The sequence below is a fragment of the Cupressus sempervirens genome, chromosome 6, assembly GCF_028749045.1.
Source record: "Cupressus sempervirens isolate cs-2001-9-10 chromosome 6, ASM2874904v1, whole genome shotgun sequence".
Classification (NCBI taxonomy): domain Eukaryota; kingdom Viridiplantae; phylum Streptophyta; class Pinopsida; order Cupressales; family Cupressaceae; genus Cupressus; species Cupressus sempervirens.
In genome coordinates, this window is record NC_143123.1 from 273,691,316 (window position 1) to 273,835,494 (window position 144,179).

General features: G+C 34.3%; 1 protein-coding gene and 1 pseudogene across 2 annotated transcripts in view; both read left to right on the plus strand.

Moving 5' to 3' along the window:
- LOC149552291 (GPI-anchored adhesin-like protein) overlaps positions 1-2,033 on the plus strand; it is a 3,888-nt gene extending 1,855 nt beyond the window's left edge. For both annotated transcript variants that reach the window (XM_089787809.1, XM_089787810.1), the window contains one exon: positions 1-2,033. This exon is cut by the window's left edge. In XM_089787809.1, the coding sequence (XP_089643935.1) occupies positions 1-1,590 (1,590 nt within the window). In that variant the 3' untranslated portion in view covers positions 1,591-2,033.
- A 44,422-nt stretch (positions 2,034-46,455) lies between these two features.
- On the plus strand, positions 46,456-94,569 carry LOC149552292 (aspartyl protease family protein 2-like; annotated as a pseudogene).
- Positions 94,570-144,179: the final 49,610 nt, after the last annotated feature.

The window sequence follows — 144,179 nt, forward strand, 5'->3', positions numbered from 1 at the left end:
TGCTTTGGTGCAGGGCATGTCATGGCTCCAGTGCTGGGCAAGGTTAGAGACAGGAGGAAGTGTAGGCCAAGGGGAATTTTGACAGTAGGGGAAGCAACACCTATACTATTAGACAAGAACAGAAGGTTCTCGTTGGATCCAATGCCTGTGGCGGCCTCAGTGAAGTGGATGTCTCCAAGGGATACAAAAAATCTCACAAATCTGCCAGATTCTCAAGCCACTCCTTCCTCGGGCTTCACTCAATCCAGTTCTTCAATCACTTCCAAATATGTAACTTCTCAAGCCTCTACATCCCCTGGCTTTACTCAGACCACTCCTTCAAGCGTTCCAAATGCTAAAAGTCCAAATTCTCAGACCAGTTCTCTATCAGCGGTAGTTGTGAATTGCAAAAATCCAAGTCGTCGAGTCACTCCACTATCTGGGATTGATGGAAGTTTTTCTTCAGGAATTAGTTCAAATTCAATTCCTCAATCAGGCTCTCTGTACGAGTTGACTCCATCTACTACTCGGTCTGGACACTTTTCAAAACTTTCAAATCATGAATGTACTATTTCTCGTGTCACTCCAGAAGATCTTAGTACAGTTCATCCAACTGCATTTGCTCAAGAAGTTCCACATATTCGAGGCATTTTGTCACCTTTGTTAACACCAGGAACTGGAAATCTTGAAAGCACTCCATCGGGGAACAGCTCTAAATTTCAAAATTACGTTTGTACTATTCCATCTGCATTAACACCAGATATTGTAACTGATCAAGGGATTCCTACTCTTGAGCACAATCAAGAAATATCAAATCTAGAGGCCAGTCCATCATGTGGCACCGATCCCCAGGTTGTAACTTGTTGTAAGTCCGGTATAGATATTTCTTCTCAGTGTTGGTTCCATCCAAAAGTTCCATATGAGTGTGGTGTCTCTCAGGGGATGACTCTATCTATGAGTTCCCAATCTGAGTTCAATCCAATAATGTTTCCACAAGACAGTGATACGCGCAGGGCTTGTTTATCTTCAGCAACCATGATTCTTCCTTCTCAATGCACTGGCCGTTTAGAAGTAACCAGGCCATCTAGTTTGAAGGCCTCTTCAATGGACAAGGATAATTCAACACAGGAATTTCAAATGCCCAGTCCATCTTCCAAGGGCTTTACTCAATTAAGAATTTCATGGCGGGATGGACTGATGAGCCGTATTTTTGAATTGAGTGAATTGGATAGCTGTGATTTGACATTGGAGGGGAGTGGAAAGGAGCGTAAGAGTCAATCTGTTTCTAGAGAAAATTCTTTTTCGAACTCTGAAAATAATGTGGACCTCGAGTATTCTTGCCCCTTCAGCAATGACTTGCAACTAGATGGACCCTTTGGTTCCTTTGTATACTTGAGGGAGGCTGATGCAGACATGTCAGGTCCACCTGTGTCATTGGCTTCTAGTCCATCTCAGGAGAATGTTCTCTCCGAGTCATTAGTAAGGTCATTCATAAGTCCTGCTGCTCAAAGTGTAGAAGCAGAGTCCATATATGCAGAGAATATAACATCATCAGGTGACCTTGATTGGACATTCTGCTACAAAAATCAGCTATTTGAAGAAGCAGCCTGAGTAAGGATATACACATCACAAATGCACATCATGGTTAATAGTTTTGAGGTGGTTCTTTGGCACCATTATTTTGCAGTTGCAACACACTCTGGGGAAGTCCACCATGGCTTCTTTCTAACAATAGCACTGAGTAATCTTATTATGCTACTTTTTTCCATTGTATATTGTCAATTCTTGAATCAAACATGTAAAACTCAAAATCTTTTGCTGTAGTGAACTTGGGAAATGCGAGGTGGGTGCTGTGCATTTTGTTTTGTCTTTCTTAACATCCAGAGCTGAGGCTATCTCAGCCTTCCAAGTGAGGCCCAATACAAATCAGACCATCGAGCTTTGTTAGAAGATCATTTTAGCACAATTAGCTAAGATCTTTTGTAGAGCTGACCTCTTTTAGTTGTAACTGGCAAAGCCATCATCTATCAGATTCTGTAGTTGTTTAGTTGGCAGTTCTTTTGTCATTTGTTTGTTTTTATGCTGCAGATCTTTTTGCTTTCTATTAGATACTAGATGTAAGGATTATATAGTTCATGTGATGTACTGAGCATCTCAATTTCCGAATCCTCTACCGCTGAATAAGTTAGTGGATTGATTGATGAAGTACTCAAAATTGATATTATATTCTTAAACAAAAACAAAAAACATATTTTGTTTCTTTTGAATCATGTTGAATGTTGTGTGATCTGAATGATATAATGAGATTCTCCCCTGTGGATGAGGGTATACTTTGTTTATTTGGATATTGCTCTCCTGTTTTCTCAGAGCATTATCATTCTTAAGACATTTGATTATCCTGGTCTGGCAGAGTTTATGAAGGTTTTCATTTAATTATACTTGAATAAATTATTAAATTTATGCTTTGAAATATTACTTAATGTAGATTAGACTTTTAGTTGGTTTGATCTAGGAGTATTGCTGTCTGCAAAAAGCTATAGGATATTTTTATGCACATTTAGGATCACCTTTTTAAATTTGCCCTTGTTGATGACATTACTATATGTTAAACTTAAGACAGAAAGAAGTGAAGACATGTGATGAGATTTTCATCATCATTCAGTACAAATGAAGAGGATTATACTTGAGAGACATTGTCTTTTCAGTCCATGATAGTGAACATAGATTGCTTCTGGATTTACCAGTGCAGAAGTTATTAGCATCAATATTTCGGATCACATTTTGTGATCCATCATTAGCATTGTACTTCTATTTTAGGATTGTACTTATATTATTTTCCATATAATGCTAAGTTCATATGAATGTGATTTTTTGTTTCTGACTTATATTTTTGAAGTTTAGGTACGTATCACTGTACTTCCTCTTGTACAGTATACGAGTGGGTATGAACTATAGAATGGTTTCCAAGAAAACCTTAGCTTTCACTATCTCAGCTGAGTTTTCTCTGTTTCCCGACTTTACTTTTGATAGGTCCTTGCAATTCTTAGGATATGAATGCCATGAAGAAATGTCGTTGACAATTAGATGGAAGCTCTAGATGTACTTCTATAGCCACCTGGACAATTTCAAGGAATTTCAAGATGTATAGCCACAATGTGTACAATTTAAGTGCCTGCAATTAGTACAATTTCAAGGAATTTCAAAATGTACATTTACAGTGAATGAGAACTGTCTGTGTTGTGAGTTATTTTTGCATTTGGAAATAATATTTATTGGTTTGTCCAGAAGATTTGAGCTTTTTTGGGGTCCTTTCACAATGATCTAATGTTTCAAACTAATGTGGGGTTTTAAATTCTTTAGGAGTAAATTGCAGATCAGGTATTTAAAAGATATTTAGCTTGTTAAATCCGGTCTTTGCTAAGATTTTGCTACTGTCTGGCATGCGCTCCACTGTTTTCTTTGAACTAGTTGTGATAAATTAATTAATTAAATAAACAGGTGACACAGTTATCTTATTAGCGCATTGAGGAATTTTTAGTGGTTTTGTTAACCAGAGTCCTTATATGCAGAGAATATCACATTAGTAGGTGACCTTGATTAGACATTCTGCTACAAAGAGCATTTGTTTAAAGAAGCAGCTAGAGTAAGGATATACACATCACAAATACATATCACAGTTTATATTCTTTAGTTGGTTCTTTGGACCATTTCATTGTGGTTGCAACACACTTATGGCATAGTTACCCAACGTGCTAGTTGACTGGCTGGATTCAGAGGCAGAGGCGGGAGTGGAGTCTGATGCGTGGTTGAACGTCTGGCGTCTATTTTAATAGGTTGCAAGTGTCGAGAATCCAGGTTGCTTTTTGGCGGCAATGCCAAAACTCTGAAGCACTCATCTTTGACAACAAACCAGTCTATGTCATTCAGGAGATGATTAATTCCATGTTCGTTGCTTTTCCATTTTGAAGACACCTTTACCTGGGGCTGGGGAGAGGACAGCAAGACATTATCTGCAAGCGACACTGTGCAGGTGTATTTAATATTTATGCAAAAACACAGGTGTTGGAATTTTAATTTCCCTTTGTTGTCCGTACCTCTTCGTGTGGTAAATACCTGCAATTGCCTTTGCTGTTTTTGCCCTAAATACCTGTGTGGGTGGGAAAAGTTTTGACCATTCACTTGGTGGTTATAATATATTTTACTTTCCATATTATCAAATAATATACGGTTATTATTTATTTTTAAATTTATTGTATTAAGAATATGTTATTATATTATATAATATGGATTTATACATTATATTATTTTATATTGTATTAATAATATAGCTAAATAATAATAAATTATATTATAATTTATTCATTCATTAATGTATATATTTAAATTATTCATTATTAAATCTCACGTTTTTCTGATTTTCATTGGAATCGCAAAACTAGACATATATGATATGGCTTCTTTCAATTTGAATATTTGTGAACTATTGAATTGGCATCTATGCTCCACGGGGACGCGTCCCCTGCCTCTGTACCCTAGTACCCGTACTGGGTACGAAACGGGGACGCGGGTACGGATTTTGGCCGTACCCTGCAACGTCCCTTTTTTGAAAAATTCAGAAACGTCCCCGAAACGGCCAATTTTTTTGGGCAGGAAACTTGGGGACGGCCAGCAGTATCGGGGACAATTTTGCCGTCCGCTATCCGTCCCCGAAACTGCTGGCCGTCCCCTTTTTTCCAATCAATCTAGTAAAGGCAAACCATCCCCAAAAAAACATTTTTTCCTAATTTTTGTTGTTCGTGTGGCCCCTAGTCATCTTAAAGACATAATAACAATATGCAACCCATATTTGGTCCATTAAAACACTAACTCTTCTACTCATTTTTCGATTTAACATACTTGCTAAGAGGAAGGAAAAAAACATAAGAGCAGTAGCAGCAATGAGCAAAGATTGTGTTTAGTGAGGCAAGACTGCGTTCGGTATTTACTATTTACTAACTATTTTAGTTGGACTTCTCTTTATTTCATTCTGATTTTAGCATGATACTTGAAGCCTTTAGGCATTTTAATTTTTGCTATATATGTATGTGATATTGTTATAATGGAAGCACTTAGTATTTGCCATTTGATAATATTCCATGTATTTATCTTCTAAAATGTCTATGGTGAATGGTTTATCAATGTTATGATATACATATTTGAATTTTGTCTCTATATTAAAAAAAATCCCCTATGTTTTTAATCGTCGTCCCCTGATGTCCCGTCCCCTAAATTTTGGCTTCGACCCGTACCCGTACCGGAAACACGTCCCCGTCCCCTAAAACGTCCCCGTCCCGAAAACTCCGTGGAACATAGATTGGCATTTAATATTTATCTTGATCAATGATGAAATATCATACTATCAAATGATTTAGTTTTGTATATTTCTTGCATTTCTTTACACACACGCACACAACCACAAGCACACACACCCACTCGCACTCGATTCTTGTACTCATATCCACACCTGAACCGGCAACTTAGCTTATGGGAAGTTCTACATGGCTTCTCTCCAACTGTTGGACTGAAGTAATCATATCATACACAACTTTTCTCCAAGGCATACTGTCAATTCTTGAGTCGAACATCTAAAGCTTGAAATCTGTTGCTATAGTGAACTTGAGAAATGTGAGGATGGGTGCTGTGTCGTTTGGTTTGTCTATTCTAACATCCTCAGCTTAGGCTTTCTTAGCCTTCCCAGTGAGTCTCAATCCAAAGCAGAATGCCAAGCTTCCTTAGTGGATCATTTTAGCATTATTATCTACAAGATCTTTTGTAGAGCTTACCTCTTTTAGTCATAATTGGCAAAACCTTTGTCTATCATTTTGCTTGGACTCTTATGCTTTCGTTTGTATCATTAATTATTTAAAGGTTCGATGTGTCTCTGCTGCATACCTTTTACATTATGTTAAGACACCAGACGTGAGGATTTGATAAATTCATGTGATGTGCTGAGTTTCTCAATTTCCAAATTTCCTTGCATGCTAGCACGGAATGAGTTAGTGGACTTATTAATGAAGTACTCAACATTGATATATTGTTCTTTTTGAAACAAAACAAAACAAAAAGTTTTATTTCTTTTGAATCTTGGTCATGTCAAATTTCATGTGATCTGATATAACAAGATTATCCCCTGTGGATGGGAGTATATTTTATTTGTTTGGATGTTGTTCCTGTTTCATCAAGAGCCTTGTTATCCTTAAGTTTTTTAATGAACCTGGTCTCATAAAGAGGAACATATTCCTTTATTCTCTGTTTCTATGCTTTTGGGGAGAGTGTGTGAAGGTTTTTGTTGATCCCCAAGAGGCTCACTGTAATGTCCCTTTTTTGGCTAACTTGGAAAGTTGGGACAATTACCTTGACTTTTTCTGCTTACCATATCAATTGATTGCAATAAAACCAAGTTATGGAAGTTACACAAGTTATCAACTGCCATGTCTGATATAACGATTTAAATCTATGCAAGATGATATAGAATTCTGCTACACAAATACGAAATATGCTATGAGTGAGATTACTATATCATTTAAGACTGATAATAGTATTATGCTATGTGTGATATAAACGATATATTTATGCAATTGATTATTAATGCTTTTACCAATGGTTTGCAATTTCTGATAAACCGAGTTAATTATGCAAATATATAGATATTGTGAGAAGCGAGGCATTGCTGTTTCAGATCAATACTTCAATGCTTGCAACTTGTTAATGGCTGCTGTTTCTGATATGCAATTTTAAATACTTGAAATCGCTTAGTGCAGTCTCTGATCTGCAATATATTGCTTGCTGTTTCTGATATGCAATCTTAAATATTTGCAATCCCCTGGTGCAGTCTTTGTTTGTTTCAAATATTTTTGAAGTTTGGGTACGTATGCTGTAGTTCCTCTTGGTCAATATACTAGTGGGTGTGAATTAAAGAATGGTTTCCAAGCAAACCTTAGCTTTCACTGATTCAGCCGAGTTTATCTGTTTCCTGACTTTACTTTTGACAGGTCCTTGCAATTCTTAGCATCTGAATGTCATGATGAAATGTCATTGACAATTTGATGGAAGCTGTAGATGTACTTGTACAGCCACCTGGACAATTTCAAGGAATTTCAAGATTTATAGTCCACAATGTGTACAATTTCAAGGAATTTCGAAGTGTACTTTTACAGCGACTGAAATCTTTCTGTGTTAAGTTAATTTCACATTTGGAAATAATATTAATTTTTTGTATTAAGGCAAAAACAAGTTTTAAAGGGAAACCTGAAACCCCTTACAAAACATTTCAAAAGATGTTCAATCAATATTTCCAAAACAAAACACTGCTGGCACAGGCACAACCAGCAGACCCAATTAGCACCTAGAAGTGACAACCAGTAGCGTGCACACACAAAAATAGAGACAACTGGAAACCTAAGTCAGCTCCTTAAGACCTTTAGCTGCTTGCTTCTCAACAACTGTAACTTCCTCCATTTAATCTTTCAGAATCTGAATGGCATTGGAAGAGACAGGGGTAGTCTTCCTCATCCTTGCCTGCATGCATTTGCCTGGTCCCTTCATAGCAACAGCATCAACCTTCTTCTCCAAACCACTTTGACTAGCTTCTTGGTTCTCATCTTTCTTCTCCAAATTGCCAAACACCTTCTTGAGCTTATGAATGATCAGATTCATCTTCTCCTCATTGCCGTGAAGATTGTCCTTCAGAGTTTCTTCGTAAGATTTAATTTTCTCTGGGATCTGACCAACCCTATCACCTAAACTCCTGGTTTGAATCTCATTTTGAAGTTGAGCCTGTAGACTTCTTGCCTTAGCATTGGTGGATTTCATTGTAAATCTAGTTGTTCAGCGCAAGATAGTTGTCAGCCTTGATTTTAGCCTTATGGAGAAACTCCAGATGAGCCCGCTGATTATCCCCAAAAATCTCCATACTCAGCTGGATGGAATCCTTTTTCCTCCCGTCCTCAAGCTCATTTTGAGCAGGGACATCAAGAACGGTGGCATTTTTAAGGTCAGAAAGGCCCACAATTGAACCAGAGGTAGGATACTCAACAATGTTGATAATAAGACTCCCACCAATTCCATATTGTTGAACCTTGATAATAGGACTCTCGCCAATCCCACATTGTTGAACCTTGCTTCTGATTATCAACAGCATTCTTGTCATTATTCTCTTGGTTTTCCGCCATCCCCTGAGCTTCCATAGGCAAAGGGTTATCCTCTATCTGCATATTAGTGTCTTTATCTTCATCCTTCTCAGAGTTCGAGGCACAGGCATTTTTCTCTTTTCTGGGATCCCCAGAGGAAACATCTTCATCCTCGGTTTCCATGCCTTTCAAACATAGGCTTGACTGCACTAGTCACATTCTTTTCAAACTCACAGTCACTCTCATCATCAATATCCACACCCTTCTGCTTCTCCTCGGCTTTGCTCTTGCGTTTAGGGTCCGTAATTGCAGGTGTGGGAGTCGTCGATTTACAGTATTTAGAGGTACAGAGAATAAGGCCTTCGTGTTTCAACCTAACTATGATGCATAGATTTGAGCAGAAAGAAGGGTAAGGAAACCCTATCCTGATGACGGAAGTGGTTAAGCAAAGCAAAATGATATCTGTGGACTCTATAATATCTCCCATCAAGGGTGAAGTAAGCCATGATGCAAGTGAGGACCAATTTCCAAATGGGTTTTATCAGTTCTATATTGTAGTATTCCCCAACCTTCGCAAGAATTTCCTCCTCGTCACTAGTTTGAGGAAATTTGCGCACTGCAGCCTCAGAGACCTTCCTCTCCTTACAGATTTCCCTCCCAGTGCAAGGAAGAACAGTAATCTCAGAAATAAAGTTAACATTGACCTCCACATTGACACCACACAGTATCACCATTCCAGCCATTAACAAATTCAGAAGTTGCCTCCCTATTGAAACCGCGAAGGCGTTCCAGGAAAGTGGTGAATTTACCTTTTTCGATTTGAATCCAAACCTCTTCGTTGTCTTTCCACTCTTTGTATGAATCGGGCTTCTGTCTCTTTGGATCCCCTTCCATGGCGTTATGAACAATGTGCAGACCCAGTTCGCATTTCCAAATCCAACTGAGAATGACAGCACAAAATAAGACCCAGAAAAAGTGTGGCAGTGGAAATAATATTAATTGATCTGTCCAGGAGATTTGAGTTTTTTTTGTGTCCTTTTTGCAAAGATCTAAAGTTCGAAAAAAATGTGGGGTGTTAAATTCTTTAGGAGTAAATTGCAGATTAGGCATTTTAAAAATATTTAGCTTGTTAGATCCCATCTTTGCTAAGATATTGCTACTGTCAGGCTGCAGGCATACATATTGCTCCTTTGTCTTCTTTGAACTACTTATGGTAGATTAAATTAATTAAATAAACAGGTACGCAGTTATCTTATTTAGTGAATTGAGTATTTTTTTAGTGATTTTGTTAACCAGAGTCCTGTTTCTTAGGGCACAGATTCAGAGTCCATATATGCAGAGAATGTCACATTATCAGGTGATCTCGATTGGACTTTCTGCTACAAAACCATTTATTTGAAGAAGCAGCTTGAGTAAGGATATACACATCACAGTTTATACTCTTGGGCTGGTTCTTTGGACCATTATTTTGTCATTGCAACACATTTATGGGAAGTTCTACATGGCTTCTCGCTAATTGTTGCACCGAAGTATCATATCATGCAACTTTTCTCCTAGGCATATTGTCAATTCTCAAGTAAAACATGCAAAGCTCAGAATCTGTTGCTATAATGAACTCGAGGATTGTGAGGACGGGTGCTGTGTATTTTAATTCGTCTTTTCTAACATCCACGGCTGGGTCTTTATTAGCCTTCCAAGTGAGGCTCAATCCAAAGCAGAATGTCAAGCTTCCTTGGATCATTTTAGCAATATTGGCTATAAGATCTTTTGTAGAGCTGACCTCTTTTAGTTACAACTGGCAAAACCATTGTCTATCAGACATTGTAGTAGTTTGGTTGCCAGTTCTTTTGCCATTTTGCTTGGATTCTTATGCTTTCGGTTGTATTTTTAATTATTTTAAAGGTCCAACACGTCTCTACTGTAGACTTTTTGTATTCTGTTAGACACTAGATGTGAGTATTTGATATTTCATGCGATTCGCCGAGTTTCTCTATAGTGGCGGTCCTTAGTTTGCATTTTGTTATTATTGCCGAATTCTTTTAGGCCAGGTTATGCTTGATGATTAGTAACATTATCTTTCAAATTATCAGATATTGTTTCACACTTGATTGATTTTATAATGAGATTACTTGGTACTATTTATTTCATGTATGTATGATTATACCTTGATATTGATTGTTATAGTGATTTCAGTTATTTGATGATGATTAGTTAGATTATTATATGTGTTTTCTTGTGGATACTTACCCCCTATTGCATGTGTATGGTGTGCGTGCATTTTTTTTTATATATAACGTTTTTGATGTGGTCAATGAAGAGAGTCGTAGTCACTTGCTAGTCGGAATCTACAACGATACGCCACTTTTTGCCATTGCCCGTTTAACTTATAATATATGTGCTTCTACATGTATGAATTTTATGCAGATTGTAGGTACCGAGTATCGACTTTCATAAATTGCTAGGATTAGCATACTCTATCGCAATATCTCAATGGTAAGAGGGTAGATAAATTCTCAAGTTCAAATCCTAACCTTTAAACTAATTGTCTTAAGAAAAATTAGGACAAGTATCTAAAATGATTACCCTTTTGAATTCGTCGTATAACATAAATTTGTGATTATAACCTTTGAGTTTGATTTTTGTGTATTATATTTTATGATGGGTTTTCATATTTTGTCTTTTAAGTCTTTTGTGATTTTTTTGTTGATCAAGTCAAATTAAAAGATTAATTAATGATTTAATTTAATAAAAAACTATCATGATAATTTCACTATTTAATTGTATTTAATTAATTGAGAAATTAATTAAATAAAAAGAATTAAATTTAAAGTGAAAATTATAGTTCTAATTTTAAAGCATAATAATATTTATTTAATTTAATAATAATATATTTAAGAGATCATTTTTAAATAAATGTTAAATATTATTATTAGTTAAGTTAATAAATATTATATTAAACATACTTCAAAAATTAATAAGAGAGTAAACAATTATTTATAAAGTCTATTTTAATTAAATTACATAAAGTTTATGCATGAGATTAAAGTATAATAAATTAATTAAAAAGAAGAAGCAAGTGAATTTAATAAAGATATTTTATATTGCATAAAGCGTGCATGAAAACATAAAAGAAAAGTTAATAAAGAGTTAAAAGGTGGTGATTAAGGAGTTTTTTCAAGTCATCGCACAATCAGTGATCCAAATTTAAGAGTGAACTCTTTATCAGCAATTTAGGGTTAATTTTTTAGGAACCAAAGTTTTAGTGAGGAGCAATTTCGAGGAAGGAAGTTTCAAAGAAAGGTTTTTTCTGTGCATGCTTCATGTGCTTGTCCTCTTGGCATCAGATCCAGGTAGGATCTCGTGATTTATTTGTACTGTGGTTTTTGTTCTTCGATTTTCTGTCTTCTCTATGTCTATTGTGCTTCCTGTTTTCAGAATTCTTTGGGGATTGAAACTCTTGTATGCGAGTTTATTGTTCTTGATTGAGAAATAATTGTTTATGCTTTAAGAATTAGAAAACTCTCGTTTATGTTTTATCGCTCTTTGTTTCATGAGAATTTCTAGGGATGGATTTAGTTTGAAACTTTTGTTTAGTCGATTAAAAATTGGAATACAGGTTTTGAAAGGAAGACAAGGTTGTTTTAACAATTTTGATTGTTTGGTTTGGGTTTGTATATATGGGTTTTAATGGCAAATTTATCAAAAATAAATAAAAATAAATAATGTAATCAAATTGTAATTTGTAATTACCATGTAATCACATTATTAAATAATTAAAAAAAATGTATATGGAATCAACGATTTTTGGTGGGGCTTGTTAAAAAAAAAAAAAAAAAAAAAAAAAAAAAAAAAAAAAAATATATATATATATATAATGTTCGGGAGGGCAGGGGGCCACCAACTTCCTGACCCCCCCTCTTACCTTTATCTCCCACGTCGTAACAAGTTACTACTGTGGTAGCAGTACTCCCCCGACAGTGTTCTTGTTGGCCGTGTAGGCCTTAGATGCATTGTTATATGCATTTTTTTGTTTTAAAAGTTGTTTTTAAATATTATTAAATTAAATTAAATTATAAATTATTAATAATTTTATAATAATTTATTAAATTAATTAAAGATTAATAAATATTAATTATTAAAGGATTTTATTAATAGTTTTTATTATTAGTTAATTAATAATTAATAATTAATAATTTAGTTTTGTTTTTTTAATACTTATTGATTAATTTAAGTAAATTTAGTTAATAATACATATTATTTAATAAAGTTTTAAATTTATTTATTTTATTATTACTATTATTGATGTGATTTTTAATAAAATGGTAATTATTTTATCAGAAAATCAAAAAAATCATTGTTTTAATAATTTAACAAACAATTACCTTTAAAGTATTTAGAACATTTAATTGTAATTCGATAAGGGCGATTGTGCAAAATGTTCAAATACAAGTAATGGGTTAAGTTGTAAGGATAAGCTATAAAATTCATATGTTCGTAAACTTATATTGAACGGAAACTTAAACCTGACTGTAAACTCAAACTATATGTTTTCAAAATCAAACCAAACTATGAAACTACATTGTTATTTGTATGTTGTCTTCTGTTTTGGGTTCAGGTTGATTAGAGTGTTGAGAAGTCTTAGGACATCTACTAGAGGCTCGGGAGTTCTGTGTTTGTGATATTATGATGATGCTTTGATTCTAATCTTTTAAATTCAACCATGGTAATGTGTCTAGTATGCTCTATGATGAATTTGGATTTATTGTTCATTATTGCTTTTCAGTGTTCTTGTGTGAAATTGAGATAGATGGTTTGACACATTTGACTTAATCTTTGAGTTTTTGATCAATTATTTTTGGGATACTTTCCAATTGCTTGTAAAGAACTAAGGTGTTATTGTGGATTATCTTTTGATGCTTTCTAGTCACCTGTATAGGAATGAGGTGAAAACAATGATTCTTTGATTTGTTCTTTTATGAGCCTAGAGTAGGTAATTTGTATGTTAAATTGGGAAGAGGCTTGCAATGGAGGCTGGGGCCCAAAGTGGTTGCTAAAGTAACCCATTGTACGTAGTTAATAAGTGAAAACACTACACTAAATGAGAATAAAATGAACCTAATAAGAGTCTTGTCTTTCTTCGCCCATGCCTCGAGTGCTAGTACAGACTAGGATGAGAGTAGAGAGGATGCTTGGTTGTGACCATACATTGTTAGTATGCCTTGTTAGTACGAAAGGATACTAGTGCTGCATAGAGTCACTTGGGGCCTAGAGGATTAAAAGACTAACTAGGTAACCCTAGAGTTGATTCGTGCGATGACATTTTCCTACTAGCAGTATAGATTTCCTACGTGTCTTTGTTTGCGTCTAGGTCTAGATGTTGCTTTATCTTGGAACCTTTGAGTTAGATTACTTTTAGGGTTTTCCTTGACCTAGATATTGCTTTTGATTTTTGGGATTGTTATCTTGTGTGGGACTTGAAACTATCCCCTCAGTGTGGTGGGAGTGGACATTTTTGGGTTTCTACAAGGTCGGGTGGTAGTGCTTTTTTACTTTTATTATTGAGATCCATTCGTAGATGCCGTGGCTGGAGTTCCTTGTTGTGCATTTCCTTTCATTCTATCTTGTGTATTATGATGGAGGGTTGTATCTATACGATGGATGGTTATATTTATATGGTGGATGATTTTACTTATTGTATTGTATCTTGTTTTATGGATCCGAAAGGAATGTCGTAATCTATTTTATAAATGTATATTTTTCAACCTCAAATATCCTGTGACATGTATAGTGGATGATTGTGCATTCTGATTTATTGCCAAGCGACATTCGAAACAAATGTATATTATTTAAATAGATTGGAGTTGTAGTTATTCTTTCATGTGGATGTGTTATTTATTTGACTTAGTATTAATTAAAATTAAAATGTGACTCAACGTCTTGGGATCCTTAAGGAATGTAATCTGTTATGTTTGCTTATGTATGGTTGTATGTTATTGCTTCCACTACTTTATGATTGTTGTTATATGTTATTTAAAAAAAAAAAAAGTTTGACAAACTTAGTAAAACTTTAGGTTAGTTCTTTTGGATCCCTTGATGGGGCGTTACATTCTCAAATTCCAAATCCCCTTGCAGGCTAGCACGGAATGAGTTAGTGGACTTATTGATAAGTATTCAATATCGCTATAATGGAATAAAACAAACGTTTCGCTTCTTTTGAATCTTGGTCATGTCAAATTTCATGTGATCTGATATAAAAAGAGCATCCCCTGTGGATGGGAGTATATTCTAATTGTTTGGATATCTCCAAGAGCTTCATAATCCTTGAGTTTTTTTTATTAAACTGGTCTCATAAAGAGGAAACTATTCCTTTATTCTCTGTTGCTATTCTTTTGGGGAGAGTGTGTGAAGGTTTTTAAGGCTCATTGCAATGTCCCCTTTTTGGTTAACTTGGAAAGTTGGGACAATTACCTCAACATTTCCTACTTACTCTATCAATTGATTGCAATAAAACTATGTAATGGATGTTACACAAGATATCAACTGCTGTCTCTAATATAAAGATATAGATGTATGCAAGATGATATAGAATTGACAAAAACATTTGATATAGAAATATGAAATATGCACTGAGTGGGATTACCATATCACTTAAGATTAATAATAATTTAATGATGTTTGATATAAAAGATAGATTTATGCAATTGATTTATATTGCTTTTACAATGGTTTACAAATTCTGATATACCAATTTAATTATGCAAATATATTGTATCTTGATATCATAAGAAGCGACACGTTGCTGTTTCAGATTGATATTTCAATTCTTAGAACTTGATAATGGATGCCGTTTCTGAAATGCAATCTTAAATATTTGCAATTCCTTGGTGCAGTCTCTGATCTGCAATATATTACTTGCAACTGATAGGCCAATAACATTTGCTCTTACCTAGCAGATCCAGTAAGGATTTAAATAAAATAAATAATTGTCCAATGATGCTCTGATTGACCAGTAGAATGCCTTCTTATTTGGGCATGGAAGCCCTCTATGCAGGGAGAAGTTGGAATAAATGAATGGCATATTTTAATATTGTCTGCGAGACAATCGGTCTAATGGATCAATTGAAAATAAGACATCACATTCAAAGAAATACATGTTTAATAGGAGGGAATAATTTAGAATTGGAGAGGAGTCGTGAAAAAGGCATCACACCAAGCTGGAGATCTCAGAAACATAAATTTAGAATTACATTTGATGTGTTTGCAACATTGAGCAGATAGGTGTTTACTAATATTTTTTAAAATTAAAATTTAATATGTATAAATTAATTAAAATTAATTTTTAATTTAAATAAAATGTAATTTTATTTTTTTAATAAATTAAATAGATATTATTTATTTATTTAATTATATTCTAATAAATTATCATCTAAAAAATAACATGTATAAAATGAAAATAAGCAATTGCTGCTTATTGCCAAAAACACCACTTGACTCCACTAACTTTTTTCCTTTTCTTTTAAAAATATTTTATTTCTAAATTCATATTTATAAAAGTATTATCGAATTAATTAGTTCAAACTTTAAGTTTCCTACTTAAAAATAAATAGCAAAATATATGTTCATGGTGCAATAAGGTCCACAATTATTTCCTATAATTGTTAAGCAGCCATGGCTTATCAAAATAAGCTAAGCAGTGCCATGGGAATGTGATTGCTAGGCTTATTTTGCCTAACAACCATTGCTCAACATTTTCAGGAGTATTTTGCGGAGCAAGTGGCCCCATGAGAGTTACAAATTCTGCTTATTTTTTAATAGGCAACTTTAATTTAATTTAATTTTATAATTATTTTTATTGTTAATTCCAAGTTTCATGGTTATACAACTAATGCATTTAAAAAAGAAAGCAAGAATTAATGAGACTGAAAAAAGATAATTTCTTTTGTTACAAAATAATTTACATTATTAAAGATAGCATAAGCATCTTGTATGATTAAAAAGACATACCATTTGAGTAATTTTTATTTAGTTAAAAATCCATAACATTTAAATTCAGTGCGAAGTTGTTTTTGGCAGCCTCTATTGAAATGCAACTCATAACATAGTTCGATTCAACTTTTATCATAGCCATGTTAATCAAAATCATACTATGTTTTATTGCTCCTCTGTTTTTTAGCTTCGTTGGAAGTTCAACAGCTTGGTGTAATATGCAAATAAAATAGGGTATACAACAAGCATTGCAATTATTGCACCTAAGAAATCATGCTCATGTCCAAAGTAGTTCTCCACAAACTGATTAAGTGGTTTAAATTCTTCACCATTCACTTGCAATTGGTGAGTGATGTCTCCATAATGTGGAATAATGAGGCCATACATACTCCATGAAACATGGCATATCCAGTAGTACCAGCGCCACCATTTTGGGATTTTATGCATCAATAAATTGCCCATCAGAATTAAAAACTATTCCAATTATAAATTGCACACTTTATTTTTCTATTGCTTATTAATGAAGATTAAATACCTATCTAGGAATGAAGAATACTGAGAATAGACTGAAGATGCAATAAAAGATTGCAACCATAATTGAGGGTACTTGATGGTTTGGAGTAATTGAAGCTGTCATCATCCCATAAAAAAGTGAAGTACACAAATGTCATGTACTTCGAAAAGAACCATGATTTCTTAATTGTCCACTTGAAGCTAACCATACTGTTGTTGGAATACTTTAGAATAATTGGGGGGTGGGGGGTGGGGGGTGAATTAGTTATCCAAGGTCCAAATTTATAAGTAAAACTTTTCACAGCTTAGTGAACCCATAAACATTTATCATCATGCATGCATCCATTAGATTATGCAATCACTTAAAAACTTGTAGGTTATTGTTAAGTCAACTTGTAGAAATGTAAACATGAAACATAACAGATTCATCAACACACTTGACACAATGATTTACGTGGAACACAATTTGGGAAAAATCGCTAGTAACATGCTACTCTTTTTCACTCTTCTAAAGTGATGCTCTATGAAAGGCCAACCGTGTTAAAGGTTACAATACACACTTTTAAATGTGACCTTGTTAAAGGATTTCAATCACCCTATTAGGAGTGAGCCTTGTTAGAGGATTTTAGACCATTCACTTATTGTCTAGTGTGGAGTTTGATTAGTCCCTGAGTGAGAGATTGTTAGTTTGTGGTGACTGATCAAGAAAGTATTGCACATACTTCATAAATTCTTTGAAATATTTTTTGGGCTACTCTTTGCCAATGACACAAAATTTTGGGCTACTATTCGCCATTCGCCAATGGCACAAAATTTTGGGCTACTATTCGCCAAATGGCTATTGTTTATATTCACCAATATATGGACGATATGTTGTAACAAATTTTAACCCTAAAATGGGAAAAAATAGTTGTATAAAAGGGCTTAGGGTTAAGGATTGTTCAATAAGGTGATGCAAAAATTGGTTCTTGTGGTGGTATTGAGCTGTAAGGGATTACAAATTCTAATCAGGTTGTAATCACTGGATCGTAATAATATTAGGCTTGCTGTTTGGTGGACATAGCCTAGGGTTTGGGTGAGCCACATTAAATCTTGGTGTCTTGTGTTCTTTTTTGTGTGATCTATTATTTTCTGATATTATTTATATTTGCATGTAATTGTTATTTCTGTCTGAGGTTTAATCCTAACATCACTTGGAATACCACCTAGTTAAAGGATTTACAAATGACTGTTAGATCAACCTTAATCCAAAGGATTTACCCTAGACTGATACAATTATTAGAGAGTAACAATAAGGCTTGATCTAATAACAACTCACAACTTCATTTGCAGATTACAGATCTCTGTTCCAGTCCTCCATTCTACTTGACCTTCACACATTTCAACTCTGATAACTTGTTCACCTTTCAAACATTCACACCCTTAAGCCTTCTTGCTTAACATGTCATTGCAGACTCCTCTTAGGTCACTTGATGAAGCAAAACCCTTAACTCCTTGTCTTCCTTAGGTTCTTGCACATGACAACCCTTTCTTGTGACCAACCATTCTTATAAATAGGAAATCAAGATCTTTTGTTGCTTATTCTCCATTGTCCAATTTAGGGTTAAGAAAGATTAGGTAGAATACAATGAATCTACCCCATATTTCATATCTCTTCTAGAGGCTTCTCCTTCAATTCTCTTTAAATTCACCTAAAAAATGCTTTACCATGAATTCTATGCCACCAGCTCATCAGTCTTATCTTCCACTTGGTTCACACAATCCAAGAAAACAAACTTGTCGGCTAAGATCTATTGAATTCATGATCTTTTAAATAATGTAGCCACTTGACACTTACTTCTGATGCCTGGCACATATTGCATTTCTTGGCATCCTCTGAAAATCACTCGACACAAACTAAAGTTTTCTAGTGCTCTACATCAACTGAACTTCACTTAGCATCCACTATTTTTCTCAGCATACACTAGAATAGATTTTTACTCAGCTCAAACTAATTTTCTACTTAGCTTGCACTGACTTTTCTTGGCACCTACTATCCACTCAGTCAAGCTTGGCAAACAAATTTTGTTTAACTTGTTCTTCTAAAATTTCTTAATGTAACCAAACTTTGTAACCTTAAGTAGATTATCAATACATCATGTTATCACTTTTTAACTGATTCTTGTACTCCTTTACATAATCATAATTCAACCTTTCCTCTACGTGCTATTGTTACATTTTTTGATCAAATCCTCTTCATCAATCAAATAAGTGATAGTACTTAAATCATATAAGTTGTTGTCTTACTAGAAAATAACAAGTTTGACATCGATGAAAAAATAATGATTGAAACATATTGATCGTACTTCTTCAATCTATTCTCAACAATCTCCCTCTTTGGTATTAGTGGCAAACCAAACTGATCAACCAAACTGAGTAGGTTAAAACAATAAGACAACACCAAAAAGAAAATAATTCTTTGTATTGAAATCTCTCCCTCTATCAGCAACTTCCATCTTCTAAATAGTTTACAAAACTCTTCCTTATAACTCCCTCTGAATTTCTTCTTGTATCTCCCTCTTACTAGGTAGATTTTAGGATTTCTCTTTCTTTGTTCTCCTAATCAGTAATTGTCTGCCTCTTTCATGTGCATACTACTTGATCAACAATTATCTCCCTTTATTTCTCTTTCTTGTATTTCCCTTGATTAACAATTATCTCCCTCTTTGACAAAAATGCCAAAAACTTTTCATCTTAACATGCAGATATGAACTTCTTTAGTTTCTCCCTCTATCACGTTACTTGTAACTAATTTGTAGTTCCAGCTCTTTGATTACTTTAGGCAGCTCCTAAACTAAGATCCTCTACATCAATGCGTAACATATGAAATCAACTTATTTGATGCAAGGCAGTCCTTTTGTTACTTAGATAGCCTTTGATAGGGGTATCACCCCTAGTTTACCTCTTAGATACTCATGAGCATCCTTAGGTAAAGATTTTGTGAAGATATCAACAATTTTTTTTTAGTGTAAACATATTCCATCTTCACCTCTTTATCTTGAACTAATTCTCTCAAGCAATGATACTTGATTGCAATGTGCTTAGCCTTTGTGTGCATCACATGATTTTTTGATATATTGATAGCACTTGTATTATCACAATAAAGTGTCACTGGTTCTATGATCTCTTTCTTCATACCTTTGAGTAACTATTTGATCCATACAATGTTTGTACAATTTACAACAACAACAACAACATAATTAGCTTCATTTGTAGATTGTGAAGTGCAGTTTTGCTTCTTGTTAGTCCATGTAACCAACCTCTTGCCTAATAAAAATGCTCCTCCGCTGGTGCTCTTTCTATCATCAATGTTTCCAATCCAATCAACATCAGTATAGGCTCTTACTTCAAATTTCTTATTTTTCTTATATTATAGACCATGCTCCTCTATTCCTTTTAGCTATCTCATTATTCTTTTTACAGCTATCAAATGATTCTCTCTGAGATTAGCAAAAAATCTTGCAACTATCCTTACAGATAATGCAATGTTAGGTCTGCTATGTACTATGTATTGTAATTTTTCAATCATAGATCTTACAATGTTTGATTCACCTCAGCCGAATCATCATTCTTTGACAACTTGTTTCTAGTTACCATATGTGTACTTACTAGTTTGGAATCCTCCAATCCAAAAGTTTTTAGTATTTCCTTGACATATTTTGACTGATTGATGTATATACCATATTTCATATGATATACTTACAAATCCACAAAGAACTTGATCTCTCTAAACATAGACATCTCAAATTCTTGCTTCATTTCATTTTCAAAAGCTTTACATAAAACATCTTGACTTCTAAATATGATATCATAAAAGAAAATTAAGATAAAAAAATACCTTTTCCTTTCTCTATCTTCATGTATAGATTGCTATTATCATCAGTCCTTTCAAATCCAATCTTCACAAGATAGTTATAAAGTGTCTCATACCATGCTCTTGGTGCTTATTTCAAACCATACAGAGCTTTGTGTAGTTTACATACCATGTTAATAATGTTAACATCAAAATTTTTTTTTGGCTGTTCTATGTAAAATTCTTCCTCTAATATGCTATTCAGAAATGCAAATTTAACATCCATTTGATAAACTTTGAAACCTTTATATGCAGAATAAACAAATAATGTTCTGACTCCTTCCAATCTAGCAACAGAAGAAAATGTCTCTCCATAGTCATTTCCTTCTACTTGTGCATATCCTTTACAAACTAATCTTGCCTTGTTCCTCGTGACTTCACCATTTTTATCTAGCTTGTTTCTAAATACCTACTTGGTGCCAATCACATTTTTGTCTTCTGGTCTAGGAACTAGAGTCCATGTTTTATTTTTCTCAATTTGTTCAATCTCTTCTTCCATGGATTTTCTCTAGTCTACATCTTCTAATGCCCCTCTCATTGATCTAGGTTCTTTCATTCTCAATAAATATGTATCATTTCTCAATCTATTTCTTATCATTGGTCTAGAATCTTTATCTCAAATAATCTGTGTAACAGGATGATGTCTCTTGACATATTTGGACAATGTTGGTTCAGCTCTAGTTTCTTCAATTTTTCTTTCAACTTCAAAGTCACTGTGTACATCTTTGTCAAGTAGCTTAGCATCTCTTTCATGTACACTATTCTCAGAATCAGAATGTGCTTCTAGTTCATTCTATAATTTAGCATCTGAATGTAGTTTGATTTTTTGAATGCAACCCAACATTCATAGTATGTGACTTAGTAGTAACTGAAACTTGTTGTTGGTTTGCAGCTTGATTTGCAACATCTTTTTTTAGCAGACATTTCTTCATAAGAGTATACAAATGATTTATATTCTTTTGGTTCTTTCACAGGTTCACCCTCATATACATCTATATATTCATCAAAATTCACATTTGCACTTTCCACAATTTTGTTAGTATTAGTATTTAAACACTTATAAGCTTTACTTCTTGTGGAATATCCTATGAATATACCTTCTTCACTTTTTGCATCAAATTTACCATTCCTGAAGTTTTAAGAATGTAACATTTGCTTCCAAATACCTTAAAGTATTTTACATTGGGTGAGTATCCATACCATAGTTTAAAAGGTGTTAAATGAGTACGTTTCTTGACTTGTACATGGTTCAAGGTATAGATAACTATACTTACAACTTCTCTTCAGTATTTCAAACTGACATTTTTCTCCATCATAAGTGTTCTAGCACAATCCATTATAGATATGTTCCTCCTTTCAACTATTCCATTTTGTGGAGGGGTTCTAGGGGCAAATGTTTGACTTTTGATTCCTCTATCATTATAGAACATCTCAAGCTCATTTGATGTAAATTCTCCTTCTCTATCAGATCTCAAACACTTTAGACTTTTACTTGTTTCCTTCTCAACTCTTGCTAAGTACCACTTAAACATTTGGAAAGCATCAGATTTCTATTTTAAAAACATAACTGTTGTAATCACCTAAAAATGGTCATCTAGACTATTAGCCCCCTTCTCAGCATTTTGGCTAAATTAATTTAATCATTTATCTAGACCAAATTGCTAATAATCAATTTATTTGATTATAACCTATAGTTTGACTATGCTATCCTAAGTTCATTATTTGATTAAAAGAACATGTCCCCTTTTAATTAAATAAAAGACCCCATTCTTCTAACCCACTTAAAGTGCACACATAAAAGTCCTTTTTCTATTTTGTAATTAAAAGAAAAGGCTTTGTGACTTTTGTCTTATATGACAAGTCAACTTATATTCTATTGATTGACTTGTGTGTGCACATGGATCACTCCTCTTTTTGAATTCCACCGTTGATCATCCACCATCTTCATCTTGATCTCTACTGTCCATACATCTTTAAAAGAGAGAGAGCTTTCCCCCTCAATACATCCTCATTTTGAACATTGTTATGCTGCAGGTTTTCTAACAGATTTCTTTGGAGCTTTGTGGAGAACTTCTCATTTCTTGTCTCATTCTCTCATTCCATCACATTAGCATAAGATCATATGGCATTATTAGCATAGTTGCATTTTAGTTTAACTTTGATTTCTTGCAATAATCTCACATAGTTTAAATATTTGGTTTTGTAACAATCTCATACATACTTAGTATAGCTTCATTTTGCATTATCATCTTAGCTTAGTTTCCATACTTGCATTGCATTCTTGAGGGATTCCTTGAAGATATTTGCACTCTTGCTCTTGTCTCAAAGAACCTCCCGTTGCATGGTTTACTAGCAAGAAGTACATTTCTAAGGCTTGGCTGAGAGCCTTCATGCTGAAATACTAACTCCTTGCACTCCGTGGATAGGGAGCTCTAAGCCGGCATCCAAGCATTTCAAACTCATGGAATTGTTTGGATAGAAGGGTTTAGAGTGTGACACATTTCGAGTGTACATTTTTGGTGCCCACCGTGGGGCTTGAATCAAGTTTTAGGTCCATTTGCTTTCATTTTTATCTCTGGTTTTTTATAGCAGCATATTGAATCTAATCAAGTGCTTTTGTAGAATTATCACTTTGGTTTTAAGGTCAACCCATAAGTAGATTGGTTTGAAGGCCAAAAATCTAGTTGGTTTAAAGATTTGATCATATCTTTTAAACCGCTTGGAGTTTGGTTTTGACATTTTTTTACAGGTTGGATATATGCTCAAAATGTCTCAGTCCGATTTGCAGAGAATATTGAAGTGATTTTCAGGAGTTATGAGTTTTTCTTTGTTTTTCATAAAAATCCGTTTCTGATCGCAAATCAGCAAATTTTTTTTAAAAACTTACATTTTCAAAAAGGGTTTTGAATTCTAATGGAGGTTCTTTCTTTGTGTTTTGAATTTTGAAGTCGTATTAAAGATCAAAAACTCGATTTGATAAATTTGGCCTGTTTTGACAAAATTGATCTTTAGAGAGCAAATGAAGAGATTTTTAAAAATTTCTTACATTTTTTGAAAGCTTTCTAATTTTTAACAGGGGTCTCTTGTTTTCATTTTCATTTTTGGATACAAAATCATAGTAAACAAGTCCAATCTTGTTGACTAGGTCAAAATCAAAGAGTAAAAATGAGAGCATTTGTGATTAACTTGCACTTTCTTTGCATGCACTTGGTTGGAAGATAAATTGGATTTTTGAGGCAACTCACCACTTTTTATTGCAGATTTTTATGTTATTTCATACTAACTTTTGGTGCTAACAAGTTGTGATTACAGGTTGCCATCCTTATGAAAAAAAAAAATTGAAACATTGCATAAAAAGAACGCATGTCAAAGCTTCAAATGCGCAAGGGCTACTAACATTGTTTGCAGGGCTACCCAAAGCATAAAAACTCAAAATTTCTTGCTTTTTTGTTTTCATGTGTGGCATTGACTAATTGTTCATTTTTCATAGGCACATAAAACTTGTGATTGGAGTCTTTTGGTAATAGGAGAGTATGCTCTTCACCCTTGTGATGAATCAGAAATCTTGACTTGCCATTTGGTTTCAAAAGCAAGGGGTAACTGAATCTTTTTGGCGTGTTTGGGAGAAAATTATTGGAATAGGAGAGTATGCTCTTCACCCTTGTGGTGAACCAGAAATCTTGAATTCCAAAAGTTGATCCTCTTTGTGTAGTTTAGAATCCTTTAGAGGGCCTGCTCTCGGACAACCTGAGAGGAACGACTCAAGTGGGGACAAGTAGATTACCTGGCTCTTCCAACCCACTATAAACTCAAGGCTATCAAGGACACAAAACCTTGGTAGACATAGTGATTGTCTTCGCCTAGTGTGATCGCTTATGAGATTTCAACCATAGGGAGATCACTAGGCAAGAATGCTTAAGGTACTCTTGTGGTCGTGAGATCGGTTACTCATTGCAAGGTGAGGTGTCCCGTAATTGGGAGCAAGAGGAACACTATGAACGGAAGCCCTATCTAAACACCCTAAGTTAGTAACTACCTTTTTTAGCCACTCAACTTCTTGGTGCAAGGATCGATCCTAGTGGACTACCCGGATCACCCCAAGATTTACACTCACCATATGTGTTCCCTTGGTTATGCTTATGGCATTTCTATGACAAAGCCAATATCTCTTGTGGGAAACCACTTGGTGTGAGGCAAAGGAGCATCAACCGTGGGCCAAGTTGTTGAGTAATGAACCATGTCCTTTAGGTAGATATTGCTTGATGTGTTCTCGAATGTGCTATACCAGTGAAATTTTTTTGAACATACACATGATGATAATTCTAGGGAATTCTTTTGAGACATCACATATGCTTGTATCATGCAGGGTTGCTTTGTCCCTTGCTTGATTGTTTGAAGAATACTCCATGTGTCACTATCTTGCTTGGAAAGAAATTTTTTTTGAACATCAAACTTGCTATGCTATCAACTATTGTCAAACTTTGTCAACCAAGTCAAAAAATCAAGTGCAAATATTTTCTTGTGTTACTTACTAAGGGGAGTCTCATCATTTGACTTTGATTTGCTATGTCTCTAGTTCTTGAACATGCTTAAAGTGACTCTTTGGTCTTGGTTCTCTTGGTCTTTCTATCTTCATGGTCTATGCATGCTTGCTAGTTATCCTTTTACTAAAATGGTTACCTTGATTTCTTGACTACACTCTTGGGTTGGAGAGTTGTTCACTTGTCACCCTGCTTGCTCTATCTATTTGGCTATTTGGGCATCTTGCCTAGCTATTGACTTGAGTCATTCATGTCGTAAGTTTCTTGGACATATTGTTTGACAAGTCGCTTTAATCTCTCTCTAATATCTTGGCAAGTGAACACTCTACCTCCTATCGTCTAGACTATTTTATGCTTGGCTTTGCATCTAAAACTATATGATCTAAACCTTGTGCTACCAAACTTCAACCAAATCTAGATGATCATGATATCCTCCATGTCACTAAAGAGTTTCAAGATCTATATGCACTTCTTGTTGGTAAACCACTTTGCATCTCATTCTAGCTTAATCTTCATTTGCATTGCATTCTTGAGGAACTCCTTGAGACATTTGCATTCTTGCATCTTGTCTTTGTAACCTCCCATTGCATGGCTTACTAGCAAGAAGAGTATCTCTAAGGCTCATTTGAGAGCTTTCTTATTCTTGAAATATACTCTCTTGCACTCCATGGATAGGGAGCTCTAAGCCGACATCCAAGCATTTCAAACTCATGAAATTGTTGGGATAGAATGGTTTAGAGTGGGACACTTTTGAGTGTACATTTTTGGTACATTTTTGATACATTTTTAGTCATTCTTGGGTTCTAATCATCTATCTGTCATCTTGGACATTTCTATATTCTATTTTTCTCATTTCTAGCCAATTTTTGCATCCCCTTACCTCATTTCAATTTCGATCCCGAGGGGGCAGAAATACTCTATCACTGCTTAGGAGCATTTGTTTGATCTTCTCACTTGCTCTCACTCTATTCACTTTGCTAGGTGTTAGCATTCTTCTTGAATTCTGACATCATCTTTTCCTAGTGTTTAGTACTACCACTATCAGGCTGTACATTCAGGACTTGCTATCTATTTCTGCATTTCACTCTTCGAAATCAGATATCTATATCTATCACCGCCTACTTGGCTTTCTATTTTCTTTGACATAATGTGTTCCCAGATCGATCACGCATTAGTCAAAGAGGGGCAAATGTAATCACCTAAAAATGGTCATCTAGACTATTAGCCCCCTTCTCAGCATTTTGGCTAAATTAATTTAATCATTTATCTAGACCAAATTGCTAATAATCAATTTATTTGATTATAACCTATAGTTTGACTATGCTATCCTAAGTTCATTATTTGATTAAAAGAACATGTCCCCTTTTAATTAAATAAAAGACCCCATTCTTCTAACCCACTTAAAGTGCACACATAAAAGTCCTTTTTCTATTTTGTAATTAAAAGAAAAGGCTTTGTGACTTTTGTCTTATATGACAAGTCAACTTATATTCTATTGGTTGACTTGTGTGTGCACATGGATCACTCCTCTTTTTGAATTCCACCGTTGATCATCCACCATCTTCATCTTGATCTCTACTGTCCATACATATTTAAAAGGGAGAGAGCTTTCCCCCTCAATCCATCCTCATTTGAATATTGTTATGCTATAGGTTTTCTAACAGGTTTCTTTGGAGCTTTGTGGAGAACTTCTCATTTCTTGTCTCATTCTCTCATTCCATCACATTAGCATAAGATCATATGGAATTCTTAGCATAGTTGCATTTTAGTTTAACTTTGATTTCTTGCAATAATCTCACATAGTTTAAATATTTGGTTTTGTAACAATCTCATACATACTTAGTATAGCTGCATTTTGCATTATCATCTTAGCTTAGTTTCCATACTTGCATTGCATTCTTGAGGGATTCCTTGAAGATACTTGCGCTCTTTCTCTTGTCTCAAAGAACCTCCCGTTGCATGGTTTACTAGCAAGAAGTACATTTCTAAGGCTTGGCTGAGAGCCTTCATGCTGAAATACTAACTCCTTGCACTCCGTGGATAGGGAGCTCTAAGCCGGCATCCAAGCATTTCTAACTCATGGAATTGTTTGGATAGAAGGGTTTAGAGTGTGACACATTTTGAGTGTACAACTGTCACCATTCTAGAATAGTCATCAACAAACAACATAATGTACTTATCTCCTTTATAGCTTTGCACTTCAATTGGTCCACACAAGTTAGTATGAACAATATCTAGTATACCCTTATAGGTATGAGTTTTACTCTTTAAACTTGAGTTTGTCATTTTTCTTAACTAACATTGTTTACACATTATATTATCAGGTTTCTTCAATTTAGGAAAACCTCTAACTTTTCTCATATTACTGATATTGACCAAGTTATCAAAATTGACATGACATTAGCCTTTGTGCCACAACCACACATCATCAAATTTTACAATTAGACAAGTAGCATCCTCTATATCAAGATAGAATAGATTACTCCTAGTTTGATCACCGTTTCCATTTAGTTTTCTATTTGTGTCATATATATTAGCAATCTTGTTTTCAAACTCAACCTTGCATCCTAAATTATTTAGTTGTGACACACTCAAGAGATTATAGTTAAGTCCTTCAACATTGTAAGCATTGTTACATAAAATCCTATGTGTGAGTTTGATAGAACCTTTTCCTTTTATCAAACATGGTGCATCATTACCAAATCTTACACTATTTTCATCATAACAATTCAGGGTAATGAACTTACTTTTGTCTCCAGTTATGTGATGTGAGCACCCACTATAAATGATCCATCTGTCATTCTTGTTCACACAAGTCACAAGTGCAGTTTCCTCATCTTCATCAAATTCATCCTTTGTTGCAAGCACCCACTATCAATGATCCATCTGTCATTCTTGTTCATACAAGCCACAAGTACAACTGCCTCATCTTCACTAGATTCATCCTTCGTTGCAACATACACTACTTCATCATCATGTTCATCAAATTCATCTTTTGTTTCCTCTTTAGCAATGTAGCATGACTTTTTGCCTTTTTCTTTGTAGTCCTTGTTGTCTTCATCTCTCCTACTTTTGTATTTGTCACCACCTTTGTAGTTCTTCTTTTCTGGACATCTAGTAGCAATATGACCAAACTCATTACAATTGAAACAAATGATAGGTAATTTACCTTTGAACTTGCCTTTACTTTTGTGGAATCTTCTTGCCAGTAGTGCTTTAAGTTGTTCTACATCCTCCTCATCAATATCACTATCATTGGACACATATGTAGAAGTTGAGAAATCCAATTTCACAGATCCTCAAGAACACCTGCATGCAAATATCTTGCAATGAAGAGAAGCCAAAAAATAGAAAAATTAGAGCTTAGAAGTTCTATGGTGCAATAATCAGAGTGTTATTCATATTTCCCGCAACTCAGTGGAGCATCAACCCACTAAATAGATTGAGCTTCATATGCATTTCATTCATCATTTGATCTAGGATGGTGTTATCTCTTTGGAGTACATTTCCACTGATGCATAGGTTGCTGACATCTTCACCAAGTCATTTGCATCACCTCACTATCTTCAGCTGTAGTCTATGCTTGGGATTATAGAAGTTTTCCTTGGGGGGTCTTCTTGAGGCTTTCCTTCCTTCATGTTTTTTTTAGCATGTTTGTTCTATCTCTTTTTGGAGAGGGGTTTTTCCCACTAGGTTTTCTCCTTTGTCTCCATGGTGGAGTAGAAAGTGGAATTTGGTCCAAATAGCCCGTATCCAGAGTCTACTTCACTTACCACCACTCCCTCATCCTTTCTAGTCTCTTTTTCAGATTGGGCTAGTAATGTCGATGATCGGAAGTCTACTTCTGGCTTTATTTTCTGTCTTGGCTCTGATACCATGTAGAAGTTGAGAAATCCAACTTCACAGATCCTCAAGAACACCTGCATGCAAATATCCTATAATGAAGAGAAGCTAGAAAATGAAAAAAGCAGAGCTTAGAAGTTCTCAAAAATGTGAGAGTGAAAATGTATTCTAAGTTATGAAAACAAAATACAAAAGTTCAACCTTTTAAGGTGAATGAAACCCTGAAGGAAAGAAAGCCAGGTTTGCGTATTATAATTAATATAAAATATTAATTATATGCACCTAAGAGAGCTAAAGCACCTAGAGTAATAAATAACTTACTCTAACAACATACTTTATCTTTTTTCTTCTTCTTCTTCTCATCAAGTTCCTTCAATGACACTTTAGCTTTCAAAGCATATTCAATATTTTCAGGTTTGTAATTATCAAAGTTAGATAGCTCAAAAGAAGTGAGTCTACCTACCAGACCTTCAAGTGATAGATTATTCCATAGTATACATCTCAATTCTTGACTTGTGGAAACTCTAATAGCATATACAGACAAAAAAATCCTTAAAAATTTACTTAGTATAGTATCATCATCTATTTTACTAGTAGCTCCTCTTATTGCATTGACAACTTTTTTTATTCTTGCGACATATTGAGCAATACTTTCATCTTCTTCCATTCTCATATCATCAAACTTACTTTTGAGACTTTTAGCTTTGACTCTCAGAACATCAATGTCTCCTCCATAGATGGTGGTTAAGGCATCCCACATTTTATTTGCACTAAGACCTACGATATCATCAAATTTAGCATAACTTAGGGCAGAGGCAATCTCCAACATTGCCTAGTTATGTTCCTTCTTTTTTTTCATATCCTTAGCAATTGGGGCTCCAACAGGATCAACATGATCCATAATAATGGTAGATTGTGCATGATCTCCGAGTCCTTCAAGCTGTAGCTTCATCAAACTTTTCCATGGAGGAAAGTTATCTCTATTAAGCTTGGGTACTTCTCTTTTTGACATCTTGATCTTTATGCTTCTAGTACCTTCAAACTAGTCCTCTTAAGCAGATGGCTCTGATACCAATTGTTGAAATACTTTGAAATAACTGGGGAGGGAGCGGTGAATCAATTATCTAAGGTCTAGATGTATAAGTAAAAATTTTCATAGCTAAGTGAACTCATAAACATTTATCATCATGCATGCATCCATTAGATTATGTAATCACTTAAAAACTTGTAGGTTATTGTTAAACCAACTTGCAAAAATGTAAACATGAAATATAACATATTTCATCAACACACTTGATGCAATGATTTATGTGGAAACCCAATTTGGAAAAAATCACCAATAACATGCTACTCTTTTTCACTCTTCTGAAGTGATGCCTTATGAAAGGGTAACCTTGTTAAAGGTTACAATACACACTGTTAAATGTGACCCTATTAAAGGATTTCAATCACCATGTTAAGAGTAAGCCTTATTAGAGGACTTTAGACCATTCACTTGGAATATCACCCAGTTAAAGGATTTACAAATGATTGTTAGGTCAACCTTAATCCAAATTATTTACTCTAGATTGATACAATTATTAAAGAGTAACAATAAGTCTTGAGCTGATAACAACTTACAACCCCATTTTCAGATTACATATCTCTGTTCTAGTCCTTTATTCTGCTTGGCCTTCACACATTTCAACTCTGATTTCTTGTTCACCCTTCAAGAATTCATACCCTTAAGCCTTCTTGCTTAACATGCCATTGCATACTCTTCTCTTAGGTCACTTGATGAAGTAAAAACCTTGACTCCTCGTCTTCCTTAGGTTCTCACACATGACAATGTTTGCTTCTAACTAGCCATTCCTATAAATAGGAAATTAAGATCTTTTTCTACTCATTCTCCATCGTTTAATTTAGGGTTAAGATGGATCAAGTAGGATACAATGAATCTACCCCATATTTCATATCTCTTCTAAAGACTTCTCCTTTAGTTCTTGTTGAATTTGCTTAAAAAATAGTATACCGTGAATTTTGTGCCACCAACTCATCAATCTTATCTTCCACTTGGTTCATGAAATCCAAGAAAATAAATTTATCGGCTCAGATCCATCAAATTCATGATCTTTCAAATAATGCATCCATACAACATTAACTTGCTTCTGATACTCAACACATACTATGTTGCTTGACATCCTCTGTAAAATCACTTAGCACAAACTAAAATTTACTAGTGCTCAACATCAACTAAACTTCACTTGGCTTCCATTGTTTTGCTCAGCATACACTAGAATAGACTTTTACTTGGCTCAAATTGATTTTCTACTCGGCTTGCACTGACTTTGTTCAACACCTACTATCTGCTTGGACAAGCTTGGCACACAAACTTTGTTTAACTTGTTCTTTTAAACTTTCTTAGTGTAACCAACCTTTGTAACCTTAAGTAGATTATCAATACATTATGTTATCACTGTCTTAACTGATTCTTGTACTCCTTTACATAATCATAACTCAACCTTTCCTCTAGGTGCTCTTGTTACATCTTTTTATCAAATCCTCTTCATCGATCAAATAAGTGATAGTACTTAAATCATATAAGCTGTTGTCTTACCAGCAAATAATAGGTTTGACATTAGTGACAAAACAATGATTGGAACATATCAATCATACTTCTTCAATAATCTTCTTCAATCTATTCTCAACAATTGTAAATAATAATGGTGTATGTGATTGCCTATTGAGTATGTATGGGAGTTTAATAAAAACCTCTAATGAAAAAATGAAAACAAAAGATTCAAATTTGTTAATTGCATGATGCATTTTGATATTACTAGCATTCATACCATGATGAGATTGGTACCAAAAATTCTATCAACATGAGTAACCATATAGATAAAATTATCCACTAAGGAAGGAAAACTATAGGGATTTTTTAGTGGAGAGTGGTTAAGTAGGTAGCACATGAACTAAGGACTTCACATTGATGCCAAATTGAATTAGATACATCATCTTACTTATGACTTTGATGAAACTTTGCTATGTTAAAAATCTAGTTTCTCCATAAAAATGTACTAAATGTGCTACTAAAGGTTAAGAAATGAAATAATGCTCATTGGAAAGGAAACATAATATGTGCAGATTTTGATTATATTTTGTGTTGGAAATGGATTGTGAAATGCTAGCCAATCTATTAAATATGGGAATACATATTACACATTTTAAAATTTTATCTTCATAAAGTTGAAGGTTCACTTTGATATAATACACATTTCAAAATACTAACTTGAAGCTTTGGTTGATTATACATAAAAACACAGTGCTACTTGAATGAGTAAAATAAATAAGCAAGCAACCTATATTAATAAGATGATCTCAAATAGTCTTCAATTACATCCAATCTTCAACTATTTGATGCACAATAATTTTAATACATTGGTAAGAATATTTCAAAGAGACTTGATCAAGACTTAGTGATTAATTATTTTGATGCATAATATTTTCATCACTGTTAATTAATTCCATTAAGGCCATTCGTGCTAACCCAACAACAAAATCCTAGGGCATTGCTTCATTATTTGGTGTATTATCTTCATGGTTGTCAAAGTTAGTAGTGACTTCAATGTCATCCTCTTCATATGTCAACATAATATAGTTTTTGGTAGCATACACAGATTTGGATAACACATTTTTGAATTCAAAATTCACCAAACACCTTTTGTCTGATCAGTCCCCAAGTGAGAGATTGTTAGTTTGTGGTGACTAATCAGGAAAGTACTATACATAATTCATAAATTTGGGCCCTATTTTATCAGGATTTTGGGCTGACATGTAATTATTAATTATAACCCTAAAGCAGTTAAAATACTTGTATAAAAGGGCTTAGGGTTAGGGATTATTTCATAAGGTGTGATGCAAAATTGGTTCTTGCGGTAGTATTGAGTTGTAAGGGATTATAGATTGTAATCAGGTTATAATCACTGGATCATAAAAATATTGGACTTGCTATTTGGTGAACGTAGCCTAGGGATTGGGTGAACCATGTTAAATCTTGGTGCCTTGTGTTCTTTTCTGTGTGATCTATTATTTTTTGTTATTGGTTATATTTGCATGTAACTGTTATTTTTGTTTGTGGTTTAATCCTAACAAGTGGTATCAGAGCCTCGTTGTTTTTTAGTTATCCTCTACATTAAAGTCTCACATTTGAGTGGGAGCAATGGTAGATGAGGGTAAGTTGAGGGTTGATAGGTTTAATGGGAAAAAATTCTAGTTATGGAAGATGTAAATGGACGACTATCTATATCAGAAGGATTTATGGAAGCCATTGGAAGGCAAAGCCAAGAATTAGGGATCTATGTCAAATGATGAATGGGATCTTTTGGACAGAAAGGCACTTGGAAGCATTCAATTATGCTTGGCACCATCGGTGGCATTTAATATTACAAAAACAAAGACGATAGAAGAATTGATGAAAACCCTAGAGACACTGTATGAAAAGCCCTCCGCTTCAAACATGGTATTTCTCATGAAGCATTTATTTAATATAAAAATGGAAGAAGGTGGATCTATTACAGATCATTTAAATGAGAAGAAATTAGGGCTCTCTTGATTTTGTGTTCTTTGCCTAAAAGCTTGAATGGCTTGGTAATGGCTGTGAGTAATTCTATTCTTGGATCTAGTACCCTAAAATAACATGATGTGATCAATGTTATTTTGAGTGAGGAAACTCGTAGAAAAACCTCAGGTGGATCTACATTAGGAAGTGCTTTGAATGCACAAAGTAGGGGCAGGACGACTAAGAGAGGAAGTAATTCTAGAAATTGTGGTAAATCAAGAGGAGAGTCAAAGGGGAGGAGGTCTCAATCAAGAGGGCTGAACAACTACTAGTACTATGAAAAACTAGGGTACAAAAAGAAAGATTGTTGGAATCAAAAGAAAAATGAAGGAGATAAATTAGATGGAGAGAAGGAGGCAAATTTGGTAAGTAACAAATATGAAAAGGATACTTTGCTTTTGTCTTTAGAAAGTGTTGATGATTCATGGGTTTTAGATTCTAGTGCTTCATTTCATGCTACACCTCATAGAGGTTATTTCGTTGATTATGTCCAAGGGGATTTTAGGCTTGTTCATTTGGAGGATAATGAACCCTGTTAGATTGTTAAGGGAAAAATTAAGATTAAGTTGCAGAATGCAAATCATTGGCTACTACATGAGGTAAGACATGTTCCAAGGTTGAGTAGGAATTTAATTTCAGTAGGGCAACTCAGTGATGAGGGTTGTGTAGTTACTTTTAATGATAAAAATTGGAAGGTTTCAAAAGGTTTCCTTGTAGTAGCAAAAGGTGTGAAAGTAGGCACCTTATATCTTTGTACAGGTCATATTGTTCTTTCAAATTTAATTGTTTCAAAGAAAAATGAATGTTCAGGGACAATTGCTGTAGTTGAGCAGGGAGAACAAATAGTTGCTATAGATTCTAATATAGTGCTATGGCACAATAGACTTGGGTACATGAGTGAGAAAGGTATGAAAGTACTTCATTCAAAGAATGTTTTACTAGGTCTAAAATGTATTAATATGGATTTTTGTGAAAGTTGTGTCTATGGAAAACAAAAAAGAGTGAGTTTTGCAAAGACTGGGAAGGAAAATAAAAGGGAGAAATTAGAGCTTGTGCATACCGATGTATGAGGACCGACTGTATATTCCCTTGGTGGCTCTCATTACTATGTTACATTTATTGATGACACAACTAGAAAAGTATGGGTTTATTTTCTTAGATAGAAATCTAATGTATTTCAAAGTTTTAAGATATGGAAATGCTTGGTTGAAAATGAGACTAGTAAAAAATTAAAATGTCTCAGATTTGACAATGCTGGTGAGTATCGCAGTCATGAATTTGAAGATTATTGCTCCACTAATGGTATTCATAGATAGAAAATTGCTCCAAGGACTCCACAGAAAAATGGAGTGGCTTAATGCATGAATAGGACTATAATGGAGTGCACAAGGAGCATGAGGTTGCATGCTGGGTTGCCCTTACACATGTGGGTAGAGGTTATCAATACTGTTGTATATTTGATTAATAAAAGTCCCTCTATTCCTTTGGGCTATGGTATTCCAGAGGAAGCATGGACTAGTAAGAAGGTGAGTTATTGTTTTCTCAAAACTTTCAATTGTGAAGCATTTGCTTACATAGATTCTAAAAATAAAAGCAAGCTAGAAGCTAAGTCAAATAAATGTGTTTTTGTTGGATCTGGCATTAGTGAGTTTGGTTATAGGCTTTGGGATTTTGAAAATCATAAAATTGTAAGAAGCAGGGATGTCATATTCAATGAGAAAGTGTTGTACAAAGATATGTTGCAACAACATGAGAAGAAAGAAAATGATTATGTAGTGTTGGATGATACTCCAAAAGATGATGTTCCAACCATTCCTCATGATGTGCAACAACCGCAACAACAAATACCACACACACCAGTGAATATTAGACAGTCAACAAGGCAAATTAGACCTCCGAAAAGATTTTCTCCCTCTTTGTATTCTATTTTACTTACTGATGCTGGTGAACCTGAAAGTTATGATGAAGTTATGAAGGTGGATAATAAGATTCAATGGGAGTCTGCAATGAAAGATGAAATGGACTCTTTTCTAAAGAATAAGACATGGGATTTGTGCAAGTTGCTTGTAGGTAAAAAGGCTTTACAGAATAAGTGGGTTTATAGGTTAAAAGAAGAGGATGGAGGTAAAAAAATATTTAAAGCTAGGTTAGTTGTAAAAGGATTTTCATAAAAAAAGGGAATTGATTTTGATGAGATATTTTTTCCTGTTGTTAAAATGACTTCTATCCGTACTATTTTAAGTCTAGTGGCTACTCAAAATTTTCATTTAGAGTAGATGGATGTTAAAATAATATTTCTTTATGGTGATTTGGATGAAGAGATATATATGGCTCAGCCACAGGGATTTGCGGTCAAAGGTAAGGAGAACTTAGTGTACAAATTGAAGAAAAGTTTATATGGCTTGAAGCAAGCACCTCGACAATGGTATCTAAAATTTGACAGTTTTATGCATGAGCATGGTTATAGTAGGTGTTATTTAGATCATTGTGTCTACTTTAAGAGGTTGGATGATGATAGCTACATTATTTTATGTTTATATGTTGATGATATGCTTGTAGCTAGGTCTCACATGGATCACATTAAGGGGATAAAAAGCCAATTAGCACATGCATTTTCTATGAAGGATCTGGGGGCAGAAAAAAAATCCTTGGTATGAAGATTTGCAGAGATAGGAAAAATAAAACATTGACGCTATCTCAGGCTAATTATGTTGAGAAGGTGTTGCAATGTTTCTCTGTGGAGAATGCTAAAGCTGTCAGCACACCTTTACCTAATCATTTGAAATTGACTAAGGATATGTGTCCCAAGACACAAGAAGAGGAGGATAAGATGTTCAAGGTACCCTATGCTTCAACTGTAGGAAGCTTGATGTATGCTATGGTATGTACTAGGCCAGATATTGCACATGCAGTGGGAGTTGTTAGCAGGTATACGAGTCATCCAAGAATTGAGCATTGGAATGTAGTCAAATGGATTCTTAGATATTTGAGAGGAACATCCAATAAGTGTTTACACTTTGGGGGATCTACTACTGATTTACAGAGCTATGTTGATTCAAATTTGGTAGGGGATATTGATACTAGGCAGAGTACTATAGGTTACATCTTTACTGTTGGTGGGGTAGCCGTGAGATGGGTTTCTAGGTTACAAAAGGTTAATGCTTTATCTAGTACAGAGGTAGATTATGTAGTTGCTACAAAGGCAACCAAGGAGATGATATGGCTTTAGTTCTTCTTGCAAGAATTGGGACATCCTCAAAAGGATAATTATTTGTTCATAGATAGTCAGAGTGCCATTCATCTTGCAAAGAATTCAACTCTACATTACAAGACCAAACACATATAGTTGTGGTACCATTTTATTCGGTCATTTTTGGAGGATGGATAGTTAAAGCTGGAGAAGATACATACCAATGAAAATCTAGTAGATATGTTGACAAAGGTAGTAACAAGGGAGAAGCTGAACTCCTCTTCAGCTTCGGTTGGTCTTCTAGACTAAATATGAATGAAAGAACAATAGAGTCCAAGGTGGTTTGATCCAGTGGGAGCCCCATGTGGTAGCGGTGTTGCTACAGAATCAGTCTCCAAGTGGGAGATTGTTTTTTAGTGTTGAGCTTGATCAGTTCCCAAGTGGGAGATTGTTAGATTATGGTGACTGATAAGGAAAATACTGTACATAAAAAAATTAATTTGGGCCCTATTTTATCAAGATTTTGGGCTGACATGTAATTATTAATTATAACCCTAAAGTGGTTAAAATACTTGTATAAAAGGGCTTAGGATTAGGGATTATTTCATAAGGTGTGATGTAAAATTGGTTTTTGTAGTAGTATTGAGCTATAAGGGATTACAGATTGTAATAAGGTTGTAATCACTAGATCATAAAAATATTGTACTTGCTATTTGGTGGATGTAGCCTAGGGATTGGGTGAACCACATTAAATCTTGGTGCCTTGTGTTCTTTTCTGTGTGATATATTATTTTTTGTTATTGGTTATATTTGCATGTAATTGTTATTTCTATCCGTGGTTTAATCCTAACACCTTTTAGCTTTCCAAATGCACGTTCAACAACAATACAAGTTGAAGATAGCTTAAAGTTAAATAATTTTTTATCATTAGTTGCAGCTCCACTAAATGATGTGATTAACCATGGTACATTGGATATCCTCCATCTCCAACAATGCACTCCCTTATATTTGATGAACCAATAGAAACTAAATTTCCATATAACCTCTCCCCACCTTCACATAACTTGTAGACAGAATAATTTCTTAAGAGCCTAGCATCATTGATAGATCCAGGCCAACCTGTAAAACAATCCATGAAACACATATTACTATCAACAATTACTTGTAATGACATATTGTATTTGTGATCATGATCATACCAATAAGACGAGCATTCATTGGATGGAAGCTCAAAATCAACATGTATTACATCTATAGCCCCACAACAATTTGGAAAGCCTTGTTTTTGGTGAAATACTTGCTTAACAAGTTCAAGTGTTGAATGGTTATTTGGCCATTGTATATGGTTTTAGAAATTACTCTACATAACATTAATGAACTTGGACATAACTCTAGCAGCTATTGACTTTTCACACCCAAAAAACTCACTAATGTTAATCATAGACATTGCAGATAATAGTCATAAAATAGCAATAACAACCTGCTTCTCAACGGGAAGCATCCTACTCTTGATGGATGTTGCTAAGGATAGAGGTATGTCACCTTGTTTAAGATCAACATGTCATGCCCACTGTCCCTATCATCCTTTTCTCTCATTCTCAACTGATTCAGTGTTTTATGTGAGTCTTCAGAAGAATTGATTTTTTTTCAGAGTGGGAGTGTGACATTGAAATTGGAAGGTGAATGGAGAGTGCACTTTCAATAGGAAGTTTTTTTCTTGATTGGATGCAGCCCCATAAGCACACCATGTCATGTTACCTTAAGACCCATTTGTTTTGGCCTTCCTTGTGTATCAATTGGCCATTGGTTTTTAATCTAGTACTAGCCCTTTGTTTTTTGGGGAATTTTTTTTAGTAAACTAGATGCTTTTTCCAACATCAGGGGTCATTTTTAGGCTTTTTTTTGCCTTAACGATCGTTTGACTGTCAGATTTGGGCTCGTCACTTGCTGAAATTAGTGCCATGTCATCACTGCATCAGCATTCCTATCACCTCCTTGGGCTCTATTTTAACCTACTTTCACATTTTTGCTCATATCTCAAGTATACAAACTCTATTTTCAAAAATGAGATATCGCTGGAAAGCTAGTTTTGAATCCGTCATAGTGGTACAATTATTTTCTAGTTTTGATGCTTTTTTGATGGCTTTTTCCTTTGTCAAAGTCAGGGGTACAATTTTTTTCTCTCTGAAAGACATATCTTGAGCATCCGATCTTCAATTTGGGAAATATTTATATCATTGGAAAGGTCTTTTTGGGCTCTTTCCAGTGATGTTGGTTGTTTTTCTAGATTCTTCTTTAGGTACATTCTATTCAGTCTTCAACATTTTTGCATTATGTTAGATAAGTTGATTGTTTTAGGTCTGGGGATCAATTTATTTGCTTCAGATGATTCATCATGACTTTTGTTATTTATTGTGTCAATCTTATGTCTCTTCTGGTCTATTTAGACACTATTTGTATGCATTCTTGCAAATACATTGAGATAAAGTGCCCACTAGTAAATTTAGCCCTAAATTTTGACAAGAAAAGGTCAAAATTACGACCAGAGTTGGTCAAATAGATGACTAAACCCATCGTCGATCTTTTTTAGTTAGTTTTTCATCATAGTAATTATGTGTCAAAATTTTGACTCAAAAAAGGTCGACTTACGATGTGAGTTTCGTCGATTTCCTTAGTCCAGCCTGAACTCTTATTTCCTCATTTGCGTCCATCGCTGGTCAAAATTTTGACGTACACCCCTTGAATTTTTTGACAGTAAAGCCAAAAGTTTGACAGCTAAAAAGATCAACCATTATCGAAATTGTGACCAAAGTCCCTTTGAACTGTCGTCAAAATTGTGACCAAGACCCTTTAATTTTCTATGCTTGTACCATAGATGCGGCGGTAAAAGGAAGACATGTTGGTCAAAATTGGGACCAATGCTTGGTAGAAATTTAGATGAGCTGTGCCAATTATTGGAAAAGCTTTGCTCTCATAGGAGCCTTCTAAACTGCAAAAAAATGGATTCTAAAGCATAATTTCTAGGTGTGAGACTCAGGGTATTGTGCACATTTCTACCTCCACACCATTGTTTCATTCATATCACATGATTTATTTCATACAAAACAATGGGAAGGAGGAACAAATGTGCACGATATCCTGAGTCTCCACCAAGCAATTGTGCTCTAGAATCAAATTTTGTGCAGTTTAAAAGGCTCCTATGAGGGCAAAGCCTTTGCAATAATTGGCACAACCTATCTAAATTTTGGTTCTTGACACACTATTGCTTCCGAAGACTGCAGGGAAAAATAAAATTAGGAAAGAATTATTTATCAAGAATGAAAGCCAATAACACTAACTAATCTCTATTTTTCAAATAGATAAATGTGACAAAAAAACTTATAGTCCCAATCAAATCATCATAAGAGCACATATATAACTATAACCCCTTATTTGGTTGGTTGTTGATCAATTCCTTGGCAAGAGCATCCAGGACATAATATTAAAATGCAATCAATCGCTAAGCCTATTTCTAGCAATTGAACTGTACTATAGAAACAAAAATTGCCTTAAAATTGACACCTCACTAGTTGTAGTTCATTTGCATCTATAATGGCTTCACAAAAGTTGAAAGCTTACCATTTGTCAAGAACACAAAAGGCACTCATAGTTCAGCTACATAAATAAAAGTAAAGTTATTTGAATGTTCAAAAAATGTGAAACTTCCGCTTAATAACTAGAAAAGCCATAATTCCTTAGTATACATCATCTTTGATGGAATGTTCATAAGTGAATGATTTTCTCTAAAAGCTCAAACTTATGCACAAAGAAGCACCATGCTCTTGAAGATATATATACAGGTTACAAGACTAATATATCGAAAGGAGCATGGTGAGGGCAAGAGACTATCATCAATATCAATTGTGGAGTTGCAGATAGGTAAGTGTTAAACATAAAAAGGTAGTACAAGGCACCATTTTCCATGTTCTAATATGATGAATTACCTTGGAGTTGGTTCTAAACCTTGATTGCTTAATGTTGGATTTGATCCAAAGGTACCATTATTTGGAGGAGGTCCCACAACCCACTTTCCTATTGATTTTGAAGGCTCAATGACATAAACTCCTCCATCAATCATTCCAAGAGCGAAATGATTTGAGTCAGTTGGATGTGATGCAATTACTAGAGGATAGACACTGCATGAATAATGAAAGGATACATTTTGAGTTAAATCATAAAATATGAGAAGGTTGTCGCATGAATATACTGCACTTGAAATGGGAGTAGATAGAGAATGATGAGGTGTCCATTGCAATACAAAAAAATGTGACATCAGTTTACACTCATATAGAGAAGGTAGATTATAACATTATCACTTACTAAATTTGAATTCTAAATTGTTGACAAAGACTTACATAATGCAAATGGTCAAACTTAGAAGCATCATAAATAGCAAGCTGGCTCTTGTGAACAACCAACAAGTGAACTTGATCATTATGGAATTGTACTCTTGTATCCCCAACCGGTGGTGATGATCTTCCTGTTTGCACTTGTAAATTTTTTGACTTTTGCTTCTCCCATCTATCAATGCTGCAGAAACAGAGCTGCTAGAACATTGGCCAAACATTTAGTAATTTGAATCTATAAACACGTGAATGTAAAAAATGATATGGAAATGGATATACAAAATGAAGAAAAACCTGGGCATTGGCCCCAGAAGATACCAATACATTCAAAGTGTGCGAAAATGGCAAGCCTGTAATTTTCTTTTGGTGGCCTTTAAGCTTCATTTTTACCTGGTTAGCTTAAACAAGTTTTGAAAAGACACAAGTTAGAATGTCATCATATTGAAAAATGTCATCATATTGAATGACCCCAAATACTCTTCCTATAAAATAAACACCAAAACAAAACAAATAGAATGAGGGCAATTCACTTTGACCGTGTATAACATTTTTGCATCGACTTTGCAATTCATATTTTAGAATCTATAATCTAGATAGTAAATTAGTGAAAAAGAGAATTGCCATGATGTATCATTTAGTATAGTGAGCTTGAAAAGAAACAAAAAGTCATGCTAGATCATAAATATAATTTCGGAGATACTTGCAATCAAGTCTACAAGCTTTCCAATTTAAGATACAAATTAAGACTTTTTCATATGAGTTTGGTCACGTTTATAATGGATTAGACAAGATAATGAGCTATAAAAGAGAAAAGTTATGATGATAGGTAAAGCTATGATTTCTAATTCTGAGTTTACAAAAATACACAATCAACCCAAAAAATAAAAATTCAGAGTGAATAAAGATTTTGTTTATAAGTAGTTTACTTAGTGTACACTATTTTTCTCAGAATTTAATGAATTTCAAAGTTTTTGATATGACTTCATAAATATCTTTTGCATCAATATTTATGAGTTATTAACAAGACATTATGGCAATGGCACACACTTTTTTATCTATCATGATCAAGATAGGAAGTTAAAGAACATGGAATTTGTGATGGTAGATCATAGAACATGATCTAAAATATTAATAGGAAAAAATGATAAAAAAAACTGAATCTGAAAACAAATTAGGTAGTCTTACTTTCTTGGTCTATAATAAATATTTTCAAAGAGTTCAAACACCCATCAATATAATGAATTAAAATAATAATAATAACCCTAACGATGGATTGTAAGAACATGGATCATACTCTATAATGCATTATTGAAACAATGATCTAGAAAAGACAAGGTGATAATGAATCATAGAAAACGTTGATACAAATAAAATATTTGCAAACAATTTCAAAAGCATTCAAATTTGAAATAAATTCGGCAGTCATACTCTATAGATCTACATTAAAGACCTTAAATATTTGAATTATTATCTATATTGAAGATACTAAGCTAGATAAGAAAAGTTTGATACATAGATCATAGAATTTTGACAGCATACTATGTGATGCATCAAAATAATAAATCACAAAGGAAGAAAGCTATACTAATAGATTGCAAGAATGAAATATAGAAACCTCCCAAAAAGAAATCAATAATGTACAACTTCATTCATCCAAAATTTGAATCAAATCACTATTTTGCAAAGGTGCAAATTGACTGGTTGTGAAATAGAGAAACTATTCTACTAGCTTTGCCAAACTAGTTTTTTCAACTTATTTTCAAGTTCTTCCAAAAAACTCTCCAAAAACATTAGGGTTTTAGATACCTTTTAAAAATTTATACAACATATATCAAATTTAACAACATTTATTTTGAACCAATACCTCAGATCAAACCCTGCTACCCCTTTCAAGAGTTCCAATTAGGCTACTTTTACAAAGAAAGTGTCCTTTCATCTTGCAACCAAGTTCTTAAATTTTTCACAATGTCTAAATTTATTGCCAAACCACATATTCTTGCACTGGTTTACTTAGCCATACTCATTTTATGCATTAACTCCCAAACCCTCACTATTAAGCCTCAAACTAGGGCATCATCAAACTAAGCCTCCACTTACCTTCAAAGCCACCTAAAGGACCCCTCACCATGTCCTTAACATAAAAAAAAATCTATCACAAGACAATACCTTTGTGTGGGCAACTTGACCAATCCAATAGTTGCTCACACATTCCATTTACCTTTCTTGAATATTTTCTCTTCTCCCTTGGTGATCATCACTCAACCCCTATTCTTTCTGCACCATGTGAGTATGGTTATATTACATTGATTGTAGGCCTATTCCTCAATGGATAGTGGGGACATATAGTGGGATGACCATTATTCCATTCAAAACTTAGAAATGAGGTTGCCCTTCATATGGTTCCTCAAATCAATCAACACATTACATTGAAAAGGATTCAAAGATGAACTTAAATCAATGCAAATGTATGTAATAACATTGCTTAGTTTCAAACAATAGAATCCTTAAGCATTTATAAATAGTTAAACAATACACCATGAATAATCAGTAAAAATATTCATTTTATTCAAAATTGAGATATAATTTGTTAAGGGCAATCTTGAAGTCATTAAATGGTTGCTTCCTCCCAATCCTCTACTATTCATTTTCTATAGTTTATGAGACCTTGTAGAGTTTAGAAAATTGACTATAACTACCCATCACATTAACAAATGATTAAAACTTCAATTAGGCCAACCAAACATTGATATTTAAATTCAAACTTGACAATTTCTCTCCAAACACAAACTTAATTTAATGACTTCCAAAGCAACAAAAAGCCTTTTTGTTTACCAATTTGACTCAAGGCACCCTATCAAGGACTCATAGACCCAAACAAACACACATTTTTATCATTTGGTCAAAATTGACCATTATTACATATTTTAGGACATTAGGCCCTCTAACTCAATGATAAAAATAATTACATCTTTGGGCCATTTAAGGCCTATTTACATCATTTTAGGTCCCTTGGACCTTGGAACACACATTCCTTACCATTTTGCCTTCTTAGGTCTCCAAGGATCATTAGGTTCTTTTATACCATCTAGGAATATGGCTTATCCTATGAATTCTATTGCTAATGATGATTTAAGCAAGTGTGACAAAACTAATCAACCTATTTACTCATAAACTCACAATCTTTGTTGTAAGCACCCATAACAATGACCTTTCATCTACAACTAACAAGCATGTTACTAGTAACCAATGAGAGAAATACACTTATTCCATGTTAGGGACTAATAAGAAAATTGTGCTTGATTTTTTGGCATCTTGGAAGTCTATAATAGAAAACATAATCATTTCTTTAATCAAAGTGACCTAAGGTTTGTTGAGAAAAATATGTCTTAACCTTGCGACTTTTTGATGGGGTCAAGCCAAATAATAGAATGGACACAACAGGAAAGGGGAAAACTTTATTAACTATGTAAATATGCTAGAACACTTAGTGCAGAGAAATAGACTCCAAAACATGCCCTATGGGCTTACAATAGCATAAATCTGGAGATAAATTCTTCTCCCAGTACCTTCTCTCAAACTCCACTCCGAACTGCCTTTTACAATGCCAAAAATGTCCTTAAATAGACCCTAAAGGGTTAAGGATTAGGAATACATTCTAGAAAGTTCTAGTTGGCATCCACAGACCAAGTAGAAGGCTCTAGAAGCCACATTAGAAGTTAGTGCAAAACTAGAAGAATCCAAAAACTGTAACCGAACTTCTGGGAGGCATAACTTTTGAACTGTAGCTTCGATTGACAAACCATTTACATTTTTGAAAAGCTCTCGAAGTGCTCTATAGCCCTATGGACCAGATCCACTTGTCCCCAATTTTTTTGGCCCTGTTCAAGGTCATTTAATGCCCTAAACCTGACTTTGAAGCATTCTTAGGAGGTCTCCAAAAATCAAAAAATTGTGATAACTTTCAAACCGTGCAGCCTTTTGATTCTTTTTTTGGAATGCTCTAAATTACAATTACAATCATCTGACCAATTTACACCTTATAGTTCACCAAAATGGTGGCTCAATTACATACTCCTATTTTTTGGCATTTACATGTATCCCAAGGTGATTAAAAACTTTAACCTAGAACACTGATAGTGGAACTGTGAGAGTTGGAACCTTTATTTGACCCAAATGGGTATCCAGAAATGAAAACACATGAAACAAAAACTAAATCTAAGTATATTTTTTTGGGTGACACAGGATTGTCCTTATACCTCTGGATGCTCCTACATCAAACACCCAGGGTAGATTGAAAAGTGACCCTGTCACTTTACGAATGGTAGAGGAAATCCCAAATGGGAAACCTTAACTGCTGATATCCAAGTTGATTCCTCTATCGGTTGTCCTTTCCACGTGACCAAATACTCTTCATACTACCTATTTCTAGTACTCCTACCCACACGACTATCCAGAATCTCCTCTATCACCTCCTTCTTAGAAGTAGGAATTGGACATGACTTTAACATTAGCTCCTCATTTGTACCATCATCATGATACTCTATTAAGTCTGCAATGTTGAAGATAGGAGAAATGTGAATTCCATCTAGCAACTCCACTTCATATGCATTTCTTGAGTCATGTTTCTTCAGAATTTTGTAGGGGCCAAATTTTTTCATTTTCAACTTGTTGCAAGTACCGGCTGGAAATCTTTCTTTTCTTATGTGTACCATGACTAGATCCTCTACTTATGTCTTCTCCTTTGATCAGCCCTAGCTTTATACTCTTGATTCATCTTGATAATGTGTGCCTGGACCTCCTCATGTAGATGCTTGATATATTCAGCAAATTCTTTAGCTTCAGCACTTGTCCTCTCCCCTTGCTCTATCTTCCTCAATTCTGGTGCAGTCCTTGGGCTACTTCCATATATAATTTGGAATGGTGATTTACCAGTACTCCTATTTATAGAGTTATTGTAAGCAAATTTTTCTTGTGGTAGAATCAAATCCCATCCCTTGGGCTTATCCCCAACTAAACATCTCAATAAATTGCCCAAACTTCTATTTACCACTTCAGTTTGTCCGTTACTCTGCGGATGATGTGTGGAACTAAATTTCAATTCTGTTCTCAACTTCTTCCACAATGTTCTCCAGAAATACCCCACAAATTTAGTATCTTTTTCAGAAACTATACTCCTTGGAAGACCATGTAGTCTTACCACCTCTTTGAAAAACAAGTCTGCAATATGGATAGCATCATGAGTTTTGTGGCATGGAATGAAATGTGCCATTTTGGAGAACCTATCAACCACCACAAATACTGAGTCATTACCCCTTTGTGTCCTTGGCAATCCAAGAAAAAAATCCATACTTATGTCCTCTCATGGCTTTGATGGAACAGGTAATGACTGATAAAGTCCAGTCTTGTGACTAAATCCCTTGGCCACTTGACAAACCTAAAAACTCTGTACAAACTTCTTCACATCCTATGAAATCTGAGGCCAAAAATAATGTTCTCTAAGAATGGAAATGGTCTTATCTCGATCAAAATGTCCTACCATCCCTCCATTGTGTTTCTCCTTAATCAGATTTTCCCTCATGGAACTCCTTGGAATGCACAATTGACTGCCCTTAAACAACATACCATCCTAAATCAGATAGTCTAACCACTTAGTTATGTCTATAGCAACAAGTTCTTTACAAGCTTTTCATGCTTCGACAAAATCATGATCTTCAGGGTACAGATTCTTGAGTTCATCAAACCCAACTACCTCAACTTGCATTACTATAAGCAACAACTGCCTCCTGCTTAATGCATCTGCAACCCTGTTAAATTTTCCACTTCTATGCTTCAACACAAATGCATAGCTCTGCAAGAACTCTACCCACTTCATATGCCTCTGATTCAATTTACCTTGGCCATTTAGATACTGTAATGCCTAGTGATCAATATATAAAACAAATTCCTTTCACAATATATAATGCCTCCATTTCTTTAAGGCCTGAACTATTGCATAGAACTCTTGATCATAAACATAATACTTCTTCTTCACATCATTCAATTTTTCACTAAAATATGCAATACGTTTACCTTCTTGGCTCAATACAACTCCAATAGCACTACCACTAGCATCACAATCCACCTGGAACACCTTTCTAAAATTTGGAAGTGCCAACATAGGTTGTTCTATCACCTTCTTCTTTAGCATTTCAAAACTTCTCGTAGCTACCGTAGTCCATTTGAACTCTTTTCTATCCCCTCTTATTGTGTCAGTCAGGGGTGCACATATGCCACTAAAATTCTTAATGAACTTCATGTAAAAACTAACCAGACCATGAAATGATCTTACCTCCATAGTAGACCTTGGAGTAGGCCATTCCAAGATGGCTTTTACCTTCTCTGGATCCATTTTGAGACCTTCAGGTGATATAACAAACCCCAAGTAGACTAATTCCTTCTTAGCAAAGGTACACTTCTTCAGATTAATTAACAATTTCTCTTCCCTTAACCTTTCAAGGACACTATGAATATGCAATAAATGTTCTTCCAAAGTCTTGCTGAAAATTAAAATATCATCCAAATAGACAATAACAAAATTTCCCAAGAACTTCTTAACTACCTCATTCATAAGCCACATGAAAGTGCTTGGGGGTGTTTGTCAATCCAAAGGGCATGACTAACCACTCATAAAGACCCTCCTTGGTCTTGAAGGTATTTTTCCACTCATCTCCTTCTCGTATCTATATCTGGTGATAACCACTCTTGAGATCTATCTTTATGAAGTACTGAGCTCCACTTAAACAATCCATAAGATCATCCATTCTTGGAAAAGGAAACTGATAATTGATGGTTATCCTGTTTATAGCTCAAGAGTCCGTACACATTCTCCACTCTCCATCCTTCTTTGGTGCCAGTACTATAGGTACTACACATGGGCTCAAGCTCTCCCGAATCAACCCCTTCCTCAATAGCTCCTGAACCTATCTATTTAGCTCCTTAGTTTTAGTAGGAGTCATCCTATGAGCAACCTTGTTAGGCAAACTAGCTCTTGGGATCAAATCTATCTGATGACTGATTTGCCTTATCGATGGCAATCCTTCTGGAACATTATTAGAGATGATATCTCCAAACTCACCTAGTAAATCTGAAACTTCAAGTGGTATTTCACTACTACCTTCTTTATCTTTCCTAGGAATCAAAACATAACACATACACTGATGTTTCATGCCATCTAAAAAATTCCTTCCATCAACAAGACAAATCCTAGCACTACTACATACCTTTTTGCCTTCTTTTTTCATGGGCTTCAATTTGTGGCAAACTCCATCCTTTGTTAGAGAGTATGTGTTTGCATGACCATCATGTACTGCATGCCTATCAAACTGCCATGGTCTTCCCAACAATATATGGAGAACATCCATTGGAATAACATCACAGAGAACTTCATCATGGTAACTCCCAATTTTGAACTTCACTAAACATTGTTCACTTACTAGGACCTTATGATCATCCTTCACCCAAGCGATCCGATAGGGCTGGGGATGTTTCTTCCTCTTGAGCTTCAGCTTAGAGACCATCTCCTTTGATACCAAGTTATTAGTGCTACCACCATCAATGATCACATCACAAAATTTATCCTCACACTTGCACCTGGTATGGAATAGACTCCTCCTTTGTCCTAGTTCAATCTCACCACTTAGTAGGACCCTTTCATTTACTAAAGTCTCTCCTCTTTTTGTATCCTCTGAATGTGATGATTGTGCATCCTCATCCACATGAGAAACCCTAGCTTGACCCTCAGCTCTCCTATCTGCCCTTCCTTGTCATTGAGGGAATTCAAAGGCATGATGACCTGCTTCATTGCAATGGAAATAGGTACCACAAAAGCCTCCTCTTCCTTGTCCACATCCTCTACCTCTTCCTTCCTGATTTCCAAAGTCTTGATCACGGGAGCGGTTGAAACCCTCGTTCCTCTGGTTCCTGCTAGTACCCACATCTTCATTTTTCTTTTGGGTCTCATTTTGGCCTCTAGATGACCTACCACTACCCCTTCCTCCTTGACCAAACCCTCTTTGTCTCCCTTCAAACATTTTATTTAGCTTCTCTTCAACTCGTAGGGCAAACTGGTATGCCTCTTCAACACTGGTCATTCTTACCAAACTTAATTCCTCCTAGATGCTAGGTCACAACCCATTGATATAATAAGCAACCTTCTCCTTATCTGATTTTGCATGCCCTAATCTAATAAGAAGTTGATAAAAATCCTCTGTATATTCATGGACTGATTTTCCTGCTTGCTTTAACCCATGCATCTTCTTAAACAAATCAAGCTCATAGTCAACAAGAATGAACTGCTTCTTTAGTTTGTCCACCATGCGATCCCACCTTGTGATCTTCTCCTTTCCTCTTCTATTTCTTTCTAATTGAACCTCTTGCCACCAAATTTTGGCATGGCCTTTGCAAACTTAACCTTATTTGGGTCCCTGATATCCTCATACTCAAAGTACTCCTCCAGTTCATTGATCTAGTTGATCAACTCATCTAGTTTTAGATTTCCTAAAAATACACCCACATCAATTGTAGGTCTTTTCCAAAACTTAGTAATGGCTCTAAAAATCTTCTCCTCTGCCTAATTTAGAACTTCCCCTTCAACTTCCCCTTTTGGTCCAATTTCTTCTTCTTCATTGTCGTCCTCACTTTTGTCACCTGTAGTAACATTTGTTCCTCTACAAAGCTCCTCCTGCAACACTTGAACCTACCTTTGGAGGGCTCTAACCTCCTCAAGATTAATAGCTCCAGCCCTTCCACCACACTCTCTTTGTGGAGGCATCTTCTTAACTCAAACCCACAACCACACAGTCCTAGTGCAAACTGCCTCACAGTCGGCGCTCTGTCTACACACTCAGGAAAACCTTGCTTTGATACCACTTGATGGGGTCAAGCCAAATAATAGAATGGACACAACAGGAAAGGGGAAAACTTTATTAACTATGTAAATATTCTAGTACACTTAGTACAGAGAAATAGACTCCAAAACATGCCTTATGGGCTTACAATATTATAAATCTGGAGATAAATTCTTCTCCCAGTACCTTCTCTCAAACTCCACTCCAAACTGCCTTTTACAATGCCAAAAATGTCCTTAAATAGACCCCAAAGGGTTAAGGATTAGGAATAAATTCTAGAAAGTTCTAGTTGGCATCCACTGATGAAGTAGAAGGCTCCAAAAGCCATGTTAGAAGTCGGTGCAAAACTAGAAGAATCCAGAAACGATAATCGAACTTTCGGGAGGCATAACTTTTGAACCGTAGCTTCGATTGACGAACCATTTACATTTTTGGAAAGCTCTCAAAGCACTCTATAGACCTAGGGACTAGCTCTACTTATCCCCCATTTTTTAGCCCTGTTTGAGGTCATTTAATGCCCTGATTCTGACTTTGAAGCATTCTTAGGAGGTCTCCAGAAATAAAAAAACTACGATAACTTTCAAACCGTGCAGCCTTTTGACTTGATTATTTTTTTGGAATGCTCTAAATTAAAATTACAATCATTCAACCAATTTAAATCTTCTATTTCACCAAAATAATGGCTCAATTACATACTCCTTTTTTTTTGGCATTTACATGTATCCCAAGGTGATTAAAAACTCTAACCTAGAACACTGATAGTGGAACTGTGAGAGTTGGAACCTTTATTTGACCCAAATGGGTATCTAGAAATGAAAACACATGAAACAAAAACTAAATCTAAGTACATTTTTTTGGGTGACACAGGATTGCCCTTATACCTCTGGATGCTCCTGCATCACTTTTATAAATAATTCTAAAAATGTATAATCACATATTGGTCACTAATTGAGATTTAAGGGTAGCTATTTGAATAACTATAAAATAATGGTGATTTATTATAGAAAATCCTGGGTTAAAGTTGGTAACAACATCTATGGACTTCTATTGTATTTCAGCTACCAAGAATAGCTCACACTTAGAAGCCACAACCAGGATATGAAAAATACTAGATGACAGAAACATTCCCTATCCCTAGTATCTCTATGCTCAAAAGATGAAGCATAAAATGCCACTAAAAATAGACGAGGTACTTAATTGCCATATTGAATCATTTACATTATTAGTTTGGCTTTAACATTCCATGGTCAATGCTGAATCCGTTGTTCCTTTTATGAGACAAAGTACCCATCAAAGTCTATGTAACTCTGAAATTTATAAATATTGAAAAACATAGTTTAATACAAACTTATAGATTGCATTGTTTAATATGATTTAGAGCCATTCTCTAAATGACTATCTTCAATATAATTTTGAAAAAGTACATTTTTACCTGACAAAAGAAAAATTTATTCCAAGGCACTATTGAGATCTGTCCTTCTGTAGTGAGGAGTCTGTAACAACTTGTGGTCTAAATTTTGGTTTAAGGTAATTTGTGAGTAGCTCTACATACATTTCATAATAGGCTGTCATTCAAAATCCCCATTTATCCTTCACTTGTCTACAGAGGTTAAGATCCATTTCCAAAGCAAGCAATCCATCTTCATAGCGGGAATTACATGGAGTACAGGAAGCATTTGGTGCTGAAAACACATCTAACATTTCTCCATTCAAGCACTCTTACAACTAATGAGAGACGGTATCAAAATAGGAAAAGTTGAGCAAATTATTTCATTGATCTAACCTGTTGGACTCCAAGACAAGAGAGAATTAAAAGTAATTGTAACAAGCCAACCACCAAATCGAGCAACAAAAGACACCAAGCTGCCAGCATTGCCCTTCATATTTATAGGAAATATTTGCATCAAACCAAACATAGATAAATCTACAGATTATGAAATTCATATAAATTGATTATCAATTTAAATAAACCATTGATTATTGATATAATTGCTTTTACCATTTGGAAGGTTGGGTTTAGTTTTGACTAATGTAACCTAAAGACTAAAGTTCAATTACTAGAATTTCATTGCAGAATTATCTTTTAAATCTATATTAGTGGTGTAAAACTTTTGGAGAACACTTGCAAGCTCCAAAACTAATTAGTTTACTAAATTGCTTTATCTAGTTTGTAGTTAAGGATTTATTTTAAATTAATGTGGCCTAGGGATTAAGTTATAACCCATGTTTCAAAGCTCAACTATTGGTAGAGAGATTTTATAGTGGTAGGCATTCCTAATGATCCAAGGATTACACCAGGGTGTTGAGAATGATTGAAATGGGATATAAACATTAAATGCCTTAGAGAATGAAGAGTCTGAATGAAAGAATGATTTAGACGAAAAGTTCTCCAGATATTTTCAAGGTGGGTGAGGATGAGGGTGTACAGAGGAACTAATTCGTAAGACATTGGGTCTTCTCATTAAAGAAAAGTCTATAATGATCATGAGGTCCATTCTTCTCAAGAATAATGTCTAACCTCTAGTAATCAAAAGAGTTGGTAACTAAACTCAAAAGAAATGATAAGGTAGGAAGTTTTGATTCATTAGTGTTTACTGATAGATTGACTTCATCTTTGCATTTTCTTCTTAATCTAGTCAATTCACTTTTCTAATGAGAACTAACCTCAGACATTATAACCCATGGAATTCTGCCAACCCCTAATGAAAATGTTGCAATATAGGCTTGTACAACATAAATACAATAACATTTTATAAACAATATTTTTTATCAGAAATGGATACTTAATTATTGAGATCTGAATAAAATATTTTGGTCTTGGGCAGATTTTCCAACTCCTCTATATATTCTTGTATAATATATTCAATAGATTCATAACCTAATATCAACAACAATCAACTATTTTTTAATGTCTTCATTGGAACTGATTATCTGCAAAGTTTTACTCAAATTTTAGCTTAAATTGAAATTAGAAGCTGACCTAGTTGATATCGGTGAATGAAAAATATATATATTTGTAGAACAAACAAAGATACACACTAGGACTTTAGTTTCTTCATATGACACATCACATTGGCTTCCCCTAAGAGCTTGTAATGCTTCTTTAAAATCTTTATCATGACCAACCTTTTCCTAGAATGCATTGACAACAAATGTATTAGAAAGAGCACCACATTTTGAACATGTTAGGTTTTTTAAATTAGATATTGTACAGTTCTTAGATGGTCATTTTAAAACATCTCACATTAATATGAAAATTGAGCATGGAAAATAAGACAATTTTGACTATTTAATACTTTTAGTTTAGAAAAAAAGTCATAAATTATATTCTTATAGTAAAAGAATACTTTGACTTAAGGAAAAAACTACACAATATTAAAACATGACATTGTGCTTTAAAAACTAAAAAGGTACGTGTAACAAAGAACTTCATTTGGACTTGCTAATTGGTTGTCACTATTAACTATAAGCTTATCTTTAAAGTTTGAGCTTCACTTGGTTTTGAGAATAGTTTAATATTCTCTACTAAACAAGGCCAACCATATGAAGGTGGAAACTCATTTGACCCTTTCCTCCCCACCCCAACATCACTCTAAATTCCCCATTAACATTTAATATCATTCATTCATTCATCCATTTTTGAAATATAACATTCAATCATTATAATTACATGATAACATTCTTTAACACATAAAATTCATTAACACACAACATTCATGAATAATTCATTAACACAAAATTCATTAACACGCAAAATTCAAGAGTAAGTCATTCATGAATAATTCATTAACACAATATTCATTAACACCCAACATTCATGAATAAGTCATTAACACATAAAATTCATTAACACACAACAATCATTTCTTTTTGGCTTTCTTGCTGGTTTTTTGTTTCATGAAATTTCTAAGAGGAATATCAATGTCCTCGTCATCCCCCTCCTCTACTGGTTCTAATGCATGTCTCCTCCTCATTCATTCAGGAACATCATGAGGCTACTGCACCAAAGGGGGGCCGGCTGCAATAACAAGTACTTCATGAGTTAAATTCACACCATTTTATATTTGTGAATTACAAGTTTTTATTTAAGTAAAAGAACTATAAATCAAAAAATTAATTTAAAAGAACAAAACATAGATTTTCTTTATGACATGAGCTACCTGTTGATCAGTCTAAACATCCTCTGGCACTTGTTTAGTACGACATGATATTATATCTTCTAAAATATATACAAAAAGGTTACACCAAGTTCAATTAAAGATGTTAAATTGTATTAATAATTACATAATTAGTTTAAAATAGCAAATGAGCACCTCCATGAACAGTATGATGCATATCAAGGGCTTCATGATGTGATGTATGATCTGTGTCATGATTAACAGGATGCATTGCAATGTCATGCACATTATTCTCAAATAGATTGTTTCTCAAGTATTCAATTTCTAATATTTTTTTTGGCACACTTACCTATGCACATGATGCAGGAGACTATTCAATTGGGACAATGGAAGCTTGTCGTAGGCGTTTAGCCATGACTGCATAGCCTTTCTTGAAGGGAATTCTTTTGCGTTCTTCTGTGGCCTCCAGATTAAAATTAGTGCCCTACATTTTTTTATTAATTAAAAAAAAATTTGCATTTTATAAATAATTTTTCTTTGCAATTCATTTACTACTACTTACAACTCATGCTTTGATTTAGAATATCCCCCAGAGTCAAGTTTGTGCTACCCAACCTTTTCCAGCCTGGCCTTTGTTGCCCTTGATGTGTCCTGCAACCTATGAAAAGTTTGAAATATGTTAGATGGTATAGATATAAAGATAAGTACTAATTAGTGCATTATTACATTAATGTACTAGTAGTTAATACTATTGCATACCTTCTCGCACTTGTTGGTGTAGTTTCTCTTTGATTATTCGCCCCTTTCTCCTTTGCATCCAAAATGAACTCATTCCATTCCCTCACTGTAATAAAGGGAGGATGCTCGTACTTGAGGTTTAGGACGAGACTCTTTCTATATGAGTCCCTCACAACCTTAAGATGTTTGCAAGCTTTTTGTAAAATTTTCTTATGATAAAAAATATTATTACCAAACTCATGCTTTAAATATTTGATGAGCTGATCTTTTAATTTTTTATCTTGAAAGTTCCACCTTTTAAGAAAAAACACAAAATTGTTAGATATAGCTAGTAAAAGAAAAGACCCAGATGAAAGGAAAAATGTTGCACCAATTAATGATATGAAAAAAAATAGTGGGATAAAATTAGTTCACTTATGATGTTCCACCTTGTATATATGGTGGGCCCAAATATTTGTAGTGTGAGGTCATAAAGCTTCCTATAAAATGTATCATTTCCTGCAAAAAAAAGTCATGGGATAATCAATCCAAAGCTTCTTATGAATAGGTAAATGCATATTACAATATAAAAAATAATTATTTAAAGTACTTGGAATCTTAAGACATTTTAAAGGCATCGATTCATAATTGTCAATCAACAACGACGTTTGCATAGCTCCCGTGCTAGAAACACAGGTAGCTCTAGGAAATGATGGTGAATTATCACCAATACTTGCACTATGATCTATATCTGGTGTTGCAGATAGTGCATCTCCTACCACAAAAAAAATCCACTATTTGATGCACCCAAGATAAAAGTACAAATTATCAACTCATAATTAACACAAAACCAAATATAGAAAAACAAGGATTTATCAGCTGGACGTCCCCTTGTTGTTGACATTTTAGTCAAAAATCTCGTATGGATGTCCGTTGACCTCCTAGGAGTCTCCTGCACTTGATGACCTAAATAATACATTATTAGAAAAGACATTCTAAAATAATAAAAGTAAGAGTTAACTTAAGAAGTTTTTGAATGTTTGAAATAAAAAATTCCTTGTAACTTGTCAACTAAAAGATTATTTTACCAGTGGCAGTCAGAGCTTTGCTACTACCGGCCTCACCACGTTATCCTTGACCAGGTTCTAGATCAATTGCCAAAAAATCCTATAACAAGAACACATATTACATATTTTACTTCACAACATAAAATATTATAAAAATAAATCTTTCTTGAACTTTTGTTATAACTAAAGATTCATTACTACTTACTTCATAACGACGAGCTTGCGCTCTCAGATTAGATAGCCTCTTCATCATCTCCTCGGATGGAATATTTTCTTCATCCAAAGTTCTCATTACTTCTAAATTATATATTTAAATTTTTTTCTTCAATATTATTGTTACATAGGGAGTTTTTGCAATATCGTCATTAGAAGGGGTAGCTAGTGGCTCTGTACTTACTGCAAGTGCTTATCCCTTATCCTGAACATTAGATTGTGAGAGGAATATTAGTAAGACTATCATAAAAACTCAAAAACTATAAATAAAATAATGCAATAATATAAAAAATTTCAACTATCTAATTTGTACAATATCAATAAGGTTTACCCTTGCTAAAGAATGGGTGGAAGTAGCATCCTCGTGACCTCTATCATCTGTCAGATCCATATCGTCCTATCACAAATATTAAACATAAATTTTTTAGCTAACTAAAAGCAATAGACAAAAAAAAAACTTATTAAAAAAATGGTATATAGTACTTACAACCCTCATGATAGTAACTTTGTTTGTATCTATGAGATTTAAATGGTAATCTATTAGTAGTTCTTTCCTTGCACTTACTGATTTTATTGCACAAACAAAAATTTCATTCCACTCATGCGCCTCAAATATGCAATTGGGTTGCTTACTAGTTGAGGAAGGTCATGTAATATTTATAAAACTTGCAATATTACCTATTTCTTTTGATCTCCCATCAATGTACATAGAAAATATTTTACTTTGATCATTTTCTTTCCATTGTATATAATTAGCTAATAGTGCATACCTATGCATACTTTTTTTATATCGAACAATTTGCATCCAATCACTGTAATTGTAACATGGACCGACACACTTGAACAATTTGACAACTTTTTTGTAACATACCTTTATCCCATCCATGGAAAATAGGCCCAAACCATGTAATGAGGATGGAGCAATGTGATATATCCTCTCATTAACACAAAAATTTGTGTTAATTGGAGGTAGCTCATTGGGTACCCATTCTTTCTCAATGTGTGTGTACCGAAAGGGCACCTTGATGTCACCTTTGGTCTCATCATCATAAGAACATGACCTCACATTAGCAAGGAAAAATTGCATGTGTTTATCAAATTTTTTTCTAATCTTTTGACCTCTAGTTGATCTCCCTATTTTAGCCATAGTACATGTAGAGCTTTCATCTACCATTTCCTCATTTCCCGCATTCAATATAGATAGATTTGACAAGTACCTATTTGGTGGCACCTAAAATAGATCAAATGGAAATTTGATAATATTTAAATAATCTATATAGAACAATCAAGTCGTGACTCATACGTGCAGTTCTTCCTTGTCTATACGTGAGAGATATAAAATGTAGTAAGTTGAAAGTGATTATACAATTATATTTCTATATGGACCTTCTTTGTCTATATATAAATTATATGATTATATAATATGTCTATTTATAACATACGTGGTCAATGATAAACAAGAAGAATATAAGAAAATTATGTCTATTTATTGACTTATACCTACCGATCCATGTCACTATGCATGATTCAGGGAAAAGGGTCAAATTTCTAGCATACGTTAATAATTTATCTTGAGTTAGCTAAAAATTACATGATATGCATATGCTAAAAATAACTTAGAGGACAACATGAACAATATGCAACATTGTAAACATGAACAAATTTACCTTATATATGGAATGCAAGATCGTCAATAGAAGGGGTGACAATGTTTGTAGTCAATTGACTGTTTACAAAAAGGTTGATAATCATACACAATATAAACAATGGTAATTATAAATAACATATGTTATAATTATTAGAATTGAATACAGTAAATATGTAATCATATTTCTTGCATATGTTAATCATTTATCTTCAGTTAGCTAAAAATTACATGATACGCGTATGCTACAAATAACTTAGAAGACAACATGAACAATATACAACATCATAAACATGAAAAAATTTACCTTATATATGGAATGCAAGATCATCAATAGAGGGGGTGAAAATGTTTGTAGTCAATTGACTATTTGCAAAAAGGTTGATAATCAGACACAATATAAACAATGGCAATTATAAATAACATATGTTGTAATCATTAGAATTGAACATAATAAATATGTAATCATATTTCTTGCATATGTTAATCATTTATCTTAAGCTAGCTAAAAATTACATGATACACGTATGCTAGAAATAACTTAGAAGACAACATGAACAATATGCAACATTGAAAACATAAACAAATTTACCTTATATATGGAATGCAAGATCATCAACAGAAGGGGTGACAATGTCTATAGTCAATTGACTATTTGAAAAAAGGTTGATAATCAAACACAATATAAACAATGGTAATTATAAAAAATATATGTTGTAATCATTAGAATTGAACACAATAAATATGTAATCATATTTCCTACATATGTTAATCATTTATCTTAAGTTAGCTAAAAATTACATGATATGCATATGCTACAAATAACTTAGAAGACAACATGAACAATATGCAACATCGTAAACATAAACAAATTTACCTTATATATGGAATGCAAGATTGTCAAAAAAAGGGGTGATGATGTCTATAGTCATTGATTATCTTCTTCTTCATCATCCTCCTCCTCCTCCTCATCATCATCATCATCATCATCACCATCATCACCATCATCATTGCCATCATCACCGTCACCATCACCGTCATCATCACCATCATCATCATCATCATCATCATCATCACCATCATTGTCATCACCATCATCTTGATCTTCATCGTCTTCAATATCTTCTTCTTCCATAACATTATACTTTATTGGCTTTCCTCTTGGATCATGTCTAACAACAAATGACCAACCCTATTTATGTAGAACTTCTGAGTAAAACACTTGCTCACATTCGCTTGGAAGAACATAGGGCTCATCTCCAACTGGCTCAAACAACCTTGTATTAATCATTGTAAATCCATTATCATGTTGAATAACCGTTCTATCTAGATCATTTTGATTTAGTCATAACCTGTACCATTTGACGATGAATAGAACTATTTTGAAGGAGTTAAAGTCGCACTCAATTATATCATCCAAGATGCTATAGTATTTCTTTTGAGATTGTTGAGGATTTATGTCATTTCTAGATGATATATTGGTGACCTTGAAAACTATAGTTATCCCAGAATCACAAGTTTTCTTTGTGTCATCCAACTTTTTTATGTGAAATTTGTGGCCATGATAGTACATAGCTTTGTGGTGCTTGACCTACAATTTTTGAAGCATGTGTAAATTATTTGCATCGTGAGTTGATATGAAACATATGTTGAGTTATGATTATTAATAAATTTCTACATACCTCTCCACCTCTTAAACCCTTTACTAGATCAACTACCATTAGCGTAACATTGGAATCTCCATTATGATGAGCTTCTATAACCAATGAAGCAACACCTTCCCATGTTAATAAGAAACCATTTTGTTGACATCATTCAATCCATACCATCATCTAATCAAGATTGTTTGCAATATACAAATGTATTGCATCCCACTCTTCACCACCTGTATCAAAAAAATGCACCAATTATAAATAACTTATATTGAAGATTTATAAGAATTAATTAACTACAATAAAATATTAGATTTACCTCTCACTTTGCTCGATCTACCTTTGTCCATCAAGTACTCCCCTTTGAATTTGTTAATTGAGTTGGGATCTCAAATATGATCTACATGGATCTTTGCTATAAACTTAAGAAGATATTGACTAATGTACACCATGGTTTGGTATACCATATATCCCTCCACCATAGAACCCTCAGGATGTGCTCTTTGTCAAACCAAGCCTTTCAAACATTTCAAGTGGCTCTCAACCATCCATATTGAATTGGTTGGTATAGGTCCACACAATTCAATCTCCTCAACTTGATGTATGAGGTAGTGTTCTTGTGCATTGAAAAAATTTGGAGGCAGACACTTTTGCATTTCACACATAAGAAGAGGAATTTTTCTCTTCCAATATTTTATAACTTCTTTATTGATTTCTTTAGATGACAACCACCTCATGTATTTTCCAAGATCATATATAACCTATTTGACATTGTTGGCAAAGTGGTGTGGGAAAGATAGAGGTCGAATGTACTGCAATATTTGTAAAATGATCTTGTCAATATTTTATAAAAGAATGCAATTAAAACTACATGCAGTATACAAATATATAGTGAATACAAAATAACATTAATTACCTTAATAAATCTATGCCAATCGTGTGTTTTCAACCTTGGCCCAAATTCACTTTTCTTTGATATGAGATTGTTTATGTTCGTAATAAATCTTGTGGGAAATCATATTTTTTTTATGACTTCTTTTATAGCATTGCTCTACTGCTCTAACAATGACCAACTAAGGGCACTTGTATCAATCTACTCTCCATTTTTATTTTATTGAATGCCATTTTTCATTGCATGGTTGGATTCTTCAATGTCACTACAAGTTTTGACAATTTGGTCTTTGTCACTCCTTCCATCCAAGATTTTCCTTAATGTCTCTGTTACATTCTGATGGGGACACAACCCAAGAACAAAATGGAAACAAAAGAAAAGGGAAATTATATTAACTGAGAAAATAAGCTAGTACAAATAGTATAGGAAAATAAACTTCAAAACATGCCCTAAGGGCTTACAATAGCATAAATTTGGAGATAAATTCTCCTTATGGTACCTCCTCTCAAACTCCACTCCGAACTGCCTTTTACAATGCCAAAAATCTCCTTAAATAGACCCTGGAGGGTTAAGGACTAGGAGTACATTCTAGAAAGTGCTAGTAGGCATCCACCGACCAAATAGAAGGTTCCAGAAGTGCCATTAGAAGTCGGTGCAAATCTAGAAGAATCCAGAAATGGTAACCGAACTTCTGGGAGGCATAACTTTTGAACCGTAGCTCCGATTGATGAACCGTTTACATTTTTGGAAAGCTGTCAAAGTGCTCTATAGCCCTATGGAACAGCTTCACTCATTCCCCATTTTTTGTTCCTTTTCAAGGTCATTTAATGCCCCTAACCTGACTTTGAAGCATTCTTAGGAGGTCTCCAAAACTCGAAAAACTGCAATAACTTTCAAACCATGGGGCCTTTTGACCTGATTCTTTTTTTGGAATACTCTAAATCACAATTAAATTCATCTGGCCAATTCACACCTTCTAGGTCACCAAAATGATGGCCAAATTGCATGCTCCTATTTTTTGGGATTTTCAAACACACTGATAGTGGAACTGTGAGAGTTGGAACCTTTATTTGACCCAAATGGGTATCCAAAAATGTAAAGACATGAAATAGAAACTAAGTCTAAGTACATTTTTTTTGGGTGACACAGGATTGCCCTTATACCTCTGGATGCTCCTGCGTCAGACACCCAGGGTAGATTGAAAAGTGACCCTGTCACTTTATGGATGGTAGAGGAAATCCCAAATGGGAAACCTCAGCTGCTGAAATACAAGTTGAGTCCTCGATCGGTTGTCCTTTCCATTGGACCAAATACTCTTCATACTGCCTATTTCTGGTACTTCTACCCACACAATGATCTAGAATGTCTTCTATCTCCTCCTTCTTAGAAGCAGGAATTGGACATGGCTCTAACACCAGCTCATCATCTACACCATCATCATGATACTCTGTTAAATTTGCAATGTTAAAAATGGGAGAAATGTGAATACCATCTGGCAGCTCCACTTCATATGCATTTCCTGAGTCATGTTTCTTCAAAATTTTGCAAGGGCCAAATTTCTTCATTTTCAGCTTGTTGTAAGTACTGGCTGGAAATCTTTCTTTTCGTAAGTGCACCATGACTAAATCTCCTACTTGGAATTCCTTATGTCTTCTCCTTTGATTAGCCCTAGCTTTATACTCTTGATTCATCTTGGTTATGTGTGCCTGAACCTCCTCATGTAGACGCTTGATATGTTCAACAAATTCCTCAGCTTCAACACTTGTCCTCTCCCCTTGTTCTATCTTCCTCAGCTCTGGTGCAGTCCTTGGGCTATTCCCATATACAATTTGGAATGGTGATTTTCCAGTACTCCTATTTATAGAGTTATTATAAGAAAACTTTTCCTGTGGTAGAATTAAATCCCATCCCTTGGGCTTATCCCCAACTAAACATCTTAGCAAATTGCCCAAACTTCTGTTTACCACTTCTGTTTGACCATCAGTTTGTGGGTGATGCATGGAACTGAATTTCAAGTCTGTTCTCAACTTTTTCCACAATGTCCTCTAGAAATACCCCACAAATTTAGTGTCTCTATCAGAAACTATACTCCTTGGAAGACCATGTAGTCTTATCACCTCTTTGAAAAAAAAGTCTGCAATATGGACAACATCATGAGTTTTGTGGCATGGAATGAAATGTGCCATTTTGGAGAACCTATCAACCACCACGAATACTGATTCATTACCCCTTTGTGTCCTTGGTAATCCAAGAACAAAATCCATACTTATGTCCTCCCATGGCCTTGATGGAATAGGCAATGACTGATATAGACCAGTATTGTGACTAAACCCCTTAGCAACTTGACAAACCTGACAACTCTGTACAAACTTCTTCACATCCTGTGAAATTTGAGGCCAAAAATAATGTTCTCTAAGAATGGCAATGGTCTTATCTCGACCAAAATTTCTTGCCATCCCTCCATCGTGTTTCTCCTTAATCAGATTTTCCCTCATGGAACTCCTTGGAATGCACAATTGACTACCTTTGAACAACATGCCATCCTGAATCAAATAGTCTAACCACTTGGTTCTATCTACAACAACAGGTTTTTTACAAGCTTTCCATGCTTCAACAAAATCAGGATCCTCAGGGTACAAATTTTTGAGTTCATCAAACCCAACTACTTCAACCTGCATTACTGTAAGCAGTGACTATCTCCTACTTAGTGCATCTACAACCCTGCTAGATTTTCCACTTCTATGCTTCAAAAAAAATGTATAACTCTGCAAGAATTCTACCCACTTCATATGCCTCTGATTCAATTTACCTTGGCTATTTAGGTACTGTAATGCCTGATGATCAGTATACAAAAAAAATTCCTTTGGCAATAAATAATGCCTCCATTTCTTTAAGGCCTGAACTATTGCATAGAACTCTTGATCATAAACAGAATACTTCTTCTTTGCATCATTCAATTTTTCACTAAAATATGCAATAGGCTTACCTTCTTGGCTTAATACAGCCCCAATAGCACTGCCACTAGCATCACAATCCACATGGAAAACCTTTCTAAAATCTGGAAGTGCCAACACAGGCTGTTCTGTTACCTTCTTCAGCAATTCAAAACTTCTCGCAGCTGCTGCAGTCCATTTGAACTCTTTTCTATCCCCTCTTATTGTATCAGTTAGGGGTGCACATATGCCACTGAAATTCTTAATAAACTTCCTGTAAAAACTAACCAGACCATGAAATGATCTTACTTCAGTAGGAGACCTTGGAGTAGGCCATTCCAAGATGGCTTTTACCTTCTCTGGATCCATTTTGAGACCTTCAGGTGATATAAAAAAACCCAAATAGACTAACTCCCTTTTTGCAAAGACACACTTCTTCAGATTAATTAACAGTTTCTCTTCCCTTAGCCTTTCAAGGACACTACGAACATGCAGTAAATATTCTTCCAAAATCTTGCTAAAAATTAAGATATCATCCAAATAGACAATAACAAATTTTCCCAAGAACTTCTTAAGTACCTCATTCATGAGCCGCATGAAGGTGCTTGGGGTGTTCGTCAATCCAAAGGGCATGACTAACCACTCATAAAGAACCTCCTTGGTCTTGAAGGCTATTTTCCACTCATCTCCTTCTCGAATCCGTATATGATGATTAGCACTCTTCAGATCTATATTTGTGAAGTACTGAGCTCCACTCAAGCAGTCCATAATATCATCCATCCTTGGCAAAGGAAACTAGTACTTGATGGTGATCCTATTTATAGCTTGAGAATCTGTACACATCCTCCATTCTCCATCCTTCTTTGGTGCGAGTACTATAGGTACTGCACATGGAATCAGGCTCTCTCAAATCAAGCCCTTCCTCAAAAGCTCCTGAACCTGTCTATTTAGCTCCTCTATTTCATTAGGAGTCATCCTGTGAGTAGCCTTGTTTGGCAAACTAGCTCCTGGAATTAGATCTATCTGATGACTAATTTGCCTTACTGGTGGCAATCCATCTAGAACATTATCAGAGATAATATCTCCAAACTCCCCTAGTAAATCTAAAACTTCAAGTGGTATTTCACTACTACCTTCTTTATCTTTCCTAGGAATCAAAGCATAGCACATATGCAAATGTTTCATACCATCTAAAAACTTCCTTCCATCAACAAGACAAATCCTAGCATTGCTACATACCTTTTCACCTTCCTTTTTCATGGGCTTCAATTTGTGGCAAACTCCATCCTTTGTCAAAGAGTATGTGTTTGCATGTCCATCATGCATTGCATGTCTATCAAACTGCCATGGTCTACCCAACAATAGATGGAAAACTTCCATCGAAATAACATCACAGAGAACTTCATCATGGTAACTCCCAATTTTGAATTTCACTAAACATTGTTCACTTACCAAGACCTTATAATCATCTTTTACCCAAAAAATCCGATAGGGCTGGGGATGTTTCTCCCTCTTGAGCTTCAGCTTAGAGACCATCTCTTCTGATACCAAGTTATCAGTGCTACCACCATCAATGATCACATCACAACATTTATCTTCACACTTGCATCTGGTACGGAACAAACTCCTCCATTGTCTTGGTTCATTCTCACCACTTAGTAGGAATCTTTCATTTACCAAGGTCTCTCCTCTTTCTACATCCTCTGAATGTGATGATTGTGCATCCTCATCCACATGAGCAACCCTAGCTTGGCCCTCAGCTCTCCTATCTGTCCTTCCTTGTTGTTGAGGGCATTCAAAGGCACGATGACCTTCTTCATTGCAATGGAAATAGGTACCACAGAAGCCTCCTCTTCCTTGTCCATGTCCTCTACCTCTTCCTCTCTAATTTCCAAAGTCTTGGTCACGGGAGAGGTTGAAACCCTCATTCCTTTGGTTCCTGTTAGTACCCTCATCTTCATTTTTCTTTTGGGTTTCATTGCGGCCTCCAGATGATCTATCGCTTCCCCTTCCTCCTTGACCATGCCCTCTTTGTCTTCCTTCAAACCTTTTATTCAGCTTCTCTTCAACTTGTAGGGCAAACTGGTATGCCTCTTCAACGCTGGTCATTCTTACTAGACTTAATTCCTCCTGGATGCTAGGTCTCAATCCACTGATATAACGAGTAACTTTCTCCTTATTTGCTTCTGCATGCCCTGCTCTAATCAAGAGTTGGTAAAATTCCTTTGTATATTCTTGGACTTATCTTCTTGCTTGCTTTAACCCATGCATCTTCTTAAACAAATCAAGCTCATAGTCCACAGGAATGAACTGCTTCTTCAATTTGTCCACCATGCGATCCCATCTTGTGATCTTCTCTTTTCCTCTTCTATTTCTTTCTAGTTGAACCTCTTGCCACCAGATTTTGGCATGGCCTTTCAGTTTTGCCTTTGCAAACTTAACCCTATCTGGGTCCCTTATATCCTCATACTCAAAGTATTCTTCCAGTTCATTGATCCAATCGATCAACTCATCTGGTTTCAAATTTCCTAAAAATACACCCACTTCAATTGTAGGTCTTTTTCCAAACTTAGTAATGGCCCTAAAAAGCCTTTCCTCTACAAGATTCAGAACTTCCCTATCAACTTCCTCTTCTGGTCCCATTACTTCTTCTTCATTGTCATCCTCACTGTTGTCACTTGCGGCAACATTTGCTCCTCTACAAAGCTCCTCTTGCAATGCTTGTACCTGCCTCTGGAGGGCTCTAACCTCCTCAGGATTAATAGCTTTAGCCCTTCTACCATGCTCTCTTCATGGAGACATCTTCTAACTCGAACCCACAACCACATAGTCCTGGTGCAAACTGCCTCACAGTCGGCGCTCTATCTACACACTCAGAAAAACTGACTCTGATACCACTTGATGGTGACACAACCCAAGAACAGAATGGAAACAACAGAAAAGGGAAATTATATTAACTGAAAAATAAGCTAGTACAAATAGTACAGGAAAATAAACTTCAAAACATGCCCTAAGGGCTTACAATAGCATAAATCTGGAGATAAATTCTCCTTATAGTACCTCCTCTCAAACTCCACTCTGAACTGCCTTTTACAATGCCAAAAATCTCCTTAAATAGACCCTAGAGGGTTAAGGACTAGGAGTACAGTCTAGAAAGTGCTAGTAGGCATCCACCAACCAAATAGAAGGTTCTAGAAGCAGCATTAGAAGTCGGTGCAAATTTAGAAGAATCCAAAAATGGTAACCGAACTTCCGGGAGGCATAACTTTTGAACTGTAGCTCCGATTGATGAACCGTTTACATTTTTGGAAAGCTCTCAAAGTGCTCTATAGCCCTATGGACCAGCTTTGCTTGTCCCCCATTTTTTTCCCTTTTTGAGGTCATTTAATGCCCCTAACCTGACTTTGAAGCATTCTTAGGAGGTCTCCAAAACTCGAAAAACTACAATAACTTTCAAACCGTGGGGCCTTTTGACCTGATTCTTTTTTTGGAATGCTCTAAATCACAATTACATTCATCTAGCCAATTCACACCTTCTAGGTCACCAAAACAATGGCCAAATTGCATGCTCCTATTTTTTCAAGATTTTCAAACACACTGATAGTGGAACTATGAGAGTTGGAACCTTTATTTGACCCAAATGGGTATCCAAAAATGTAAAGACATGAAATAGAAACTAAGTCTAAGTACATTTTTTTTGGGTGACACAGGATTGCCCTTATACCTCTGGATGCTCCTGCATCACATTCTTTCCAATATGCATAGGATCAAACAAATGCACAATTGGTAGTTTCTCATAGTACAACAACCAAGTAAATTGCGTAGGATAAATTTTTATTCCTTTTGGAAGTTGGTCATTGATGCCTTGACAACCTTCACAAGCATCAATTACATCATCAGTGAACAAAACACAATATTGAAATATAAATTTGAAACAAATACCATCAAATGGAATGACATTACCTCGAAGATTTATTTTATTGTATGCCAACTTCCATAGGCAAGGTGTCATTCTCTATGGCTTTGATGTAGTCTCTTCTTTCCCATTGAAAAGATGTTTTTCGATAATTTGGTACTTATGATTTCTATGCAAAAAGTATCTATTCTCATTAAACACTTGCTTTCTTAAACTTTTTGAATGATGATATTTTGTCTTTGGACCACAAACTAGACATGCAAATTTTCCCTTTGTCTAAAGACCTACAAGATCGTGTATAATTGGATTAAATGTGTTAACTTTGTGTTGTCACTATAACATACCAAAAAAGAGGTGTTAAGGAGAGAACATACCACAAAAATATGTTAGCCCAGGGGCATCATGTATTGTCCATACAAGCATTGCATGAAATTGAAATTTTCTTTATCCTATTGGTCTACATATGTCATACATAGTAACCCCATTCCATAACATCATCAACTCGTCGATAAGGGGTTCAATATATACATTGATATCTTTAACTTGGTACTTACCTAGTTGAATAAACAAAAACATTACATAATTACTATGACAATTTTGATGGATTAGTAATAATAAATTAATTTAGATGACCATTAAATCAAAAAATACCTAAATAAATAAGTGTCAACATTATGTGCTCTCTCTTTATAGACAACCAAGGAGGTATGTTATTGTTGATAACAAAAATAGGCCACATCGAGTAAGTAGATCTCATCTCTCCAAAAGGATTGACACCGTCTGCTACCAATGAAAGCTTGAGATTATGAGGTTCTTCTTTAAAGTGTGGCCATATTTCCTCTATTTCCTTAAATGTTGAACCATCTGTAGGCATTTGCATAATGTCATCTTGACTTCTATTGCATGCACGGTAATCCATAAATTGTTCCAAGCTATTGGACCTAAAAAATCATTTTAGATGTGGAATAATGGAAATATGCTGAAGAACCTTGCAAGACACCTTTTTTGTTAATTGATCTAATTGATATCGACTAGTATGACAAATAGGGCATTGTGTTGCAAATTCAAGTTGTTTATGATATATAATATGATCATTCAGACATTCATGTATTGTTTGATACTCCATTCCAATATCTTTCATGATGGCAGATAATTCTCGGTATGAGTGAGGTAGAATGTTTGATGGTGGTAAAAAACTCTCACTTATCAACCTATGACCAAAAATATAATTTGTTAATTTAAAGAATATTAATTGCTACACGAACCCAATTTTAATTGTAAGCGAACTACGAATAAAATAATGAAAGAAGATGACATACCTTAACATACGTTTCATTGCTACTTTGGATAAACCATTCATAACCTTCAAGTTCACCAACAACAATACATTGGCAAGAAAAGTTGTTTTAGAGCCTTCGTATAGGGACTCGTGTGACTTCTCAAGTATAGGTACATCAAGCTCTGTGTCAATATCATCATCATCATCATCATCATCATCATCATCTTGATCATCATGATCTTCATCATTGTGGTCTTCTTCCATGGTATAATTACCTTCTACTTCAATATTCACACCTCCATGTTCCCTCATTTGGAAATCTGCACTCTCTGAATTGTCATGGTCCATAACATGAAACTCAGGGATGTTAACCTATATGAAAATGATGACCTTATATTAGCTATGACCATGGTATCATCATCAAATCATGTCTTATGTAATTTATAAATTATTAAAATATATACCAATGGACGATATTCATTTCCCCCTTCAATGTGACCATGTTGCCTAAAATGTTCCTCAGTTGTTTTGATTAGATACCTTCGAGTCTTTAAGCGTTTACAATTTTTAAAAGGAAAATAACATTTTCCATCAACTTTTCTTTTTAAGTTAGACTACAGTTTGGAAATTTTCTCCCTATTTTTTTGTGTGTTGATATCGTCAGACATGATCTTTCTTGAATGGAATGACTCGTTGGTGGATGAAGGGTGATTTGTTTGCAACCTGCAAATGGAGTAGTAAGAGGAAGACACATATAGTAATGAATACTAAAGTGAGATAGATAGAAAGAGGTATAGATAGAGAGATAGATTGATAAAGAGATAAAGAAATATAAAAAATGAAAAGAAACAAATACTTAGTTGACCTTCCATAACTCTAGCTCTACATATTGCACTTGCTACATACAAGCACTTCTTGAGAAAATGGGCAGCAACAACCAAGAAGGGAATAGGAGAGTCCATTTGGCTCAAGAGGAGGATGCAAAAAGTGACCAAGGGGAAAGAGGAAATTCTAATCTAGAGAGAGGAGAGTCTTTGATGTTCAATAGAACCCTGCTATCACAAAGAAAGAACCTCCTCAAAGAAAGACATTATTTAGAACTCTCTGCAAGGTAAGAGGTAAGGTATGCAAATTTATTGTAGATTCCAATTCAACTAATAATATAGCCTCTATAAAAATGGTAGAGAAGCTTGGATTGAAGAAGTTGCCTCATCCTAACCCTTATAAGGTTTTATGGCTAAATAAGGAGCAACGAGTCATAGTAAATGAACAAGTTCATGTTCAATTTCAAATAGGGGAGTACAAAGACACGATTGTCTGTGATGTTGTAGAAATGAATGCTTGTCACCTATTGTTAGGAAAGCCTTGGAAATTTCATGTCAATTCTAAGCATGATGGAAGGAGAAATGTTTACATCATCTCCAAAAATGGGAAGGAATACATCATTAGACCACTGCCAGAAGATAAGGAGGAGATCCAACATGCATCTAGTGTGATGATGGTTGGAGAGAAGGAGTTTTTGAAGAGACTCAAGGTGAAAAACACCCCTTGCTTTTCCATAGTAGTAAAGCCAAAACTTGGAGAAAAAGGAAAGGAGTTAGGTCTGTGAACCAAGTAGGAGTTAGGACATGCTAGAGTGGGGTCAACCCAAGATATTTTAGAATCTTCAAGAACCTAGTAAAGGGTATCTGGAAAGGTGAAAATAAACAAGTATTTTTACAGCTAAAAAGGAGGAATCGAGAGCATTATAAATAATGAAGAAGAAACTTAAATCCATACGGCTTCACCTCTATTTACAATTTGACTTTTTTGTGTGTGAAATATGACAATATACAAAATTTCCAATCACATTTTCACTTAAAAAAGAACACCAAATATACCTTTGGTACAATATCTTCTTTAGATTCTTCACTATCAGATTCTTCAGAATTGCAAGCTCTTGTGCAGAAAAAAGATGAGATGTACTAAGTAATTTTTTATGGGAAAAAAATAAACAAATCAACTATCAAAAAAAAAAATTATGAAATTCAATTTCTTTATTATGTACTGAAGACTTGGCTTAACCTTGGAGTACCTCATCAGAAGACTCGTCCTCACTTGATTCTTTTTTACCATTTTTTAAAGCTGCAATAGACCCATTCTGCACTACAACTGAGTTATTCTTTCCTAAAGCACTTGGTTTTTTATGTGTTTCCTATAATGCACTTTGAATAATATTAAACAAAAATTTCTTATCTCTCTTTCAAAAAGTACAAAAATAAATTATAAAGTGAAAAACATCATGATAGTATAACAATATTTAAAGATAAAAAACAAATATCTATTAATGTTATGCTAGAAAAGTACAATGAATGTCTTCATCATTTAGAGAGCACAAATTTTTTTGTTTGATTTTCAATTTGAAATAAGGCATTTCAATTAACCATTTGTTCACTACTGAACATCAAAATTCTATAAGCTTGTGATTCCACTGAAACATGATTTTGTTCTATAGATAATTATCCACAACAAAATGACTAACCTCCTCCTCAGAAGAATCCTCATGCTAGAATATTTTGTTGGCAGCTTCTTTGCGATGGCAAGATTTTTTCTTATAGGATGATTCACCTTTATCTATAGAGCATTAACACAAAAATGATTACCATAAAGTCAAAACATATGTTATATTATCAATATGATCCCAAAAAGAAACAAAATAACTTGCATTCTTCAGATCTGGTATTTTTTTCAACATAAATGTTCTAGTTCACTCATTTAAAATCTTAGTAGGAGGGGTATCACAATAGTTAGATATGTTATTGAAACCAAACTTGACCCTTTAGGAGTGATCATGACTTTCCAAGTCATCAAAGTGAAAAAATTACAAAAATTGTCAATGACAACTTTGATAGCAATATTAGAAAGTCATTGTTGGTCTGATTTTCAAACCTAATTTTTTTTTAAATCATGGTGATAAATCATTTGAATTCTTAGGTTTCCCTAAGTCTTGCCCTGTCTCATTTGTTATCAGAGTCTATTGATTTCTCCAGGTTGATCTCCTAAAAACACCCATGATATTGTCCTAGGTCTGAAATTGATGGCATCCCTTTTGAATTTATCAGGAGTTGTAAAATGTTTTAAGTTGGTCCTCTATGTTCTTACGGTGTGAGAATTCATGTAACAACGGAATGCCTTTTGTTTTTGTTTTCTGTGGCCACACTTTTTGATACAGCAAAGAGGCGTAGAGGATTATCGTGCCTGGAAAAGCTCTCGTACGGGCTTACGAGTAAATGCCTTGAGCAAAGGAGTAGGGAAGCCTACAATGTGACCTACGCGTATGCACCTCAATGGGTAGCATAAAGGTGTAAAGCATGATCTGAAGGGCACGTGAGGGTATCACGGTGTTACGAGTAAAGGTTTTTTCGTAAGCACAGAAGCAAGGTTTCATGGTGTTTACGTGTCTACGATTCTTAGGTTTGCAAACAACCATAAAGCTTTGTTCTTAGCGGTGAGGGAATCATGTGGGACCTATTCAAGTGTTAGAAGGGCCCAGTTATAGAAAATCAGATGGAGACACAACATTTATGTCAGATGGGCCCATCCCTCATGGCATATGACTTAAGCCTTTGATATTACGCCCTTACGCTTGTAGGTTAAGTGCATGAATGAAGAGCTATTTTTTCTTTCCTTTGTGGTTACAGATCCAGTCTCAGCGTGTAAGCGTAAAGAGGCGAGAAGGAAAATCAGTAAAAGGGGTTTACGCTCATACGACAAAAGGAAGACGTGAGATCGTAATAGCAGTTGAGAGGGCTCTCTGGTGATACGAATAAAGCTGAGTCGTAAGAGTGGGAGATAAATTTTTGAAGCCTTACGCTGCTCCAGGAAATGAAGTAAGCGGAACAACGTAGAAGGAATTTCCAAGGTCTCCGCAGATACGTGCACGTAGGAGTGTAAAGGCAACCAGAACGGCTTGAATGAGCATTTTATGCTCGCATGAGGAATATTAAATCATAGAGGCGGAGATACATAGTAACAGGGCTTGAGATCCTATGGGGTAAAAGGTTTCATAGGAATGTAAAAGGGATTTGTAAAACATTGTAAGAGCATCATTACGTTCCTACGATTAGGGCATTTAGAAGCTTTCTCCGAGTGAGCGTAGAGATCCATCAAGAGCTTTTCTAGCATCACGAAGATTGAAGGTGAAACTCAGCGTAAGAACGGAAGGTAGTCATATAAGAAAGAACTTTTGATGTATCATGATAGATAAGCAAAAAGGACAAAACTACTGTAACCAAGCAAAGTAAGGTTTTGAAAAGTATAATCAGAATCAAATTTTGCGGCTGATATACCTTGATGACGAACTTGCGATCATAAGTTTTAAAGCTCATGCATGCTAAATCTATTAAAAAGGTTGGAAGATATATAATTAAAACATCAAGGATTTATCTAAATTACCAGCCTCAAGAAGCTTGTTCCTGTGCTGTTCTGAAGTTTTAAAAGCTACAGAGCTCTATGTATCCTGTGAAGTTGCAGAAGAATTCAAAGTAAAAAAAATGGCCGACCAAGAAGTTGAAGAAGTTCACGCAGAAGAATTCAAAGTCAAAGATGAGGGTGATGATGTGGTAGAAGTCGCACCAGAAGGAAAAAGGAAGAAAATTGCTGTCAAAACAGAAAAGAAGAAAAGGGTCAAGAAACCGAACAAGCATGCAGAAGACTGGTTAAAACTTCTTCCAGGGTCGTCAAATGTAATTTCTGCAACTGATCATATATTCAGAGACCCTTATGCTTTTGTTCGAGATGCTGAATGCCCTAGAATTACCGGCTATGATCTTTTCATGTACTTTTATCAGAATAGAATACAAAATGTGCCAGTATGTAACCCTTGGAATAGAAATATGGCAAAACTAATTTTTCCAGAAGTGTTCGTTGATGTTGACCTATTGAAGGCCCTAATAAAGTCATACAATCCAGTAACTAGGACTTTTCACAGGCATAATGGGAGTGTATTATGTACATTGGACAGAACTTCTTTTATTGAAGCTTTTGGATTGATGGGACAAATGGATGTACCTATTGACATAGAAGAATTACAAGGAAAGTTTGATAGGAATAAAACCTATTTTGTAAACAATGTCATGCTGTCGCACATTCCTTACAGAGTTAAGAAGGTAGGGTTAATTCCAAGAAAGGTGGGAGATTTTTTACCTCTGAGTAGGTTCAAAAATTATTTCAAAAACATAGTTTATGGGTTGCACAAAGTATTGGGAAGTGATGGCATAGAGGATTGTGTATATGGTTCTCTTTTTCTAATGGCATGCAACATACAAGATCCTTTTCATCATAAGGAGTATGATTATGTGGCCTTTATCATTGACAGTATGCACATTTAGATCTGTGACACTAAGAAAGGAGAACTAAAAGATTTCAAGTTCCACCATTACTCATTATTGATGCACCTTATATTGTATAGGAACATTGGGTACATCAGTGGGGACTTCATTGATCAAACTTTTGATGAATTTGGTGAGTTACCCGTGCAACTCTGGACTCATATCTGGCACAAAGATTTCTTCTATTCAAATGCTCTAGTTTTTTTCAATTTGTTCAGTTCTGTTATTATGAGCCAGCTAGATCATACTCTCTTTAGGGCACCCAATGTTTTGAAGACTCTGCTTAGGCCCCTTTTCTTAGATGAAAAAACAAAATTAGATCATAACTGGGGAAGCATATTTTTGTTTAAAGAATGTACTTTAATCAGAGTTTTTGCATGCCCATAGCCTCCTCATCTATTGCCTAAATATCTACCCCCTAGATTGGCCATTATTGAATTCTTTTGGTAATTATTGTTGATGAATAAAGAAATGACCCCTCCCTCACTGCATAAGCCTACTTTTGTGTGTAGAACCTTTAAGGTAGGAGATTTTGAAATAGGCAAGAATGCTTTTGAGGAATTGAGTGACTATTTAGGTTAGTATAAATTTGCTACTGGGCCCTATAGGGTATATGATCCTGACGGTTACATTGTAAACGAGGTTAAGACCATTAGGGGTTTTGTTCTACTTCCAAGTAAGCCTATCCCTGTAGAGGACCTAATTGCCAACATAGTAGCAACAGGGGAGGCAGATGAGTTACTGAGGAAATATGAAGAAATAAGGAAAGTAGAAAATGCTCTGAAGAGGACCAACCCTAATTTTAAGGGTTTTTATACAAAAATCCCATATCCTAATAATTTGAGGAAAATGATTGAAGATTTTGATCATATTATGTTACAAATGCCTCATGAGCCAGAGGGAGAAGAAGCCGTTGTAAATAGAGAATCCCCTAAACTAGATACACAATTAGAAATTGATTTGGAAGAAGAGCAGCCATCAACTTCAGCCTGGATACCACAAGCAAATAAAAGACAAAAGACAATGCACATCCCTGAAAAGGTGGTAAGCAGAGCTATACAGGTCATGTCTGGAAGTAGTGAGTATTTTGCTGATATTAGGTAAAATTATTTTCATCAAAGGGCCACTGAAGCAGGAAAAGCTTCTACTGACATGCAAATTGCAGCGTCAAGGTTGGATGACAGGCTTATTCAATCTGAGAAATTCATGGAAGATGATGATTTTATTAAATCATCAGAATTTAAAAGTTTTCTCTATAAAATCAAACAAAATGAACTCACATTGAGTCTCATGCCAGGAGAAGATCCAGAAAAAAATAAAGAGTTAGTTGAAAAACTATTGGCTTATGACCCTGAAAGTGAAACAATGACTGCCGCAGAAGCTAGGGAATTAGTACATAGGAGTGGTATGATTCTAATACCACATTGGGATATTGAGAAAGCTTTTGTGTTGGACCAAATGAGAAGACAAGATAAGGCCATTAGTTATGAAGCCACTAGCAGTGAAGGTTTTAAAAGAGGGTCAGGTTTTAATGTGGACACTAAAACCCTAGTAGTATGGAGTGTGGCCCCTGATACCAAGAAGCCTAAGATGATGGATATAGAAGAAACTGCTCAGGGAAATATGATTGTGTGGACATTGGAGAGCACTACTGGGAAGGAAATCTCAAGTTTGGTAAAACATTTTTCTCTAATGAATGAGGAAAAGGTTGATGAAATTGAGGATAAGTTAGCTACAATGTTTAATGAATGCCTTGATATCAGGAGAACATAGGAAGAAGAGCTCAAAATGAGCCATGTACAAAAACAAAGAATAGAGGAGTTGGAGGAAAAAATTAAAATTCTGGAAATAGAAATAAAATCCCTCAAAGAACAGCTCAAGATAGCAGCAGAGGCAAAGCATGCACCAAGACAAGATGAAGAAAGAAGGCACAAAGTAGAAGCAGAGGCCCAAATAGAAGAAATGCTCATGGAAACAACAGTGTTAGTGCCTGTGATTAGTGTGGAAATAGAAGTTTCCCAGGTTGACAATAATACCAAGAAAACTGTTTTGATGAATGTATTAAATCATAGAATCAACATTCTGAAAAGAATATCTCAGGATACTTATAATACATTCGTCAGTCTACAATCTGTAGAACAGGTATGCATGGGTGCAGTTAGGTGGCTTGAGCCTATTTTTCAACAGTGGGGACCCTATATGCAATTTTTTGACAGGTTGATACCCTTGTTAGCCAAGAAGCCAGATCTCCTAAATAAAGTTATTACTGTGAAGGAAGGTATGGACAAAGTGAAAAAATTATTGCAAATCTTCACAGGGAAGTTGGTAGTAATCCAAAGTAAATTAAAAATGCTAATAAATGGTTTCTATTCTTTGATTCCTTTTGTTATCGATTCTAATGATAAGTTAAAAGATTTTGATGAGTGGTCTAATTCTTTTGATCACATTATAGACTTGCCACAAATGGTGTCCATCCTCCAAGATGGTATTGATGGATGTGTTTTCAATGAACTAATTGATACCCTTTTCAAAATTGAAACTGAAGTGAATAGGTTTATCATAGAAGGAAGGGTGATTACTGATGCCAGGTGGCAGAAAACAGTGGATGAATTAACAACAGTTAAAGAATGTGATTGGCCCACTAAAAGAGAAATATTTTTCTAGGAAGCAATCGCAAAAATCAAAGTGCTACCAACTGGGAGCAGTTAGAGAAAAGGACAAAATTGAAGATTTTATGCTCCAGCTGTCATTTACCTTCCATTTTATTTGTTTTGGTTTTGTTTGTTCGGCTCTCTTTTGAAAAGGGATAATTTACCAAATTTTTGTAAAAGGACACATGTCACTCTCTTTAGCCCTAAGCTTATTGCATCTCACACTATTTAAGTGAGATCCCAAGGCTAAAGAAGGGTCCGAATTCTTTTTCTTCTAAGTATTGTGCTCAGTCTAGTTTTTGGTCCAAATTTTGAAGGCAAGTTTGTAATGTGTTTCTCTGTCAAATTTTTTGAAAATACATGAAGATAGAATGAACTGTTTTTATTTCTGAAGGCTATTCTGAGTTTATTGTAAAAGGATGTACCATTTTCAAAGGAAATTTATACAAACTATGAACTGTACCCATATCAGTTCTTTCTAAATTTTGTCTCCTGCTCAATACTTAGCTACCTTGATGTTGTATGAGTAAAAGCCTGTGCAATTGAATGCAACCTAGTTAGGTTGTATATCCATCTATCATTGTTGTTAATTCAATGGATTAAGTAAAAGCTTTGATGAATGTGATAAGATTACTTAAGTATTGAAAAGGATTTTGAATGATAAATTCTAATAAGAATTACTGATACAATTTGTTGTAAGGCAACAAATTAGATCTTAGATTTTGCTATAGACTCTGAAACCCCAATGGATTAGGCACTGATAAAGTTATTTCAGCTGAAAGAGAAGTATCTTAAAAATGGTTGTTCAAATGCATCATCAAATCAAATTTTACTTTTATTTCTTGTAGATCTTCAAAGTTGGCCAACACTTGTCTGCATGAAATCTTTTTAGCTTCAGTTAGCCATTGTTGTTGAAAACGTCTGTAGATCTATAGAAGATTTCTTGGCCATATCTATTTATGGGATGTGTTTTGACAAGTTAGTAAGAATTATGTATATATTTGAGGATTTTGAAATGAGAATTAGAATGAAACTAAGAATAATCCTCATACAGTAGTTTCATATTTGAACCATCCCTGGGTATACCCACCCTAGTTGTGTAGAGCCAAAAGAGTAGAAAACCATTTGTGGTTTTGTTGAAGTTGGGTCCAAATACCTTACATATGCAATTGTTGATAAGAGTAGGCTAGTCTTTAGATTTTGTATGTACTGTCATTATGGTATTAAGATTTTTGTGGCTTAGTAGTTTTAGTACCATTTATAACTCCAACAAAATGACAACTCTGTTGGGGAATTGTCCAACACCTCTGTGAAAAGTACTGCAATTTCTTTGGTCCTGCTGTTTACATGTGTGTCATGTGATCTATATCTTGCCCGTGGTTATAAGGGAATCTTTTAGTGTCAAACCTTGAGAATTTAAAGAAGATAGAGCCCAAGTACCATTGCTACACACTGACGTATCCAGCCTATCCAAGTGTCTTATCTAAACAAGCAAGAGTTTTAGTCTTACGACATCAGTGATTGGTCTATCTGTGCTGTATATTTTTGTTCCTACTTGTGTGTCAGTTTCTTTTGATCAGCTAAAAGTCTTATTTTTTTTTTTCCCGAAATAGGGTGGCAACTCAGTCAAGGTTTTGAAGCTAGTGCTTATTGTAATAAAAAGATAAATATGGCTGACAAGAGGAAAAATACATGAGCTTACATGAGAGCCAATCCCGATGTATCAATGTATACTGATTTACCCCAAGGTGGTAGGAAGAACCAAAATAAGAAAAAGACAGATCCAAATCCTACTTGGAAACCCAGAGGTAATGCATCTGTCAATTCCCGTTATCAACCAGTAATAGGAAGAGAGTCTTCTTCGCTTAGCTCAGAATCCGAAACTACAAGACTTTTAGGAGGCATTTTCAGTACCCCTTTACCAAATGAGAGAGTTTTTCAAGATAAGGACATGTCTACTATGGGAGTTGCTTCATTATGACCAAATCCTGTAGCTGATATAAATTATAGGCTAGGATTTAGGAGTTCATCTGATAATATTTTTAATCCCAGAGTAGCCCCATACGTAGAACCAAACCTTATAGATCTGGATGACCCTGCTGATTCCGAGGCAACTTCTGCAGATCCTAAAGAAGTGCACTCTGAGATAGAATTTTTGAAGAAATGGATTGCTGAGGAAGAAGCTAAATGCATTCATCTTGAAAAAGAGAAGGAGCAAGCCATCTTAGATGCCATAATAGAAAGAGATACTCTATTAAGAAGGATGGCTGCTTTGAAAGAGCAAAATAAAAAATTAGAAGAGAATACCACAACTCTCCATAAGGATGTTTTTGGAGATATTGATAATCTGAGAGCTAAAGTGAAAGAATAGGAGAAACATCTAAATTGAAGGCAAGAATCAGTTATTGCTCAAGTTCAAGCCTATAAACCTGTTCAAGTTGATCCTGTAGAGCCCACTGCAAAAGTTCTAGATAAAGGGAAAGGCAAGGCTATAGGAAACCAAATAAACAAGCCTCAAGCTATACCAAGCAAACCTATACAACCCTCCATGTCGAAGTTAGATCTAGATCTTGAGAAGGCTCGAAAAGAGAGGCAAGATCTTGCAAAAGAACTTGAGAAGGTTGAAAATGAAGCTCAAGCTGCAAAAACTAGAAGGAAAATCCAATTCATAAAGTCTAATTCTGCATTGGCTTCATGGCCCAATTTTTCTATCCCACCTGCAAATCCTGCACCAGTTAGTGCTCCCACAATTTCAACCCAGGGAATCCCCCAATCTGCCCCTAACTCATCCCCAAATATTGGCACCCAAGTCTCATTTGTCCCACCACAATAGTCCCAAGCTGCTCCCCTGAGTCAAGCTAATATAGCTAGCACCTCAAATGTCCTTGGTTTTCAGAAGAAACCTATATACTTGGAAAAGTACACATAGATATCATTTGCTGGTATTCCTGGTGCCCCCCATCCCATATCATTTGATTTAAGGGATAAAGTGGTTAAGTTTTCTGGAAATAATGCTATTATTGGTGAAGAACATTTGAGGACTTTCATTGACATGTTGAATGATTATGAAGTTGAACACAACGACATGGTAATGAAATTGTTTGTGCATTCATTAATAGAGGATGCAAGGGATTGGTTCAAGAGGTTGCTTGATGACAATATTACCTCATGGAGTGATATGGAAAAGTTGTTTAAAGAGCAGTATGGGGACAATACCAATGCGAGATTTATGTTGAACGAGTTCAACAATATCAAGAAGAATCCAAATGAGTCCACATTTGATTTCAATGTGAGATTCCAAAAGGGTATGTACAAACTTTTTCAATTCATGAGGTTAAATGAAGATGTCTATCTCACAACCTATTTCAATGCTTTTGATAGCAAAATGGCTTATCAATTGAGGGATAAAGATCCTAAAACCTTGAGAGATGCCTATAGAGTTGCAGTAAATATAGAAAATAATAGAAAGGCATCTGGCAAACTAGGTAGGAGGGATGATCCTAAACTTTTTAATTCTAAGAACAATAATAAAAGGGAGGGTGACAGAACCCCTATAGGAAAAAAGCCTGAAGAACCTACTATAGGCCAGGTTTTAGAAATGCTCAAGAAGATGAATCCCACTAGTTTCAATAAGCCACATGTTGCTAAAAGACCCCCTGTGAATAACAACAATTTCAATAGACAGCCTAGGATGCAAAATTACCCTTATACTACTCAGTGGAAAGATGGTAAACCAGTTTCCAACCAGACCCAAAATGTGAAGGACAAGGGTACTCCAGACCCCCTGCAAAGGAACACTATAAATATGAATGATGATGTACCATTGTGCATTATATGCCAATCACCTCATTCTGCTAATTATTGTGCTGTTGCTCAGTCATTTTCCCAAGCCCAAGGAGTGCAAGCTGAAGAAGAAACTAAAGATAAAAGCCATGACGATATAAGCTACAATATGGTGAGCATATATGATGATTTGATAGATTCTGATTCAGAAGAGCCTGAAAATGATGTTACTAGCCAAAGAATTGCTTACTAGCTACATCATTAGCAAGTACTCTCAGATGATGAAGGGTATGATGCAAATAAGGTATGCAGTACATTTTTTGATGTGGGTCTCACAAGTCTAAGAATGCCCTCTAAGGAGGAAATTGATAGAATTACAGCCGAAATGATTTCACAAGTTCATAGAAATTATAATTTGAGAAATAGAACAATAAAAAATGATGCAAGAAAGCCATCTAGTGTCTTCATCAAGGACATCACTCATAAGATAAATGATCAAGACAAGAAAGTCCATGTAGATATGCCTAAAATCAAGGAGAACAAGGGTAAGAAATGGGAACCAAAGAAGAAGGTTCAATTTCAGATAAGTGAAGTAACAAAACCAGTTGTGCAACCGAAGAAATCAAAACTGGATGTTGTAAAGCAAAATGTGGTGCCTACTGCTCAAAAGACTTTGACTCCGAGTACTATTGTAAAACCTACAGTGGTTGAACCTATTGATATGATATCCATGTTATCTCAAATTACTGTAAAAGTGCCCCTGTCTGAAGTTTTTAGAATTGAAGAACATAAGAATAAGGCTTTGTCGTGGTTGGGTGGAATAGCAAACAATAATATTATTATTGACCAAACTATGCCCCAACAGACCCCATTAGTAATAGAGGACAGTGGTATCATATCCCAGATTCCTCAAATGTTTCTAGATGATTCCTCAGTGGCATTCATAGAAGATATTGATCCTTTTTTCCTCAGTCTGATCATAAAAGGGAAGACCCTAAAAAATTGCATGATAGACTCAGGAGCTTCCAACACTATAATGCCTTTCAAGGTAATGGAAGCCTTAGGATTGAAGGTAGATACCAAGCAAGGTAGGTGCAGAGGGATGGATGCTAGAGAAGTCCCAATCATAGGTACTATAAATGCCCTACCATTCAAATTGGCTGCATATCCTGAAGTAGAATTAACCATGTCTGTCCTTGTGGTAGATATACCTCCACATTATGGAATGTTACTCTCCAGAAAATGGAGTGCTGCCATGGGGGGAAGCCTAAAATGTGATCTAACTTATGCCACTTTTCATATAGGGGACAAAGCTATCAGGCTAAATAGGGAACCATGGGTTAACCACATCTTAGGTGAAGAAATTGACACAGATACCACTTGTTTCCTAGATACTGGGATTAATGCTTTCAGGGCTGAATTAATTATCTAGGAAGTTGAAAATTTACTTGCTATCATTGAGAATGAGGTTGAATGTTGCATGAATTCACCAAAATTATGGACAATGTTCTTTGATGGGGCTAGTTCTAAAGAGGGTGCAGGGGCAGGTGTAGTCTTTGTGTCCCCTGAAAATAATACTTTTAGGTATTCATTCACCTTGAAGTTTGCCTGCACTAATAATATTGCAGAGTATGAAGCATTGCTGCTAGGGCTCAAAGTTGCCATACATCACAAGATTAAGAAATTATATGTTATAAGGGATTTTGAACTAATTATCTCTCAGATCAAAGGAACCTATTCATCAAAAAATAGGAGACTGAAACAATATAGAAATGCAGTCTGGGATCAGATAGAACTCTTTGATGCATTTGGGATCGCATGGAGAGATAGAACACAAAATAAGATGGCTGATCTGTTGGCAAATGTAGCCATCAAGCCAAAAGAAATATCATTTGTAGGAATCTCCTAGATTGAGGTGCAAAACAGGCCTTCCATACCTAAGAATATTGAAAATTGGCAGGTTTTTGAAGATGATAAGGATATTACAAATTTTTTGTTAAATGAAGACAAGTATCACGGTCAGGAGATGGATTGTAGTGGACTGATTGAAACCATAAATGGGAAGGAAACTATTTTTGGTCAAGAAATAATGCAATTAAAAACAAATAAGATGCCAAAGGGGTTAGTAGTCTTGGAAAATATTTTTGATAATCAAGACAGAGTAAAATTTAGAGTAAATGACCCCAAACCCTAGGAGTTAGAAGAAATAAACTTGGGTACTGATGAAGTTCCTAAAAGGGTTTATATTGGCCAACATTTGCCTATTGAAATCATGAAAACATTGATTGACCTACTTAGAAAATACATACATGTTTTTTCTTGGTCATATGATGACCTTAAGGCTTACAGGGAGGATCTTTTCCAGCATGTCATACCATTGAAGGAAAATGTAAGACCGTTTAGGCAAAAACTGAGACCAATCAATCCTACCCTTGCCCCAAAAATGCAAGAAGAACTGACAAAACTGAGAGATGGTGGAATAATCAAACCAATCAGGCATTCCACCTGGGTTTCAAACCTGGTTCTTGTTAGGAAGAAGAATGGAGATATTAGGCTTTGTGTTGATTTTAGAAATTTAAACATTGCATCTCTGAAGGACAATTATGGCTTACCTAATATGGAAGCCACGTTACAACAAGTGACTGGCTCTGAATTGATGTCAATGATGGATGGCTTTTCTGGATATAATCAAGTTCTATTAAAAGAAAGTGAACAGTTCAAGACAACCTTCACAACCCCTTGGGGAACATATGTGTATGTGAAGATGCCTTTTGGCTTGATTAATGCAGGAGCTACTTTCCAAAGAGCCATGGATGTAGCATTTCATGAATATATTGACAAATTTATGGTTGTGTACCAAGATGATCTTACAACGTATTCTAACAAGGTTGAGGATCACTGCAAACACTTGGAAAAAATCTTTATAAAAGCCTTGGAATATGGGGTATCTTTAAACCCAAAGAAATGCACATTCGGGGTCATAGAAGGAAAGTTATTAGGACACATAGTGTCTAAGGATGGGGTAAAAATAGATCTTGAGAGGGTAGTAGCTATTGAAAAAGTGCCCAAAGCAAAAAATGTGAAAGGAATTCAGTCCTTTTTTGGCCAGGTCAATTTTCTGAGGAGATTTGTTACCAATTTTGCTGAAATTAGTAGACCCATCTCAAAGATGCTCAAGAAAGGAGCTGTTATAGATTGGAATGGTGAACCCTTACAAGCATTCCAAGATATAAAAACTACAATAAAGAATGCTCCAGTATTGAGGACCCTAGATTATGCAAAGCCCATGCATATTTTCTCTTTTGCATCATTCCATACTGTAGCTGCAGTCTTATTACAGAAAAATCAAGAAGGATATGAGCAGCCTATTGCCTTTTTCAGCAAGTCCCTGTAGCCTGCTAAACTGAAGTATGAAATAAATGAAAAGCAAGCATATGCTTTGGTAAAGGCTGTAAAAGCTTTCAGAAGTTATTTGGTAGGTGCTATTGTTGTCACTTTTGCACCTAGTGCTACAGTCAAGGATATATTCTCTCAGCAGGAAGTGTCAGGAAGGAGGTGTAGATGGATCAATAGAATCCAGGAATTTAACATTGATATACAAATAACAAAATTAGTAAGAGGTCAAGGTTTGTCAAACTCATGGCTGAAACTAATCTAGAGGCAAATCAAATAAATTTGGTAAATGATGATCTCAAAATTGACTTATGTGACATGGACCAATGTGATTGGTACACCAATGTCATATATTATTTGCAACATATGGAAGCTCCTCCCCATCTTCCTGACAATGAAAAAAGGAATACTAAATTGCAAGCCATCAGGTACATAATTGTCCAAAATAACTTATGGTGGAGAAATTTTGAGGGAATTCTGTTGAAATGTGTGGATAAAGAAAAGGCAAAAGAGATTTTGAAAGAAATGCATGCTGGAGTATGTGGAGGACACTACATGACCAAAACTACTGCACATAAGATAATGAGGGCTAGATTCTGGTGGCCTTCTCTGTTCAAGGATGCTCAAATTATGGTTAGAAAATGTGATCCTTGTCAGAGGTTTGTTGGAAAGCTGAAATTCTCAGGAAATACTCCATTGAAACCAGTTGAGACTCAAACACCTTTTCAACAATGGGGTCTGGACTTCATAGGAGAGATTTTCCCCAAGTCTAGCACTGGCTATTCTTGGATTTTGGTTGCTACTAACTACTTTACAAAGTGGGTAGAGGCTATCCCCACAAGAAATGTGACAAGTAAGGTGGTAAATAATTTCCTGTTGAATAATATTATTTCTAGATTTGGATGTCCACAGAGAATTGTCACAGATAATGCTATGTGTTTCAGATCTGAGGAGTTCATCAAATTTTGTGATAAATATGGAATGACAAGATCATCATCTGCTCCATATCATCCATAAGGGAATGGACAAGCTGAGTCCACAAATAAGAGCCTGTTGAAGGTCATTAAGAGAACCTTGGATGATAATAAAAAGGCATGGGATTCCAAGTTACAGTTGGCAATATGGGCTGACAGAGTAACTGTAAAGAAAACAATTGGTGTAGCTCCATTTGATTTAGTGTACAGAATTCAAGCCAGAATGCCTTAGAACAACTTGATGGGACTATACAATTACATCTAGTTATATGATGAAGATACCACAGATGAAATGCAAGAAATAATGGATGAATTGGTAGGATTGACTGAAACCAGAAGAGAAGCATCTTTGAGGAACCAAAAGTTGCAATTGCAAGTCAAAACACTTTATGACAAAAGAACTGTAAGCAGAAAATTTGAAAATGGAGACCTAGTCTTGATGTGGAATGCCAGAATTGAAGATAAAGGAAAACATGGCAAATTTGATCCTATTTGGTTAGGCCCATATCTCATTGAGAATACTTGGGGTGAAGATTCTTATATAATCAAAGATATATCTGACAATATTCTTGAATTGCCAGTTCATGGACAGTTCTTGAAGAGGTATTTTTCTTGAAAAATACTTATTTTCTTCCATGAATAGTAGTTTTAGGGTTCCTATCATTTTGCTTTCTCTGTAAATCCTTGTAAGTATCCTTGTGCAGTTTAGTTCTTTGTTTTTGTGTGTTGCTTTGTGCTCTCTGAAGAAGTTGTCATCTTACCAAATGTGTGGTCTGCTTTCCCATGGATTCTAAATTTCTTGCATAGACTCGAGTAGTCTATCATCCCTAGACAGAGCCACTGTTGGTCTAATTTTTAAACCTAATTTTTAAAAAAATCATGGTGATAAATCATTTGAATTCTTAGGTTGCCCTAAGTCTTGCCCTGTCTCATTTGTTATCAGAGTCTGTTGATTTCTCCAGGTTGATCTCCTAAAAACACCCATGGTATTGTCCTAGGTCTGAAATTGATGGCATCCCTTTTGAATTTTTCAGAAGGAGTTGTAAAATGTTTTAAGTTGGACCTTTACGTTCTTATGGTGTGAGAATTCACGTAACAACGGAATGCCTTTTGTTTTTGTTTTTTGTGGCCATGCTTTTTGATACAGCAAAGAGGCGTAGAGGATCATCGCACCTAGAAAAGCTCTCGTACAGGCTTACAAGTAAATAAATTTAGCGAAGGAGTGGAGAAGCCTACAATGTGACCTACGCGTATGCACCTCAATGCGTAGCATAAAGGCGTAAAGCATGATCTGAAGGGCACGCGAGGGTATCACGGTGTTATGATTAAAGGTTTTTCCGTAAGCATGGAAGCAAGGTTTCATGGTGTTTACATGTCTATGATTCTTAGGTTTGCGGACAACTGTAAAGCTTTGTTCTTAGCAGTGAGGGAATCATGTGGGACTTGTTGAAGTGTCAGAAGGGCCCAGTTGCAGCAAATTAGATGGAGACACGACATTTATGTCAGATGGGCCCATCCCTCGTGGCATATGACTTAAGCCTTTGATATTATGCCCTTACAATTTTAGGTTAAGCGTATGAACGAAGAGCTATTTTTTCTTTCCTCCATGGTTATGAATCCAGTCTCTGCGTGTAAGCGTAAAGAGGCGAGAAGGAAAATCAGCAAAAGGGGTTTACGCTCATACGACAAAAGGAAGACGTGAGACCGCAATAGCAGTTGAGAGGGCTCTCCGGTGATATGAATAAAGCTGAGTCGTAAGAGAGGGAGATAAATTTTTGAAGCCTTACGCTGCTCCAAGAAATGAAATAAGCGAAATGACGTAGAAGGAATTTCCAAGGTCTCCACAGATACATGCATGTAGGAGCGTAAAGGCAACCAGAATGACTTGAATGAGGGTTTTACGCTCACACGAGGAATATTAAATCGTAGAGGCAGAGATACATAGTAACAGGGCTTGAGATCCTACGGGGTAAAAGGTTTCGTAGGAACGTAAAAGGGATTTGTAAAACATTGTAAGAGCATCATTATGTTCCTACAATTAGGGCATTTTGAAGCTTTCTCCAAGTGAGCGTAGAGATCCATCAAGAGCTTTTTTGGCATCACGAAGATTGAAGGTGTAACTCAGCATAAGAATGGAAGGTAGTCATATAAGAAAGAACTTTTGATGTATCGCGACAGATAAGCAAAAAGGACAAAACTACTGTAACCAAGCAAAGTAAGGTTTTGAAAAGTACAATCAGAATCAAATTTTGCGGCTGATATACCTTGATGACGACCTTGCGATCATAAGTTTTAAAGCTCATGCATGCTAAATCTATTAAAAAGGTTGGCAGATATATAATTAAAACATCAAGGATTTATCTGAATTACCAGCCTCAAGAAGCTTGTTCCTATGCTGTTCTGAAGTTTTAAAAGCTACAGAGCTTTGTGTATCCTGTGAAGTTGCAGAAGAATTCAAAGTAAAAAAAATGGCCGACCAAGAAGTTGAAGAAGTTCACACAGAAGAATTCAAAGTCAAAGACGAGGGTGATGATGTGGTAGAAGTCACACCAGAAGGAAAAAGGAAGAAAACTGCTGTCAAAACAAAAAAGAAGACAAGGGTCAAAAAATAGAACAAGCATGCAGAAGACCAGTTAAAACTTCTTCCAGGGTCGTCAAATGCAATTTCTACAAACGATCATATATTCAGAGACCCTTATGCTTTTGTTCTAGATGCTGAATTGCCTAGAATTACTGGCTATGATCTTTTCATGTACTTTTATCAGAACAGAATAGAGAATGTGCCAGTATGTAACCCTTGGAATAGAAATATGGCAAAACTAATTTTTCCAGAAGTGTTCGTTGATGTTGATCTATTAAAGGCCCTAATAAAGTCATACAATCTAGTAACCAGGACTTTTCATAGGCATAATGGGAGTGTATTATGTACATTGGATAGAACTTCTTTTATTGAAGCTTTTGGATTGATGGGACAAATGGATGTACCTATTGACATAGCAGACTTACAAGGAAAGTTCGCTAGGAATAAAACCTATTTTGTAAACAATGTCATGTTGCCACACATTCCTTACAGAGTTAAGAAGGCAGGGTTAATTCCAAGAAAGGTGGGAGATTTTTTACCTCTGAGTAGGTTCAAAAATTATTTCAAAAACACAGTTTATGGGTTGCACAAAGTATTAGGAAGTGATGGCACAGAGGATTGTGTATATGGTTCTCTTTTTCTAATGGCATGCGCCATACAAGATCCTTTTCATCATAAGGAGTATGATTATGTGGCCTTTATCATTGACAATATGCACATGCAGATCTGTGACGCTAAGAAAGGAGAACTGAAAGACTTCAAGTTCCACCATTACTCATTATTGATGCACCTTATCCTGTATAGCAACATTGGGTACATTAGTGGGGACTTCATTGATCAAACTTCTGATGAATTTGGTGAGTTACCTGTGCAACTCTAGACTCGTATCTGGAACAAAGATTTCTTCTATTCAAATGCTCTAGTTTTTTTCAATTTGTTCAGTTCTGTTATTATGAGGCAGCTAGATCATACTCTCTTTAGGGCACCCAATGTTTTGAAGACTCTACTTAGGCCCCTTTTCTTAGATGAAAAAATAAAATTAGATCATAACTGGGGAAGCATATTTATGTTTAAAGAATGTACTTTAATCAGAGTTTTTGCATGCCCACAACCTCCTCATCTATTGAATAAATATCTACCCCCTAGATTGGCCATTATTGAATTCTTTTGGCAATTCGTGTTGATGAATAAAGAAATGATCCCTCCCTCGCTGCATAAGCCCACTTTTGTGTGTAGAACCTTTAAGGTAGGAGATTTTGAAATAGGCAAGAATGCTTTTGAGGAATTGAGTGACTATTTAGGTCAGTATAAATTTGCTACTAGGCCCTATAGGGTATATGATCCTGACGGTTACATTGCAAACAAGGTTAAGACCATTAGGGGTTTTGTTCTGCCTCCAAGTAAGCCTATCCCTGTAAAGGACCTAATTTCCAACATAGTAGCAACAGGGGAGGCAGATGAGTTACTGAGGAAATATGAAGAAATAAGGAAAGTAGAAAATGCTCTAAATAGGACCAACCCTAATTTTAAGGGTTTTTATACAGAAATCCCATATCCTAATAATTTGAGGAAAATGATTGAAGATTTTGATCATATTATGTTACAAATGCCTCATGAGCCACAGGGAGAAGAAGCCGTTGTAAATAGAGAATCCCCTGAACCAGATACACAATTAGAAATTGATTTGGAAGAAGAGTAGCCATCAACTTCAGCCTGGATACCACAAGGAAATAAAAGACAAAAGACAATGCACATCCCTGAAAAGGTGGTAAGCAGAGCTATACAGGTCATGTTTGGAAGTAGTGAGTATTTTGCTGATATTAGGAAAAATTATTTTCATCAAAGGGCCACTGAAGTAGGAAAAGCTTCTACTGACATGCAAATTGCAGCATTAAGGTTGGATGACAGGCTCATTCAATCTAAGAAATTCATGGAAGATGATGATTTTATTAAATCATCAGAATTTAAAAGTTTTCTCTATAAAATCAAACAAAATGAACTCACATTGAGTCTCATGCCAGGAGAAGATCCAGAAAAAAATAAAGAGTTAGTTGAAAAACTATTGGCTTATGACCCTGAAAGTGAAACAATGACTGCTGTAGAAGCTAGGGAATTAGTACATAGGAGTGGTATGATTCTAATACCACATTGGGATATTGAGAAAGCTTTTGTGTTGGACCAAATGAGAAGACAAGATAAGGCCATCAGTTATGAAGCCACTAGCAGTGAAGGTTTTCAAAGAGGGTCAGGTTTTAATGTGGACACTAAAACCCTAACAGTATGGAGTGTGGCCCCTGACACCAAGAAGCCTAAGATGATGGATATAGAAGAAATTGCTCAGGGCAATATGATTGTGTGGACATTGGAGAGCACTACTGGGAAGGAAATCTCCAGTTTGGTAAAACATTTTGCTCTAATGAATGAGGAAAAGGTTGATGAAATTGAGGATAAGTTAGCTGCAATGTTTAATGAATGCCTTGATATCAGGATAACATACGAAGAAGAGCTCAAAATGAGCCATGTACAGAAACAAAGAATAGAGGAGTTGGAGGAAAAAATTAAAATTTTGGAAACAGAAATAAAATCCCTCAAAGAACAGCTCAAGATAGCAGTAGAGGCAGAGCATGCACCAAGACAAGAGGAAGAAAGAAGGCACAAAGTAGAAGCAGAGGCCCAAACAGAAGAAATGCTCATGGAAACAATAGTGTCAGTGCTTGTGATTAGTGTGGAAACAGAAGTTTCCCAGGTTGAGAATAATACCAAGAAAACTTTTTTGATGAATGTATTAAATCATAGAATCAACATTATAAAGGAATATCTCAGGATACTTATAATACACTCGTCAGTCTACAATCTGTGGAACAAGTATGCATGGGTGCAGTTAGGTGGCTTGAGCCTATTTTTCAACAGTGGGGACCCTATATGCAATTTTTTGACAGGTTGATACCCTTGTTAGCCAAGAAGCCAGATCTCCCAAATAAAGTTATTACTGTGAAGGAAGGTATGGACAAAGTGAAAGAATTATTGCAAATCTTCACAGGGAAGTTGGCAGTAATCCAAAGTAAATTAAAAATGCTAACAAATGGTTTCTATTCTTTGATTCCTTCTGTTATCAATTCTAATTATAAGTTAAAAGATTTTGATGAGTGGTCTAATTCTTTTGATCACATTATAGACTTTCCACAAATGGTCTCCGTACTCCAAGATGGTATTGATGGATGTGTTTTCAATGAACTAATTGATACCCTTTTCAAAATTGAAACTGAACTAAATAGGTTTATCATAGAAGGAAGGGTGATTACTGATGCCAGGTGGCAGAAAATAGTGGATGAATTAACAATAGTTAAAGAATGTGATTGGCCCACTAAAAGAGAAATATTTGTCTGGGAAGCAATCATATAAATCAAAGCACTACCAACTAGGAGCAGTTAGAGAAAAGGACAAAATTGAAGATTTTATGCTCCAGCTGTCATTTGCCTTCCGTTTTATTTGTTTTGGTTTTGTTTGTTCGGCTCTCTTTTGAAAAGGGGTAATTTACCAAATTTTTAAAAAAGGACACATGTCACTCTCTTTAGCCCTAAGCTTGTTGCATCTCACACTATTTAAGTGAGATCCCAAGGCTAAAGAAGGGTCTGAATTCTTTTTCTTCTAAGTATTGTGCTCAGTCTAGTTTTTGGTCCAAATTTTGAAGGCAAGTTTGTAATGTGTTTCTCTGTCAATTTTTTTGAAAATACATGAAGATAGAATGAACTGTGTTTATTTCTGAAGGCTATTCTGAGTTTATTGTAAAAAGATGTACCATTTTCAAAGGAAATGAATATAAACTATGAATTGTCCCCATATCAGTTCTTTCTAAATTTTGTCTCCTGCTCAATACTTAGCTACCTTGATGTTGTATGAGTAAAAGCTTGTGCAATTGAATGCAACCTAGTTAGGTTGTATATCCATCTATCATTGCTGTTAATTCAATGGATTAAGTAAAAGCTTTGATGAATGTGATAAAATTCCTTAAGTATTGAAAAGGATTTTGAATGATAAATTCTGATAAGAATTGTTGATACAATTTGTTGTAAGGCAACAAATTAGATCTTAGATTTTGCTATAGACTCTGAAACCCCAATGGATTAGGCACTGATCAAGTTATTTCAGCTGAATGAGAAGTATCTTAAAAATTGTTGTTCAAATGCATCATCAAATCAAATTTTACTTTTATTTCTTGTAGATCTTCAAAGTTGGCTAGCACTTGTCTGCATGAAATCTTTTTAGCTTTAGTTAGCCATTGTTGTTGAAAATGTCTGCAGATCTATAGAAGATTTCTTGGCCATGTCTATTTATGGGATGTGTTTTGGCAAGTTAGTAAGAATTATGTATATATTTGAGGATTTTGAAATGAGAATCAGAATGAAACTAAGAATAATCCTCATACAATAGTTTCATATTTGAACCATCCCTGGGTATGCCCACCCTGGTTGTGCAGAGCCAAAAGAGTAGAAAACCATTTGTGGTTTTGTTGAAGTTGGGTCCAAATACCTTACATATGCAATTTTTGATAAGAGTAGGCTAGTCTTTAGATTGTGTATGTACTGTCATTCTGGTATTAAGCTTTTTGTCGCTTAGTAGTTTTAGTACCATTTAAAACTCCAACAGTCACCAAGAAATGATTGGGGATCGATGAAGAAAGTTGGTATTTGGACAATAGAGTTATATAAGCTCATTTGAAATCATTTTGAGGGGTTGGAGTTCCCAGTGTATGAAATATTGACTAATAAAGAAAATTGTTAGATGAATCATTCCAAGTAATTTCTTAGTGAATTAATTAAGTTTCCATTTTATGTTTTGGTAGTTGTAAATAAATTTTTTCTTCCTGGCTAGTTCGCTGGCCTAGGTAGAGTAGTTGGTGCAGGAGCCCCTCACACAACCAAGCCAATGGTGCAACTTATGAAGACCACAAAGACAACTAGAGGAAATTAAGGAATCAATTGTCAAGTTATAAGAATTAGACTAATATGATGATTCAAATATTTGTAATGTCCTTAATAGGACTAAATGAAATTCTAATGGACTATCATTATCCAAGCACAAATAACATTGGAGTGTTTAGAGTCTAGGAATGTTAGTGATCATAAAAGATTGAGATTTGGTTAATGGTCTTTTTGTTTAAAGGGATTGCATAAAATATATGTTGACATTAGTTTGAGTTTTTTCTATTTTAAAACCAAACCATTCAACTAACCAATTACAGTTGTATTGGTTTTGAGTTAGTTTTAGGCATTTCTGTATTTTTGTTTTGAGTCTCTATTATAAGAGAGACAGTTGGGTAGAATGAGGATCATCCCATGAACATAGAGGCCTAACCTTCATGAGATGAAATTGTTAACATGCATTATAAATTTCTAACAGTGCATATATAGTTTTGTGGGGTGCAAAAGTGATCACAGGTTGAAGATATATTAGAATTGAAAGCCTATACAGTAGGGAATATTCTGCCTAAATGTGGAGTGAATCCTATGTTGGAAAAACATATAAGCATATACAACAGGGAATATTTTGTTGCTTTATGTGAACTCTACTTTGCAGATTCTCAAATATGATAATAAAAGCATTCAAATTTGATATGTGCTTCAATCTTTTAGTGAAACTTTCAAGACTTACCTCATAGCTGTTGGAGGCTTTGGAGGTCTTTGAGCTCCCATTTCTATCTTTTTCTATTTTAAACCTTACAAAGATAGAGAAAATGTATACACTTCAGAGAAGTTGATGGAGGTCATCTAAATTATCAAATTCCTATTAAAATGGAGTTCAATTTATTACGCTATAAGGTAGTTGACTTCATGTGAAAAATGAATCTACGATGACAATAAAATACTTAAGAAGAATTCATTACAGGTAGTAATATAAGAAAGATAATAAACTTATAAAGTATAAATCTCATATCAACTACAAATTATACTTACTAAATAGTGCAGAGACAATTCTTCTATAAATTGGGCAGAGCAAGCTTTTGAATAAATTATACTTTGAAACAAGGAATCACTATTTGGCCTACAATATACACCAACCATCATGCACTCCTTGAATTTAACATAGAGTTTAGTAGAGGATAATCACTACAAAGGAAAAAAATAATTCCATATTAATTGCATAATACTTACTACCTAGCACATAGGAAGTTCTTCTGGAAAAGTTCCACAAACCTCAATTAAAACTTTGTGAATTGCCCATTTCCTACTACATAGACTCCTTCAAGTTAAAAGGTAATCAACCAAGTTGATTTGATAAAATGAACCATAGATTATGTACAAATAAATATAAGCTTGAGATTTAATATAGAATATATACAAAAGCCAATATAATTCCTATTAATTTAATAAATATGCTTACCCATTAGTGATCTACTTGTAAAGGGAAATTCCATATAAATCCTAGATCAACCTTCTTTGTAGGGTATTCGTCAAGTTTTATGCCAGTACATTACTATGCACCAGTTTGTCAACTAGTTTCTCCTCTATTGAATTCTTCATGTAATTGCACAAGGGTCCATAGTTCATGCATGTTTTACCATATCTATGCAAATATCCCTGATAGAACTGAGATCTTATCTATGGAGACTAAAACACTCAATACAAGCTTAGGGGAGACTACTAGAATCCCCAATGTGGCATTTAGCTGTGGGATTGAAATATGAGGACCTAGTTTTATAGGTTAAGCATTTGTTGGAATATATTATGTAATGGGGTTGGGGACGGGGCCTATTTTATTCACCTCACAAATTGGTAAACTCGTTAGAACAAAACTTCTTACTACTTGGTGGACTACACTATTTCTCCCCCCACACAAGTTAATTTATATTGGGCCAAACACCATTGAGGTAGTCATTGAAGAAATCCATGAGCTATTCTCCTTTTCTATGGAACATATTTATAGAGACCTCATACTATATTGGGATAAAGAAAGTTTTTGTTGATGGGGTTCTTCTTCCCATCCATCCCAAGGTTTGGAGTATTGATGTTCAGGGAAATGGGAGAACTATCATCTATTTTGGCACCACCTTGACCTATATTGTAGAGCCTACATACTAGATAATCCTTGTAGCATTCAGAATGACTGTTGTATCTGAGAATAAAACTTGCATAGAGCTAATTTGATCTATGATTCAATGTCTCAGGTATTGCCAGACTCTAATTACCAAAGCTTACAATTATTTTCAAGGGTTGCACAATATTTAATTCTCCTCCTTTAAACTATTTCATCAACGTTGTTAATGAAAAGTGCTTGACATTATAGGGTGTCTCTTCTCTTACTATTTTCTCTATTCTTGGTAAGATTTTGTAGCAAATTTTTTTTATCATGTATGATAGGGAATTTTATAGACTTGATTTTGCTCATATTGATTGTCCCACATCTTAGGATATACATTTTTCTTGAGATTATTGTCATCTGAAGTGCTATCATTATAGATAAAAATTCATTTTCCTTTGATTCTGACTATGCTCCTTAATGTACATTTGCTAGCCATAGCATCTGTTAGACAAAAAGCTTGTCAGTTACACTTTAATTTCTAAGTGATTATATCTATATGCCAAGTTTTATGAAAAATAAAACTAAGAATAATTTGAAGTATTGGAAAGAAAACCTTGATAGTGACTCAAGGACGATGACAAAGTGTAGCACAAGGTTCTTAAAAATAAGAGGACACATTTCAGAAGGCATTTATTTCTTTTGCTTCAACAAAAAATAGCCCTATATACACATTTTCTCAACTTAATTTTACCAATTCCAAAAAAATAATTATATATTACCTCTATTCAAATTTCAAAGGACCAATAAATTTCAATGTATTTCTTAGTTGAACATTACAAACTCTTTCTTTATTCCAAGGATGAAACTAGATAAAGATTTCTTTTATCCTTCTTAGTTCATTAATAGAAGCAAACCTATTATTATTTGTTATCAAACAATTATATTAATATGAATGATAGAAACAATCATGTCTAAAATGATCAAGAAGGGAAATCATCAGCAAACTAGTCAAAATGCAATAATAACCATAAAAAATTTAGGGATGCAGAGAACAACAAACTTTAGCACTTTTAATATTACTAATGACATCAATAATGGGAGGGATATTTATTGAAGATACAACTTATTTATACAATTAATTCAAAACTTTTGTTAGAAAAATTTCATATTGCACGAGATATTAATCAATATAGTAAGCATTGACATCTAGAAAAAGATGTGAATCAAACAATTGTATAAAGAGAAACAACTGGTATATTCCAAAAGTTGCTACCACTTACTTGTAAAGGATACATTATGAGATTTGATCTCACATCTAGAAGGGTATAATCAAATATTATTTTTTCTTATATATCCATACTTGGATCACACAAAGTAAGTAGAGGCTCCCTTAAGGCAATTAGTTGAACATATTAAAACATCAAGAATGACACCAAAATACATCAGCATTTGAATTATTATATTAGACAAGAGATTACCCTAAAGTAAGTGGTTTGATCAAACCAAAACTGTAGAAATCATTACACATTTCTAAAGAAATATTAGGAATGGTAATTATTGTTATGTCATCATGAGTGATAAGGAAGGGATCAGTTGCTTAATTTACATCGTAATGTGTGAGACAACCAAATTATTATTTATATAGAACTGCAACAAATCAAACCATCAACTATGTAGTACCCAAATGTACCTAAAATTGGCACATAGAAAATAAAATACTTGGATAAAGTACTACTGCCATTTATATATCAACCCAAAATGAAATGTTCAGAGACATCTCTTTATAGTCTCCATGTGAAAATGATAACATAACTCATTATTATTAAGTTTAACTAATTTCCTGTTCAATTTAGAGGGGATAGCTACTAAATGAAGGGGAGAGGATGAATTCATTAGATGATTATTGTATGATATATATGTGCAACAATCCTGTTTCCCTGTGCTCTGTTGTGGTAATCATGGTAATCATGAACTATTGTTAGTTTACTATTGACATTAGGAGATAAAATCAGTTCACTATTGACATTAGAAGAAAAAATTGTGAAATCATAGTGTCCTAAGACAATTCCTCTGTCAAGTTTAATACCAGCTTAGAGGCATGACAATAACCTTCATAACAATATAGTAGATTACTTAGACTCCCAAACATACAAATCGAACCACATAACATAACTCACAATGTATACTTCAAACAAAATATCAGAAGCAACCCATCATGTAAACTAACTAAATGGAGCAAAAAATGAAAGCAAAGTATTTTTAGGTGACAAAAGATTGTTCAGCCACTATGATGGTCCTACATCACTAAGTCACAAGTGAGCTTTATGAAGCCACGCAAGACATTAATCACAACCTAAAATTGCAAGTAAAATTGGGAATTGAATTTGAATATACAAGTCACAAGGACATCTTACATATTGATGTTGATGTTTATTGACATAGATGAAGCTCTTTAGGAGCAAATGCTTGTGAGATACAGTGCTTGCTTCTAGATTATTGAGCCAAGGAGTAAGTTTATGGGCTTGTGAAAAGAATTGAAGCTAGTTTGAGCATATTCAGTCTAATAAGGGACTACAATTGTCTACAAGATTGCGAAATCTTGTTTATGATTTCAGTAATTTGAAGTGTATGAACAAAGTGACAAAAGATTCATCAATATCTTCTTCACAACTCGAAACCATTCTAGAAGACAAAGTAGCTATGGATATTCTAGAATATATTTGAGATTAATACAACAAAAAACCTTGTGATGATGATATTAATCCAAGGCCAAATGCCACCAAGTACTCTCAATATTTCAAAATATGATATGAAAAGCGAAAGGTACTCCATATAAAAAGCAAAAGGCACTCCATAGGAAGTTTAAGAAGGATTTAATGAAATAGATTTTGGACACCCAATTTTTGAAAATAAGACATGTTAAAATTGGTATTGAACATACTTCTAATGGTTTAATTTTGATCACTTTATGATGGATTCTCTGTTTGGACATCTTGTATATTTGTAGTAGCTATATTCTAATATTCATCTAGTTTGTCATTCTTGTACACTTCTTTTTTGAACTGAGAAAATTCCTATCATAGAAAGTGGAAAGGACAATATGTGTAAGCTAATTGTGAGATGGCCTCAATGTTGGTGAAGTTTGACTAATGGCAATTCAGAATTGTGGTTGACTCCATGGAAGATCGTTGAGGGCTTTCTAAATTAGTAACATACTCCTCCCCCTCTTCTTAAAGAAAATGATATTGAAAATAAATTTATATTATTGCTTTGGTAGGTTATAGTTGATTAAGTCCACTACATAGATGCCAAGGGTTTGAAATGTTGGAATTCATGTTAATTTAGAGTTTTAAAACTTTTATTGGTGAATATGAGTTAAGACATGAACACTATTTGGTAGACTAGATTTGGAGAAAAAAATCTCAGCACAACAAATTGAAATGAAGGACACCAATCCCAAATTTATATTAAGGGTGAAGGAAATGAATTTGAGAAAGTTAATGCACTAGCATTCAATACTGTATATAGAATCATCCACAAATGGGAGGGTTTCCTTAAGGCATAAGGTAAGCATCATAACTAGGGCTTCCTCAAACTATGCCTTCCCCCAATCAATCCCCAATCAATGATTGTTTAAACAAGAAGGTATCAACTCAGCTATTCACCTATTCACTAGTTACGACGTGAAGCCAAGCAAGTTTGTGTATGCTCGAATGATGATCGATAGTTCCAGTTTAGGGCTGTAGTAGATGGGTTTCCAAATGCTCCAAGGATGAAGAATGCATTGGAAATCCTCAATTATCTAAAAAATGATGCTCAACTGGTATGGAACTCAAGTGAAGTGAAATGCTCCAATGAAATGTCACTTTTTTTTTGTCTTTATGTTGTCATGTTGGTCACAATTGAGACCAACACAAAATAAAAAGAATTGGTTGCAATTGTGACCAATGTGGGCATGTATTAAATTTTTTTTTTCCCCTTTATAATGACGACCAACCAAGCTGTTTAAATTTGTTGGTCAAAATTTTAGGTTGAAATTTAGGGCTAAATCTACTAGTGGCCTTACTACATCTATATTTTCATTTCATTTTTTTTCCTTTGTTTGCCTTCTAATTCAAGTAGTGTCATCTATGGAAACTCATGTAGATTATTGTATTCTTGAATTTCATTATGTCTTGTGTCTTATTGTACATGCAGTACTCAAATAAAGTGCCATGGGGGTTGATGTTTTTGTCTTTGTTTGCCATTTTCCTTTGTCTAGTGAGTGTCCCTTATGAGACATTAGCCTTATGACATGTTTGAGATTAATCACCTTAGTACACATATGTACTCTTTTGTGCATCTTGATCATGGTTTTTTGACATATAGTTCTTTTGGACCACTTTTCCAATTGTCTATCACCTCACCTTTGTTTGCATTAGGGGGGTTCTTCTATTGTTTCTCATGCTTTCTTGATTCAATTGATCAACTCTTTAGGCTTTGGCATTTAATGCCATCTATATCTTTGAGTTCAGTTGTTTACCTTTGTGTGCCTCTTGTTTCAATGTAGATTATAGTCTTCTCTACTTGGTCAGGTTCTATTTTAATGGAGGTTTTTTAGACCAACAATTACTTTTTGATAGAGCTTTGTAGCTTCTACATGCTTTAGTGATATTCTTCATGATAATCTTTTTTTCCTATCTTCTGGGACATTCCCTATTTTGGAGGCTTCTTCAGCCCATTACTAGTTCTTTTCAACATGTTTTCCATCTCTTTTTGGAGTAGGGTTTTTTCCCATGTGATTTTCTCTATTTCTCTTCTTTTTAGAGATTTGGTCGTGCTTGGGTACCTCATTAGGCCTTATTTTTCAGGACCCAAAATCTACTTTCAATAGTAGTTTCTAGTTTTTTAGCTACACCCTCAATTTATCTTAAGGGGAAGTGTTAGAGTAATTAGATATTTCTTAATTATATCTAATCTACTTAAGCTAAACTTTAGGCATGTAATAATTAATTCTTTTATTAATTATTATGATGCAACTTAGGTTAGACCTTTTAAGGTTTTGATCTCCTTTATAAGGATGATCTCTAATTGTATTAGTTGAGAATTGAGGTTAATTCTTTGTTGAATATAGAAATCTACTTTTTTTCTCACTAAGAATGTCTCATCTATAGATATAGAAAATTTTTCCTCCATAGCTTTTTTCTTCTCTCTTCTATAATTGGTGTTTTCATGCAGGTGATTCTTGGGAGTTGTGGGGTTGTCTTTCATCAACTTCAACAAACTTCACTTGGACCAATAGAAGGTCAAGTAAGGATCTTATCCAAGTTAGATTTGATAGAGCCTTTATTAGTAATGACTAGTTTCATAGTTATAAATGCTCCTTATCTTCATGTGAGAGCAAGCTTTGATCATTATCCTATTTTTCTTTTGCCTAACTTGGACACTGTTAAAAAGTACTATCCTTTGAACTTTGAGAAGATGTCAACTTTACATCATGGTTTGGAAAACCTTATTAAGGATTGGTGGGGGGTTCATGTTGAGGGAACAATGATGTTTAAAGTTACTAAAAAGCTGAAAAATGTTAAAGATAATATTAAAAGATGGAATAGGGAAACTTTTGGGAATATCTTTGATAGAAAAAGTAGGATTTTGGAGGAATTGGAAGAGATTCAAGATTGCATTCAGTTTGAGGTTTATGATAATGTGACTAGGGAGGAGGAGGATATGAAATTGATTGAGTTGCATGATATTATTATGAAGGAGGAGATGTATTGGAGGCAATAGTTTAGAAACATGTATATCAAAGAAGGGGATAGGAACACTAAATTTTTCCATATGACCACTTTGAAGCATAGAATGGATAATAAAATTTCTAGATTAAATGTTCATGGTGTTTTAATAGATGAGGATGAGGCTATCAAAAGGGAAGCCATGGATTTTTTTAGTGGTTTAGTGGAAAGAAATCAAAATCTGGATAAGGAAAAACAATAGGAGTTTTTGAAGTGTATTCTAAATTGCATATCTGATATCCAAAACAAAAACCTCATGGCCATCCCTTCCAATGCTGAAATTACTAAGGCTATTTTTTCCTTTGAGGGAGGCAAGGCTCCTGGTCCAGATGGTTTCCCCTTCCTCTTCTTTTAAACCTATTGGAATATTATTCAAGAGGACTTGTTTAATGGGAATTCTTTGGTTATAGAAAACTACTTAAAGAGATGAGTGGTACTATTTTTTGTCTTTTATACCCAAAAAGTCAGGGGATGATAACATGGAGCAATTTAGACCTATTAGTCTTTGCAATTTGTTTTACAAGAAAATGGGTTTGTTCTTGGTAGGTAGATTTTGGATTCTATTATTTTGGTGCACAAAAATATTCACCCCTTCACTAAATCCAAGAAAGAAGGGTTCTTATTAAAACTGGATTTATCCAAGGCTTATGATAGGGTGGATTGGGATTTCTTAAAGTGTGGGTTGGAAGCATTTGGGTTCATCAATAGATTCTTGGAGTTCGTGCATATGTTGGTTTCCTCTACCACCTTTTCTATTCTTATTAATGGCTCTCTGAATCCTTTCTTCTAAGCTTCTCATGGACTTAGACAAGGTGATATATTATCTCATATTCTATTCATCCTCATGGATGAATGTTTAGGTATATTTGTGGAAAATATGGTTCAAAAGGGGGATTTTGTAGGTTTAAGACCTTCTTCTAAGGATTTGACTTGTTCCCATCAGGAATTTGTGGATGATTCAATTGTGATGGGAGAAGCCTTAGTCAAAAATGTGAGAAATATAAAAAAAGATCTTGAGGAATATGAGTAGCCTATAGGAAAAATTATTAATTGGAACAAAAGCTCAATCTATTTCATTAATGTTAATGAAAATAGACATAAAAAAATTAAAAGAATTGTGGGTTGTGAGATTGGAAACCTTCTAGGGCCTTATCTTGGGTTACCTCTTCATCTAGACCAACCTAATTCCTTCTGGAGTTCCTTGATGGAAAAATTCCACTCAAAGTTAGCTAGCTAGAAAAGATCTCTCCTTTGCTAGGCTGGTAAGATCATGGTTCTAAAATCCACTTTACAAATGATCTGAGGGATACTTTTGTCAAAATTTAAGTATCTCCAAAACTCCAACAATCAGCATCAGATTAAACTCCTTGAAATTCTGGACCCAACGCAATTTGAACAGGTGAGAAAGGAGTCCGTACACAAAAGTTACGACCAGTCAAAGGTTGGTCAAATTCAGGTACAGAGGCTATTAAAAAAAAATAAAAATCAAACTCTCCAAATTTGGTCAAATTCGGCATCAAATCGAAGGTCTTGTCAAGAGCTCTCCAACGATGTTCGTTTTGTCAAAAACAGAGATCGTATGTGAAAATGGCGCTCGATTGAAGTCCAAGGTGGTGTGGCATTAAATATAAATATTTTTAAAAAAATTTAAAAAATGCCATTCAAAAAATATAAGTGATGGTCGGGGGGGTCGAACCCGTGACCTCCTAGTCCTAAGACTCCGTCGATGATCGTTGGAGCATTCGTTGCGTTTGAAATATATAAAGCGCAATTTTTATATAACCCCTTCCCGCCGGAAATTGGAGAGAAAGGAAGCCGCTGGCGGGGTTGGAACCCCCGACCGGTGCCCTTTTTAAAATATTCAACTGCCAATGCGCTATCATATTTAGCACAGTTTTTAATTATCCTTTATCTAACCCGCCAGCCTTATGTTAAATAAGGTATATAGTTAATTTGTTACCCTTAAATTGCCATAAAGCCAAATTTAAAAAATGGCTAAAGGGGGATAATCAAATATGGATCAGTTAAGGGTCCTATATTTATATCATTTTGTTATAGCCTTATTTTGGCTAATTTTGTGTATAAAATGGGGGGGTTAGGAGGCTATAGGGGATTCAGAAAAAGGAGAGAACGTTGAAGTGCTGAGAGTAAGGGAGATTTGTTGAAGCATTTATTCCTGTACTTTGAAACATCTTGATGTTGTTGTACTTCAAAGGAATGACTTTGTAAACTTTTGTACATGATTTTTGGAGATAATCGGATCGGTCCCCCTATTGGAGTTGGACCCAGAGATGTAGTCCATACGGATGAACTCCGAGATCAAATTGTTTGCATCTTCTTTCTCTCATTGTCTCCTTTATCAGCTTAATCTTGTTGTTCTCTTATTTCATTTATGTTAATTTGATTTGTTAAAAGTTTTAAATTAATTCTATGTGATAAATTAGCATTCCTCTGTAATAGTCCTAGATCCTAATCAGATCAAATTTGGTATCAGAGCTTTTGTTGGACTAGTATTGCAGATTTGAATGTTAACAAGATCTAGGATTGAGAAAGGCGAAGGAAAGCTTGAGGAATACAATCCTGAGATTGGAAAACGAAGGACTAAACCGTCATCACAAATGGCAGACGAAGGTGGACAAGCTTCTCAAGATAAGAGTATTCAGAAGACTCTTCAGAATTTGTAGACAATGGTAGAGGTTTTGGTACGAGAAAGAGAAGAGAAGATGCAAAGACGTGCAGCTCGAAAGGACAAAGGGAAAAAGAAAGGAGCTGATCGTGATCCACCAAAGACACCTCCATCTTCTCCTTCTTCTCCCTCTTCTCCTTCTTCCCCCTCTTCTCCTTCTTCTACCCATTCTGAGTCTTCTAATATTTTCAAAGGAGGACATAAGCCTTGAATTAAGTTGGATGTAAAGTTTGATTTACCAAAATATTGTGGGGAGTTAAATGCCGAGAAACTAGATGACTGGATTCAGCAAGTAGAAGTCTACTGTAGAGTTCAAAACCTTATAGATGATGTTGACAGAATTCAGTTAGCCACTCTTCGTTTAGGGGGTGTAGCCCTAACTTGGTGGGAGAGTAGGTCTCGGGATGAAACTTCACAACATGGTAAGTTTAGTTTGTCTTGGTCAGAATTTGTTACTGCTTTAAAAAAGAAATTCTACCCCCTAGGCCATATGCAAAAATTAATGATGAACTGGCAACATTTTAGGCAAGGGAAAGGCCAGTCTGTCCAGGATTACACCCATGAATTTTGCAAAAAGGCTATTTCATTAAATGTCCCATTGTATACCCAGGACACCTTACTCAAGTATATAGGTGGTCTTCATTCTTACCTAAGGCATTCTATTCTCATCTTGAATCCTTGTAATTTGGATGAAGTATGTGTCTAGGCAACACATTTAGAATCAAGGGGTAAGGGTACTTTCATTGATAAGTCTGATAAAAAGCCATCTAAGTCTGAGGAAAAGTCCAAAGGAAAAGGAAAGGGTAAAAAGATAGCAACAGTAAAGAAAGAGGGTGAGAAACCCACATGCTCACATTGCAAGAAAGAAGGGCATGATGATTCTAAGTGCTGGAAGTTACATCCTGAAAAGAGGCCAAAGCGATATGGTGGAAACAAAGGTAAACAGAAAACTGCTATTGTAATTCAACAAGATCTTGGATCTGACTCCGGAGATGAGACAAAGATTGTTGCTACCGGGATTCAAGGTAAAGGAAAAGGTATATCTCTTTCATCAGCTCCAAGTTCTTCTAGCATAAGTGCAAGTACAAGTAAAGAATCTTCTCCTAAGAATGATAAGCAAAGGAATGAATTATTTCACATTCGAGTTGTTATCAAGCATAATAAGGTTGATACATTATTCGATACGGGTAACCAAGTTAATTTGATATCTGAGGAAGTTGTTAAAAAACTTAACTTGACTACAACACCTCATCCAAAACCATACCCTCTTGGATGGGTTTGCGATGATGCACAGTTACAGGTAACTAAACAATGCAAGTTAAGATTTGCTATCACTGCAAACTTTGTAGATGAGGTAGAAGCTGATGTAGTCCCTTTAGATATATGTGGTCTTGTACTTGGGAGTCCCTATTTGTTTGATCGTCAAGCTATCTTTTATAGGGGGGAAAATAAATATCATTTTTTTAAAGACAAGATTGAATACATTGTACAGGCACATAAGGTTAAGACTAATCTGGCATTAGTCAATGCTGGTCAAATGAAAAGGTTAGTCAACTCTAGTAAGAATTTTGTGTTGATGCTTGTAAAAGCCAAAGAAGATGAAACATCTGAGGCATTTAAGGGATGTGATCCAAAACATAAGGCTGAAATAGTCAAAGTTGTTTCCGCTTACGATGACTTGTTTCAGGAACCAAAAGGATTGCCTCCTAAGAGAGTGATACAACATGAGATTCAGTTGCAGCAAGATGCACCACTTCCTAATATCGGCATGTACCGTTTATCAGTCTTACAAAATGAAGAAATCAAGAAGCAAGTTCAAGAGTTGGTCGAGAAAGGAGTTATCCATCCTAGTACTTCTCCTTGTGGTTCTCCTATTGTGTTGGTTCCAAAGAAAGATGGGACTTGGAGAATGTGTATTGACTACAGGGCTCTGAACAAGATAACGATAAAGAACAGGTACCCTCTCCCTAGAATTGATGATTTACTTGATCAGTTGAAACATGCAATTTATTTCACTAAGCTAGACTTACGTAGCGGATATCATCAGATAAGAATTGCAGAAAGTGATATTTGGAAAACTGCTTTTAAGACAAAACAGGGACTTTATGAGTGGTTGGTTATGCCCTTCGGGCTTTGTAATGCACCAGCTACATTTATGAGAGTCATGAATGATGTCTTCCGTCCCTTTATAGATGATTTTTTCATAGTCTATTTAGATGATATTCTTGTATTTAGTAAGTCTTGGGATGATCATGTAATTCATGTAAAGAAAGTATTTGAAATACTGAGAAAAGAAAAACTATATGTAAAGATGTCAAAATGCGAATTTGCAAAGACATCTTTAGTGTACTTAGGCTATGTTGTAGGGAATGGTCAACTGAAAGTAGACCCTACAAAGGTCGAATGTATTGTAAAATGGCCTAAGCCAAGTACAGTTACTGAAGTCAGGAGTTTCTTAGGTGCAGTTCAATATTGGAGGAAGTTCATTGCAAACTTCTCTTACATTGTATCACCATTACATGCATTAACCAGTACTAAGGCAACTTTTTAGTGGGGAGGTCTGCAACAGAAGGCTTTCGACACTTTAAAAGAAAATTTGAGCACTGCACCAGTTCTGGCTTTACCAGATTTACATCAACCATTTGAGATCGAGACAGATGCGAGTGGGTTTGCCATGGGAGCTGTACTCATGCAAGGAGGTAAACCAGTCTGCTACCACTCTGAAACTTTTTCAGGAGCAGTAAGTAACTATCCTACATATGATAAAGAACTTTATGCTTTAGTTTAGAGTGTTAAAAAATGGAAGCACTACTTAATGGGAAAGGAAACTGTAATCCACACTGATCACCAACCACTACAATATTTACACTCACAATCTAAGTTGCAACAAAGTAGGCACTTTAGGTGGATGGGTTTTCTGCAACAGTTTCATTTGGTAATTAAGTATAAGAAGGGTTCCCATAACAAAGTAGCAGATATGCTCTCTAGGACTCCTGTTCAGAATGCTTTGATAATCCTTCAAAATAGTTCTATGGTTCATGAAAGTTTTCAGGAACAATATGCTAATGACGAGAACTTTAAGGATATCTATGCAGCTTTAATCCAGGGTAAACATGTAGAAGAGAAAGATTACTATGTGCAGGATAATTTGTTGTACCACTTGGGAAAATTATGTATTCCTAGAAATGAACAAGCACATGTAATTCGTGAAGCACACACCTCATTGATTGCAGGACATTTCGGGGTAAGTAAGACATTAGCTCAATTGCAAAAATATTGTTACTGGCCTCATATGCAGGAAACTATCACCAAGTATATAAAAGGATGTGTAATGTGTGCAACCAGTAAACCAAGTAATATGAAATTAGGTTTGTACACACCATTACCTGTACCATCCCATCCATGGGAAAGTGTATCTATGGACTTTGTGGGAGGTTTACCTATGTCTAGGAAGGGTCATGATTATTTGTATGTAGTAGTTGATCGGTTCAGCAAAATGTGTATTTTAATGTCTTGTAGAAAGCAAGTTACTGCTGAACTGATTGCTCATTTGTACTTTCAAAATGTATGGGTTCATTTTGGGTTACCCACTTCTATAGTATCGGATCGAGATTCTCGATTCTTAGGGGAATTTTGGTCATCTTTATGGGGACTCATGGACACCAAGCTGAAGAAGAGTACAGCCTTCCATCCGCAGACCGACGGACAGACAGAGGTAGTGAACAGGACAATTGTGCATCTACTTAGAGGCTACTGCAGCAAACATCCTAAGTTGTGGGATGAAAGTCTTCATTATGTGCAACATGCTTACAACCATGCGGCACACTCTTCTACAAAGAGGTCTCCTTTTGAGACTTGCTTCGGTTACTTGCCTAAGACACCAATGGATTTTGCTTTTGGGAAGGACGATGTTGTAGATGGACGCCATGATGCAGAAAAGGCTTTAAAGTTCATCCAGAAGGTCCAAGCAATCCATCAGGCAGTAGAAGCACAATTAGAGCAGAGCCAAGCAAAATACAAGGCTCGCCATGATAAGCATCGCATTGATCACCAATTCCAAGTTGGTGACAGAGTTTGGTTACATATCAGCAAGGAAAGAATGCAAGGTGAAGGAAGGAAGCTCAAAGCTATCAGGTATGGTCCTTTTGAGATCTTGGAAAAGATCGGTACTAATGCTTTTCGCCTTAATCTGCCTCCATACATGCAAATTTACTCAGTTGTCAATGTTGAGAATCTGAAGTTGTATGAGCCTCCAATGATCTTGGATGAAGACATCAGTGTTCAGGTTCCATCAGTTGATGATCTTTCACCAGAGTATATGTCAGAATTGCCAGAAGATGTTATCCTAGACAGGAATGTCAGAACTTCACGAAGAGGACCAGTTGAATACCTCCGAGTGGGATTGAAGGGGATGCATCCAAGCAAGGCAAGATGGATGGAGATTGGTAAAGTGAGGGAACTATACCCTCACCTTCTTTCTGAGTAATCCAAACTTTTAGTGGTCCGAAAGCTCCTCAATGGGGAGGCTTGATCCGAGGGATACTTTTGTCAAAATTGAAGTATCTCCAAAACTCCAACAATCAGCATCAGATTAAACTCCTTGAAATTCTAGACCCAACGCAATTTGAACGGGTGAGAAAGGAGTCCGTACACAAAAGTTACGACCAGTCAAAGGTTGGTCAAATTCAGGTACAGAGGCTATTAAAAAGAAAAAAAAAATCAAACTCTCCAAATTTGGTCAAATTCGGCATCAAATCGAAGGTCTCGTCAAGAGCTCTCCAACGATGTTCGTTTTGTCAAAAACGGAGATCGTATGTGAAAATGGCGCTCGATTGAAGTCCAAGGTGGTGTGGCATTAAATATAAATATTTTAAAAAATTTTTTTAAAAATGCCATTCAAAAAATATAAGTGATGGTCGGGGGGGTCGAACCCGTGACCTCCTAGTCCTAAGACTCCGTCGATGACCGTTGGAGCAAGCGCAGTTTTTATATAACCCCTTCCCGCCAGAAATTGGAGAGAAAGGAAGCCACCGGCGGGGTTGGAACCCCCGACCGGCGCCCTTTTTAAAATATTCAACTGCCAATGCGCTATTATATTTAGCGCAGTTTTTAATTATCCTTTATCTAACCCGCCAGCCTTATGTTAAATAAGGTATATAGTTAATTTGTTACCCTTAAATTGCCATAAAGCCAAATTTAAAAAATGGCTAAAGGGGGATAATCTAATATGGATCAGTTAAGGGTCCTATATTTATATCATTTTGTTATAGCCTTATTTTGGCTAATTTTGTGTATAAAATGGGGGGGTTAGGAGGCTATAGGGGATTCAGAAAAAGGAGAGAACGTTGAAGTGCTGAGAGTAAGGGAGATTTGTTGAAGCATTTATTCTTGTACTTTGAAATAACGTGATGTTGTTGTACTTCAAAGGAATGACTTTGTAAACATTTGTACATGATTTTTGGAGATAATCGGATCGGTCCCCCTATTGGAGTTGGACCCGGAGACGTAGTCCATACGGATGAACTCCGAGATCAAATTGTTTGCGTCTTCTTTCTCTCATTGTCTCCTTTATCAGCTTAATCTTGTTGTTCTCTTATTTCATTTATGTTAATTTGATTCGTTAAAAGTTTTAAATTAATTCTATGTGATAAATTAGCATTCCTCTGTAATAGTCCTAGATCCTAATCAGATCAACAAAACATGCCTTTATATGCTTTGAGTGTTTTTAGGATACTTAGGAAGTATGCTCTGACCATTGAATTTTGTTTAGAAAAATTCCTTATGGACTGGTATGGAAAAGAGGAAAATATTGGCCTTGATTGCTTGGGATAAGGTTTGTATGCCCATAAAAAAAGGAGGGTTGGGTCTAAGAAAGATTAATAACATGAATGCATTTTTACTCGCTAAGATTATTTGGAGATTATGTAATGAAGATGGAGAATGGAAGGATATATGGAATGATAAAAATAACAAGGAGAATCATGACTTTGATCTTTTCCTTGGTAGTGAGGATACTCAAGGGGGTTCTATGATTTGGAAGCAAGCTCAAAAAAAGAGCATATTATTAATAAAGGGGTAAGATGGAAGGTTAGAAATGGTAGAACTATTCATTTTTGGGAAGACATTTGGATTACTGATCATGCTTTGTGTTTTGACCAGAAGTGGAATGGGTATATGGATCAATGCAAGACCATTTTTGGGACTTTTGTTGTTGAATATTGGGAACAAGATAAATGGGTGAACCTATCTAAAGTATATGGGGTTCTTAATGATCTTAAAAAAATGTTGAATATTGTATTTTTAGTTCATGAGGAGGATACTTTAATTTAGAAATATAATCCAAATGGAAAGTTTTTGGTTTCATCTCTGTATGGTAATACTTTGAAGACTATCATGCGTCTTGCTAAGCTAAAGCTTGGTTCAAAGGCTTGACATCCAAATTTAACATATTTTTTTGAATCTTACTACAAGATAAAATCCTTACTACTAACAATTTAATGAAGAAAAATATGTGTCATGTTAGTAGGTGTTATCTTTGTAAGGAAGAAGAAGAGTCTGTTAACCATTTGACCATTCATCGCTCTTATACAAGAAGGTTATGGGAGAGGATTTGTAGACTTTTGGATGTGGATTGGGTCTTTCCCCTTAGTATTCAAGATTTATTCTTAGCTTGGAAGTCTCATCACAATTCTTTTCTTATTAATTTATGGGATTTTATCCTTCTATATTTATGTTAGGGTGTTTGGAAGGAAATAAATGATAGGGTTTTCAGGGGCAAGGAGACTTCTTCCAATTAGATATTTCATAAGATTAAACAAATTTCAATTGAGAATATTAGGATAACTGGGAAAGGTCAAGAGCCTCAAGATGTCTGGGAAGCTAAAGTGATTCATAATTGGAACTTGGAAGGGATCAAACTCTCTCAACATGATAGTAACCTTAGAAATTTGGCTAAGTGAGATTGTCCACCTCAAGGATAGTATAAGATTAACTTTGATGGGGTCTCGAAGGGAAATCTAGGGATTGCTAGTTGTGGTATTATCATTAGGAATGAAAATGGAGATAATTTGGGGGTTATGACTATTCCTATTAGAGATCAAACTAATCATGTTGTGAAAGCTAGTGCAACTCTCTATGGTGTTTTATTTGCCAAGAGTATGAATTTGGGAAAAAAATGGCTACAAGGGGATTCCCTTAATATTATTACTTGTCTTAATAAAGTTAATAACCCCTCTTGGACCATCCATAATACTATTTGCAAGGCTATAAATTTGATTAATTCCTAGGTGGATTGTGTCATCACTCATAATTATAGAGAAACCAATGCAGTGGTTGACTGAGCTATGAACGTGGCTTGCAAAAGCCATAAAAAGATGATATGGAATCATGGTGATTCATAATTGGAACTTGGAAGAGATCAATGATAATAACCTTAGAAATTTGGCTAAGTAGGATTGTCCACGTCAAGGATAGTATAAGATTAACTTTGATGGGGTCTGGAAGGGCAATCCAGGGATTGCTAGTTGTGGTATTATTATCAGAAATAAAAATGGAGATAATTTTGGGCTTATGGCTATTCCTATTGGGGATCAAACTAATCATGTTGTAAAAGCTAGTGCAACTCTCTATGGTGTTTTATTTGCTAAGAGTATGAATTTGGAAAAAAAGTGGCTACAAGGGGATTCCATTAATATTATTAATTGTCTTAATAAAGTTAATACCCCTCTTGGACCATCCATACTATTATTTTCAAGGCTAGAAATTTGATTAATTCCTTTGAAAATTGTGTCATCACTCATAATTATAGAGAAACCAACACAGTGACTGACTGAGCTACAAATGTGGCTTGCAAAAGCCATACAAAGATGATATGGAATCATGGTGACAACATCCCTATATATAGGCTATTTTTGATAGAGTATGAAAAGGTTAGAAGTTTTCAAAAGAGTTTTAATAATGATGAAAATGACATTAAGGAATAATTATGAGTTGTCTAGCAATGGGGATTTGTGGTTTATGATTATACTTGATGAGATAACTCATTCATTACCACACAAATTATGGGTATTTCAACATAAGATAATACTTTGTCACTATTTTGATATAGAGATTTCCATTTCATTGGAGATTACTAGGACTATGAGGAGTTGTTGCAGTGTGAAGAGGGGTGGTAAGAGAAAGACGGTTGAGCTTACAAGTTGCAAGGAGTGGAAGCAAATGACTAAAATTTGGGATATTTTAGAATAGGGGCAATTTATGGGCTTCATGGAGAAGTTAAGGTTAGTAATCCAACCATAACCCATTAGTTTATTAAGACATGGAAGAATGGGAGTGCCTTGGTGGGAAACCAAAGAATGAAAGTCACGAAGGAAATTATAGCTGAAGCCACTAGTCTCAAGCTAGAGTGGATTAATTTCTTCAAGGATAAGAAGTTGTCTGATGATGCTGGTGATGAGTTTGCAAAGATAACCAAGGAGAGAAACAAGTTGGTGAAAATTGGAAATTCTTATTTTAATCCTCACTCCATTTCCAGACCTTGGAGGTTTGTGATGTTTTTTGTAATTGAATACCTAACCCTTGATGGTAATTTTGCCAAGATTTTTGGGCATCATTTTATGCTGGTAACTCATTTTAGGCATAGTGTTAGAATTAGTTTCCCTTTCTACTTGAGGTAGTCTTTGAATAATACCATTCTTTCTATTCAAAACAATCTCAAGGGGATCATGCTTGCCATGAAGGTTTGATGGTGCTGATCATGAATCTTCTTAAAGTAAAAAAAGTGGACATGCCCTATATTAGTAAAAAAACCCTAGAATGTGATTTTGAGGGGAGTGGTCAAGATAAGGGTTATGAAGAAAAAATGGAGGACAAATATGAGGAGAAGTTTAACAAGAAGAGGAAAAACCTATCACTTGGGAGCTTGTCTATTAAGAAAAGTAAGGGTAAGGAGGTGGATTATGAGATGGAGATAGATTTTGAGGAGGATTTTGAGAAGGTTATTGGGAAGAAAACCAAAGGGAGAACTGGTATTGCTAGCAGAACCAAGGGGAAGAAGACTAACAAAGCCTTGAACATTCCCTCTAATGATGAGCCTCTTATACTAAAGAAGGTTCTAAGAGGTAATAAAGTGAATTCTCAAGGGAAGACTGATGATATTGGCATTAAGGATGTGGATACTAAAAGAAACACTATGGATATGGATGAGGAAAACCTTAATTAGAGCAAGGGCTATGATGAACATGGTCATATGAAGGGGACCATTGGAAACCTAGGTGAGATGAAAAGGGATATAACCAGTATGAAGGAACAAATGAAGAATGTCAGGAAGGATTTTGAGTAGCTAAGAAGGACTACTAGAGGGGAGAGGACTCTTGATCAACATCTAGAGAAACTCTCTAATGTTATTGGTAATGCAAAAGAAGTAAAAAATTTAATGAAGAGAGTCCCACATTTGGAACTGAAGAATAGAGAAAATGAACAAATGATGAAGGATATATAGAAAATGATGGATGCCATGGGAAACAAGGTTGACAACATGGAAATTGCTATTAAAAAACTTGTTGACTAGAGTTGCTCTATATTGAAGGCTATTGCAAACAACATCAAAACTCTACCAGACAAACTAGATTAGGGGAGAATTCATGGGTCTATAGACAAGATAGAGGATCAAGGCCGCAGTAAATGCACCAAAGCTAATTCAAATAAAATGAAGGTTGTGGAAGACAAAGAAATTGATGAGCTAAAGGCCTTTGTGATGAACATAAATATCCTTGTAGTTATGGTTGTTGAATTGTTGAAGACCTTGAAGTTGTCTTCATGCTATCTTTTTGCTAGCTTTTTGCTATTTTTTCCCGGTTTGTTGTATTAAGGCTTCTGTCTTAGTTTTTCTTTTTTTGGTGTTGATGCACAGTTCCTTGTAGGATTTTTTAGCTATTTCTATCTAATACTTTGTAAAAGGTTTTGGGTCCTTTAAAACCAATTTTTACTCAATGAAAACAATATGCATCAATGCAAACAAAAAAGATTTAGTTCCCTCAATTTTACCATAGACAAGGCTAATTAATCATAATGAAAGTTCCATAAAATAATTGTGTAATAAGAACTACAATTGTGCACCATACTGAACTTGAAGTTTTTTATTTGGCTCAATCAGTTACAGGTCATGGGTCCATAGACCTAGTCTAAATATCAAATAGAATGACAATGATATTGCTGTTTACTTTTCTTTTAGCAAAAAAAAAAGCCAATTGAAATTTCAACACCTAATAAGAGACATATGATAGATTTAAAGGCTGAACAATGCAAATCTGAAACATATTTGCTATTTATGACCTTGTGATAGGTGGAGTTGTCCTTACTATTCTTTGAAAGATACAAATTCTTGAACAAAAACAACTAAGATAATGAAAAAAAAATTTAAATACTTTGGCTGAATTTGAATTTGGAGTAGATCAAACAATGAATAGAAACTTAAATACTTGTGCCTAAATTTGAATTTGCAATAAGTTGAACAATGATAGGACTTGAATCTATTATTTTTCAGTGTTCCACAAAGATTCAATACAAAAGTTGCAAGTTTTACACAATTAAATATTATTATAGCTAAAAAAGATGAATATTATTCATAAGAAATTCCATACAACTTAGTAGTTTTATTTCATAAATTTATGCTACTAACAAATAATATTAAAATCAATTTTCTTTGGCATATGATGCACCAATCTTCAACATTGCTTGACCAATATTATTTAGTGTTAAAACCATGCCCATTTGGTCATTGATTTTCTACTCTTCAAGTTTCATTAAGATTTCTTTAATCAAATCATCTTTATTTTTGTGTTGTTCATGGCATTTTGTTTGCCCCTCTTTAGCTATTTGTAGAGTAGAAATCAGAAGCTTATTGTTATTTGATATAAAATCCTTCATGCTAGTTACATTTGAAATAAAATTACATTTATTTTTTCTATGCACCATTTTTCTATTTCATTACCATTGTTAGGTTTCCCATAAGTTTCCATGTTTGATGTTTCATGTTGATGCAATGGATCCTCTTCATTTAGAGGATTGTTCTCATAAAATACAAAATTCAATAGTAATATTTCTAGGATTGATAGCTTGAACTTTACCAAATGTGGTCTCCATCACATCATAAATTTCAATAATGAACTTTGTAGGAAGTCTCTTATCAATCCTTTCCTGACTTGTCATGTTCTGGTAACTATCATGCCAAGATGGAATATTATGTTCATAGTCCCTGATCCTTTTGTAGTTAGGTTGAATATGCTCCCAAAGATCTCTACATTGGTTTGGTGCACAAAGAACAACCTGAGAAGAGAAATCTTCTTGAATAATTTTCCACTTTTTAGTGGCATTTATTGCTTTTCTCATTGCACCACCAGTTGATTGTGTTTCTCTCTCAATTCTTTTAGTTTCAATTAGAACCATTGTGTTTTCAATGCTCCAATAAACTCTGCTTTTTGTTTGAGTTGTTTGAGGAAGTACTTGACTTTCTATAACATTTGGATCACTACATGAAATTTATTTTTCAATTTGCACTTCTTCAGTGACCATTTCTTCATTGTTCACTTGTGTACTAGGAACAAACTCTGGTTGTAGTCATCATTAATAGAGGAAATCAAATTTTCACCTATACTATCTTCTGAAAGCATTGAGGTGAAACTCAAATTGTGTTACTGAATTGGATAAGATGAAGTTCTATCCATAAAAATAAATTGTTGGTACCTACATTAGAAAAACTAAGTTTATGAGAAACATATACAATTAATCCTATTAAAATATTGTAATTAACTCTCTCATTCAACCCCAATGAACAAAACTTGTCATGGCACATTGGAAATAATGAAGTGAAGGAAAATAATGAACAAAATATCAACTGCATTTTTTTAACAAATAATTCATTTTCTTATCATTATTAGGTGTATCTTGAGCACAAGTTAGAAAAATGTAAGACTCAACACATTTTCAAGTATCAAAACATTTTCTAGCTTCCTAGAGTCAAATGCTTCTTGTCACATAAAAATATTACTCAAAAAGTCACTCAGCCAGCATGCCTAAGAAATGGTAACAAAAAAAAAAGATAGCCATAATTAAAATGTAAGACACACACATCCAATGGTACAATTAAACTAATACCAAATGAAACCCAAATAGCAATCAACACCATCACTTGGAAGATTCAATACAAAAGGCTAGTTTTACAATCAACTTTAGCACCTTAGTCTATCTATATTCAATTTCAGCTCCTTAGGATATTGAGTCAATATTAGTTAATTTGAACACAATCCAAGCAAAAAAAAGATTTCTTGGTTGTAAAGGGTGAGATTGGAGGAAAGACAATGAATTGGAATGGAGCTTCACATATTTGTTTCTTATCAGACCTATTCTTATGATATCAACTTTCATGCACTTGATAGTAATAATGATTTTACTATGCAACACTATCTTGCAACATGTCTTGAATACTTAACATAATACATTAACTCCCATGTATTTTTTCTTTGTTTGAAGGAAATAATTTTGTATCTTCTCTTAGTGCCTAATTTCTATCATTAAAATAGTTATCTATTATACATTAGATTCTTCACTTTAGGCATGAGTAGGCCAAATTTGTAGGTATATTAGGGTGATAAGCTTGGTTCTTCTCATTTCTATAAGGCTAGATATATATCCCATCAACTAGAGACAATAAGCATACCTTGAATTTCCTAACAAGTCAGATTGGTAAGTTGTATACAAGTGGTGTATGATATAAATTGTCATGCCATAAAGACCAGATTGCCAAGTTCATCAATATTACAAGATAGAGTCTATTTACTCCTAAAAGGCCAGATTGGTATCCCATTACTTAAAGGCCATGAGTAGGAATCTCTTACCCAATGAGCGAGATTGGAAATTATTATATGAGAGACTTATAATTCATATTGGCATGCCATAATGAATAGTTTGGTAGATGCATGAATATGAGATTTAGTCTTCTCATTTGTAAACAAACAGATTGATATATGTTATATTAGAAGCAATGAGAAGTCATTCCCTTATTTCTCAATAATTGAGATTGGCTATTGGTATGTAAGCTACACATAATTGAGATTGGCTATTGGTATGTAAGGTTATACATAATTGAGATTGTAAGGTACACAATTGTTATAAGTTTGAGCATCATCCCAAGCAGCTAGTTTAACATGTTGTGCATTAGGGTATGATATTGAAACTCCTCATGTCTAGAAGGCTACATTACTTAATGTACCTTAATTTGTAGGCTAATATTAAAAATGAGAAGAACCCATCTTATAATCTTCATGTACTTGTAAATCTGGCCTAATCCTAATGTACATTATATTCTTTTCTCATTTATCTTTGTTGTCCTGCAATAGAAACTTGTAGATCTCTTCCTCAGGTTTGGTACCTTCTATACTAGAGCTATTGTTATAAACTTGACTATTATTTATTTGCATTAAAATTTCCATTTTTTTTCTCTAAGGGAATCTTATGTCTGTTTAGAACAACATTTTTGTAAAGTGAACATGGGAAAGGGAAAGGTTTTATTTTTTAGATACACCATATTAGGGTTTTATTTATGTTGGGGACATAGCCACAATCAAGTATGAGACTGAATAATACTTTGTAGAAGTTAATGGAAAGGTTTGAATTTCTTTTCAAAGTAGCTTGTCAATCCCCTTAATAAAAGATTACCTTATAAAGACTTTGAGTAGAGTTACTATAGTTGATGTTCATGTGGGTTTCCTGAAAGGACAAAGTTTTTGATTAAGTAAAATAGGTTTTATAGGGATCCTGAAACTCAAAAGTTTTTACAACATATCTAAAGAAATATTAAGAAAAGTCAAGCTATAGAGAATCTACTTATCAAAAGCCAAACCTAAACAATAGGCATGTGGCTAGGAAACAAAAAACCAGCTACACTAGAAAACTAGCTACACAAAAAATATGAGAGAACAAAGTAGCACTAACTATTAGTTCTCTCTATCAATAAATTGCAAGGTCTCTACAACTTCATTGGTCTTCCCATTGTTTGCATCCTCCTGGTCTTGGTTCAGAGCATCTGCTTGGTCCCTAGTTTCTTTTAGATCATCCTTAGCTTGCCCAATGTCCAAGCTAGCCTTCTCCATCTTTTCCCTACCAAATCCAACAGTCATCAGTGATTCACCCAGACTGTTAATGTTCTCATTCAGAATGTTCAATGTAGCGATCACCTGATTAGCTAGATTCTAATGGGAGAACTCCATCCTTTAGACTCTTTGTTCAACCTTGGTGATTCTGTTCTCATAGTCAACATTGTGTTGGTGGACGTTGAAGTGTTGCTGGCTTCCATCCTAGTTTCTCTACTCCTCATTGTGCCCCTAGTCATTGCCAATCTTCTGGCTACCTTCTTGGCTTCTTTTCCCCTTAAGGTCTTCAATTTCATGGAATAACCATTTGATAGACCTAAATTTGTCTATCATGCTATTCTTAGCATTGTTCAAAAGGTTAAGCCCAATTTCCCTCACATTATCAGAAATAATGACCAAAGCAAGGTCAATAAGTTCATCATAGTGGGATTTTCAATTGATGTCCTCCATCACTTGGATATTCAACGGCTCTCTAACAATCCCCAATTTTGTCTTATTTGAATTAAAATTCATCCAAGACCTCATATTTTTTGTTATCATCTCCCCACTATCTTTCCCCTAAATATCTATCTTCCCCTCAGATGGAGAGGTAGTGGGGCCAGGGCTTGGAATCCAAGGAATCTAGTCATTGGTTTCAAAAGCCTCATCTACTTTCCTTTTCTTGGGATTCCCTGACATGTCAATTGAATCCTCCTCCTTTTCACTTCCCCTCCCCTTCTCCTCTTCCTTCTCATCATCCTCCCCCTTCTTCTCTTCTTCTAAGTTTATATCCTCATCATCATCGTTATCCTCCTCCTCCTCCTAAGGCTCAGGCTTAGGGGGAATGGGGGGTAAGCCTCTAGGGCTCTTTCTACAGGGAATGCGAGTAGAGGGAGTGACCTTCCTTGCTTCCTTGGGGGTTTTAACTTTAGAGGAAATATTGTTATCTTCTTCCAATTTTATGCTATGCAAATCCTCAGAATCTAAACTCCTAGTTTCCTTAGATGCACACCCAGTATCACCAAGGGATTTTCCCCTAGTTTGAGTTTTTTAGATACTCATAGACTGGGAGGAGTAATCCCTCATGAAGGGTTGGGTTAGTGGTGCGTTTCCTCTTAAAAATCTTGATGCCCTTGCTCATGGAGGTGAAAAGATAAAAAGGAAGAGAGATTTTGATTCCATACCTAAAGTGATTAAGCAAAACAAAATGATGTGTTATGATCCTATCAAATGTGTGGTCTAGGGAAATATATTCAATGATATTCCTTAGGACATACCTCCATTGATTTTTAATTGAGTCCATATCATAATACATCTCCACCTTGATGAGCTTATTCAGCTCCTTTTCATCCTTCACAAAAACTTTGCTAGCATTTGTCAACATTTTCTTGTCTTTGAAGAAGTTACTCCCTTCTAGAGGGATCTCAGCATTTCGAGCTATCAAATCTGCATTGACATGGTGGGTGACTCCATCGATTTTGAATTTCCCATTTTTCTAGGAATCCACCATAATCTTGGTGATCCCCACATCAAATCCATGGAGCTTCTTCGAGAATCTAGTGATTCCACCCTTTTCCAACTTATGTCAAACCTTCAGTTTCTTCTTCCAATTCTCCACCTCCCTTGACAACTCCTTCCTACTTCTCTCCCCTACCATGGTTTCCTTAGGATCAATAAGCCCCCACATACTCATAGTTTTCTTACAGACCTTGGCCTCCTTCAAAATGCAAAACTTGAATACATTTTGAATATATCAGTTTTAATGGTTGTATTCAAGACAACCCATAAAGTGTTCCATACGTACATGCTATCATGTTTTGAAAAAAGTTTTGCATGATTTTCATTAACTCCTACTCCGACGTGCAATCTTGCAAATCTTCCCATTATTAGTTTTGTATTTTTTTAGTACTTCCCTAGATGTGATCTTTCAGTATTAAACTATTCACTATTTCAAAAAAGTTGTCACAAACATGCCACATTATCGCCAAATTTTTGGTGATCACTTTGTTTGCAAACCAGTAGTAGTAGAATTGGCCTCCCTTTACATGTGGCTGATATAGGTCTTGTTGAACTTACCCAGGTCAAACTTTAACTCCTTGATCACATTTGCAATGGTTCAAGAAGGCATAGAGTTACTATTTAGGTAATTTATGATGTTTAAAGAATCCCCCTCTAGCCAGAGGTTCTCAATTCCAAAATCCAGGGCCAATTTAACAATGTGACTAGCAATACTAGCTTCTATGAAATGGTTTGTTTGATGTCCAAGAGGGTAAGAAAAAGCCATAACTCCACCACCATAGCTCTTTTTGATGATGCCTCAACTACTAGTAGGGCCAAGGTTCCCTTTGGTAGCCCCCCATCAAAATTGGCTTTGTACTAATTTTTAGGGGGAAAAAACCACTTGACCTCCTCTCTTTTCCTATCCCTGTCCTTTTTCCTTTGTCTAATGTTCCCACCTTCTTTAATATTTCCTTCCTTTGTGATGGCATAGTTCTTCTTCATTAATCCTTCTATTTTCTTAGCAATAACAAACTCAAGGGGCTCCCTATCTCTAAAAATTTGGTTATTCCACTTTTTCCAAATTCCTTAGCAGAAGTGCGGGAGGGACCAGGAGAAAATTATTTGGGTGATCAAACCTAAGTGTGAACTCCTGCATTGGTTGAAGAATTCATGAATGTTGGATGGGGGACACCAGTTGACCCTAAAGTCCCTGTTTAGGAGGTTCCAAACTTTGGAGAAATAGGAGCAATGAATAAATAAGTGATTGACCATCTCCAAGTTGTGCTTGCATAAACTACACCTGCTAGGGATAATCTGACCTCTCTTAGCTAGATTATCCAAAGTAAGAATTTTTTCTTAGAGAAAAAGCCAAAAGAAGATGTTGATTTTTGGGGTTAAGCCAAGAGTCCATGCCTTAGCCTAGATGGGTTTCTCCATTCTATCCCACAATGAAAAATGCCCAAGGTGACAAAGTATTGCTCATTCGAGTTATCTCCCTAGATGACTTCATCCCTCTTGTTATTTATGAAAATAGCATTCAGACTAATCATCAAAGATTTAAGGTCTGGAGATATCATAGAAAGGTCTTGCCATCCATTACCTATTTTATAATCACTAACATTCATACGATATCTTCTTATGCATGGCTATGCCCATCTACCATAATTAGGGTGATCAATAAGAGGTCCCTAGCTTGTCCATTCATCCTACCAAAATAAGATATTCTCACGTTTACCAATTTTCCATTTAGCCTTAGAATTAGCCAGGGCCTTTGCCTTTAGGATCCCATTCCATTTGTAAGATCCTTGAGGAATCTCAGTCTCATGAAGCAAAAAGCTAAGAGAATGCATTCACAAGTATTTCTCAATCATAATTTCCCTCCATTCTCCAACACTTTGAAAAATGTGCCATATCTGTTTGGCTAAAAGGGCATTATTGAGATGTCTAATTTTTCTAATACCAAGGCCCCCATAAAATTTGGGATGGCATACATGGTCCCAGGTGACAAGATGATATCTTTTGTGCTCTTCAATCCCTGTCCAGAGAAAGTTCCTCTGAATCTTCTCCATTCTGTACACTTGCTTAGTCAGAATCTCAAAGAGGCTTAAGGCATAAGGGGGAGATTTTGGAAAATTAATTTCACCAATTTGCATTTGCCTACCTAGCTGAGGGTAGCACCTTTCCAGCCAACTAATTTCTTGTTGAATCTATCAATGATGCTGTTCTAAAAAGATTTTAGGGGTTTGGACCCCAAAGGCATACCAAGATGACTTGCAAGAAGGGTCCCAATACCACTTCCTAGGATATGAGAAATTTTTTTCTATCTCTCCAGTGAAGTATTGATGAAGTAGACCAAACTCTTGTCCTAGTTAATAGCCTAGCTAGAACCCCTAGTATAAGTATTAAGAAAACCCTTAAACACTCTGGCCTCTTGGATCGTAGCCTCTTCCCTCTTCCCCCAAAATAGTATCATCAACAAATTACTGGTGGGTGAAAGAAAGATGACTAGATGAAGGCTTGAGACCTTGCAAACTCTAGTCTTGTCTTTTTCTTATAATTAGCCTTCCCAAACAATCAGCCAAAATGATGAAGAGAATAGGGGATAGGGGATCACCCTATCTTAACCCTCTAGAAGGGAAAAATAAATTTGAAGAGGAACCATTAACTAGAATGGACAAAGAAGGGGAAGAGACAAGCTAAAAGATGAGTATACAAACTTGGGAGTCAAAGCCAAAAGCTTGGAGAACCACCATTAATAAATTCCAATCCACCCTGTCATAAGCTTTAGACATATCAAGCTTGAGCAAAAAACCTTCCCTCTTGCCAGCTTCAAGAGAGTGAATCACCTCATGCACTGTGATAATAGAGTCTAGAATCTATCTCCCTAGGACAAGGCCAGTCTACTGTAGGGAGATAATTAGGTGAAGAACTTTGAGGAGCCTAGTAGTGAGGACATTGGATATGATCTTGTAGAAAGAGTTGCGAAGATTGATGGGCCTAAACTTATCCATCAAATCTACCCCCAAGATTTTTGGTATGAGAACTAGAGAAGTGGCATTAAATTCTTTCAAAAGGTTTTTGGCCCTGAAGAATTCTTGCATAGCCTTCACAATGTCCCCTTTGACCACCTCCCAATAGACTTGGAAAAAGAAGGTTGGAAAACCATTTGAGCCAGGGGCCTTATCACCCGAAAGGGAATTGAGAGCTTGAAAAATTTCCTCTGGGGTTGAGATAGCTTTCAACATAGAGTTATGGTGGGCTTGTAGTAGAGAAGGAATAGCAGAAAAAATATCCTCTTGATTAGACACTGAGAGAGTATGATCCTTAGTGAGGAGGGATGAGAAAAAATACACTGCTTCATCTACTATCTCATTATCTTTGGATAACAAAGTCTATCCTTTCTTGATACTAGAAATTATGTTATTGGCCCAATGTTTTAAAGTGGATAAGTAGAAGAACCTAGTATTCTGGTCCCCTTCTTTAAGCCAATTAACTCTTGATCTTTGTTTCCAAAAGTGTTCTTCCCCGGAGATGATGTTATGGAGGTCAGAGAGAATATACCTTTCCTCCAACCAATTCTGATAATTATATCCATCTTTTTGGATCTCTTCCTAGATTATGTGGAGCTGATCAATCTTCTCATCCTTATCCTAAAAAATGTGGCCAAAGTCTAATTTGTTCCATATTTTAATATTTATTTTCACATTCTTCAATTTTTGGGCCACCCTGAGCATTGCAGTACCTTCCACCTCAATGTTCCACCATGAAGAAATCTTGGTTTCCAAAGCCAGATGGGAAACCCACATTTTCTCAAAATGAAAAGGGAAAGACCTTTTGATTGCAAGAGGAAAAATAGAGAGAGATATGGAGGAGTGGTCTGATCCCATTCTAGGAGAAGGGAGAGCCTACAGGAGTGGGTTTGCAACCAAATAGTGGAAATAAGGGCTTTTTCATGATGGACTTGGATACAATCCCCCCCTACTCTCCTGTTAGACCAAGTGAATCTGACCCCCAGGAGATCAACATCCATAAAAGCCAAGTTGTTAATGAAATTTGAAAGATCTAACTTGCTCTCCTGATCCGAGGTAAGCCCTCCACTTTTTTCATCATCAGAGAGGGGGGAGTTGAAATCCCCCATTATAATCCCTTTATTTATGTTGTTGATGTTAATTACCTCTAGCAACTTAGCTCAGAAGACCTTTCTCTCCCTTTGGAATTGGGAGCATAAAGATTTAAGATAAACTATGAATCATCACTATGAATATGGGACACTTTGCATAGGAGGGAATTACTTGCATTATAGATAGTAGATATATAATAAGCCTTGTTATTATAGAGAATCAGTACCCCTCCTGCAACTCCCTCTGAGTCTATGGCCTCACTACTCATGTTTTGCTGAAAAAAAGCTTGCCAACCACATCTTTTCTTATTTTAGTTTCTTGAATCAATAAAAAATCTGGTCTTTGATCTCTGATCATATTCCTAACTATCTCCTATTTGTGAACCCTATTTAGGCCCCTTATATTCTAATATATGATCTTCATTTCTTACTTCCAAAGTATTCCTTGATGGTTCTCTGGTTCCCATATGCCAAGTTCTTTTTGGTCTCTTCTGGCAATAACTGATTCATATTTTTCCTTCCTGAAGTCTTGGGTTGACCCCTAACATTAGCCTTAACCCTACTTCTAGTTGTTGCTGGTGACAAAGGAGGGTGGTCACAGTTCTTCTTCTTCTTTTTAACCAAACTCCAGCCATTAATACTATCTTGAGAGCAGTTGTCAATCCAATCTTCCCACTATGAGATTTGATCTAGAGAAGATTTTTTAATAAGCTCTATGATCTTTGTCCCCAGACCTTTGGATGTTGGCTAGTTCATTAGAGGGGCAAGAAGACTTCTCACCTAACCAGAACCATCACCGACAACTACATCACATAGATTGTGATCCATCATCCTCAAGGAATTTGCAACACCATTATTCAGGGGGTCTGAGTTAGAGACCCTTGAAATCTCTGCCCAAGGAATCTCCTACCTTCCTACATTTTACTCTTTTTGAAAGCCATAGCTATGGCCACAATAGTTGGGCCATCCATAGTTAACTTCTTTGGTGAATCACTACTATGAACTTTGTCTTGTATATCAGAGTCAGAGTGGGGTGGACCATTACCACTTTTATCACTTTGCTTTCCATCCTATCTGGTGGCATTACTCTTAACCTCCTTACCATCCTGGTTCTTGGGCTACTTATTAGGTTTGCATCTCCAAGTTAGTTTCTTCTTTCCCTTGATAGAGGTTCCAGTGGGCTTGGATTTATTCTTTGCTTTGGCTGAGTTAATAGGAGCCTGCATTTTCTAACTTTCTGCTTTGTGGCACTTGGGCATTGATTTTCCTTATGACTAGCCTTTGGAAAAAGGGAACAAGCAAAAGGAATTATTTCATAGATCAGTTTTTGAACATGCACTCAAAGTTTGGAGTGAAAAGCCATAGTTTATGGCATGTCTATGCCTTCTCTAATCCCTATGTAGATGCGAGCATAATTGAGTCATCTTTTAGAGGCAGTGATCAAATCAATAGACAAAAGTTCTCCAAAAGACCTAACTAGCCCCACAAAAACATCTTCATTCCAAAATTCTAATGGCAATTCAGGCAGTCTAACCCACATAGGGTCTTGAACAAAAAATGAGTCATTCAGATTCAACTTGGAAGACCACTTCTGGAGGACCAAAGTGGAACAACTAGTAGCCCATTGACCTTCACTGAGAATGGAAGAGGTCTTCCATGTAAGTGAATTCAAAAGACAAAAAACCCTTTACTATGGCCGTGACCAAAACTTGACCTTTAAGAGCCCATTTCTTCTTAATAAAAGACCTCACATCATCTATATTTGATCTAGACCCCAAAAATTTGCCAATCAAGGTATAAACCATGGATCAAATGCTATGATGCACGATTTCATCTAGGATGGCAATGGTGCAAGAACCTTTCTCTATCTTAGGAAGAATCTTAATAGGTGGGAAAGATGACTTACCTAAGGGCTTGATCCCAAAAAGGGAAGACCATTTGGCTGATTGACCCCCCTTTGGAACCAAAGGAATCTTGACCACTTCCTTGGGGGGAGCATCTAGGTCCCCATCAACATTCTTTGACTAATCCCCTATACACGACCCCTAAATGTCCCCCTTCTGTGGCTTGTGCTCTAGACCAGGGATCTAATTTTGACAGTCTAGAGGAATCCCACCCTTTTCTGAATTCAAAATTTGAATACCTGCCATACCTCTGCTCACACTCGCCATTGGAAATGTATCAATTTGTTATTCCTAAAAGGACAAAGTTACTTATTTTATTGAAAATCAGCCATTATCATTCTTAGATCACTTAGCCAGTTTGTGTGGTGATGGGATTTTTGGAAATAATGGTTGAAAGCAAGAGCATTGAATTTTGAGTTGATTTGGTCAAGATTTGTATGACAACTAAGTAAATAGTATTTGGGCCTTTTCTACAATGTTGATTTCATAATGGGACATACTCATATAATGAATGCACTTACATATTCCTAAAAATTGTTGGACTTTTTATTTATTTATAGTAGCATCTCACATCTCTAACTTTAGTGAATGGTTTAGCACGATGTAGAAAGATCCATATGAAGGTCAAATATCATAGAAGTAGAGTCATAACATATAGAAGTAATTAATCATTGGTGTCTCAAGGAAAACATGGCTACAACAAAAAAAAACTCACATATTTGCTACAACAAAAAATAAATTGGTTATGTCAAATCTATAAATTGTATTCTAATAAAAAAAGATTTCATATGTAACTTGAACCAATCGACCCTTATATTTGTATTGATTCCTTAAAGCACAAAAAGATAAGAAAGATTGAGAAAACTTGGGCCATTTAATGAAAAATAGAGATGAAAGATAAATTAAAAATTAAATTAAATGAAACCCAAAAAATATAAGATGAATCTCATCAAATTGATAAATATTGAAAAAACTACATACCTCTAAAAAATAGTCTATAAAATATTGTCCACAATTTTGTAGCACCTAGACAAGGTGAAATCTAAATGCAACACTAGTGCACATTGAAATATGAATGCAACTTCAACGCAAGGTAAAAGCACCGTCGACACAGTTAAAAAAGAATGCAACAACAATGGACAATTAAAAAAAAAATGCAGCACCAACCCACGTTGAAATATGGAGGGTAATATTTTAATTTATAATAACAAATTATTGAAAATTAGAACCAAAATAATGGTGACAAAAGATCACAAAAAGATAACTTTCAATATTCATATAGATCTAGCTGCAGACAATGTGTTACAATTTCTCTCTATTTATAGAGAGCTCTCAATGCCTCTATACTAGTAGAGATCTCTAGATTTTCGATTGAAACAAATAGTTAACTTAACTATCTTTCATCCACATGGGTAGAAGGAATCTTAGGAGGAAATTGTCTATCCAATTTTGTTGATAGCACTGAAGTTGTAATTACTCACCAATTGATGGGCTAGAAGTTGTCAATAACAACCTACTATTTAATTGTAACAAACATTGATAATTACTCATTCAAAGGTGGAAATATTCCAACACAAATGCATACAAATTTTGGTTGGAGAAAAAATGGAAGCAAATCTAAAAATGGAGGGAAGAAACAATGTGAAGACATCTGGCCTTATTTTCAGTATGCAGTCACTACATAATTTCAGCCCCCTACTTATGTCTAAGCACAAAAGAGACTTAAGCGGTGCCATGGGGACATATGGTAAGTACTGAAAACATAAATAAACTTAAGAGAAAATAATGCACAAAACATAATGGAAGAGAAAAAAACTTTTATTGATTGATTTGCAATGAAATTACCTCTCTCTATATATAGACATTTACATTTTCTATAACCAAGAAAATCTTAGCTGACTTCATGTGTGGAGGAGGTAAAAGATGATAGAACTGCAAGTTTACTCAGTCACCAATTGATGGGCTAAAAGTCGTCAATAACAGCCTATTGTTTAGTTGTAACAAACATTGATAATTACACATTCAAAGGTGGAAATATTCCAACACCTTCCCTTAATTTCTACCACTAATGCATCTTGAAGTGGGAGAAATTACAATAAGAAATTTAAATAGGATAGGTCCCAACATTAAGCCTTTTGAGGTACCCGTTTACTACATACTTTTTTTTTGGTTTCCCCTATCACTATCACTATGGAAAATTCATTCCTCTTGTTATTATGCCTTTGGATTTTTAATCGGTTCACCCTTAACCTTTTGGGATTCCCCCCAACTAGTGCAACTACTCTACTTTAGGGTTTTTCACCCAAAGAAGTTATTTTAGCTTACCACAAACCCTTCAATGAACTTTTAAGTTTTTCACCTAAATAAGTGATTTTGGATTACCAAAAACCCTTCAATATACTTTTAGGTTTTTCACATAAACAAATGGTTTTGGATTACCACAAACCCTTCAAGGACTTAGAAAAAAAAATCATTTCAATGATAAAAAATACTTTCTTTAAGCTTTTCTCTTTTATGAAGTCTCATTTTTCATGGATGACTTGCTAGATGATGATTCTAATTTGCACAAACCATTTGTAATCCTTCTTGAGAGTTCACACTTTGATAGGTTTTGATTATTCCTCACACTCAAACATTTTTATCTAAACAAACCTTTAATCATACTTGTGATGTTTTTCCAACTTGATCCATAACTCTATCCAACATCCATTTTGAAACATTTCTCCATAGAATTATTTTCACACTCTCTGTTCCAACATGTCTTTTCACATTGACTCTTTAATCCACAAAGACTACATGGATGTAGATCCCAACACTTGTCTTTCATGTGCCCTTTCCAATTACAATTTGAACATTGCATATTTTTTTTACATTGAACAAATTTGATTGAATCCATATAATCATTTCTTTCATTTGTCATATATCCTAGTCCTTCATACTTTGGTCTCATGATTGGCTCAATAGGTTGTATGATTCCTTGTTCATGTTTTCCCAATCCTTTACCTTTCTAACCCATTTTCTTCATTATATTCCATCCAAAATTTTTATTATCACAACTAATAGTAATTGATGCCACATCTTCATATTCTTTATTACAAACAAGCTCAACAAAGTCACACTTTTCTAGTGGTGAATTCAAATCATCTGTACTACATGAAACATTGCATACTAATTTTGTTTTGACACATGCATTTCTTTCAATGACATATTGATTTAGTTCATCCTCTAACAAGTCATTTCCTTCTTTTACTTTCTTCATTTTCTCTTCTAATTCATCCTTTAGCAAGTATTTCTCTTCTTTTAATTTCTTCATTTCCTCCTCTAATTTGTCATTTATTTTCTTAACATTATCCAAAAACTTTAATTTCTCCTCTAGCTCTCCATTTGCTTCTATATAGTCATTAATTTGATTTAAAAAATTGCCTCTTTCTATATTCTTTTCATTTCTTAACTGTGTCAGTTCTTCTTGCAAAAAATTCTTCTCGTAAATTAAGTCTCCATTTTCTTTCTTCACATTTATTAATTCTTCTTCTAAAATGTCTATCTCAAAAATTAAGTTTGCATTTGCCTTCAACACTCTTTTACATTGATGAAATATATACAACATACCAACAACCAACTTCCCTTCTCTTGAGTAATCTTTTACCAGGCACTTTTTATTCTCCTTTAGGTATCAACTTCAAAAAATAAAACAATCTATTCCACTACTCATCTTGGATTTCTAAACACCCAGAGATTTCTTTGATGCTCCTCAATCAGATTATAACATATAGTAAAAAAATTCACACAAAAATTCTACCACAAACCAAGAGTCAACCTGGCTCTGATACCATATTGAAAACATAAATAAACTTAAGAGAAAAGAATAGTAGCCCAAAAAATAATTGAAGAGAAAATAACTTTTATTGATTGATTTGCAATGCAATTACCTCTATCTATATATAGAGACATTTACATTTTCTAGAACCAAGAAAATCTCAACTAAATTCATGTGTGGAGGAGGTAAAAGATGACAAAACTGCAAGTTTACTCAGTCACCAATTGATGGGCTGGAAGTTGTCAATAACAGCCTGCTATTTAGTTGTAACAAACATCAATAATTACTCATTCAAAGGTGAAAATATTCCAACAGTAAGACCTCACTTATTATTTTCATGGAACCCGTGTATCTTTATTCTTTGAAATGTGTTTTACTTTTGCATTCAGTACAAAAATAGTTTGATGGTGAAATGGTTCCTTATTGAATAAAAATGATAAATTTCACAGGGAAAATCTCTTACTCTTTCCTTGTCTTCATTCACTACTTGAAAACTATTCTGATATTTTTATGTATTAAAAACTAGATAAATTCCCTTTAAATTCTCTGCCATATGTCACTCTGGTTGTATGGTTTTTTCCCTTTTCTTGCATAGCATATTGTAATTTCTTCTTATTTCAGCAAGTATTTATATTGTTAGTTGCACACCAATTCCCATCCACTGCCAAAAGGAGAATGACGTGCTTTTCAGTAGACCTTTTTAACACTGAAATATAGGAGTTTTTGTATTCCATTGAAACACTATATATATATATATATATATATATATAAAGAGAGAGAGAGAGAGAGAGAGAGAGAGAGAGAGAGAGAGAGAGAGAGAGAGAGAGAGAGAGAAGAGTAGGCCTGGAATTTGATGGCCGTCCCTACCTGTCATATGATTTTTTCAAATCGGCTAATTTTTTTTCTTACCCTTCATTTTATGTTTTAAAAATAAAATTGATTCTCAATTTTTTTTGTTTTAAAATAATTTAATAGATCATTTTAAGTTTCAATATTTTATAAATTAGAAAATAGTAAATATTAATTAGTAATATATGCAAAATTCTATATGAAAAACTTAAATTATAAATTAGTAAATTAGTAATATATACAAAAGTCTCAAATACATGAAGCAAATTTCTAAGTTTGTGGATTTACAAATTTTTAAATTAATATTATTATATAAAAGTATATAAAAAATAAATTAATAATAATAATAAGTTTTAAAAATTCATTATATTCTATTTCAACAAATTTCTAAAATAATATAAATATGCAATTATCAAAATAGAAACATATCTAAACATAAGTAAAAAAGAGAAATATATAAATATAAAATAATATATATTTATCATACATATAAATTATACATATTATGAAATCACATTTATGTATATTAAATAAAATATTAAATTGCCTATAAAAAATATTGATGGTTTAGTAATATATTTACTTGTCATATTGACGGTTCTCTAAATATTTGGCCTATCAATTCATATGGTCTTACAATTTTTTAGCCAATCATATATGGTTTAAAAGTACAAAAATAGTCAATGTGACCATCAAATTCAAGACTTGTAGGGGAGTGAGCAATGGACACGTTCTAATTGTTGTGAGAGGAGTTGTTAACTTAACACCAACTCTTGCTCATTTAATATCCACTATTTTTGACAAGATTGTACCAATAGTTGTGACTTTAAAGTTGTTTTAGCTAATGATGACTACCAATGATTGGAATGAAATGTGTCCCTTTTCCCCAAAAAATAGCCAATAGCGTGATGATACATTAGCTGCAAGTATGGGGGTCTCTAATGCACTATGATTGGTCTTGCTTTTTTGGGGGTTGTTTTGGACACCTTGGCAAAAAGCATGTTGATGTGGCATCATATTTGATGATGTGGCTTTGAAACCTTAATTATTAGTAGAGGATTTTCCAAGTAAGATACTATCAAAAAATGGGAGTGATTTGAAATTTTCACTAAGGATTTTGAGAAGAGTGAAGTTAGGGTGCTTGACTATTGAGTCCTCTCCCCTATATGTTTATGCTTTTAAAAATTGTGAAATTTCTTTATTTCAACATCAACTTGTGATAGAACATACTCTTTTTTGATAGGTAATCTGAACATAATAACATCACCTATCCATAATATATTAGAGTAGGTCCGTATGCTATAGTTTACCCCATGTCCTTATGTGGTTACCAAAAGGAAAATTCTACTTAATTTTAAGCAATGGGAGTGTTCCCATGCAAATATTTAATTAGCAGGAAATGAAAAATTGAAAGATTTTCCTATTTTCTTTCAAAATGAAAAATAATTTCTACACATGGCACCGCAAATTGATTTCCCTCTTAATTTTTCTATCTCTAAATTTAAACTTTAAATTCATTATCAATAATTTAATTCAAACATTCTATTTATAGTGGCTACTAAAAAAATAAGCACCAAAATATAATGGCCATGGGGCCATTAGCTCCACAATTTCCTCCTGAAAAGTTTGAGCAACTATTGCATAAGCTTTAGCAGCCATATGGGGACCAACCCTTAGCTTACAATAGCTGATCATTTTTTTATGGCACTGTAACGCCTCACCAGGGAACCCAAAAGAAATTAACCTATAGTTTCACTAAGTTTGTTAAACATTTTTTTAAAAGATAACAATTAAACAACAACAAATATAATATAGCAAAAGCATTAACTCACATACATAACAACCATCATAAAAAAATTACATCTCCTAAGGGTCCCATGATATTGAATCACATTTATGTTTAATTGATACTAAAACTAATGTATAACACATCCACATTAAAGAATAACTACAAGTACAAATCCCTTTAAATAATATACAATTATCTCGAATGCCACTTCGCAATAATTAGTATGCACAATCATCCACCATATAGGTCATAGGGTATGAAAGGCTAAAAGAATATAAATCATAAAATAGATTACAACATCTCTTACGATCCATGAATTAAAATACAATACAATAGGTATAACCATCCATCATAGTACACAAGACTAGAATGAAAGAGAATGTAGAACAATGAACTCCAACCATGACATTGAACTGTTGGATCTCAATGCTAAAAGTAAAAAGCACTACCACCCAACCTCATGGTAACCCAAAAAGGGTCCACTCCCACCGCGCTGAGGAGATAGTCTCAAGTCCCAAATAGGATAACAAACTTAAAAATCAAAACCAACATCTAGGTTCAAGGAATCACCTGAAAGAAAAATATCTCAAAGGGTACCAAGACGCAAGTATTAACTAATCCCAAAGGAAAAAAAGACATGTAGGAAATCTAGTATGCAAGTGGGTAAGTGTCATCACATGAGCCAACTCTAAGGTTACTCGACAATCTTTTAATACTCTGACCCCTACTATCTCCATGCGACATCAGTATTCTTTTGCATAGACAAGGCATACTAACAAGTTAGCTCTAAGGTTACCCTAGTAGTCTTTTAATACTTTGCCTCCCTAGTAACTTTATGTGGTATCAATATCTTATTAATTCATTAAAACCCATTTAATGAAATGTTATCACTTATTCAAATAACCTACAATCAGTTACCCGTTAACCTCTTTAGGGCCTTGGCCTCCATTGTAAGCCACTTCCCAACATGACTTAACCATGAAACACACATCAATTCTTAAACAAGCAACTAGAACATACTAAAAACATCATTGATCAAATTCACAGATTCCACCAATACGATCATCATAACAAGACTGTTCCAAAATCAAGTACACATAAACCAAATCCACATTATAACATGACATCACCAAAAACCAATCACATAATCACCTCAGTCCTATACAAGCAATTGGGAAGCAATCCAAAGATAACCGATCAATTGAATACTCAAAGGTTATATCAGGAAAGTCACACCATTCACCTCAATCCCACACAAGAAACTGGAAAGCACATCAAACCATCTAATCAAATTCATCATAGCATGGTTAGGGATAAAAGATCGTATACAAAACATCATCATGACATCACAAAACAAAACTCCCAAGCCTCTGGTAACATCTTGATTGGTCAAAACTAAGTCAAACTTGAAACCCAACATCAATAAACCACACATCACATATAATACATATAAAAGTAATTTCATATCTCATTAGATTTTGGAAAAAAAACAAATTTAATTTTCACTATAGGTTTTCGAGCTTTTAGTTTTGTTTTCAAAACACAAAGATTAAATAACAATCAAGGTTTTAGTTTTCTTTTCCAAGTGTTATTGTTTATAGAGTTTTCAATTCCAAACTGGGTTCACATTTTTCATTTTCATTTCCAAATATTACAATTCATAATATTTTTGATCTCAACCAAGGTTTCAGTTTCCAATTCTCTAGTTGCCAAATTCACCAAGGTTTTCGAGTTCACTAGAATATTAGATGATTCGATGATTCATATAAAGTTGTTTAAACATTTTTTCATAGTTCAATTCATTTTCAAAACACAAGATTTAATAACAATTAAGTTTTCATTTTTCATTACCAAGGTATCAAAATTACTAGGTTTTTGAATTATCAAACAATGAAATAAAATTCCTTTAATAATAGAAATCATTTTTCATATACAAAAGTTGCACTATCAAGTAAATCTTGGTTTACTAAAATAATAATTTTTCCTAATTACCATTATTGATTTTACTTCATAAATACATTTTAGCAATTAAATCATTAATTTAAAAGAAAATTATTAAAATAAATAACAATAATTAAACTATCAAAGATCATAATTATTTATTTATTAATAAATTATATTGAATTATTAATGACATAATTATTAATCTACTACTAAAATAATAACTATTAAAAATGATAATAATATCATTAATATTTAATAGTTCATAATTAATAAAATTTAATATATATTAAATAACATATAATATAACTTAACATATATTAAAACTAATAATAAAATTTAATTTAAATTAAAAAAAATTAAACCCAATGTTTATAGCTTGTCGGCTTTAAAGGCATGCTATCGTAGTAGAGTACTACTACATCAGCAGTACATACTGTTGTTGCAGCAATAATCACCACTGATGATAAGAAAGCAGAAGGGAGAAGGGGGGTGGCCCGTGCCCACCATTAAATTTAATTAATTTTCAAAATATTTTGTTTTAAAAACAAAAAAAAAATGCCCCTCCCCATTAAAATTTGCAAAATTTCATTTTATTATTATTTAAAAATGTAATTACATAGTAGTTACAAATTACTATATATATATATATATATATATATATATATATATATATATATATATATATATATATATTCCAATACAAACCTAGTATAGAAACCCGAATCAAATAGTCAAAAAACAATTTCAATAATAGAAACCTCAACCAAGGGTTTCACATTCTATTCCTAACTAGAGGTTTCTCAAATGAAGAATGATAAATCAAATTCAATCGTTTCAAATTCAATTCAATTCTAAAAATAGATTTGCAAACATAAAGAAGATAGAGAAATCAAAGAATGAGCATCTACTACACAAACCCACAAGATCCTACTTGGATTTGATGCTAAACAATCGACTACACAAAACTCGCAAGCAATTTCTTTCCTTTCGAAAACCCTCTTCCTAGAAATTGGCTCCTCCAAACTTGTGTAATCGCATAGTGAGCTCTAGATCTCTGATAAAGATTTCTCCCCTAAATTTAGGGCTTCGATTGTGAAATCACGCGAGGGAACTCGCTGATCAATATCTTTTATATTTAATTATATCTTTAAACTTCATGCACACTTTTTGGCAATTTAAGATATCTTTATTAAATTAATTTTCTTTCTTTCTTTAATTAGTTTGCGAGAAGTTTATAATATACTACTTATTAATTTGACTAATAATATTACTTAGAGTTTATTATTAAAATAAAACTCTTAAATAAATTATTATTAAATTAAATAAATATAAATACACCAAAATTAGAAATTTAATAAAATATTTTAAATTTAATTCTTTTATTTAATTAATTTTCTAATTAATTAAATATAATTAAATACTGAATTATCTTTACAAAATTTCTATTAAATTAAATCATTAAATTATCTTTTAATTTGATTTAATTATAACTGAAAATCATCACACCCACAAAAATGAATATGAAAACCCATCATACAGAACATATAACTAAATTGAACTCTAGGGTCAAAATAACGAATTTACATCAGTTGACAAATTTAGACGGGTAAACAACTCAGATACTTGTCCTACTTTCTAGGAAAATTGGCTTAGATTACGATTTGGACTCGAGTTATTTCCCCATTTATACCATTGAAATATTGCGATAGGGTACGCTCATCCTGGCAATTTAGGAAAGTTGATACCCAATTCCTGCAATCTACAGAAAGTCCATGCATGTACAAACACATATATTCTAAACTAAACAAGCAATGGCAAGAAGCGGTGCATCATGTAGATCCTGACTAGTAGGTGACTATGACTCCCTTCTTGAACCACATTAGAAATGTCAAACATAAAGAAAACATACACATATACCATACACATGCAAGTATGGGGTAAGTAACCATAAAAATTGCATATAAATCATTCCTCTAACTAACATAATAAAATAACTAAAAGTCACTAAATGAACATATATATCATCATCAAAAGAGTCTTGAAATAACTAACTCATCACATATATAAATTGAGTATGAAATAAATTTAATCTAATCTGATAACCAAGTACTGATAACCATTAAAACACAATCAGAAAATAGGCCCAAAAGAATCCGACAATACAACAAAAAAGTCAACTAGGGGTAGACATTCCATCCACTCCCCCTAGACTTAGGCTTACTCTTGGAAGCCTACTACAATGACTTGGGTATCTAAAAGTCAAAGAGAACTATCTACAATGTCAATCAAAAAGATCATTTAAGAAACTAATACAAATAAGTTAACTATGTATACACTTTCAGTCACTTAGAGCTATGTGTTTCTAGTTTAATATTAAACCAAAAACCATATTAATCCAACATTTATCTTTTTAACAAATACTAAAATAGATCCCCTAAAACACTCCAAACAAAAGATCAACATCTCTAAATCCATTGGAAAACATAAAAGTTATAGTGTGTAGGAAGAAATTGAAAGTCAAGAACAACAAAAAATGCTCACAAAATCAATCAAAAGCATACCACCTTAAAGCACAATCATAAGAAAATATATCTGAAATCCAACTCACAAGTTTTTCCTTTTTCTATGTTTCAAGTTTCAAGTTTCAAGTATCAAGTCTAAAGTTTCAAGATTCAATTTTCCAAGTGTTCAAGTTTGTAAAAGATACACATAATAGTTCAAGTTTTGTTTTAGTTCAACTAGTTTGAGTGTTCAAGTTTGTAATAGATACAATAATAGTTCAAATTAGGTTTTAGTTCAACTAGTTAACAACTAGTGGTGTTCCAATATACCCAGAGCTCCCAATGTAGAAACTCGAGCTTTGATACAAAATGTAACACCCTACCAGGGAACCCAAAAGAAATTAACCTAAAATTTTACTAAGTTTGTCAAACATTTTTTTTTAAAGATAACAATTAAACAACAAAAAATATAATATAACAGAAGCATTAACTCACATACATAACAACCATCATAGACATATTACATCTCCTAAGGGTCCCATGACGTTGAATCACATTTAAGTTTAATTAATACTAAAGACAATATATAACACATCCACATTAAAGAATAACTACAACTACGAATCCCTTTAAATAATATATAATTATCCTGAATGTCACTTGGCAATAATCAGTATGCACAATCGTCCATTGTATAGGTCACAGGGTATGAAAGGCTGAAAGAATATATGTCATAAAATAGATTAAAACATCTTTTATGATCCATGAATTAAAGTACAATATAATAGGTATAACCATCCATCATAGTACACAAGAATAGAATGAAAGGGAATGCAGAACATGGAACTCTAGCCATGACATTGAATTGTTGGATCTCAATGGTAAAAGTAAAAAGCACTACCACCTAACCTCGTGGTAACTCAAAAAGTGTCACGTCCACTCCCACCACACTAAGGAGATAGTCTCAAGTCCCAAACAATATAACAAACTCAAAAGTCAAAACTAATGAGCAACTTTTTGATCAAATGGCCATTTGATTCAAAGAGTGGTTGCAAATGGTTATATTCATTTTAGTGAATCTATATAATCCTCAAGGGGTTGAGACAAGATGTATTGTTAAGTTTTGGTCATTGAATAAAGGATATTTGTTGGAATTTTCAAAGAATTTTCACTATTTTTGTATTTTGCATACATTATACAAATTGGAAAACATGATCAAGTTGTATACTCATTTTCTCAAATATTTTATCTTTCCATTGCTTTTGGTTTGAAGTCTTCATGTTATGTTTTGTGGATTTGGAAAGAAAAACATTATTGGGTGGTCTAAAATCCTCAACCACTAGGGTTTGACACAAATGACGGGGTTTTTCCTATCATCCTCCAATGAAAAAATCTTAAAATACGAGGAATAATTGGTCATTGTATGGGATTTAATATTTACAATGGCTCTAGTTGATCGAAAGAAATGGCTAATTTTAAGGTCAATCCTTAGGTTTAGCATCCTCATGTGACATGCCTAATTTGTAATGACATAATGCAAATTGAGTGTTGCAGCAAGGTAGAAGAGGTTTGGATGAGTACCTAAGTTGGATTTGAGGTCCATGGACATGGTAGAATATGTTCAAAGTGAAGGTTTGTCAAGATAAAGTGGAAAAAAATGACTTTATTTGTACTAGGAAACCTAATTAGGCATTTAGGTCTGTGAGGAGAGTAAACATTTACCCATCTCTAAATTTGATTAGGAGCTAATTTTTGGGTTGGTTGTAGAATTTCCAAAAGGGTATTTGGAAAGCTACTTTGTTTGATCATATTGTTAAGGAGCTAAACATTAAAGCCCAAAAATATGATAGGAAGGTCTAATTGAGTTTTGGGTTTGTTGTGAAGAAAGCACCCTAGAAAAGGTAGTGGGTTGGATTGTGTGGTTAGAAAATCTAGTTGTTTTGATCCATGACATTAAGAGATTTCCCATTTTGGAATCTAGAGTAAGGTGAACACATATTTCCATTGGAAATCCCTATAAAAATCCTAAAAGCAATAAGAGAAAGTTAGGGAATCAAGGTGAATTGGTTGTGTATTTTGTGAAGTCAAGGAAGGGAGTGTTTGTGAACTAAATTTGTCTTGAGAAGGTCCTAAAACCATATTGTGTATGCAAGAGCTTGAAGGAAACATAAATGTCAAGTAGGGTCTACAACTTTGAGATGTTGAACAAAAGGAAACCTATTGTCTTCATGAAGTCGGTAGTCATTAGTATTATTGTCTAGTAGTTTTTTTGTCTTTCTCTCCTCATAAATATCTTTTTTTTCTATGAATGCCTAATATCCATGTTAAGAACCCATACCCATTGGTGTAGATATATTTGTTTGAAAGTTCTATTTCCACACCATTCAAGCATTTGATGTCACTTGAAAGTAGACATATAATATTACTACATTTCCCCTTTTAAAAAATATTCTACACAAGTTTTCAGACATTCATATTGTATTGAAATGATGCCAAACAATATTTATTATGTAGGATGCCTATATAAGTTTGGGTTTACCAAGTTAGGTTCACAATTCTATATTTTTTACTTGAGTTCTCTTTGTACATATGACAATATGAGATATATTTGGAGAGAAAATTAGTAACTATTATATTAATTTTATTATTTTGATTTATCCTTGCATTCAAGAAGATATTTATTATTTTGAACTTTTTTAGTTCTACGAATTCATAACTCCTATAAAAAGATATTTAGCTTAATAAAAAATAGAAATGAACATAAATATCACAACTAATAATACTAACCATTAAAATATTATTCAAATCTAACTATTACAATGCACACAAATATTGTGTCCCTCCTTCCTCAATTAAAACAATATATACTGCTTCTACATAATTGAAATTTATTGAGCACATTTCAAGCAACAAAGATAAGGATAAGTCTAGGCTGAGTATTAGAATTCTACCTACTACTCTATGCCTAGGAAATGCAAGGGGATAATTAGTAATAGCATTAGCACATTTCAATAATCATATTTTAGTTTTAAGGACAACTCGATTAGAAAGAAGGATGTCAATGATTGACAATGCTAGCCTAACTAATTTTTATAAACTAGGCAATTTCAGATCCAATAGTCATAGAGCTCATCTTACACCAATGAATTTACAAGCCTATATGTGTGATGATCTACAGAAAATTTACACCAATAAAGTTACAAGTCTTATGTGTGATGGTCTTCAAAACTTTCATATTTAGTTGTCTTAAAACTTTGTAATATAACTACTATATAATTATAATGATTTTCTATGAACATCCATTATATAGATTGAAAGACATGAAATAGAATGCTATATATTTTGGTATACTATACATAGAAGAGTATAAGTGATCAAATTGTGAGCATGCACTTAAAAAGAACTATGGCACAAGAGTAAGTTATAACACACCTATAACAAGTTTGGAAGGGGAAATAACATTATGACTATACTACCTAAATGTAATATTCATTAACAATAATATTATTGACTATTGTTAGAGAATTTGAACTGTGTGCTCTTGTATCCTCTCATAAGACAAAAGCATCAAACATTAGGAAAAAAAATTATTTATAATTAAATCTTTGTAATTAGTGTCTTGATATTTCTTTAAACCAAAATTTGTTCAAAAACTTACTATGTAATTGGTATTCAACAGCCCCACTCCAAGTTGAATGTATTTAACAGAAAACAAAGGATTATTCCTAATGTAAACATTCCTTAGCTCCTCAACTCATTAAACTGCGACTACTCCATTAGATTGTTAAGTATTACCGTTCATGCTTTAGCAAGGCATGACTGTAGTTCAGACTTTCTAGATGTGCAATTTTCTTTATTCTTGGTCTTTACACCTGCAATAAAAAATAGATTCAATGTTGCACTCTTTGCTTCTATAGTTGAAGTAATTTTAGGAGATACTTTTCTTGATTTAGTATAGAGTGTTTGAGATAGGAAGAGATATATAAATGTGTGTAAGAGAAAGAAAGCCACATAGATAGGAAATCCACAATCACTTATTATTGTAACCAAAAGGAATGTGTGGTATATGTTTACACAAAGCAGAAGTAATGAAAGGAGAACTCCCAAAACCATCTTGACATATAGCTATTGCTAATGCTAACCTAAAGTCTACTACATTTAAGGCTATGAGATATTTCCCTTTTGGCTATGGGTGGAATGATTTCCTCATCAACCAAAAAAATTGAATTATTATCATAAATAAATAAATAAAACTCTCAACTTTAAAGAAGTAGACAATGAAGAAGAAGAGATAATGTAATCTTCACAATCAAATACTAAATCGTTATCATAAAACACATCCTAGGATGGACTCCAAAAACCAAAATTATAGCTCTAAAGAAGCAAAGGATGACAAAGAAGAGATAGCGTAAGAATATCTTAGTACTGTGTTATGCACACATGCAAATTGATTTGTGTGTGTGTGTGTGTGTGTGTGTGTGAGTACCACCTCTCCTATAATTCGATTGTCAAGAAGTAAAATATTACTATGCTGATGACACATTAAAATTGATCAATATTTGTGTCATTATCACCTTTCTTGTAACGTGATAATTGAGAAAATAGATATGATAAAATGCCATTTCTACCTCATACTACATGCTCACCTCAACCTTCTCATTTTTTCGTTCAGATATTGTTACATAACTACTTCATGATATCCATGGTAGTAGAGTTTTTATACGGAAAGAATGTGTTACAAGAATTACTACAAATCATGTCAAGTGAAATTAATAATGCAACATGCATACAAAAATGATATGTTTTAAGAATCAATACAAAGCACACCAATAAAAGTAGTAATACCGTGTCATTTTTATGAGATAAAGTGCTTTTAACTTGGTCACTAATTATTAAGTCGATAGGCTTATCTTCTTGGACAAACTTTAGCCTATTTGTTGGATTTATAGGTAGTCTTATTTCGATGTGAGGAGTTGGTATAGACTACTTAAACACCACACATTAAGCTAATAAGTGTTAAATAGTCAAAGTTGACTTATTTTTCATTTGAAGTGTCCCAACTTACATTGATCTGACTCAATTTTTGGTAGTAGTAGTATACTTGTTGTCATTGCTAAGTAAGACAATTTTATTTTTCTTATCTTTATCCTGAAATATATGTATTACGTAAGCATATCATTTTATAGGGATCATCATTTTCTCATAGACAAAGTTATACGAAATTGCAAACCTAGATTAGGCATAAATAAGTTGTCTATTTATTTGATTTATTACTTCAATAAAAAAAAATTATTAACTTAAATATATTATTCTATTTTCCGTAGGCAATATACTATTGCAATAAGTTCTACTTTACTAGTGATTAATTCTTTTTATTTCAACCAATTATATTTAAGTATTTCTATCTTGAATTTTAATTTTTGATTTTTCTAAAGTATAGATGTGAGATTTTTAAGTTTTTAAATTTCTAAAATTATTTTACTTCTCATTGATTGCCTACTATGTTTGGGGTGTTAGAGGAGCGGATTTATAGGAAGCACTACCCCATTCTAATGTCATATTTTTGAATACAGAAATCACATATTTAAAAGATTAAACTTCAACATATTAATCCTAGGGCTATTACAATAATATAAGGGAACTAATTTTCAATATGATTACTATTTTTAACTTTAATTGTATTTTTTATATATTAAAGTTCTATATTATATTCAAATATTTATTATATGTATTAAGTATATACCATTGGGAATTTAATTATCCAAATAAAAACTTCCTATTTAGTAAATTTTTAAAAAATATGTTTTCTTGTATTTATAGTAGATAAAAGTTTTTTGTAATTAAAAAAATTCAAAATATGTAATATTTATTTTTTTAAAATTTGGAATTAAAAAAAAAAAATTATTTCATACAAACTATTGGGAATGTATTAAGTTTTTTTAAAAAAAATTTAAATAAAAAAATTTAGACAGTAAGTAAGATAGTGATTAAATTATTATTTTTTAAATAATTATAAACTAAAAAACTTACTACATCTTCATATTATTATAATTTTCTATGAATGAAGAACAACTGATATATATTATACAACTCCTTTGAACAAAATATAATTATAGAATTAATAATTATATGATTTCCCAATTCCCATAAATTAATTTTAGATTAGAAGAGCCTTTTACTTTTATATTAGAAAATATCTTAAACACTTGGTAAGCCTTAACACCTCCAAAATATTCATATTAGTTTAAATATCATTTTTCATTGATCTATTATTGTCCATTCCTACTTCTCCAATATGTAAATATAAAATACTTTTAAAAAAATACAATAAAATTATTTTAAGTCATAAATATTTTTATATTAAAATATATATATTAAAAATTATCTAATATGAAATACTTTTAAAAAAATACAATGAGAATTTTATAATACTATTCTAGTTTATTGAACTGTTATTAAACTTACAACAAAGACAAGACACTACGTAACACTTGTTTCTTTATTATTATTGTAATTAATAAGTATATAAATTTAAAAATTAACTAAATTCAAATCACTATTCAATTTCAATGTAGTAATAAATTTGTTCATTATAATTTGTATAAAATAAATTTCTCTTATAATTGGATGAATTGAGGTCTTATATGTAGATTGTAGGATTGTGAAATATTATATTTTATAAACTACAATTTAATCTTGTGGATAGTCTCTACTATGTCTTATTCTAAAGAAAACAATCCCCGATGATTATCTTATTATTGAATTTATTTTTTATTTTCAAATTAATTAGAATACATTATATTTTTTATAAAATAAAAAATTTCCAAACTATATTTCGTGAATGTTTGAATTGACCAATATCATTCATCCACTACTAATATTAAATTCATTAAATAATTATTTCAATTTTCTTTATTTGAAACCAATGATAAATAATTATAGCATCCATGTTGATTTCTTTTCTCTATTGATTGTGACCAGCATGAAACTTTTACTTTTTGTGACCTTTTTTTTTTTACCTATGTTTGTAATTTATACATTTTAATATTTTACAAATAAAGATATTTATTGTTGAATTCTAATTGGCTTATATTGTGTACAATAGTGTTTCCAATCTTTTTTCCAACATAAAAAAGAAAACAAAAAAAGTAATTTAATAATGAGCTTTGAAATTTTTGTGGAGCTTTGGAAATCTTTGCAAAAAAATAATTTGTACTTGTGAAATATTAATTGTCAATAGTTTTCAGTATCCAAATTGTGTAAGCGCGTACAATGTTGATCAATCTTGTCAACTTTAATGGCTTAGACATTATGTGTGAACAATATCTAACTAGAATCATTTGAATTCTGAGTATGATTTGTTTTGTTGGTGAATGAGAGCACATTTTTGAGCCTTTAATGCTCTTTTCAGCCTTCAATGCTCTTCATGAATTGTGCTCATGAGTTGTTTTAAATAATTCATTATGCTCCTTTTTGGGTGGTAGATGAATGCAAGCTTGTTCATTATGCTTTGTTGCTCTCATTGTTGTAGTGTGAAGATCTTGTATCAGTGATCTTCTTGTTTGCTTTTTTGTATTGTTTAGTATGCATTTTTGGTAACATGCTATGATCTATTTTTGAAGACTAAATGCATAGAGTGTTTATCAGAATTTCTCTTTGTATTTTGTTTCTAAATTCACAAATTCTTGAATTTGAGATGTTGTAAATAAAGTTCTAAGATTTTTTTAATTTTTGTTTTACTGTTTTCCTAGTTGCCAATTCATCTTTTACAAATTATGCACTATTTTCATACTTTTATTATCCAATATTGTTTTTTGTATGCACATGAGTATTGGAGAAAATATTAGTAAGAATTTAACTATATTTAGAAATTATTTTGGGTTTTTCTGGCAGAATTTCATTTTGTGAAACACATCTATGGTTTTTGCATCATATTGATGGTATTTTTACTTTAGTTTTAAATCTAGTCCATTTTTACTTTTGTTCTTGATGACCATTCCACATTGTTGTGGAGGTTTAATTTTGTAGTAACGAGCATAGTCTTAGTTCTAAACAATTAGTTTTATCTTTGAAGGTTTCTGTATTTTTTTTGGCTAGGGGATGTACTCTTTTATTTGATCTAAAGCTTAGGATGGCAGCATGTTGTCACTCTTTATTATGTGCCTCTATTTTTCACTTTCACAATCTATTTTGGCATTGTGCAAATATTTTTTACCCATGCCAATAAAAGTACACTGGAAAATATTGGTTGTTTTACTGAGATCCATATTGGTTACAATGCACCAATAAGTTATTCAATCATTGTAAGAGTCTTCTAGGGTATGCACAATGAATTTCCCCTTACATATATTTTGGCATTTTTGAGGAATGAGAATGTCTTCAATGTTGCTTATACAACAAGTCTTTTTCTCACAATTTGACTGAGACGCTTTTAAAAGATATATTATATAAAGTTTAATATTCTTTATATAAGAAGTTTATTATTCTATCTATTATAAGCCTCATTATAAGAAACATTTCCTCACAATGAGTCTAATGATACTTTTAGCATTGTATTGGCAAATAGTTTTTGCAATATAATAGTATATGTGTCAACAATTTAGTAAATATATTTGAAAAGATTATCCATTATTCATTTCAATGACTATAGTAGATAAATGTGTCTTTGAGCACCTATATATTGTGTACAAGTATGGTCCTCTTATTTATAATCATATGGTCCTTTTATTTATAATCATATGATTTTTTTTTTTGTTGTGTTGTTGATTGTGATGACCAATTTTCGCAAAGAAGCCCATTTGAATCTCTTAACCCAATGATGGTCATCCTACATATCCCTCACACATCTTGGACCTCTTTCTCACATAATTCACCTTGTATATCTCCTCTTCAAAAAGTAATGCAGGATTTAAAGATTTCACTAACATCAAAAACTCTCTCAAAAGGGAATGCCACCAAACAAAAATCAGGAGATATTAATTGTTGATAAT